Source organism: Strigops habroptila, chromosome 10, assembly GCF_004027225.2.
Source record: "Strigops habroptila isolate Jane chromosome 10, bStrHab1.2.pri, whole genome shotgun sequence".
In the NCBI taxonomy this organism is placed as follows: Eukaryota; Metazoa; Chordata; class Aves; order Psittaciformes; family Psittacidae; genus Strigops; species Strigops habroptila.
Genome location: NC_046359.1, coordinates 7,928,736 through 8,069,727, shown reverse-complemented (window position 1 = coordinate 8,069,727; position 140,992 = coordinate 7,928,736). Strand labels below are relative to the sequence as shown.

The window sequence follows — 140,992 nt, the reverse complement described above, 5'->3', positions numbered from 1 at the left end:
TTCAGTGTCACTCTTCACACTTTGGTCTGTTCTTCTCGCAGGAGCTTTTGTCTCTGTGGTTTCTTGTTGACAGCCATCTTTGAGCTAGCCATCATCCTTTGGTTCTGTGTCGTATGCCAATACTGGGAGGGCATGCAACATGAACCTGCTCTTGCTGACCCCGCTGTGTTCCTAGAGAGCATTCTGTCAGATGAGCAGATGTAAGTGTAATGGTAGCAAACACAGCTTTCCCCTCCCCACCCCTCCTTGTAAGGCAGGCTTGGGAAATGAAAATGTTTCCACATGTATTTGTTATTTCAGAATTATTTTCTGACAGTTCCCTCTATTCTCCTCCTGACTTTTATTTGTCAGCAATCTCCCAGGCTGTTACCTGTTGTCATTAACCATGTACTCCAACAATATCACCATCTCTTTCCAAATATGATAATCTATCGTGTTTTACTCTCCAGTAATTTCATTTTTCCAATCACTTTTTAACTTCTGGAGATGAAGTGTTTCTTTTTCCTGCATCTGGGACCTCATCTGTAACATGATTATCTAAATGTAAGTTGCAGCTCAGTGCAGAAGAATGTGCTAATGGAAAAAGCTAACCTCCTGCTCCCTCACCTGCAGTAGCTGAAAACAGTTGTGGTTCCTCTATTGTGAGAAGTGCAAGCTAATACAAGATATGTAAAGACCACTTGCCATCGCAGAAACCTGCAGGTATCTCTTGTGGAGCTGAAGTGAATAAATGGAACTTCTTAAATCTGGAAGTCTTACTGCTCCAACATGTACTATTTCTATGCTGAGACAATAAACAACTTTTCTTTTTCTAATTCAGTAGTTATTTCAACTAATTCATTAGTCCTATGTATGGCAATAACATGTCCTCTGGTCCATCTTGCTTGTCACAAGGTAGCTGATGAATGCCTGTTCTGCTCCATTTTTCCTGGCTCTGTGTAGTGTGACTTCTTTCCCTTCTAACTGAAGGACGAGAAAATGAAAATCCCATCTTCAGCATCACACTTGAAAATTAACAAACTTCATACCAAATCAGTTTTGTTTAAAGCATTAAGGCTCAACCTACATTTTCTTTCTTTGTATTCCTCTCACGGGAAAGAAGCAATGCAAGATATTTCTTGCATAATGTGCTATTTGTGGACGACTAAAATATGTGGTATACCTTATTTAGTTGATTCTTCTATCACCCTGTCTTGCTATAATATATTTATGTATTCTGCTCATGTATAGACACTTGTTTTCATAGCCACATTCATAAATATGTTTACGCTAATATTAAAAGTCTTCTAGATAAGCATTTTATTTCCATTACATTTGTCTGTAAGACATTTTAAGATACCTGAAGTAGAAGAATAAGAAATAAGGTGACATATAAACTCATTTAGCAGAAAAGTAGCCATTTGTTTCTTGTCCCTATATGGTTTATATTCACAAGTTGCTGAAGGAGACAGGGTAGAGAGAAATAAATATCGATATCAATGTATATATGAAGTCCCAGTTAAGCCATTACAAGATTAATCCCAAATAACAATATCCAAATAACAATATAAATGGTTCAGTTAAAGATTCACATTAGATTGTAGTAATAGATTGCACATGTAGATCATCAGACAAGAAAGAGATCTCCAAACTACATTGTTTTGAATCTGTAATATCTGCCCCTGAGTCAGTGGAAATAATCCAGATTTTCCTTACCCTTTTTTCAGTCAGAACCTGAGTTAAACGAACAGAACACATGTAAATATGACACTGAATGTGCTAAGAAATATGTGTCAAATCAACATGAAATGACAACTGTCTTGAAGAGTTTTCTGGCATTATCTCATTTATTGACATGAAATTTAAAGATACAATAAGTGTTATCTTGGGGAAGAAAATCTTACAGTTTGCCCTTACTGAAGTGCATAAAAACTGTTGTGGACAATATACTAGTGATTAATATTGATATTTCCAGAAGGTTATTTCCTGAGCAGCTGAAGTAAAGTAATATTAGGAAATACCAGGCAGGTATGTTCTCTCCCAAAATAGGATGGAAGGCTTATGCCACACAAAAGAGAAAATAGTTTTCTCTGTATGTTAGTTGCCTTAACTTTCACCTTCACAGTGTTCTAATGTGCATCCAAGCACCAGAGCATGAGCTCTGAAACAGGTATTGGAGGAGCTGCTGCTTTCGGGCATGCTAGCACTAACTCGTATTTTAAGCCTTTGGTAAAACTACTTGGAGGGATTTTCTACATCTTCTTGCTGCTCCACACAAAGCAGTAATGAGGAGACTGACGCTGTGCTTGATGGTGGGCAGCAGTACTGAAAGCTTGTTCAATCTTCTTGGCAGTGTTTTGTTATCCTAGTGCTACATGAGGTACATGATCTCATGAGCCTGGCCAAGAGAAGACAGTAATGGCTGCAGTGACTCTGAGTAGACAGGGTAGGAAGCATCTGATCTCTGCAGAGTTTTACAAATCTTACGCTAAGGATCAAACTGGAGTGAAGTGTGAGTGGATTACACAGTAGGAAACTCATCATGTATTGAAAGATGAGAGATGCATGGCAAATATTTCACTGTGAGTGTCCAAAGACTTAAAATAGTTGTGCTGTAGGCTTAAAGTCTTCTGCTATAGGGATTAAGCAAGGGAGAAACCACAGGATGGCACACACAGTGGCTGAATGATGCTTTGGGAGATAAAAGTTTCTCAACACTGAAGACAGCTAAGAACAGAGGTCACTATTGTGCTCGAAAAGATATATGCTAACAGATAAATGAGCCAAAAGAGATCTGATAACATAGTTAGTGAGTAGAGCTATATTTACAGAGGAGCCAGCTGTTTGTTGCTCTGACACTGGTCTGACTGGCCCAGCCTGTTCCCTGGTGTCGTGGTCGCTTCCAGGCCAAGCCCAGGGGAAAAAAATACCAAAACAAACATTTCTGCTTGCATATATTTATTTTCACTCAAATAATTACACATTGTTGTATTATGCAATTGAGTATCTTCAGTGAGATTGGAGTATGTGTTCATCTGAAAATCTTCATTTGCCATAAAGAGAACTTTTTTTCCTATAAATAATATAAAAAAGTTATATCTGAAACACCTTTGTCACTCTTTTGAGTCAAAAAATAAATTCAGATAGACCAAAGACAACATAGAACATAAAGCACCTTCCTCCAATGCATTTAAGCAAATGTGGTTTTTTTTCTTCTGAGATGGAACAGTGACACCAGGGTGTTCACTCTGTCTTCTGCACATAGCTGGTAAAAGTTTGACATCTCTATGTGAACTCTTTATACATAAAAATACTTTTATTGTTAAAATTACTATTTGTTTGCTATAACATACAATTGTCAAGGCCCATATTTGTCATAAAGTGATTTCTTAATGGGATAAATAAATACTTAAAGTTACTCCTATTCCAGAGACAGCAGCTATAAAGAAAAAACCAAAAAACAAAAAAAACCAAAAAAACAAAACCAAAAAACAAAATCAAAATTAGTTTCTTAGTGTCACTTCTTGCTTAGTAGTGTTAGAATGATAGAATCCAAGTAAGAATTTAGTTCTCATACCCTTGAGGACAATCCTTCAGGGTGACCATGAAATACTAAGGTACAAACTACAGAGGAAAGATAAGTAGAAGGTGTTAATGGTGGAATAATTACAACAAATTGAAGAAAGTTCAGGATAAAAAACCACTATAAAAAATTAACATGTTAGTCTAGATTGCAAACCTATGGGCTAAAATTCCAGTTGGAATAAGAAAAATATTTTTTCTGTATCACTGACTTCCGAGCCAAGGTGCTGAGGGAGGTCGGAGAGGCTGTGCGGGCAGAGGCCAGGGCAGTAATGCGAGGCAGGGGCTGCCCCATGGTGAAGGGACTGTCATATCAGAGCATGTGGCCAAGGTGACTATTTCAGATAGTCAATGACTCCCCACAGAGCAGCTGGCACGGGCTGGTGAGGAGAAAAAACATCCCCTGACTTGGCTAAGTAGCATATGCGGCCTGGTTCAAAATGCCACTGTCAAAACATTGCTGTGCAGTAGCTACTGTAGTACATCCGGATTTGTACAGGAGTAATAAATGTGTGGACAATTGCACATACTGTCTAGAAAGGAGCTCCTTAAAAGTGAGGTGTTGGGTTTTTTTAAAGAAAGAAGCTGAAGGTAAAACGTTTATTAGGAGATACAACAGAAATCTGTTCGATCACAAGTGGCACAGACAGGCTGATTGGAGCAGATTGTTCATGTTGCGTTTTTTCCAGTACAAGAATTAGGGACATTAAAAGATCTAGGAAGTGGCAGCTAAAAACAACCTAAAGGAGGATATTTTCAGGAAGCATTTAATTAAGCTGTGAAACATTGTTAAAGAACTGTTGTATGGCCTCCAGCGGAGATCAGGCGTATCTGTTGAAGAGAAATCCATTGATTGTTACCAAATACAAAGATTTCTAGACCAGGAAGTTTCTAAGCTTTCAACTGTTGAAGGCTCGGAGAGGATGTGACTTTTCTCTCTGCATACCTGCACACACTTATATATCCCACATATTCATTAGTATAAAGTAGAACAGAAGTGTGGTAAATAGAGTTTTAATAAAGTAAGCACTATACTTACTTTAATAAAATAAGCACTATAATAAGCACTATATTTCTTCCCTGAATAATTCCTTGTCATGACTGCACAGCAAAACTGAGTCCTTATTGCCCTGGACATTACAAGAGATAACCAAGAGATAGCTGCTATTCTGAAGTGTCTGTAGAGTAAATGTGAAGGCACAGCACTGGAAACAAAATATTATAATCCTTATTTTATAGGCAGGAAAGGGAGGGACAGAAAAATTAGATGTCAAGACTGCACTATAACAGAACCCACACCTCTAAACTCTATAGCTAGTGCTTTACCGGCAAGACAATCTTTCCCGTTCTGCACCACTGCAAAATACTTATTAACATCACTTGATCTGCACGGGGTTATTTCACCCTCTCCCACAGATGCAGATAACTTTTAAAAAAGCAAGCTGGTGGAGAATCACACTCTTCTTGTGCAACAAATGAAGTGTCACATTTTCTTTTTCTCTTTTTTTTTTTTTTAAATCATGGAATAATGTGCTTATCAATTTCCCATGTACTGCAGCCTGTCTGCACAGAGAAGAGTCATCAGGTGCTGTAATAAAGAAGAAAGAACATCCCTAAGATATTTTTATCTGTGGACTGGGAAACATTAATCATTTTTTTCAGCTGCTAGCTGTAAATTCTTATTCATCCTCCTGCATGTTCAGCTCATGCTGAATGTTAATTTTGTCTGCTCTGTGAACTGATCTATGGACAGTTGTCCAAATTCTGAATCATTTCAGGGCATGGCCAGACACAGGCGAAAACGAGTAAGAAGCTAAAAGTCCTAGAGCACCTATTCAGTTCACGTGCAGCCAAATTGCCCTGCTGCACAGTATTGCCTCTTCAGATATACTGCCCTGGCTGCATGCATAGTGATCCTTAAGCCAAACCTGTCATAATAATCTGGGTACATTTGAGCACTGTAAATAATATGCCTTGTCTCACCTGAATCACTTTGAGAGAACTGGGTTACATGCGTGGTTAGAATGGAAGCATCTTTTGAACATGCTTCCTGAAATTCTGCGCCTCTTTGGTTCTCCATGTGGTTATTGTAAAGGGTCTTGAGGTAAGGGTAGGGAATGGCTTTAGAGAAGAGTGGGGTTTTTTCTGGCTAGATCTACCCTACAAGTTTATGGCATGTATTAATGTTAACAAATTCCCTGACAGTCCCCCAGTCCCCGGCAGGTGCATGCACACAGATGCCACATGTATTTGGACATCACACACAACCATTCTGCCTGACGTTCCCAAGGTGTCCACAGACCTGCTTACAGTATCCTGCCCTGGGGAGCTGCTCTGCTGATTTGTCATTCAAGCAGTACAGTACATCACTGTCCTAAGAGAGCAGCAGACTGCACTCATGTACCACCTGAATCAATAGAGGTGACTAGCCCGGGACTGGAGTTTCAAAGACAAAAACTGGAACAAGTAGAAGGGCTGTCACAGATAAAGGTTTCAATGGAGTGAGGGAATTAGGAAGACAGAAGGGTAACCTCTTCCTTTTCCTGAGTCTTTTCTGCAATTACACAGCAACATTTTAATGTAAGGAGAAGGAGGCACATGCATAGAAGGAATATTTGTCCTCCTGAGATCCCTTCTCTATGTGAATTCCCATCCAGTCCTCAGTCTTAACCTACCTCTTCCTTATTGCAGGACTGGCAATCTTTCAACAAAGGAGGAGAAGGTTGTATTTTTCTTTCCCCAGTTAGCTATTAAGTGTGCCAATGGAAACTTGGCGGGAAGCTGAAGATGCTGCTTCTGCCTGTGGCAGGAGGTCTCAGTTCCTGCTGAATTTGGAGCTCCATGGGGGCCAGAGGCAAATACATCTCCCAGACATCTCAAAGTGTCACAGCTTTCTGACTGCCCAGACCTCCCATATTCTGTCTGTGTGACAAACCTGACCTAGCCCAACCCCTTCCTTGCTGTTGTCTTCCTTTGTACTCTGCAGCTCGGCTATAGTTGGGCAAGTGGCCCTGGAAATTAAACTCCACAAAATACCTTCCCCAGTACCTTGGCATACAGCTGAAGGAGGCAGTCAGCTGGATTGGTGCGGCTGGGGTGTAACCCCAATCCTGCCTTGTGTGAAACACCTTTCTTTTTTTCTGTTTATCCAAAACTGATTGCTACAAAACAGAAAGACCACACAGGGAATACATATTCTCCAGAGAACAGCTAAATAGTAAGTAAGTGGCTGGGACAGCAAGTGTTGGGACTGACTTTCTCATGGACTCCTTGAATAACTAAACCTACAGAAACGTTGACATTTTGGGGATAAGCCAGCCCCACCCTTCATAATGAAGGCAAAAGCCCTCTGTGAGTTGACAACATCCCCGTGTTGCCAGCTAGTCCTGTGTGTAAGGTACCAAATTATCCAAGGACCCAGAGAAATGCTGATGTCGCTGGAAATTACGCAACGTAGCCCCTTAACTGCAGAGGAACTTGACCATTTAATATATACTTAAAGGTCTTGCTAGACCAAAGCTGCACTGTATGTTTTTGGGTATGTATGGGGACTTACTCTCATACGTGGATTTCTTCCTCTGTTTCCCCCAGGGAGCAGCTCTTTTGCGCACTTAAACAAACTGGAACCCATTAAAACTAAATCCCAGTGTGTAACATGAATCCTGCCTTTAGTGGGTTTGACTTTTAAAAATGTGAATACACACAGGCCCTGATGACTTCAATAGCATTTATGGGTGCTCAGTGCTTGTATAAATGTCACACTATTTATAACGTATTTCTGTGTCCTTTTTATATATTCTCCGTTGGCCTGTCTCTTTTCCACTGTGGTATCTTTGACTGACATAGTCACATTAGGATGTAGCATGTGTTTGAATAATGAAGAAAATACAAATAAAAGTTATCTTTATTCTAGTCCATATTTTTCCATTGCTCAGCCACCAAAGATAACAGTACTATTTCACCACTGCTTTTTACATTCTATGGAAGAAAAATACTTTTAGTTTTGCAGTGGTTTTTTAAGCCTTCCACATCCAATTATTTGTTCCTAAATTTTCCCCCTAAAGCTTTAGAAAATTGTTTCAGCTATATCCAAACTCATGCCAACTTCCTGGCTTCTCGGCCGCAACCCATCAGCAAGTGCTCTACTAAGAACCACTTTGAGGCTCTCCTTGAACCTCTTCTTCTTGCTGCTTCCTACGAAGAAGTAAACAAGGGGGTTGATGCTACTGTTAACGGTGGAGAGAACAATGGTGACGTGATTCTGCTGGCTGAGCAAAGACGACCAGTGGTGGTAATTCAGAAGATACAACAGCCTCATAGGCATGGCAAAGATGAGGAAGACAATGACTGTGGCCACAATGATGATGTAGAGCTTTGACGAATGAGGTCTCAGGGAGTTACGATGAATCCTGATGACCAAGATGAGGCTGGACAGAATCATTAGAGGAATGAAGATCATGAAAGTCAGGATCCATGTGAAGATGAGCAGTGCTTGGCAGTGGTTGCCATCTTCGAACTGTTCCTTCGTCGCATCATCTTTGCATGTTAAGTACTCAGCTACTGTCATCAGAAAAGAGAGAGTCCACAGAATTGCACACACAATTGCCGATTGGTGCTGTGACCGGTGGCATCGGTACCAGATGGGGTAAACAATAGACAGACACCTCTCAATACTGATGGCTGTCAGGAGATAGAGACCAGTATTGTATCCAAGAAGGAAGACAATAGACAGTGTGGTGGTTATGTAATAGTAAAAACCATATGCAAATCCAAAACCAGCAATGTACTCAATTGACAGAATAAAGGTACAAAGCAGTAAGGAGATATCAGCAATGGACAGGTGTGTGATGTACGCAGTGAATGGGTTTCTTTTGATCTGGAAGCAGAGGCACCAGAGGACAATTCCATTTTCACAAAAACCCAGGAAGGAGATGATCATAATTGCCCAAAGTGGGGTCAATATCTCCCAGACCCTTTCCTGTGTAGAAATGTTTCTGTGCATTGAGATGTTCTCTGTGCCTTCGCTGGGATGAAACGTTATGTTTGACTCATCCATGGGGAAAGGTCAAGTTTGGATAGCACAGCTCTTCCTTCTGTAAATATGTATAAAAATATACTGTGAGCATTGTTGTGCTCCTCCCCTCCCCCTTTTCTTTCTGTTTTGTGGACCCACAATTTCTGGTCATATCTGAAAGCCTTAGCAAAAGGAAAACCAGCTTTCATATACTGATGCTAGCTGAAACCCAGTTGGAACTACTCTTGGCAATATTAAAGACTGCTAAGCCCATCATACTAGCAGAAATCCTGAGCTTTCTTCTCGATGGGGTTCAGCATACGAGTGCTAAACCACAGCTAAAGAGATACTCTTAAAGAGCTCTCAGACAAGCAATGTGTCCATCACATTGCAACCTTTCATGATATAGCGGTCACAGATAGCATTGGTAATTCTTCTTAGAGCCCTGGATTGTTCCAAAGCAGGTCTATTCAGCTCCCATTGAAGCTAATGATGTAAATTTTAAGCTAAATGTGTATTTCAAGTGAATTTGCCTCATAAGTTTTTTGGTTTAAAAAAAAATAAATTGATACCAACGTCATTTTTCCAGGAAGGGTTTTAATTAAGTAAGTAAAAATAATACTCAGTTACTCAGCATTGTATTCCCTCCTAGTACAGAGATGGAGGGAGTGCAAAATGCCACATTTATCACAGCATAACATAATTTAACCATGTTTACATACTCTGAATACTTATCACAACTTCAAATATCCTGCAAACATTACAAATCCAACCCATCACAAGGAGAAGTAGATGCTCAGGTTCCCTTCCATTGTTGTAATGGTTTTAACTGTTGTTTTGCTGAGTTATGGAACAAGTTCTCCTTTTGTATGTCTCCTTTTAATACATAACAGAGAATTAGCAGCAGTTGCTTCAGCTGATTTTCATATGAATATTTCATGGCCCCTTCCCTGTTAAGTTCCTGGCTGCCCCTGTGGTGATAGGGTCACATTCAGGACCCTTGCTGATTTACTGGTGTTAACAGGGACTAACAGTTGACAGTCATCAAGCTGACTTGGTTGGTTCATCCATATAAGCAGCCTTGTTCACTAACACGCCATAATGAGAATTTACCCACAACCTTGAGCAGTTAAGAACATCAAATGCAAGGTAAAGAAGTTTTACTGGGGCAACTTTTGCAATGATTATTTAAACAGAGCCATTCACCCCAGTCATAAATATTCTTTCATGAGGCCTGGATTCAAAACAGCTTCTTAAGACAAGATACCACAGTCTAAAAAACAGCATTCAGTAAACAGCCTGGGAAGCCTCAGGGCTTGCTGGCATTTAAATCTGCACCAAAATGTTACTGATGATCCCACCTGCACATTGACCATGCCACTGTGTCAGACACAGTCAGAGGGAGCAAACAACACAGCTGGAAATGTGGTAGAGCAGCGAGTGTGAATGCAACAAGTGCAGCGACCAGAATGAGTGGCAAGCCTCCCGCAAGCAGTGTTCTGCAAAAACTGCAGAGAGAAGGTTCTCAAACACTGTGCTGCTGGAAGGGTAGTAAAGCTTCTAAAGCTTCACAGGAGAGAAGGAGAGGAGAAGCTATCTACTTCGAGAGTTAAAATTAATATGAAAGGAAAAAAATAATTAGAAGACTCAAGTAGGAAGGAAAGACTCAAAGTATGAAGAGACTCAAGAAAGTCCTTGATTCATATCATTGTATAAATAGAGCATTTCTCTCTGAAGAGTAAAACAAAGAAGAAAAAGTTCTGGACTTACTAAGGTCATTCCCACATGAGAGCATTCAGAGATGAGAATGGAATGAATCCTCGCCTTCCAGATTCATCCATGGTCTGTTCAGATTTCCCTGTAGTTGGTGAAGAACTTCCTTGAAGAAGCTGAAGGTTACCTTCTCCAACCATTTGCCTTTGGTAAGACCGGGAGCAAGTAGTGGCTCTGACCATGACTCAAAAAGAAGTGTGCTGTTCTCCCATTGCTCCAAATGTCTGAAGCATGCCAAATAAAGGACCTCAGGCTCATCATCTGAGGCTGTGCTTCAAATGGCATCACTCAGTAACTGGCAAATCATCTAGCTGAAAGCCTGGGAGTTAACTCTTGTGGGAACTGAATGGCAGTATGTGGAAAGTTGTCTTGAGCTGCTACAATACCAACAGATATAGTTTAAACAAACAAATGCAAAGTGGGTAGGAAATCTATTTGGGGATGATTTTGATGATAAGATCTGAAGGAAAAAAATCTCAATTTAGAACTGTGCCACCACATGGCATCTAAAATAGTACAAGCTGATGTGTAAATTTATCTTACATTTTTTAATATGAGAAAACAAAGTGAGAAAGATGGAGAAGGAGAATGAAAGAGAAGAAAGGAAGAGAAAAATTATAAAAGGTGAGAAAAAAAGAATGAGGAAGGAAGGGAAGGAAGGAAAAGTAATTCACAGAATGAAAAAAGAGAGAAAGAAACCACAGAGCAAAGAAAACAGCCACATCATTGTGTTAGTTTTGTGTATCCATTTCTCGGTAAAAACTGTATCTTGAAATTATTCTACCAAACAAAACAAAACCCCAGCAATGTGAACCAAAAATCTGTTTAAACAGTCTCCCCTGAAAAGCTCAAACAGGCTTAGGAGTAGAAAAACTCTTTGAAAAGTCCCCTGAGGATGTCCCCTGCTTTTGCCCCAAGAATTAGGTTGTTTTTATATTCAGATACTAGCAGAACGAACATTCTTAGCCAAAAAAGGAGAGAGTTTTCTTGGTCTTCTCCTTTAGATGTTTCACTAAAACTACCAAATCCCCAAATGGGAAAAACTACTAACTAATGTGAGAAATAAATGACCCCAAAGGGAGGGTCAGAATAAAGTTAGGAAAGAAACAGAGTGAAATAAAACAACTTCTAATTGCTTTTTGTTGGCTTAAGTTGTAACCTTACGTTCAACATGTACCTTACGTTCAAAAGCTATGGGACCAAAACTTTTAAGCTACCTCTGAAAAAGAAAAAAAACCCTGTTCCTTTCCCATAAAATGAAATATGCATACGAGTAATGAGAAGGGTCATTGCAGGAATACATTAACATTTCAAGACTGACCAGGTACCCGGGTTCGTAGCCCACTGTGCAAATGCAATCCAAAGCCAGGGATGCCTTGGCCTTTGTGCCTCCACAGGGCTGGTGGTTGGTGATACCTCTCTCATGCACAAGCACCTCCGTCATGACTGGTCCCTGGGGCACCATCAGTCATCATCTACATGGCCACGGCAGCAGCGTGAAACTTGGTCTTGAGAGAATAGGTCACAAACACAGCTTATCCTTCAGGAGTAACAGGAAGCTTGGTGACCCCATGCCTGCTGACCGTTGGAGTGTTTATATCAGATGCTGCCAAGAGATGGAGTGGCTATTTCTGAATCAGTTTAACTATTCAGATATGGAACAAGGAGGCTGCAATAATGAAGAATGGAGCCCACAGTATATGGATACTCTGTTAATTTCAATCTATACTGAATATACAGAAAGATGTGACATAAACGATAATTTATCCCAAAACTTTTCTCTCTGACACTAACTTGGTGGGACAGAGCAGCTTTGCAGTGCATGTAAATTGAATGTACTAACATTTTCAAATATCCTGTATATACAAAGCTAGCAGTGTTACCTTTTTATCATTTTTACTTTTATTTTTATCATTTTCATATTCTTATATCTCCAATTCCTGGAAGCAGAAGGCAATCTGAAAAGAACATGCAATTCATTCACTAAACATGGCCCAACAACATAGGATTTATAAAACATATTAGAGGGGTTGATAGAGGTGCCAGTATACAGGAGAGCCTCTGAGTACATGGAGGTTAGATCTCCTAATTATGTACTTACACAAGCCGTAACAAAAACCCCTAAGGGATGAGCTTTGGCAGCACTTTCAGGCAGTGCAATTTTTCCTGATGGTCATTCAGTCATTACCACTCTACAGCTGAAATTCATTCCAGAATTACTCAGCTCAAACAAAGGTTAGGAATTGAGCTTAGGTTTCAGAGGAGTGTGGACTAAAGAGCTGGGCTCAAACAACTGATAGAGGGCTGAGAGACACACTGGAAAATAGAGGGGTTGTAAAGTGGCCAAAGCTCAAACAGGGGGCTCTAGGATGCCATGGAGAGCAGAGGGCAGTGGGGCAAATGCATTGGTCATAAGTGTCTTGAGATCCGTTAAGGCTCACAGATACTAGACGAGGCAGAATGGCATATAGTTACATGGGTGAAGTGTGAGTATAATCAAAGTAGGAGTTAGGCTTAGGGTAAACCTTAGGGTTAAGGTTACCCTAACCCGAAACCCACCACAGAACTCACTAGACATCTTTTATCCTACTTGTATCAGCATGATCCCAGCTATATACCCAGTTCCCTAAAGGGTGGTAACTGGTGGATTGTGTTTTATAGGCAACAGGTATGAGAGCTGGATTTGTTGTTGGCTCCTGCAAAGCAAGGTGACAGCGTGTGTCACCAGCCAGTTGTGAGACCAGCAGGGATCATCTGCTCATAGTAAAAGTAAGGCTATGGTAGGAGTTCAGATTCAAGAAAACAGAAGATAAAGACTAAGAAGACAAAGTCCAGAATAAGGGTTAGGATGAAGACTCCTTGGTGGCTACTTAGTTGTTCAAAGGCCAGTTGTAACATCCTGTTAATGGCAATTATGGTATTGTATTTTTATGAGCAGGGAATACCAGGCTCCAAAAACAAGGATTACTGCTTAATCCTGAAATCCTACTGACAGATTTTGACACCTAAAGTTAATAGAGGTGAATTAATCACATTTTTTTCTGGGTGGTTAAGACCCACTGCATGTTGTTTGTGAAAGTGGATTTAGGGCCTGTGGCAGAGGGCCTGAAAACCACAGAAAACCAGTGAAGAGCCTTTTTCTGAGGTAAGAATAAGGTGGCTAGTGAGAGATGGGCAGTTTATGGTTACCACACAGGCCCCTAAAATAGTTTGGTAAGGCTATATTCGGATTACTTTTCCATTCTTAGCCAGAGATATTTTTGGATGATTCATGCATTTTAGGTTCTGCTCTGAAATGCTTGATGAGAAAAGGGTAGATAATAGCAGATAGAAAGCTAGGGGTAGATGGGCCCAAAAATGGTGTGCTGGGCTCCGGAAATCTCTGGAAGCAAAGCGAGATGTGTGTCCCATTACCGCATTGCCCAGACTGGTGGCAGGTGGGAAGAATTGTTTGCCTGTAACTTCATGGACTGACTGTCATGTCATGACTGTGAGCATGCGAGGATTTGGAGATGTTCCTGCTCTTGACTTGAGCCGCACGTTCATCTTTCCCACCTGCACAGCTCTGGGTGGCACGCCAGGGATCAGCACTCAGGGTTGATGCCACGGGGCAGGAGGAGCAGCACCAGGGTGAGGTGTGTGCTGCCCGGGCATGTTTCTGCTGGTGGGGAGGACAACTGCAGGCTGTCTCCACTCATGCAACCCCACAACCGGAGGGGAAATCAGGCCGTTTGGGTACAGAAGCTGCCAGAGGCATTCATGGCCATGTTTAACTGCCTGGGTGCAGCACACATGGTGTTCTGCATCTGACTTGTACCTCTGTGTTCTGTCACAGTCCTGGTGAGGAAGCAGCCAGAGGGCAATTGCAGGGAGTTTCCCAAGTCAGAGAGGGGTGGGGTGTGGAAGGAGAGTGCTAGGAAGCAAGGATTCTTAGTGATGCTATGAGCTTGGGAGAAACTGATATAGAATAACAAGGTTTCCTATTGCCCATCTTTCTGTGGTTTTTTGGGGAGAAAAGGCAAAAATACAAAAAATTAAAAAATATAAAATTTTAAATTTTATAAAAATGAACGGAGAAGTTATTCCTGGGCAAGGAAGAGAATAAATGTCTTTATTAAAACGCAGAAGTGTTCACCTCTCAAAGAATCTCCATAATATATTTCTGTATCTATTGGTTTAGAAGAAGGGTCCTTTGCAAGTGGAAATGTGTTCCTGCTCTCTTCCTGCTTCCCACCAAGTCACAGGGAGGGGGAGCCTGGGCCTTAATGAAGTACAGAGCAGCTGTCTTTTTCCACAAACCAGCCTCACTTCTTTCTGTACTGTGATCCGCGCTTGGTTATGCTTCGCCTGAGTCTTTGGCTATTGGCATTCCGTTCCCTGCAAAGCCTCAGCAACACTTAGTTCTCTATCTCCCTCTTAATGATAAATCGCCACGAGCCCTTCACAAAACCTTGTTTATTCAGACAGCTCCTATCTTCAGCCACGCTGAATGTGAGAAGGCCTCCTCTATCCTTGGGTTTCAGAGGCTCTTTAACTCTCTGTAGACCTACTCTTTAGCCCTAACATACGTAGCATGACAGCTCTTAACTTGGGGACAATGGGGTCTGCCCCCAGCAGAAATTTACCCTTGCTAAAATCATTCTGAGCCTTACTTCCCTCTTGGGCCAGTCACCGATGGCACAAATGCTAACACCAAACCCAGCATCATGACACATCAGAAGAGAAAATACACTGCACCTGCCTGATGGCAGCCCCACCAGCTACCAAGCGTTAGGGCAACCACTGCTATGTAGTGAAAAACAATACAGGAAAGAATATTTTTATTCTACATTTTCATTTTATACATGTAAGACAACGCAGGAAACCATTGGGGAGAGAATAGGATAAGAATGGAAGCAATAACTTGGCATATATGATTAACTAGTGTAGGCAGTTTAGACCATTTTAGCTTTAGTCATGCAAAGCAGAAGTTACAGGATTAGAAAATATGAGAGATGCGACAGAGATGAGTCAGAACTTTCCATGATAAAAGGTTAGAAGAAAAAGTGTGAGTGCCAAGTAGCCAGTAAACTTAGCTTTTACTTTGTTTTGGTTGGGATTAGATGGTGTGGTTATATCCATTTACCTCATAGAAACTAAGACATTTTGTATTACTAATAATGAAAGAAGGCTCTGGTACAGTGGTGCTCTATCCTTCAACCTGTGTTGTTCCTGGAGGTTCCCATCAACAGGTGTCCAAATCCTTCTTGAAACAGAGTTGTTGGTCAGACTAAGTTATATGAAGTGCCTGCCCTAGTAAGAAAGATGGTCCTGAAATAATCTTTGCTCTCGATTGTACTACTCTGCCTGCCTTCTTTCTTTTACCCCTCTTTTTATTTTTATTGCGTATCACATACTCGTCATTTACATGCATTTCCAACCTGTCACAGAAGTTAGCCATTCTTCTTTGTTTGCTTTCTGCACTGCAGGAATAGGTGGTTAAGTAAAATGCTTGATGTCTGTTACTGTGAAACCTTAGTCTTTTTGGTTGGGTTCACTGAACAGTCATGATTTTTCAGCTGAAGTCTGCTTGTCCACCTATTTCCTTCCACTCTGCTCCTGCACACAAGAGAAACAGCTATGGTGCTGAGGATCCCTTGTATTGAAAAATTATTTTAAAGTGTGATAACTGCTGTATGGAGGCAAAAAATCCAAGCAGATGACATAGGAATTGTGGACAGCCTTTTCTGAACACTCTTGGACTCAGCCAGGATAGGTCTGTGAGTCCTTAGGGCAACATCTTTACAAGTCATCCAATGGCATGCTTGCAAGTGTAACTATCATGTTGAGATGTAATTAGTAATAAGTATTTAGGTAATAAGTAATAAACAACAAGATCTTTGTAGGGACATGACTGCAAGAGCTGTGTATTGCTACATGATGCTGGGATTTAAAAAGGAATTTCCATCTGAACTGTGAAAGTGGTCTAAAAGTCCATGGATTAATTCAGTATTTTAAAATCAAAATTTCATTGTGGATATCACATTGTGGTTCTGCAGGGAAACTGTAGCCCAGTTTTCTCATGTCTCATTTCTCCTTTATTGGATTGAATGTCCCACAGAGTGGAATAGAACTTTTCAATACAATTCTCTTTTTCTCTTACTGTCTGACTGGGAGACTGTATGGCAGAGATGAAACAGCAGAGTGCATAAAACATCATTTCAGATGGGAAATACTTCTTTCAACTTTGAGATTTTTTCCCAAATGTTGAATTTTTTAAATGAAGAATCTTAAGGAGCCAAACATTTTCCTTTGACCTAAGTTTTTCTATTATTTTTAAACCGCTTCTAATACTAGTCTCTTTTCAAAGACAAAACATAGGTTCAGGGATGATTTGTATTTTTCAAGATGATCCAGCTTGAACACAAATACAAAACAAGCTTGTGCAGAAGATTTACTGCAGAAAGCCACAAGGTCACTGAATGAAAACACTGAACTGTCTGTCTCTTCTATCCAGAGTATATAGAATCATGGAATCATAGGACAGTTAGGGTTGGAAACGACTTTAAGATCATCTGCTTCCAACCCCCCTGCCATGGGCAGGAACACCTCACACTAAACCATGTTACCCAAGACTCTGTCCAACCTGGCCTTGAACACCGCCAGGGATGGAGCATTTACCGCTTCTTTGGGCAACTTGTTCCAGTGCCTCACCACCCTTACTGAAAAGAACTTCTTCCTTGTATCTAACCTGAGCTTCCCTTGTTTAGTTTGAACCCGTTACCCCTTGTCCTATCGCTACAGTCCCTGATGTAGAGTCCCTCCCCAGCACCCTTATAGGCCCCCTTCAGATACTGGAAGGCTGCTATGTCTCCACGCAGCTTCTCTTCTCCAGGCTGAACAGCCCCAACTCTTTCAGCCTGTCTTCATACGGGAGGTGCTCCAGCCCCCTTATCATCCTCGTGGCCCTCCTCTGGACTCGCTCCAACAGCTCCATGTCCTTTTTATGTTGAGGAAACCAGAACTGTGCACAGTACTCCAAGTGAGGTCTCAGGAGAGCAGAGTAGAGGGGCAGGATCACCTCCTTCAACCTGCTGGTCACACTTCTTTTGATGCAGCCCAGGATATGGTTGGCTTTCTGGGCTGCAAGCGCACACGGCCAGCTCATGTTCAGTTTCCCACCGACCAACAAGGAATTCACCTACTACTTCAACCTCACCAACACAATAATAAATGAGTTTGATTCTAATATATTAAAACCAGAGGTCGTGGCTTTTGAATTTTTCCACCTTTTCCGGCTTTCTCTTTTATACCTGCAACAGAAATGGAACAAGATGCTCAGTTGTGGGAATTCATCACAAAGCCATGGAAACCAGTGTCAGTAAACCTGGTAACAATTCAGCCCCTGCACATGATCAAAGGCTGCTCTTGAGGACTCCAGTTTCAGGATTTCTATCTCCCACAGTGATGTGATGGTACATCTTGCCAAAGTTTCATCATGAACACCTATACTAGCTGTGTCATTAGTTTGCTTCCAAAAACAGTATTGACTTGTTTTCTTCTATTCATAGGTTGGTTTGGTCACAGCATTTGCTCTGCAGAACTGAGATAACACAAAGCAGGTTAGGTGGTGAGCAGCAGCCAACTGAACTGCAGCTGCAGATAAAGAACCTGAAGTTCTGCATTTTTTAGGAACTCTATTTCTTCTTCCTGAACCAAAATATCAGGTTCCTTCTTTCTCTGACGTGGAGAGGTTAAAGACATCTCCACATTCTCCCTCTCCTTAACAGGAATTTCCAGGAACTAAGGTATGTTCAGACTCACTTGAAGTCTCAATCTTTTGTTAATAAAAAAGATTTTCCTCAGAATTTACATGCTCCAGGGACTATTGCTGCCTTTATTTCCTGCTGAACACATTTCCTAGGACTATGTTTTTCTATCGTGTCATGCTTTCCCTTTATCTTTTGATATCGAGGACACATGATTTTTCTTGCCCTACAAACAACACACCAGCATTTCTGTGTGGCGCTTGGCCATGCAGTACGTGCTGCTGGCCACAGGAAGGGCTTCAAAGGCATGTCCCAGGCGGGCTGTCCTGTCTGCTTGTGTGCCCACAGTGGGATGGAGTGGGGCTGAGCTGGCTGTGCAGAGGAGAGCCATGGTAGCACAGAATGTTCAGGGTATCACCAGCCCCCTAGCCAACACAGTCCCAGGAAAAACCACAGGATACAGCCCTGGCAAGGAAGCACATAACTGCTCTTCAACTGCTCACGAGGCACGTGGGTTAAAAAGCTAGAAGATTGACAGCGCTGTATCGTCTGTCCTGTATCTCTGTCTCACTGACCTATATTTTTTTTTCTCCCAGTTCCTTGTCTAATCTTTTAATACCTTGTTGTGGTTTGCACCCACGTTCCCCCGGTAGGAATATACACTCTGATTCAGGAGCAGAGTTTACAAGCGTGACTCAAGGCATACTGAATACCCATAACAGATTGAGTTTTCTCCACCTACGCTGTAGTGTGGACTGTTCTGCTGTGGTACAAAGAAATCAGACTCTGATCTGAGATAGATTCTCAGCAAAGCTATTTCCTTAGTATTGCTCCAAATATAGATTGGTGGAAGGAGATAACAAGGTGTCAGTCACAGAGCTAGACAGTGCCTCCTCATCAGGCTGAATGTACCAATACTCCAGATGACTCTATAGTATATAATATGTATAATATTTGTACACAAACACATATCTTGCCAAAATACTTACTTATAAACTTACCACTCTCCTGGGTGAAGAAAGGCTTAGTTTCTGGTGGTATTTTTGGGAAACAGAAGGAAGAATCAGTAAGAGCTTAGAATATACTTGATAGTTTAGAAACCATATTAGTCAGAAGAAAAATATCAGGTAAAGAGATGAGTAAAATAACTAATGAACTGTATCTCATTGTTTCACTGTAAAGTTCTGGAGACATTGTGACGGCTGAAGACCAAAATCAGAGCTGTCTTTTGACATTGCGTAGAGATGGAGTGCCATTCTTCAGATGATTCCAGGGTCAGAGTCCTGACACAGACACCGGAGAGGTGACAGGCTGATCCCCTCTTTTCAAATAAATGGTATAGCGGAATTAGTAGGGGAGAATCCGAAATGCAAAAGCACAGAGCAAGGAAATGGTCTTAAAGTGGTCATCTGCCAGCAGGCCACCACTGTTCTGGGCCAACCAGTGCCCCACTAGCCCTGCAGACAAGGTGCAGATGTCTGGTGCCAATGCAGAGCCACCATGGCATCCTTGGTGTGCGCTACCTGCCCTGCCTGCTACCGCTGCAGCTTGCCTTGGTGCTGAGGACCACACGGATCAGTGGATCTCTGAAGCTGATACCCCTGCATAGTGATGATGGGGGAGGTTATAACACTCACCCGCTCCTGGCGATGATCTGGGCATGATGGGGAGCTGCAGAAGAGCCATGGAGGCAGTGGCTGGTTACCCCCAAGAGCCACACACAATACCATGTCGAGATGATGAGGCAGCGGGGTTCATCCCTCACCCAGCAGGAGTCTGTGTCTCTTGGATCACAACCATTGGTTTGTTGACTGCACTGTGACAGAGGAGGCAAAGTGGGAGGATGCTGGCGAGGACCTGTAAATATGCATTTTTGTTTCCTATCACCTGTGATAGTCTCCATGGGCATCTACTATTCCTGTTTTGGCAGTGTTAAACTACAGTGCAGACTTTGTGAGCCCAACAACAGGGAATAAGCCTCAGGCTGTAGGATGCTTCCTGATGCCAGCTAACTAGTTTTACAGGGGTTTCTTGCATCTTCTCAGCTACTTAAGCAAGCTGGTATGTGTACCTGAGGGTGGGATCAGGGTGGAGCCTTTGAATACAAAGGCTTTGAGTGGGATACAAACCACTAACTCTTCCAAAAGGTAAGCTCAATTCAGCATGGTGTGAACGCATGGCTTAAATCACAGCACCTAAATTCAAGCCTGTGTTCAGGCACTTTATTCAATCAAGGCTTTAATGCTTCAGTCTTCACATTTGCATCAGCTGGGAAGAAACCGTTGAGGGGGTGGCACTGTCTGTCCCATCATTGCGAATGCAAATCTTTCTCATGATGATCATTAAATTGTAGGTGCGGGTTTCCTGCAGGCATGTCGCACCAGGCAAAACAAGGCCGGGCTTTTCAAGCATTCATCCCCTGTGCCGGTGGTGAAACAGACTTCCCCAGTGGAAACATGTGATTGAGTAAGACTAATTATACCTTCTGGCTTCCAAGAACAGGCCTTTATGTTAATGCAACATGAGATACATTCTCTGCCCTAATTCACAGCCAAGAGCATTCCCCAGCTGCAGTAACCGGCACAATCTTCCAAAGTGGCAATACTCATACTCTCCCTTGTTGCTCACATATCTCAAACGTACCCTTGTACCACAAGTGGATCAGCCCCTTGTACTGCTCTTGGACATGGCTGTTGTAGCACCATGAGGCGAATTAAGTGTTTGTCCTTTGAAAAGCCTTTCTTCCCATACAAAACGTTGCATAAGAGTCAAAATCATTCTGGAATGGACACAGGTGGCCCCTCCCTTCTAGGGTCATTTCTTTCTCATATGCTAAAGCCAAGCTGTTTTTCTCAGATGAGGATTTGGAAACACTTCTGGGGAAAAGTGGGGAAACATTTCCTTTCTGGGCCTCTGCCCTTGCCCCTTCTACTCTTGGATAACTTCATAGTCTGATGGATGTAGAAGCCAGAGATGCCCTCCTGGGGCTAGGCAAAGGCCTGGGATGCCAAATCATCTGTTTGACAGCTGATTTGAAAACAAACAGACCTTAAAATAGTATTTCTGCCATTGCACTGGCTTCAAACTCTCAGCCCTGTTTTGAATTGGACAAAGCAAAAGGAGCAGAATAAGCAGCGCTAAGATGTGTGTTGTGTCTCCTTTATCTTCCATATTACTCCAGTGTCTGCAGCTTTTTATTTCTTCTCTTCTTCTTCTATGTCTGTTTCTTGATCATTTTTTTGCTCTGCCTTTTCTCTCATCACCTATGTGCTCTGCATCTCTCCCCTGAGGTGTTAAACTCCTTCTTGTGACAACCTGAAGTGCCATACAAGACTTGAGAGATTGGGTAAATGAATAGAAGAATGATAGAAAGGAAAAAAACCTCTAAAGAACAAAGCCATGTGACTTTTTCCTTTACTTCAGTGCAGACAGAGCCCTCAAAGCACAAGTAAAACCAGTATGGAGAGCACTTATCTTCAGTATCTCCCTGCAACATCTCATCATTGCATTTCTACCCAGCGGTTTCCCACACTCAGTCTAATCATAACCTGCTTTGTAGAATCATAGAATCATAGAATGGTTTGCGTTGGAAAGGACCTTAAGAGCACCTAGTTCCAAGCCCCCTGCCATGGGGGGTTCCTTTCACTAGACCATGTCACCCAAGACTCCGTCCAACCTGGCCTTGCCCTTCTCCTGCTACGCCACCAGCAATAAAAGCTCTTGTCTCTGTACACACTCATTCCAAAATCACCCACTGGCTCCAGGGGGCTGCCTTCACCCCCTCTTACAATGTGCTGCTTCTACCTCATATAATAAATTGGACAATTTATTTTTGTCCAATTGTTTACATGAAGTCTTTATTTGGTACAGGTCTTTCAGGACTCAGACATACACACAAACCAGGCAATCTCAGAAGTTTATTTGCTTTCCTAATTTAGGCAGAAAATCTTTCATCTTAACCCTTTAGATTCACTGAGCACTGGGAAACTGTTACCTGTTTGGAGGCTTTGTGCTGTTCCTCCAGCTCCGATGTCAACCCTGGAGCTTGTCAGAGCACACACGGTGACCTGCCTTGGCTTTGCCTTTCGCTCTTCCTCCCACACAGCTCGTCTGCAGACCGTGGGTCGTCACTAACCCACCTGGTGAAGAAGTCATGAGCTGGATTAGCTGGGGTTTCCCTCGCCATGAGCATAGGGGCTGCCACAGACCCTGTGCAATTCCTCACATGCACAGCTATCCATTTTCCACCAAAATTAGCATGCCAGCATTATTCAAGATAAAAGTAATTACTTTTGTGCATGTATCTTAAACATTCTAATTACTGCAGCAGCTCCCATCAAAAGCTCCAGCAAAGCTCACTCCTTGGCTTGACTGGTAACAGGACCCAGCCTGAAACTTGCATCAATCTTAACTTATATTTTTGCTCTGAAAACCTGAGGGAAACTTCCTGTGAAGCACATTTTTTTCCCTCCAGTTAGGAAATCATATGGTTACTTGTGCCAGATGTGTTCTAATCTGAAAGTGTCAGAGCGCCTTGTCCTGGCTGACAAGAACACATCACCTCTATGCGCATGATAGCACATCTGGGCTCGAAACTGGCCTGGTCCTCAGAGAACTGCAGCTTCTGGACAAGCTGGGAGAAAAATAGGAAGAAAATCCTGAATGCTTTTAGGAAGGAGTATGATCAGCTTAAATATGAGGAGTGTGTGTGTTAATATAATAACAAGAAATTGGTCTTTGGGAAGTAAGTGGGAACACAGTGGTCCTGTGTTCCCACTTACTTCAGCACATTAATGATCTCACTTCAATTTGGAGTAAAAAAATAATAAAATCAGTATATTCTGCTTTGCATATGTTCTGCTCCTGGGAATTCTGGATTTGAGCAGTGTCTGCAGCAGTAGCACTAGTGAAATCTGCTTATTTAGCTTTCATCTATTTCACGGGTATATCTGGGACTTTGACCAGTGGAGCCTTCAACATCCCGTTTGCTTTGTTTTGCAAGTTCTACAAGCAAGAGAGTTGTCTGAGCAGGAAGGCAGCCACCTCCTGCGATTCCCTGGAGACCAGGGCAGCCTTAAACAATTGCAACAGCAAGAGTACGTCCTTGTGCCCACAGTTCCTGCTTCAAGGGAGCTGAAAAAGCACAAGAGGCCGCCACAAGGCTCACGCTGTGCCCCAGCAAGAACAGCTCGGGGATGGTAGGTGTGGATGCTGTCCGCATAAAAAAGGAGTCTCAGCAAATGTCTCCTGGCCTACTTTGCTTACGAAAGAAGTAATTTGAATTGTAATACTGGTTGGTTATTGTTTTACATCAGTGCCATCTAGTACCCAGGTTTTTTTGAGCCTTTTTAATTAGTGAAGTATACAAAGTAGTATTTAAACAGCCTAAAGGGTTTTTGCCATTTCATTCAAAACTCAAAGATCAAATGCACCAGAATAATGATTTCACCTCAAACTTGAGTTTGTTGGGTTTTTTTCCAGTTTTCATAGTATTCTTTTTAAAGAGTGATGGTAGAGTTTTATTCTTATTTATATACTTTTAAAATGCCCCTGGGCATTCCCTGCTAGCTCTCTAAAAGCAGACTGATAGGGGGGTGCTTTGCCTTTGTTGACGGAAGATAATGCAGGACACCCTGGGAAGGTCACGGTGACAGAGCTGAGTACCCAGCCCTTCTTCACAACAGCCTCATTGGGGCTGTGTCTCAAGGCTAAGGAGGCACAGGCTCAGGGAGCACAAGCCTATGACGCAACCAACCTCTCCCCTTTTCTGTGGAATAGAGAAGGATTGACATCAGCACACCAGTTAGATCCTTGGAGACAAATCACAATGAAATCCGTGGCTCATGGAAAATGTAGCCACTCATCCCACAAAGCACTGAACGTTATCAGCTGTTAGTACCAGCCTCTAAAGACAGCGAGTCACTGCACAAGATTACTGAGGAAGACTTCACAGTCTTCAGCACAAGCAGGTTTGAAGAGGAGGGGCAACAAAGGTGGGTGGTGGTGTCAGCACTGTGGCGTGACAGAAACATTGGCAAAGAAAGGCAGGGTTTGAAACTTTAAAGCAAACTATCTATTTTCTTCTTTTCTTTTTCAAAAAATTGCCCATTTTTGTGGTGGAAACTCCCTCGCTGCAGGCTATCCGCTCCTCATGTCAGCTGCTCCAGACCTCTCGCCATCTCTGGTGGGCTGGATGGGCTTAGTGCTGATGTTACAGATTAGAGGGTGGTAACCTTCAGTGAGGAGGAAGTGATGTGCAGGTGAAGGTGCCAGAATCTCCAGCCTTGGGCTGGAGCCCAGTTTCACCCTGCAGATCAGCGGTAGCAAGCACTTTCAGTTCAGCTCCAAGCCACTTATTCCTTCCCAACCTCTCCAAATCCAACTTCTTCTCCCAGCCCCTCTCCCCCAGAAGGAGAGGAGAAGCCCATCTCTCTCCTATGCTTCCTGACCCTTAGACCTGGTGGAGGCCAGCAGGTGGGAAGAAAGGGTGGGATCAGGGTCCTCTTGTATTCTTGGCTTGCCAGCAGTGAGGCTGCCTGTGCCACGAGTTCATGACCACTGTGATAGCACAAACACTGCCAGGCAAGCACATCCTCCTTGGGAACTGCCTGCAGCAAGGGGACAGAGCAGTGCTTTCTGCAGCAGCAGCAGCCCTGCCTCCTGCTCACTGTGACCCTGATATGAGCCAGCAGTCACCAACAGGCATGATTGATTCCTACAGCAGTGACACTCAGTAGGGAGCGCGTCCGGAATCAGAGGTGCCAGCCAGACTGTATAAGTGTTTGGGAGTCTGAAGATGGTGACAGGTGCCTGTGGGATTAGGAAGAGTTCTAGCTGCATTTCTGTCCCCCATCACCATGCTCTTCTCTCGTGCTAAGTTACAGTACATGTCAGATACTCACCAGTGCAAGCTGTGGAGCAAGAGCATCCCCCCTCACAGCGATGCCTGTGGCTGCAGCCAGCCCCTGGACACCCTTTGCCAAGCCCCAGCCCATCCCCTGGAGGCTGCCAAGCTGCTGGAGGCTGCAGGACCACAGGGGAGACCCAGGAGCCCGGCACGTCTCCTGTGGCATCGGTTCCCATGACCCAGTGGCCCTATGGAACAATTACATCAAGCTGCTTCAGTCCTGCATCCCAGGGGAGGGGGCAAGTTCTGAGAGCTGCAGGCAGCTGTGGGAGCCTGTGGGTTTGCAGATCCTCACATTTATGTAGGAATGGCAGAGCCTGTTGTACGTGTTCCATGCACAGGACAGACGAGTTCCAGTGGGTGAGTGGAAGACTGCCTGGTTTGGTTACGCTGGCTGCACTTGTAAGCAAGCAGCTTGTTAAACAATGAGAAACTCCAGACAGCATGATCTTTGGTAACCAAAAGCTGGAGGCAAAGCAGAGATTACCGGCAGCATCTTCTAGAGCAAGCCCAGACCACACCACGGGCTCTGTCTGATCACAAGTGCCAAGTTTTATGGGACAGATAAAGTAAGCTTGTATTACTTCAAAATATGGAATGAGGATTGACAATTACTCTCCCTCTGCTTAGAAACCCAGGTGAACACCAGAGGTGTCAGTGGGTTGGACCAGGTCCAAACTTAGAACTACTGTAGGATTTCCTCAATTTGTATATGCCGGGGTAGTGTTGAATAACCCATTTTCATGTTGTAAATAACACTATTGGTTGTTATTTGGTTGCTTGCTTTTTAACTGGATGTGTTTCTGCCAGGACACCACATGTTTCTCCTGCATCGTAACCATTACCTTTTGCAGATTTCCATCTGATAGATATTTATGTAAGCCTAACTTACAGCACTAACATGAAGTTCTTTGCCAAGAGACTTACTGTTGCTGAGCTACAGAAAGTCTTGTATAGGCCTATGGCTTAGCACATTTGCTCCAGAAACATAACAGTGTCAATCACTCCTGCGTGAGGAGGACTGTGGCTGTCCTATGCAGAGAGCCCCATCTCCATCTTGCCTTTGGTGATACATCTGTGCGTTCATCTCTATATGCTCACGTGGTTCGGGAGAAGTTGCAAGAGGATTTGACTACTTGCCTGCTAGTTAGGATGCCAGTGGGAAAGGCACGTTTGAATCCCCCCACACTAAGGGTCCGGGTCTTGTTCCCCTGCCCAAGCTGCAGGGCAGAGGTCTGAATGTCAGGCAGTAGTGCTTCGGCGTGCAGTGCCTTGCTTAACCCTTGCCCAAGTACCCCTCTGCGAGTGCCCCATTATCTTTCCCTGAAGGGAAGCCCAAAGGTGCTCACACAGTAATTGAAGTACTGGTTTTGTTAAAACCACAAACTTTAGCAAGGTAGTTTTTGCAGCGAGAGAAGGCACAGATGAGCTGCGTGAGACACCGAGCATAACCTTTCCCTCATCCCACACACATCCTGGCACTACGACTCTTCTCCACTTTTCATGGCCTTCTACCTTGCAACCAGCTCACAGCTCCTCAGGGACCTCCAGCAGAAAAGCTTCCCTTCCATGACCTCTGCCTGCACGTGTTCTTCCAGCCTCCATCCTTGCTGAGCCTCTGCTTTCTGCCTGCCCCAGCTTGTGCCCTGCAGTCACCATCTTCTGCCCCAACAGCTTCACGTGTCTCCAGGGTTGGGGCACTGGTAGGGTTCCTTAAGCATAAGGGTTGTTTGAAGAAATATGGCCACAGCATTTCATTTACTGCCCCTCAATTTATCTTTTGGGAGGAGTTCTCCAGAGACGGACATTACAGCAACCAGTGGAGAGGGGCTGTTGGGAAAAGCCTTAGGAAAAAGGGAGATAAAACCAGACAATTAAAGTCAGATCTGCTGCTGCATATGGAGAACAGCACAGACACGAGCTAACAGAACAGTTGTAGAGCAGGATTTCCCCATGTCTAGGGCATAGCCTTCATCAGCACACAAAGCTCTGATCCAGCTGCGGTGCTGAGACACAGCCGAAGCCATTCCAGCTTGTCAGGCTACCTTGCATCGAGGGGGTGAGCGATACCAGCACACGGCACCAAGCTGTTTCGGTCACCTCATCCTGCAGGACATTTGCAACCTCTCCCTTCCAAGATGCACTAAGGTTTTAATCTGTGATGTGTTATGAATGAATGCATAATATTAAGAAGAATCATTGATGCACACCATTAGAAAACACAGGAGTATATCAAATTTTCTTCTATATAAAAAGAACACCATGACTTTTAAGAGAGGTAAATCCTGCTCTCCTCCAGTGCCAGTGTGTATCTGACATATCAGCACTGAAGCCACAAGCAGCAAAAATGAAGGAATATTTAGAGATATTAGAGCCTTTTCCCTGCCTTCTCTCCAGAGTAGAGATGCTATCTCGACCCACATATTTAATCTTGTACATGTCAAATAAAAACCAATGTATCAAAAATTAAGTTGGTTTTGGGATATGTTGTGATCTGCAGTGCTCCATTTGCAGGGGTATACTTTCAATGGGCACTTTCACAACTTGAATTCTAACATCTTGTCTCATTGAGGGCTAGAATTATCCTTTCAAGCCTTGCAGTACTGCAGTACAAGCGTCTCACGTGCTGAGGAGCAGGTGTGCTGTAGCTGCTGCTAGGGACGTTGCTGTGGTTTTATCACTGTTTTAGGTTTGATTTTCCGAGCTGCCAGCCCTCAGAGCCACTCAGCAACTTTAACCCGGGGCTCTTGAGAGCCAGAGTTACAAGGCAGGTTGCACCACCTTGAACTGGCTTCACAAGAGTCAGAAGCACCCCCTGCTCCGTGCAGAAGACAAGCAGGAACAGGCATAACCTGAAGTACTTTTGATACTTCCAACTTCAATTAGTAACAATTCCCTGTTCTGGAGCAGAAGCAAGAGCTGGGGTTGGAATAGCCAGATTGGCTTGTTCAGGGAGATTTTACCTTGGCCTGCAGCTGTTCAGAGAAACTTGCAAATCCGTGCCCACGGCTAGAAGTTGCTGATAGACTGGCCCCCAGCTATCCCCTTTGATGGAAATTGACTCCAGTATGTCTGATTGATTGACTGACAGATCTCTTTAAAAGGTTCTGGAGAGCAAGTGACCTACATAACACACAAAGCCTGCGCTATCCTTGACATAAAGGGAGTGTCTAATGGTGCTAAAAGACAAAAAAATCATTACAAAATAAACAGGGAGGTACTCACACTGGCATTTGGAGGAACACCGTGACAGAGAACCCCATCACTGAAGGGGTTACAAAAAAGATTAAAAAGGTCATCAGGAAGTCAGTCACTTGTCTGGCCAGGAGCTGGCTTGTGAAATCGAAGCTGCAAACCACAAGCTGTGCAGAACTTGAGAGCCACTGCTGAAGACACGCTGCCCTTTTCTCCTGGAGAGCAACAAACCGCTCGCAGCAGAGAGCACATGGTGCTGGGGCACGCTGCAGCACCGCGCTGCTGTGCAATACCCTGCTGCTGCTGCTGCTTTAAGCTCCCCTGCAGCAACTCCTGTCTTACAGTCAATTAAAGGCAGATTCTACATATTAGATGATCATGGGACTCGTCCAATTAAGTCTGACTAATGAAATCTAGGGACCATTATCTGTAAGCCATGGATCAGCAGGCTGCTTTTGAGCAGGAAATTACTAAGAAAAAGTCCTGAAGAGCACAGTCCCCGGCCTGACAAATACTCCAGCTCTATCAGAGAAACTCATAAACAAAGCATGCCTTGTGGTGTTTTTGGATAAAGGACTGCTCACATGCTGTGTGCTAGAAGCAAACAGCAGTGTGTGCCAACTCACCTGACCCGGATGTATTCTACAGCTGGGAAGCTGATAAATTCACTTAGCCGTGTCTATCCTCAGCTATGCTGCCACTGAAAAAATACCTCTGCAAGGCACAGACAGCACTGCAGAGTATTTATTACTCCCCAGCTTCCTCCGTGAGCCCCAAGAGCAGTTGCTCCATCAACTCTGCTCATGTTCATTTGGTGAACAGTGACATTTCCCCTGCTTTACAACTGAAGCTAAAATAGCCTCTTTCATTTCATAACTTCCCAAACTTCATCTGAAACATGTTTTAGGCAGCAGCACAAGCATTTGGAACAAACTGGGGTTATGAATAGCTGTGAAGAACCAGCAGAGGATCAAAGTAAATTAGGCATTGAAAGAAGCATCTCTCCCCTCTTCATGGGGCACTATACTTTGAAAAGATTAGAAAATACCACAAATTGGAAAGCAACACATCGTCTTTGAAAACACATTTCCATGAAAGCAATTAAAACCACCATTGATAGCTTTTTTAATCATAATTTATTGAAGTGCAACAAAACAAACCATAGACAAACACAAGAAGTTCCTCATGTCTCATCTGTAAGGCAGTCCTTTAGAACAAGCAGCGAGGAGCTCCTCCGAGTACAAAGGCCAGGAGCGACCACAGTGCCACAACACCAGAGACTCTATAGGGCAAGAATAATAAAATGCTGTTAGGCTTCTTGTATTTAGGGCTTAATTTTGTTCTTATTAAGCACTGAGATTGTTTTCCAACCTGTGTCAGGCCAGCAGTTCACCCTGCACAAGCACTGCTGTCGCCACCTCAGGAGAGGGATGAGCTTTAAATCTAGAATTCTCTACTACTATTGAAGTACCAACTCTGCCCTAGAAAAAACACATCCATCCCGCCCCTGGGAGACTCTGCCTCTCTCTCCTCAAGCTTATTAAAGCCAGCACTACAACTACAGCTCATTAAGATAACCCTCTGCCCATAATGACAGCGCATACATAGTTTTGTGCTATCTATGGGGTAACATTCCCCAGTTAATCTGGATGAAGAAGTCCAGCTGCCCAGGGCTGAAAGCTCACAAGTCAGCAAGCGAGCCTGCTCCTGAACCCCTTGTTCTCCCGGAAGGCTGGCAAAAGAACATCGCACAAGAGCGCAGGCTGCTGCTGTGACAGGGCCAGGCACCCCGAAAGGCAGACTTTCCCCCCTCCCGGTTCCTGCGGTCTCCGTTACTCACTGCAGCAGGCAGTTCACGCCCGGAGAGTGCCTCCAGTGGCGGTAGACAGAAATCCGCAGGTGAGGGTGATGCTTATAATCTCGCAGAACAAGCCTGACACTGCAATGAAAGCAGATGTGATGAGCCGCGGCTTGCAGGCTGCTTAAAACATCTCTCAGCTCAGGACAGGGTTGTCACAACAGAGGGAGCGTGGGATGGAGGTTTGTATGAGAGAGGCTCAAGGGACTAAATAAGACTTCCCACCACTTACTGCTTAAATTTATTGGAGAGCAGAAGGAACTGGTTCTTTGAAAGCCGCCTGACATCAAAGCTACAAAGAGCTTTGAACTCCTGGTAAATCTGCCTCTCGTTCAGCCCTGGCCAGCCTCGGACATGGACAACCAGGAGAGGGGGATGGTGGCAGGGAGTATCTTCCCCAGAAAAATTCTGGAAAATGGACAATACTAAGACATATCCGAGTTCAGAAATACTGTTGAAGCACTACTGATATAAACAGGGAATATGCAAAACGTGGCACATAAATAAGACAGGTTGTACACCACAGCTGCTGCTGTAAGATAATGTTTCTTTTGTCCCAGGATCCTTTCAAACATCAGTCATAAAAGCAAACTGTCACCGTTAATGAGAAACCACCAGAGAATCAGCAGAGTAAGCTGACTAATGCCATCTTACAGGGTAACAATACAAACACATTCCACAAAGCTGAAATTCAGCTCATTTGCCATTTTGAAAGGTCAGTTGTGTCACTTGTATGATGACAACTGCTGCCAAAGTGGGCCCAGGCACTGGTGGATTTTTTCTCCTCTAATGAAGCCGTCAACCAGGCTACTGAGCTACGCACCCCCCAGACTGGTCACAGACCTGCCATTCATACGCACAATGCTTGAAACACCACCTCGGATGAAATTCACTTTGTTCAGGTACTCGGCTAACACGGTGAGATACTGAGGGAAAGAGGGAGCAGCCTCCACTGCATCGCTACATCAGAAAACAAAATGGAACAGAGTTTTGTTTCTCCAGCACCACACAGTCTCTCTGGAGCAAGAGCTCCCAAAGCAGCTCTTTAACTAGTGACAAAACAGATGTTTCAGATCTTAGGATCTCCTACAGAAGTCAAAAAGCTGCAAGCGAAGTGCAAGCAAAGGGAAGGGATTTGAGAAGTTGCCCCTTAGGAACTTAACTGAAGGCACTGAATCACACAGATATCAAAAATGGAAACTAATGGAAAATGATTTGACCCTTGCCCAAGTGAACTGAACACGAGACAGCCAGTTCAAGGGTAAAGGAGTCACAGTGCCATTTCCCAACCTCCGCGCCACCGCATGGCCCCTGAGTTCATTTTTAAAATGTCAGCTTTGACATAAATCTACTACTTTCAGATGTATAAAATAAAAATCTAATTAGGACAGTGACATTTCCAGTAACACTTTCTCTTATCCAAAAGGAAAGCCAGCCTGCAAAACAAGAAGTCAGCCAGAGCGAACTGATGACTCTTTCCCATAGGACCCATCCATGTAATGCAATTTTCAGTAAGCACTTAAACATCACTCACTCTGTGGATCTGCACAGTAGCAAATGGGCTGCCTTCAGAAGAACTAGGAGGAGAAATAATGAGGTGGCATTAGAACAAAGCTAGAGAAACATAACTAAGCAAACGGAAAGCAAAAACTCACTGAAGTGCAGCTAAGTTACTAAGAGCAACAGACTATATAAACAATATATTTCTTAGCATGCAATGGAGCTGCAGAGCGGGAAAGGTATTTCTGAGTCCAACACAAACTCTGAAGAGGTGTTGAAGAGGCATTTTACCTGAACCACAGAGAAATGCATCATAGCCTGCCTCGTGAGGAGATTTCTTCTCAGCTGTAAGTGTCCAACAAAACCAAAAAGGAGTAAATACCTTTAGCATGCTGTGGAAACTGCCCCACTGCAGGGTCCTAGCATTCATAAGATCCACTGTTCAGTTTTGGAGTTGTGTCCTCCCGCCCTTGTCTCTGTTTCCTTCCTCACCTTGAGGCCTTTACACCCTATAGAAAGTCTATGCTTCCACCATGCATTTTAAAACAATACCAACAAAAGAGCAGCAGTTACATGAATGCCTGAAAAGCTTAGCAAGAAGCACATTAGAAACTTTCACAAAGATCTAAACTAAACTGCGTTGCGTATGTTATCAATGCTATGGGAAGCATTTCAAACACAAGGAGGCCCTGTGCTGCCAGGAGAAGCAAGAAACGCCTGCCTTGCAGGCAGTATCACACCATGTACTGAGCACAATCTCCTGCACACACAGCACCACTAACCCTGCACATCAGCCACTGAGCTCCTGCGACTTTCTGGGACTTCCCTCCCATTAGCTCCCACTACCGCCCATTCCAGAACCATTGTTTCCCACCTCCCCTTGCCCCTTCCAAGGGCTATCGATGCTTCATAGCCACAAGCCAGGCTCAGTTCAGCCCAGCTTAGTGTAAATGCCATTTGTGCTAGCAGCACCATGTAAGCCTGCCCTGCATTACCTTTGGCAGCTACCAGGGACATGCAGAACATTTGGGAGCCCAGGCTTCAGGTCTGGACAAAAATGTGTATGTGCAAATTCAGCAGACGCACTGGCACTCACTCATGGTTTGCATGCGGACATCCAGACTGTAAAACAAACCCCTTTTTAGGTACCTGATTTTGAAGACTTGCTTAAAAACATACCATATCTTGAGCAGTCACTTGCAAGAGCTATCTCAGGGCACGTTGAATCCTTGGGATTTAGGTTGCTGCTGAAGACAAGAGGATGTGTAAGATGTTTTTCTTTCCTCAGTATGTTAGAGACAAGTTTGTGTTCACTAGTGAGCTGTGGCTTCATTTCAGGAAAAGCTACTGAAGCCTTTAAGAGGAACTTTGCTAGCATCCTGTGAAAAGGCTAGAAGATACTTAGTTTTCAGGAAGAAAATTGGTAGATATTATTCATCTAACTCCTAAACATTTCCTCAGTCTCTTCCCACAATCAAACCTTCTAAGCAGCAAATTTGCTGCAATTGCATGCAAAAAAATGTGAGCAGAACTAAAAAAAAAAACAAAACCAAAACCCCAATGGAAAACTCCAAGGAAAGGGATTAACTAGGTGGTTCTAGATGGTTCTATTTGAATGGGGAACTCTGGAACATAGATTAATAAACAGATATCCATGGAATGACTGAAATAAAAGAAAGAACAAGTAAGCATAAGACCTCTGAGAATCTGCAGTCTGAAAACAAATACACACACACCCCTCACCCCCCAAAAAATCCCCCATAAACCGACCTCAGAACCACAGTGCTTTTTCCATAAGCACTAATTTTACATCTCCTTCTTAGGAGTAACCAGGAGAAATAAGAGAGAACTCTACCACATCACAGCTAAGCTCATGCGATACGGTATCCGCTATTGTGCTCCAGTTGAACATTGTAGTTAGTTGCTGCTTTGGGCTCAGTGCAGCCCTTTCTTGGGAGCTGGCATTTGAAATTGGGGTGTATTTTCACTGAGAACTGAAATTCACTCATTCGTTTCATAACATGGCATAAGTAACATCCAGCTCTAAAGCTGTACGTAAGGGTGTCTGCAAGGCAAACTTGTGACCAATGAGGTAATGGTGGTATGAGAAGTGACTTAGAACAAATAACTTACTCCACAATTACTTTATAAGAAAAGATGAGCAAATAATTTGCTCTTAAATTTAGAAAGACAAGAAACCAGCTGAAAAACATTTGGGAGAAGGGAAAGTATGAACATATGAAATTACTGACTTTGAAATATCTTTCACAACAAAGGGATTGCTGAAGGCTTTATAGCCCACCACTTACCTGCACAAAACTGCATACACCTCCAGCAGACTAGATCCCCGAGGAAATCGACATTTCTATAAAAGAAGAACATGTTAGAAAACCAATCAAGACAGACCTCGTAGTAAGTGAGCTCATTTACTGTTACTGCCAATTCATTAAATGAGATCTAAAAATCAGAATGGCTCAGGACAACAGAGAACAGTTCTGTAACCACAGGGCACTAAGAAAAGATATCCTCTCTTCTGGGTGAAAGACAAGCTTTAACTCCAAACAAAAAGACCTTTTCATCTCACCTTCCATATGGATTTTGTTACAGTCTTGGTGTCTATGAGGACAGGAAACAGGTTGTGAATGTTCTTTTTAAATTCCTCATAGCTTTCTGAAAGCAAAACACGTGGAGAAAAACATCATAAAAGTGGGGAAAGGCCAATGGTATTGTAAATGAATAAGAAAGAGAGGTGAAGTCGGAGGAACAGTGCACCACTCCAGCAGTTAAGAGCTCAGAAGAGGCAACTAGTGCTGCTGCTTGCTAAGCACTGTGGGTGGCTGGGGTGGTGAGTGACCATGGTGCTCACTGTCCCATCCGCACTGCAAACGCAGCAGCCTAGGGACAGCAGCTATGTGCAGCATTACCTGGAAGGGGCTTGTAGAACTTGTCATGAAGATGCATAAGGTCCAAGAGCATGTTGTGTCCCACCAGAGGCTACAGGAAAAACAAACATAACAGCTCAGTGGAGCATATTTTTGAGGAGAGCTCCGAGATAACCAACTTTAGACACGCTCAGCAGGCTGCAATGCTCATAGGACTGCTGCTTTCAGGAGATCAGACCTGTGGGCTCTGAGGAGGGTATTTTTTCAGCAGCATTCTGTTCTCAGTGGATGTAAGGAGCTAGGTGGATTCTCAGTTCAGCTTAACATTGGTAAAATCTTCCATCAGGTTTATAGGCTCACTCACAAGGGCAGGGACAGCCTATGCACATCATCCATAGTCTTCTGAAGCTTAAATTCATTTAATAATCTCCATATAGAACATGAGAATTTCTACATGTAATCACACCAATGGTCTACATGGTCCAGTAAACTGATCGGTTACATGCTGAAAAGCATAACTTGCCCAAAAGGCAAGAATCTGCTCAAGTTTCTTCAATGGTGACTCATGCTGTGTAACACAAGGGTTTTTAACATTGCAGACTCCTGCATTTTCTCAAGTGAAGCAAGAAACACATTGCAGAGTGGGTTCTGGCTCCCTCTACCCTGGCTGCACTTGGTTTGCAGGAGTAGTAGAAAAGTAGCACAGGGAAATCGAGTGTTTGGATCCATAACTCTGAGCATGCTTTGGGAGTGGGACCTGGTCAGTAAGATGTAGTGTTTAACAGTCATTTTTTCTAAACATGACTGCAATCCAAGAATTAATCCCAGTTTTACTGACAAGAGAATGATCACACTGAATGACTCGAGTCATTTAATACAAATTACTACTTTATCTTCCATCATCTGTCAAATGAGATTAGGGATAAAGCATTTTACCTTCTTGGCTTGAACAAGTATCTGGAAGAGGTTGGTGAAGCCCCGGGCAGACAGGAGAATGAGCTCCTTCTGGCAGCAGTCATAAGGAGAGTTCTCCAGAAGCCGACGACGCTCTGGATTCACTTTTTTCACCATTACCTGAAAAGAGCAGCCACTGGGTATCTCAGCCTAGTGTCAGCCAGTTGCATGTACACTGCTTTCTGGCGTTCAGCAACCCTGAGGACAAGTTCAGCTTCCAGGTTACACTGGATGAAGAAATAGTGCATCCCCTGGGACCTCAGGACTGTCCCACTTCTTTTCCATATGGAAGTGCTCCAGGAACAAAAAGAGACCTGCTCTGAGGGTGTCTTATTAATGCTTCTCATTAAGAGGATGGTTCCTACCACAGGTTTTTCTGGAGCACAAATTAATAAAATCCGATTTACTTGACACCAGTGTGGAAAGTTCATGGCACAAAAAACCAGAAACAAACAGCAATCACACAAAATCCCCAAAGGCTGCGCTTCAGGTGAGAAGGCTGAGTAAATCAGTCACTCTGCTGACACTGGTTATCAGACCAAGATAATGTTATTGCAAGCAGCTGCCTAGTATCATACTTATACTATATTTTGAGAAGTCCACAGCAATAGGTTTAATTCAGAAAATATTGCACCAAACTTAAAATAGCAATAGCAAATAGCAAAACAGCAAGCCACGTAACAGACAGTAAAAGTCTGCAAAGCAACTACAAGGCAGAAGGCAGCAAAGGAAAACCACAATAAAAGGCTAAACCCTGTACATCCTTGTGGAGGTATTGAAGGAGAGATCTAACAAAGTCTGGGGACACAGAGAGGGTCCCTCCAGGAGTGCCTCAAGGACAAGTACTTCCAGCTCAGGGTATTTTGTTAGCTACAGGACAAACAGATACCAAAGTTACTGTTCTCTGGATTCCTTTTCTTGGGATCCCACAATCAACACTTCCCAGACATTCCTTAGTCATTGTTTTTGCCTCCTCCTGGACCTTATCATTAAAAGTACAAGCAACATTTCAGAGTCCCTGCAAGAATGCCAGTCCTATCAGCCTAGATAGAAACCATCTTTCCAAAAGGTCCACACACATTTCCATCTCACCTTCTTGATTCCAAGAGACTGCGTCCAAACATTTTGGAGAGCCTGTCTCAGAACCAACTGAACTTCAAGCATCTGATAGCCTGAAACCAAAGGAAAACAAAAGTGCACAGTGAGCATTTCAGTCACGTAAGCTTTTGTTAGGACACAGAGGGAAGGAGACAACTAACTGAAAACATGAGGGAGAAAGGCTACGACTCTAAAAGACTGAGTGTGGTTTTGGAAGGTTTCAGAGCAACAGACCCAGAAGCCAAGCACACAAGAGGTACCAATGCATTTCTCCTCCTCCCCCACCACAGCTGATAAGGAACTACCCCAGGCCTCTTTTGAACAGCATTCAAAAAGACACCTTAATCAGTCTCACTGCTTACTTAAGTAAATGTCTTTCTTGCCACAGGTGCTCACCATTGCCAGGCACTATTAAAAGTATCAGTATCCTGTCTGCTACAGCTGACAGAGCAGATACAAAACCCAGCACATCCCTCACACCCTGCATTTCAAACTCTGCAAAAAACCATCAACAAACAAAGCCTTGAATACTTTGTCCTCCCTAACCTTTTCTGTATTTTACTCCCTGACCTAGAGGATTAAGATTTGGTTTCTGCAAGCAAACCTACAAACCATTCTCTGCTATAATTCCCTGTCCCTCAGCTCCTCCAAAACACCACAAATTCCTCAGCTCTGCTATAATGCTCCCAAAAGCTAACACAGGGGGTGAGTAGCCTGTTTATCCCCACTGACACATATATTTCACCATGAGGCTCCTGTTGCTCCATTAGAGGGAACAAACCCTGAAAGGAGACCAACCTTTCCCTCCTCCAAGGCTATGACAGCAAACAAAAACCAGATCATCCAGGATTTAAAACAAGTCAAAAGTTGTCCTGGTTCAGAGCAACTACAGATTCTCCAGTTGCTGCTCTGAAGAAGCAGAAAATGGAAGTCAGTTACCACAAAGCATGCTCCAAGCACCTAGACATCCACTGCCACTACAGGAAGAACACCTGTCCCTACGGAGCAGAAAAGCAGAGCCCAGAGGTGAACGCCTGGCAGGAACTGAGGTGTAGACAGGGGCACAAGAGACGTAAAGGCAGGATGGGAACTGGTGCTTTCCCTCTCAACAGAGCAGTTTAAAAGAACAGGCAGCAAAAGACAGTAGCAGCCCCAGGGGTCCAGGTGAAGTGATGAAGCCACTCAGAGCCCGCAGGTGCCTTAGGAAGGCACCCTGTTTCGTACCACTCAGATCCTGCAGAATCATAGTCTCTTCTTCCTCTGCTGCAGCTACCCAACAGGTCACTTCATCAATAGCTTTCTTCAGCACATCCCTGTCCAGAGCACTAAAGCAGGACCAGGAGGAAAGAGGCATAGTGTGAGAAAAAGCTCTTTACAGATGGAGCTGTGTGCCTGGCTGTGAGAATGCAAAAGCATCATTTCCCAACAATCACCCAAATTCTCCAGACTGTGTCCTGGGATCTCAATCTTCCTTCAGAGAGACCATAGCACGCTGGAACAGCTAGCAGCGAGGCATTTGGACAAATAGCCTTTAGTATTTCTACAAAATGTTATTAGAGTGAAGGTGAACAGTCAGTACTGAGGAGCCACCTCTCTGAGTAGCACTCACCTGCTCACTTTCCTGCTACCCTCTAAGAGATGCTGGTGAAGGATCTTCTCTTGCGCCTCATTCATGTATGGGATTCCATCTTTAAGGAACTGAAGCAGGGGAAAAATGCCAGGCTGGTTATTCTCCCTGGACTTGCTTGTAGTAAATTAGAGAATAGCAGGTGAGCCAGGTCCAAAACTGGCATACACTTGGATGATGCAGGTGTTCCTCATTGTCAGAATATCCTCTCCAAATATAGAAACTGCACGTAATCCAACATCCATCCTTATGTAAAGGAAGACATGTTTATGTATGGAAGAAAGGATTTTTGTCAACTGTAATCATTCTTTTTTGCTCTGCTTTTACCTTTCCTTTAGCAAGATACTTCAAGAGCTGAAATACCACAGTACTTCCTAAACAGTGCTCTTCTGTGATGGCATAGACTGAATTTTATGGGAAACGTGGCAATACATAAAAAGCAGATAAACCGAGACTTCCCTACCTTCGGTGCTAGTGAAGACTCCCCCTGAGGTATGTTTAGTAACTCCTCAGCTCACCAGAGACAGGTTTTCTATTTTTGAGATAGGGAAATGTCTTAGCCTGACAAGGATGAGGTTATTGCCTCTATGGCAGTTCAGAAAAACCAGCACTCACTCTCCCTGTTGATAATGAACCTACTGATGCATTCGTACTTCAGCAAGATGCCATTTACCCCAGAAATGTAGCATTTGGCAATATTAATCCTAATTTCCCCTGTAATTGCACAGACTTCCTCTATTCTAGATTTCTGGCAGAGACATTACGTACCTTATTATAGTCAAAGCCATAATGAGACAGGAACTGAATGCTAGATGCAGAGAGGGTGAATTCAACATCCATAACCCCCCATGTCGAAGGAAAGAGAAAAAAGTTGTATGAATGTACCACATACCTACAATGAAAAGAAAAAATCTCTCTAGAAAATTATTACTGGAAGTAACTCCTCCCAAGAGGGAGAATAAAATCTCAACTTCACCGTCTTCATTGTAACAGAAAACTGCTTTTTTACTTACTTGTTTGAACTCTCATTTGAGAATATTGCCAGCCCTGCAAGAGAGGGAAACCTCTGTTGAAATGGCAATGTTTAGCTGGATGTCTTGTAGGTAAGGGATGTGGGGGTCCCCTGATGGAGTGCATGTTTTCCATTCACTAATGTCACAGTGCAAATCATTAACAGCATAAACTGCCAGGCCTGCGAGCTGAACAGGGGCAAGCTTTTAGTGCTAAATGGGAAAAGGAGTCAAGTCTGATTAAATAGCAAATAGATTGAGCAATGGGTGAGAAGAGGTGATTTGGTGATGAAAATCTCCAACTATGCATACACAGGTCTGTGGCTCCAGCTACACTACAAAAGCACCTGGAAGGAGCTAGGCACCACAAAGGACAGAAACATGGTTTTTACCACTTAGGCTTTGGGGATTGGGTTTGTTTTTTAATTTGGGGGTTTTTTTCCCTATTATTCCCCAAGAAACACACTAGTGGTAGGGCAAAGGTTAACATCTTTAAACTGAAAGAGTGTAGATTTAGTTCAGACATAAGGAAGAAGTTCTTTCCTGTGAGGGTGGTGAGGCACTGGAAGAGGCTGCCCAGAAAAGCTGTGGCTGCCCCATCCCTGGCAGTGTTCGAGGCCAGGTTGGACAGGACTTGGAGCAAGTCTGGTCTAGTGGAAGGTGTCCCTGCCTGTGGCAGGGGGGCTGGGACTAGATGAGCTTTAAGGTCCCTTCCAACCCAAACCATTCTGTGATTCTATGAAGATCTTACATATCTTAAGGCTTTAAACAATATTTTAAACAGCTTTGGAAGTGGTTTCTTGACCTCTAATTGGTTCTTAACTGCCAATAGCCCTCTACCACCAGCACAGGACTGTTCTCGTGTGGATTTTTTTAATTATTTTAGGAATGTCAGAAACGCTAGCCTTCATTTTCCTGATAGTCCCCTTACTCTTACACTATAGCATATGACACAACTTTGAACAGGAGCTGCCATCATCTACTTCTTGCTTGCATCCTCTGTTTTAAAAGCTTCCAACCTTTAAATATTAACTTTAGACCAGTAAAAAGTATTAAACATCGGGGGTGTGGGTGTGGAACACAGCAAACGAATGTCTCTGTAAGGAGTGAATTAAGACCAGAGCTACCTGCAGGGCCTGACGGCTGGCAAAAAGCCAGTTACCGCTGAGACCTCAGGAGGTTATTGTCTGTGTCAGAGCAGCACTTACCAAGCTGAGTAACAGTGAAGTGCTGCACACTCTGCCTGGCCTTCAGGTACCGCTCCACAGGGGAATCAAACAGGCTGCAAACAGAACCAGAATTGGGGGAAGGGGTGTGGAAACAAGGTTTGCAACACGCAGGTGGCTCACACAGAGCTAGAGCAGCAAGCGTCCCTCCCACTTGAAGTCCAGCAGCTTTACCTGGGCTTGTCATTTTGTGGGGAAGCTGAATGTAAGCCAGTAAACTCCATATCAAAGGCTGTTGAGGTAGAAAGAACACACAAAATCACTATACATCAAAATGAAGCATGCATTTCGCCAGCATCGGGACAAGGATCTCTGAAACATCTCTCTTCACCGTAACCTCTATGTGAAGAACTCTCCTGCTGCCTTATCCCTGTGACAGGATGAGGGACAGGGTCACTCACACCACCTCCTCACCCTCTGGATTATGTCTCCCACAACTAACACCCTGAGCCCCCCACCCAGCACCTCAGAGAGGGCTCTCTCCAGCCTGTTCTAAAGCAGCCGGTACACAGCAGCGCCATTGCCTGCTCATGGTCAGTGCCCGCGCCGCTACGGCCGGGCCCCGGGCCGGGCGGGGGCCGCTGAGAGCACCGGTACGAGCCGGCGGGTCCCCTCGCACCGCGGCTCACCCAGGAAGGCGGCGCGGCGGACACGGCCCCTCAGGCGCGGGAGGCGCCGCCCGAAGTCGGCCGCCCCCACCTCCATGGCCGGCCTCCGCGCTGCCCCGGCCTGAGAGCGGCCCAGGCCCGCCCTTAAAACAATGGGGAAGGCAGCGCCGCTCGGGCCGGGAGTGGCGGCGAGGGGCCGGGCAGCGCGCCCGCAGCTGGCGGGGCGCGGCAACAGCGGACAGGTGCGGAGGTTTGGCTGCGGAGCCGCTCCGCAGGGCCTGGCACACAGGGGCGGCAGAGGCGGCTCCTGTTGGCATCCCCGTCTTCAGAAATAAAGATCACACAAAGGCTATCACTGTCTGTGAGCTATTAGATATCATGGAACAGCACCACGAAGAGTTGCTGGAGCCGGTCCAGAGAAGGACAATGAAGCTGGTGAAGGGTCTGGAGAATGTCTTACGAAGAATGGCTGAGGGAACTGGGGTTGTTTAGTCTGAGGAAGGCTCAGGAGAACAGAGAGAGGAGGTGGCTGGTCTCTTCTCCCAAGTGACAACTGACAGGACAAGAGGAAACGGCCTCAAGCTGCACAAGGGAGGTTTAGATTGGACGTTAAGAACAATTTCTCCACCAAAAGGGTAGTGAGGCATCGGAACAGGCTGCCCAGGGAATCGGTGGAGTCTACAAACACTGGGCCACAGGCACAGAGCCGCACCAGCCTGGCTGGCTTCTGAACCCCAGTGCTGCTCCTCCGATGGGCTCACACTTGCTGCAGGGATTACACAGCCTGGATGTAGCCAGGAGCTCTGCCTATGCCTCAGGGAGACAGGACCGTGGCATCGGTCTGTGGCCAAGCAGCAGGCAGGCACAGACGGAGGGAAAGGGGCTTCTTACTCCCCCACAGCTGGCATTTCTGCAGCCTCCCTCCTGGACAGGTGAGGTTTAAGCTCTTAGAATCCAAGGGTTGCAAGAAAGCTGCAAAGGCGAGTTTAGGGGTATTTAATGTTTTTACCAAGTTTAGCACATAACTGTATTACAGTTCTAAACATCTAAACATGACTGCATTTTGCTAAATTAGACCAGCAGTGTACAGGGATCAAATAAGCATTTGCAGAGTTCAGTTAGAATAAACACAAAATCAAATATTAAAAATAAAATGTACTTTAACATCACTGAACTCTGAAGTAAATTCTGTTAACCTATCAGGCTGACCTATGGTAACAGTTTATTCTAACCTTAAAGGTGTCGATAATTTTAGAATCAAGAATGACACATTTCTGTCCGCTTAAAAATATTTTATTATGAGATGCCACGTTCAAACTTTTTCAGCTCTGAACCTTCACTGTGCCGGCACACACACACCTAAAGAAGTGATCGTCGTCCCTTGTGAAGTTTTGCCAGTGCTCTCCGTTTTACTTATAGATTCTTCGTGGCTCACGCAGAACGACACCACCCTCCTGCATAGCTTTTTCGAATTCCTGAATCTTGTTTAAAAGAGAGAGAGAGAAATAAATAAGAAGAAAAGCCATTGGCACCAAAATATCAGTGGAGACATGTAGCATGGAGGAGCAGAGGTAACAGCCTCACTGAAGCATAACAACAGAACTGCAGCTTGCCAAAGCTACCCTTTTGAGTGTCATGAGAAGGGATTGTCAAGCCACAAAAGAAAAACTAATGGTGAAGAGCAGTAAAATTAATGCTTAAAAAGAAAAAAGAGCCTAAGAAGCGTAAGGAGATGGTACTTGCCGAATCACAACGATATTCCCAGGGGATAACAGCTTTAAAGTTCACGAAGTTGATTCCTGCTTCCAAACAGCGCTGTGCCATCACGCGGCCAAGGTTTTTGCATGCTGCGACTCCCTTGGGACTGTACAGGTGTTTCTTTATGGCCCACTCCCGGGTAGAGGCAGACAACACAACATCCCCGTTAGAGCGCTCCACAAAGGCTTCTACATAATGCTGTGTCCGCTCAAGCCGTAACCTGAGTGAGAGAAAGGACTAACATGGGATTACCATGTCTTTTCCAGATGTAATGAGAGGAACCATTCAAATGCTTAAATGCATTAGTGACTCACTTCATGAAATAAAACTGAATATACTATGACTATTAATAATGAATTCATAATACTGCTTTTGTTATCTAGGCTTTGCTTGTTAGGACATAAAATAGGACTCATATTGCCAGTTCGAGAGAGTGAAATCCCAAGAGTAACTTCTCCCCAACTACTCAGGTGCATGGTTCTACATTGCCTCACACCAGCAGCCCCCCAAACCAAGCACTGTGCACCTATGCAGCGTGGTGCAGGTATGTGTGAGCTGGGGAACTGCTCTGGCAGGAATGTGATGGCGGGTTTGCTATGTGGTCTCTTAAAGGCTGGCGCTTACACAGCGTGAAACGACTTGTCGGGACTGGCACATGGTCAAGCAGTACTTCATAAACCACAACACATAACCACAGCATCAGGAACAACTATTTCTTACTGCACTGAGACAGTATCAGATTTCCAAGTATGAACAAACTGGACGTGTGTCTCTCCTCAAGAACAAAATGATTTTTGACTCCCCATCTTAAGATGAACTTATTTTCCAGGGGACACGCAATCTGCATTGTCTAATAAAAGAAAACAAAAAAAAACCCTAAACAGACTATTATGGTGCCTCAAATAAAACAACGATGCATGGCCAGCACAGAAGTAGGAGAATCCCAAGTTAAAACAGTACTGGCTTAAGCAAAATTACTGCTACCTTGACAACAGATGGCAAGATCTTCAATGCATAGGCTAACTTTCACATGATGCTAGCCTACTGTTCTCTGAACACAGCAGATACCTGTTAATTAAGAATAACTGAAGGGGCAACTGATTCAGCAACCCAAAACGCGTATTTTGTAGAATTTCTACCTGGTGGGTTTCTGGGATTTGGTTTTAGGTGGGGTTTTTTGTTATTGTTTTGGGTGGGAGATTTTGTGTTTATTTTTCTTTTCGAGTCTTCATTTCTGCAGGTGGCTTCCTGACTCACCTATGCCAGAATTCACGCTTTGGCCACGTTGTCTTCCAGCCACGCTCCTTCCTAGCCAAAGCCAACTGCTCCAAGTTCCGAGGATTCCTGTTAGTGAAGTCTGGGGCAACAATCTCATTTTCGCTTGTGTCCACTTCAGTTTCAGGCTTGACACTGGCTGTAGCTGATGCAAAACGAAGACCTTGTCGGGGAAAGCAGAAACAAAATTCCAGAGACTTAAAAAAAGAATAAATTAAAAGTAATGCAGACAATACAACAAATACATTACAGAATGATGCAGTTTGTAAAAGTTAGCAGGGCAAAATCTGCTTTGAAAAAAACCCAAACAACAAACAGATGGGATACCAGAGCTCAATCAGTTTCTCCAATTTATGAGATGAACTATAAGCTAAGACTAAAAAAGTATACTAAGCTTTAAGCCTGGTTCATAGCTTGTACATAAAATACAAATTCAGGCATGACTAGAAGATTCCTAGGATTATGGCTTTACAAAATACTGAAGGTGAAATACGCAAAGAACCAACGACAGAGCTACCAAATAACAAGGTACAAATCCGCCATCCTGTCGGGCTGATCATCACTAATTAACCTAACAAACATGAATTTAGAGTTAGGCTTCCAGGCCCACTCTGCTACACAACTTATCGGCGCAGAGAACCAGTGGGAACCTCTCACCATAACGGGGACGGCCTCTCCAGAGACTCCAGAGACCAGGCCTCCAGAGGACGGCCTCTCCTTGTCAGACCGACCGACCGCCCCGGCCGGAGACGCACCAGCAGCGCCCCCGTGCCACAGCAGCCCGAACCGCCGTTACAAGCGGGTGCTCGGCACAGGCCGAGCACGGCGGAGCAGCCCCACCAACGCACCGGCCGCCGCATCGCCCTGGGCGCGGCCCTCCGCCGGCAGCACAGGGGACGCGGAGCCGGGAAAGGCCGGCATGGCGAGCTGCAGGGGGGCCGAGCTTACCCACTCCATGTAACCGGAGCCCGGCGGCCGCCAGCGACAGGCGGCTACGGCTGCTCAGCGCCATGGGGAGCCGGCGCCCGCCACGGCCTCAGGCGGCAGTCACCTCCCCTCCGCTCAGGGGCACCTGGGCGCCGCCATCTTGGCGGGGCGGGCAGCTTCCCCGGAAGTGGGCTTTTAAGGACTTCCGTCGGTGGGTGATGATGTCCCGTGGAAGCGCCGGGCACCGCGCAGTGTGGCGGAGCACCCGCGGTGCGGTTCGTGTGGAGCTGAGTGGTGCTGTCAGTCGTGTTACGGAACAGAGCAGGAAACTCTCCCCTCACCCCAGAGACCGTGTTTAATCGCCCTCTCCTCTGGAAAAAAGGCGCGAAGAGATACTGACCAGCACGCCCCGCGGTCACGCCTCCTTGAAGGGGCCCAAGGAAGCGGCCGCGCGCTGGGAGGCGCGTTCCCAGCGCCTGTCAAAGCCGCGGGAGAGCGGTCAGAGCCGCCGCTACTAAAACCAAAACTGCGGCTTCTGCATCGCCTGTAGACCTGCCGTTTACCGAACCGGGCGCAAGCGGCGCCGCAGGGCGGGCGATGCCGCCCATCCCGCTGCAGGGTTACCCTGAGCTCTCACAACGCAGCACCCCTCGGGAGGCGCGGCCATCCCACACTGAGGGGAAACCCTCAGGCGGCGGCGGCAGGAACAACCTCCCCCCAGCACACACCGCCGCGCCCGGGAGCGGGTCGGGAGCCGCGGTGCATGCGCGCGAGCGCGCCCTGCCTTCTAGAAGCTCCTGGAAGCGCTCGTGCCTGTCCCGCGGCGCGGCGCCCTCGTTCAACCGCGCACACCAATCGCGGCTTGAGCCTGGGCCGCCCCGCGCCCCGCCATTGGTCAGGCAGGGCTTGGCCCCGCCCCTCCGCCGGGCTTTGGGGGGCGGGGGCTGTAGCCATCATCCCTTGCGGCGCTGCGGGCAGTCAGTGGCTTGGTGCGCTGCCCGTGCTCTGCGTGTGGCGCGGCGGGAACATGGCGGCGTTGGAGGGTCCCCTCGCTGTGTTCGGCGACAGGACCAGCGGCGACACCATCCGCACGCAGAACGGTAACGGCCGCGCCTCTGCCCGCGGGGGCTTGCGGAGCGGTGCGGGGAGGGGCAGGAAGGAGACAACATGGCGCTGCCGTTACCGCCGCCATGTGCTTCCTCAGCTCTGCCGCTGTCCGGGAGGGGCCTCGTTCCCCCGCCAGCGTGTCTCAGTGCCGGGCGCTGCAGGCCATAGGGCCGCTCTGAAGCCTCCATGAGGGGACGGGGGATCCCGCAGCCCTCCTCCGCGCTTCAGTGGCGAAGCGACCCCGCGGCCGTTTGCTTCTTTGGGAGAAGCACCCACTGGGAGCGGGGCGCTGCTGACCAGAGGTCGGCTCGATTCCATCCCGACCACATAAGAGTGTGAGCCGGCGAGGCCCGCAGACCGGCTGAGGAGCCTTGGTGGGGAAGGGGCCTTGGGGAAGCTTCTTGCTCCCCTACATGGGGAAATAACCTGCGTCTGAAAGTGGGGACCATTCTCAAGATGAGTGTCTTGTATAGCTCTCAAAAACATTCCACGTCTCTGAGGATTTTATCCCAAATCTTGAGGGAAGGCTGCGAATTTCGAGACTGGTCTTGGTGGATAAAGGACAAAGGAAGAAGCTGAAGACCTGCTTCCTTACTATTGAGAGAATCATGGCAGCTCTGATGATACTATAGGCAGAACACTTAGTATAAAAGCAACCTTAATCTATGGCTGAGATTCTACTTTAGAATGCCATCTTTGATATAATAGTTCTTTGTTTCACAAAGCTATTACTCCTCCGAAACAACACCAAAAGCCTTTATATTGTTCGAAGTTCAAAGTGGAGATCTAAGTTGTATCTATTCCCATTATACTACCACTTTTTCAATTTCCAGATTAAGTGGCTATGCTTGTGGGATAAAGGAAAACTTGCCACGGTCTGAAGGAAAAGGTTGATTGTATCTTTTTCCTATATGAAGTTGGCAGAACATCCTTTTAAACAAGCTACGGTGTGAGAGGTCTCATAAGTGTTTTGTTTCAGTCACAGACGTGATTGGGACAAAAAGATGTGTTAGTAATGGATACATGGTGATACTGGTCTGTATCTGGAACTGAGGAGTAAATGAGAGTGGAGTTGCATGGCATGAGCTGCCAAAAGAAATAAACCAACCTCTGCTAAGCTACCACCACTGCTCTTCTGATCCTGGGTAGTGTCCTCCACCTCACCAAGCCAACAGAAAATGAACCTTCTTGTGTTCAGTTGGTTTTGCCAGATTAGTTAGCTGAACCAGCTTACGGGGAGCAGGGGGAAGAGTGGGGTTTGGCATAGATTGTGTTGTTTAGCAGCAGCCAGCTATTAGTTTAGGTGGACTGAAACCTAATCCTAAATTAGGCCTCTGTCTCGGGTTTCTGAATTGCAGGTTCTTGGGACGTTTTCTTGTAAACCTAAATCACCCTAAAGTTGGAAAGATAAAACTTTGTTTATTTTCCTTTCATTTATTCAGTTACTGCAGCATCTGCTATTGCCAATATTGTGAAGAGTTCTCTTGGTCCAGTTGGCCTGGATAAGATGTTGGTGGATGATATTGGGGTAAGTCAGCTTTCCTTAAGAAGTGTCGGGGGACTTGTATTCCTGTGTAGAAGTGCTTCCACTTAGTGTGCTTACTAGATTGGCTGTGCACATGCCCAGGTTTTTCAGTGGTTCTGAGAGAGGGTAGGAGGAGAGCTGTGGTGAAGTCGAGTGTCAGGTAATGTATGCTACATCATTTTGGTTTAATCTACTACTGCAGTTTGTGTGGTACGGTTGTCTCCTTTCTACGCGTAAGTTCTTGTCACCCCTGGAAAAGCATTGGGCAAATTAACAGGAATAAATATCAGCATTAAAGTCACGCCTTGTGATGGTGTTGACTTGCATATCTTGGTTTCCACATTAGGAGAAATAATAAAAACCTCAAATAATACCAGACCAGTTTTAAAGCAATATTTCATACTTCAAAATATTCCAAGCAAATGAGGAAAGTTTGCCATTTTACAGGCAGCTGTAATGAAATACTGTCTTAGGGGTGAGTCACTGCATTACTATTAATCCGGTGTGTGCAAAATGTTTGATGAGTTTTTGTAACATGAAGACTTGTCTGATAACAGTGGTAACATTTCTGATGTTACAATGGTACTCCTGCTTAAAAAACAGCAGTAAACATTTGGTATAAATAGTTTTAATAAATGGAAATTTGCAAAGAAAATTAACTCATTCATTTGCATGAATGAAACACGATAGTCAAAATGTAATAGAAATATACTTCACGTTCCCATTTGATTTCTGAAAATTAGGACGTGACCATTACAAATGATGGTGCGACCATCCTGAAACTGCTGGAAGTGGAACACCCTGCTGCAAAAGTTCTGTGTGAGCTGGCAGACCTGCAAGACAAAGAAGTTGGCGATGGGACGACCTCGGTGGTACGTAGAAAGCTTTACAGGCAGATACACCAAAAGTCAGTGTTTCATTACCACAGTGTGGCTTTTGATTTCTCTGTTATGAGCCTTGGTGCAGTGTTGATCAGCTATACAGAATGAAAAACCTTGAGGTTAGGACTGACTATAAGCAGTTTTTTAAAGTAGGTTACAGAACAAAGAACTTAGATCTGTGGGGTTTTTAGAGGTGCTGGTTTTCATATGCAGCTGGTGTTCTGGAAGGGACTTTGCATAGCGCGGTCTCATTATTTTTTCCTTTCTTGAAGCTTGGGGATAGATTCTGAAATAAGGTTTTTAATTTTTAAAAACCATGTGAAATTAAAGTGCTAAGGACTAATAAAGATACTGTGTGTTGAAAACTTGCCTGAGACTTTTGGCAACTTAGGGGCAGGCAAAATCTTGTGTCTTTTACCTGGTGTCATAACTATTTACAGTTCTAAGTGCTTCCACTGAGTAGACACTTGGACAAGTATTTGGGATTCTGAATTGTGCTTAATGGCAACAGGAAGTTATTGTGCTTGTATGGAATAGGTGTATTTAGTGTTTGTATTCCAAACAGGTAATTATTGCTGCAGAACTTCTCAAAAACGCAGATGAGCTAGTGAAACAGAAAATCCATCCTACCTCCATTATCGGTGGATACCGACTTGCTTGCAAGTAAGAAACTAATACAGTTGAAGTACATTGCGTTCTTTAAGGTACAATAACTGCGTGTTCTTTGTGTGTCTCTGTATTTGTGACTCCGTTAATAGAGACTTCTTGGTGCAAAGTGGATGTGGGGTCTTGTTGAGGGGGTGTTGGAGATGTTTGTTGTTGGGGGGGGTTGTAGGTTCTTTTGTTTTAATTTCACGTTTCTGTAATCACATAAAAATGCCACGTTCCTATCCCAGAAGATGAATTGCTTTTATTTCTGTGTTCTTTGAGATAACATTCAGGAGTGAAAACACGGAAGATTTTGGTCTTTTTGGGGGGGTGGAGTTCTTTACTGGTATTTGCTTTTATTCTACAGGGAAGCAGTTCGCTACATCAATGAAAATCTTATTATTAACACAGATGAGTTGGGCAGGGACTGCCTAATTAATGCTGCTAAAACATCGATGTCCTCTAAAATTATAGGAATGTATCCTTTAACTTGATGAAGACAGAGTGATGAACTGGAGAGCTTAAGTAGCTAGGCTGGTTTCCTTTGCAGGGGTTTTTATGAATGGGGTATAGTATTCAAGCTGTCATTTTTATAACGGGGTATGAAAAATGTTTCACAGATACTATTTTTTGGCATGGGAAAACACGTCAGGATTCCTGTGATTTATGTAAACCTGGTTAGGGACATGACTACAGCTTTAACAGCATATTGTTTCCTTGTTAACAAGCATTGCGTGTTAATGGGACTAGTTAAGGAATTGCATGAATGGAAGAATGTCTTACAGAAGTCAAGTACCTGGGAAGTGAAACTAGAGGGAAGAAGGTTTCATTTTAGTCCATAGTCACAGAAAACACTGCCTTCTTAGTTTTTCTGCTAACAAGGGAATGCAGACTGACCACAGGATAGGTAGTTTTGTTAAGGAACTTGGTGCATAAAACGTAGGCGTCACACTAGCCTGTCCTAATTTTCTTACCAGTGTTTATGTTAAGAATTAACACAAATTAACACTAATTAAGGCAGTGGTAAAGAAAGCTTGCACTCCCGTACCCTTCTGCAGTTCTTTCTTGGAAACAGTTTTTGACTCTTGGTTTGGGCACTGTCAGTGATTTACTTTTTTTTTCCCCCTTAAGCATAATATTAGGTTTTTTCTTCAGTTATAACCTTAACAACGTTTTAGTGATGGTGATTTCTTTGCCAATATGGTGGTGGATGCAGCACTGGCAGTTAAATACACAGACCAGAAGGGTCAGGCTCGGTACCCAATCAACTCAGTTAATGTTCTGAAGGCACATGGCCGCAGCCAAAAGGAGAGCATACTTGTGAACGGTTACGCTCTCAACTGCGTGGTGGGCTCACAGGGTAAGAACGTGCCACGTTTCATAAAGCTTTTGTGTGAACTCGGTCCTCTGGCTCTGTCTGCATGGATCTTGCTCATTGCATTAGTTGCAAATCACTGGGTTTTCAATTCCAGAACAATTAGACAAGAACCCCCAAAAACCTTACTGCTTCACCAGTGGTTTCTAGGCTGGGGTCTGCCAGCCAGTAGCAGTGATCCACAAGGTGTTGGTAAGGTACTGTGGTTTCCCTAACTCAGTATTAGCATGGTAAGACTGATTTTCTGGAACACAAGTGCCTCTTTTGTGGGGAGCCAATGTCTGTTTTATAGGGAACTGTTACATTTAGCAGAGCTGTGTTGTGATAAGGTAACCTAAAGGATGTGAAGCTGGTACAGGTCAGCTTTTCATGGTCATGCCCATTTTGGGGATGGGGTCTGGGAAAAGGTAACAGGTCACAGGAGAGATTTGAAAAGAAAATCTCTCTTTGAAAGTCTTTATTAGCATTTTTCTGTATTAGGGCAGAACTGGTGATGGAGAAGCAAACTGGGTAAAGATCTGAAATGTGAAAGTAACATTACTTTTAATGTCTACTGCTAAACTTCACATTCTGTTAACTTGATTTTATAGAATCTGTTTTCTTTCTGTTTTTCTCTCGTCAGGTATGACCAAGAGAATAGTTAATGCAAAGATTGCGTGCCTTGACTTCAGCCTGCAGAAAGCAAAGATGAAGCTTGGTGTTCAGGTTGTTATCTCGGACCCTGAGAAGCTGGACCTTATAAGGCAGAGGTGTGTGTGGAAGCTTGAGTAACTGGGACAGTGGGGCTTCACAGGCTTTATCGGTCTCTTCAGCTGAGGTGTCTCAATGTAACTTTGGCTGAGTGGAAGAGGTAAAAATGTTTTAAATGTTAAGATTTCCCAACAATACCAAATATTAATGGTGAAAGTCTTCACTTCTGGGGGCAAAATTAGTATTAAGTCAGGTTTTTTGAGAAATCCAAGTATGTTTGTGCAATGGTCCCTTCTTGCAGAGCTCTGCTTTAACATTTTGGGAAATGACTTGACTGAATGTGATACATTTTTATAACTTTGATTTTATGCTTGCAGAGAGTTGGATATTACCAAAGAAAGGATTCAGAAGATTTTGGCTACTGGTGCCAATGTGATTCTCACCACTGGCGGTATTGATGATATGTGTCTGAAATACTTTGTTGATGCTGGTGCTATGGCAGTACGAAGAGTTGTAAAAAAGGACCTTAAGCGGATTGCTAAGGCATCTGGAGGTATGTATAGATAAAAACATCTCCTTTTTCCACCTACTTTTTCCTTCTTTTAAGTAAAAGCTGTTGTTTAGGGTATTAGGAGCTAAATTTGAAAATAGAGCTTTTTAACATGCAAGGGAAGGATGAGTAGAGCTGAGACACTCTGCTTCGTTTTTAACTTTACTGTAGCTTTTAAGTGACTTCTGTCAAAGCAGATGAGTACTGTAAGAGTTGACTGCTGAAGATTTACAGGGGGTGGGTGAGGAGGAGGAGGACAAAACACTGCCTTGCGCTGGGAAGACTGTCCTCCTGTGGCAACGAGCCAGAATCTGTATTTATATAGAAGTCTTTATTAAGCACACATTCATAAGCTTCTGTTTGGACAGTTGTGTTAAGTACATTGTTCAGATTGTTCAAGAAAGAACTCCTAAATCATTGAATACATACTGGAAAAAATCTGGTATAGATTTATGTCTGTCAATTCTTAAATTTGCAGGAAAGCATTTTCATTCTGAGAAAGCACAGGAGCTTGTACTTCTGTTTTCAATCTCTGTTGTTCTTTCTGTATGCCTGTTCTGGGAAGTCGGCAAAGGATGTGCTGGCGTGGAAGGCTAATTTCACTTCTTTCTTTGTTAAAGCCACCATATGTTCAACCCTTGCAAACCTTGAAGGTGAGGAGAGTTTTGAGGCATTAATGCTGGGACAGGCAGAAGAAGTGATTCAAGAGAGAATCTGTGATGATGAGCTGATCTTAATCAAGAAGTAAGAATCCTTTTTAAAATACTCAGGTTTGTGTGCACTTTCAACTGAGTTTGAGGTAAAATCCCATTTATTTACTTCCATGCTATCTCAGCATGAGTAGTTACGTGCATGGGAAAGTCCGCTGCAAACAGGAGGTGAAAGTGTCAGTATTTAGTCTCTTCTGCAGGGGCTGGACACCTGTTTCATCAACCATAATGTGTGAGACAATCAGATGGCTGGATAGACTCCATTTACAATTCTGTTCATAAACATATTTTTCTGAGCTGGCTTCCATTTAGAGAGGCAGTAAAGGGAAACTGTTACTATCTGAGGAATTCAATCTGAATAAGGTGGTGCTAGCTAAATCTGACCATTCGTAATAAAGACACTTTATTTGTGCTGGTTTCGTTGAATCAGTCATCCACTTGGTAGTGTGAAATGGACAGTTACTGTTGGAAGTTTTTTGTGTTTAATGGGTAAGAAAAGCAACACTCACTAGCTGTCCACACACATAAAACTTTCCCTTGAAGTTTTAGTATGCCACTGCCGTCTGGTTCCTGAGGACTAAAGTATCTGTTTGTTAACAGAAATGTACCTCGGATGGTATTTTTTCCACTGCTTCAGTATCTCTTCTCAGTGTTCAGTCTCGTGCAGTCTCTCTCTTGTGTGTGAACGAAATACGCTGACCGTGGTGCTCGTGTGGCAGTTAACATGACTACTTACACTGTGATGTTGGCAGTCATTAGCTCACTTAATGCCTATGCAAGAGAGAATTTTCTCAATGTCCAATTACATTTTGCCCTGATTTGATGGGAAAACTAAACATTGAAGGAATGCGGCTTAACTGAACTTAGCTTCAGAAGAGAACTTTTAGCAAGAAGAGTTAATTTACATGCAGTTCAACACATCTGACTCCTCATTCCTTTTTTCCCTAGTACAAAGGCTCGTACTTCAGCATCAATTATCTTGCGAGGAGCTAACGACTTCATGTGCGATGAAATGGAGCGGTCCATACATGATGCCCTCTGTGTTGTTAAAAGGGTGTTGGAATCCAAGTCTGTTGTCCCAGGTGGTGGTGCTGTAGAGGCAGCACTTTCAATATATCTTGAAAATTATGCAACCAGCATGGTAAGTCTTGCAGGAAGAAGTGACAGTGTGTCTGTGTTAGGCTAGCACAGTGTGAATTTTCAAGCATTTATTTTATTCTCCTAGAAGCTGGTTCCATGGTCAGTGAAAACTGAATGATCTTAAGAGTGGGAAATGCTGCTTTAAAACTGAGGATGTTAATTTTTCTTTCTCTGATAATTAGTTTGCATGTGAAAACCCCTACCTGCTTTTGCCAGTCTTGTTGCAGCAATGGGTTTAAAACCTTTTTCCTCTCCTAGGGATCACGTGAGCAACTTGCGATAGCAGAATTTGCAAGATCCCTCCTGATAATTCCAAACACACTGGCCGTAAACGCTGCTCAAGACGCAACGGATCTTGTTGCGAAGTTGAGAGCGTTCCACAACGAGGCTCAAGTTAACCCAGATCGCAAAAACCTGAAATGGCAAGTACCTGCCTGGGGGGAGGCTGCTAAATGTGAAGTGGGGTGGTGACTTGGGCAACCTGTCCCAGTGCCTCCCCACTCTCACAGTTCAGTAAACTGGCAAGTTTACCATTACTGGTAAATGCTCCATCCCTGGCAGTGTTCAAGGCCAGGTTGGACAGAGCCTTGGGTGACATGGTCTGGTGTGAGGTGTCCCTGCCCACAGCAGGGGGGTTGGAACTAGATGATCTTAAGGTCCTTTCCAACCCAAACCATTCTGTGGTTTATTTGCATGTAGAAAAAAGGGTGTGGGTTATTGCTGAACTTCCTCTCTCTGCCTCTTCAGTCTTGTGTGTGTGTCACTGGGAACTAGTAGCAGAACAGCATATTCCCAACTTTCTTTTTACCTTTTCTAACCTCTCCATCTGCCTCTTTCTTTGCAGGATTGGTCTTGACTTGATCAATGGAAAACCTCGTGATAACAAGCAAGCTGGTGTCTTTGAACCAACCATGGTCAAAACCAAGAGCCTGAAGTTTGCCACAGAAGCGGCAATTACTATTCTTCGAATTGATGACCTTATTAAACTGCACCCTGAACCTAAAGAAGAGAGAGGGTGCTACGAGGATGCAGTTCACTCTGGAGAGCTTGAAGAGTAACTTAGGTTTTATTTATGTTTGTCTAACTTACATTTCCCACTCTTGTAACTAAAATGTTAATAAAACAAGTGCTTGAATGCTGCTGCTATGTTCTTGTGCACAAACATTTTTCAAAGCAAGGTTAGTCCTCACAGCGAGAATTTAAGCTCCACTGTGTACCAACTGATGTGTCTACAGTAGCCACTATCTTGTCAAGGCAGTTACTGAGTTGCAACAAGTAGTGGAGTAAGCTTACTTGATTTTAAGCAACACAAGTGTAAGCTCCATGATTAGAAGTTTATTAGGAAACTGTTTCAAAGCTAGTTCACACTAGCTGTTCATTCACTCACACTCATCTCTCAACACACATGGCTATGCCCATTCCTCCTCCTATACAGAGAGCAGCAACACCACATTTTCCACCCGTTCGTTCCAGTGCATGTAGGAGAGTAACGAGGATGCGACAACCAGAGGCACCGAGAGGGTGGCCAAGAGCAATGGCTCCACCTTGGATATTAACCTAAAAAACAGGAGTCAGTACAAAAGGTCAGGTTAAGAAGTGATTTGAAGAGCTTAGTTGAGTTTCAACATGGATATAGCCCCTGCTGGTGGCTGAGCCTGAATCACCAGCTGCCACCATTTCAAGGAGAAAGTGCTGCTGTTGATCAGTATTTCTTCTGAGAGGAGCCCATCTTTACTCCCTGAAGATCAGGTGAAATTAGGAAGGGGAGAGTAACACCCACACGTTTTGCCATCGCTGGAAGAGCATAGTGGCAAATACACTTCATCATCAAGTTCAATGTCTGAAGTTGTAATTACAAGTGTGTGCAAGCAGTTACCTAGACCTGCACACAAATCCACTACCATGAAGTGCCTGCCAGCCTGCTGCAGAGCAGTGTGAGGACACACCGGTGTTCCCCTTCTCATGGCAAAGGGACTGCAAGAGGACTGGTCTTGCCTGTTGGACTATGATCCAGATGCACAGGGCAGAACAACTTTGAATTAGAGGAGGCAAACTAACCATGGCCTCAAATGTATTTGTTACCTTTTCTGGGTTTACTTTCAGCTCTTTTGCTATTGCAACAGCTAAAGATGCAAAGGCTTCATTAATTTCAAAGAGGTCAACTTGTTCCAGAGTCCAGCCGGCTTTGCCAATCTGAGAAAAGAAAATAAATAGTGGCCTTGTTATATTTAGGTCTTCCTCAGCACCAGAGAAAGCTTTCAGTGAGACTTAAATGGGGTGATTTGAAGCCACCACTTCTAAAATGTTGAAGGAAACAGATTGATTTTCTTAATAACCAGAATTCTTGAAGACAAAAGACAAAATCTGAGTGTCAGCAAAGTCAGTGCAATGTGCCACAACATGCTGGGTGCTCTTAAAAAAGCTTGACTAGTTTTACACACGCGGTGGTGGTGGTACAACTGTGGGACTCAAACCGTCTGTGCTGCCCTGAACAGACAAGCACTGTTTCAAAAGCAGATTTTAGATTAAAAGTGTTCTTTTCAGGACATGAGTCTGATCCCATTAGAGATTCTCTGCTCAACGCAGATTTTTTACACAGGAGATAGTGAAATGACCATTAGTGATGCTGTCAAGCATAACTTGTCCAGTCTCTCCTGCCTTAAAGCTGAAAGACTTAAAGGCAGGAAGACTCACAAGCTGTTTGGGAAGATGGTTTGGCTCATGCTGTCACTTGAGGAACTCCTGCAGTGCAATGGCCTACTCGGAGGCAGGCGCAGGCATGTTTCACATCTCGACATTCTCACTTGCACTCACTTTGTTTCTAACAACAACGCTTTATAAGCAGGTTCAAGCAGAGCGATGCTGTTTCACAACCGGCTCGCCAGACCGGTGCATCGCCAATGCCACAGTGGAGGAGGAGGGCCTCTTTCTACTGAGTATTGCAGAGACAGATTGGAAACTGTTCACCTGCTGGGAAAACTCTTTAAAGTTTGCTCTGTTGCTGTGACACTAAAATGCATGGCCTAGACAATCTGTCACTGCAAAGTGATACTATGAAATTCTGAAGAGAGAAACTGGTGGATGTGAGGTGTTTGATAACACACGATACAAAATCTACATTAAGAAGTAGTGTGGCCTTTTTCAGAGTACCTATAAAATGATAAATACTGTTAAATACAGCTTGTCTGTTCTACGATTTAAACTAAAAACATTAATTGTGTACACATTATCACATTCTTGATTGAAAAGAACAGTTTGAGATCTGGTAAGAAAAAGCTTCAGCATTACAGTTCTGATTTTCTCATCAAATGTTGGTTGTGAAACAGCATTGCTCTGCTTGATTCTGCTGATAAAGCATTGCTGTTAGAAACAAAGTGAGTGCAAGTAAAAATGTCTTGGATGAGTCCACGTTAGGCTTCAACATTGCCAAGACATTTCAGACATGAACAAAATAAGGCCTTTGTATAGTATAAATAAAACTAAAAGGAATTCTAAAGCAAATCTATCCTTATCAGCTGTACAAGAGCTCTTTTCACACTCAATTTCATAGCTCAATTGTAAGAAATGATCAGCTGGGGTTGCCATGGGCTATGTCTATATCAGCCAACAGTGTGGTACCACAGGGGATGCTCACTCCAGGCATTTTATCCAAGAACCTCATCCTGTGGACGGAACAAAGGGCACATCAGCAAGGGCCATAATGGTCTGAGCACGTTAAGATGTGGTTCTAGAGTGCACCTTCTTGTTCATTTTCAAACTGAAGCGTGAAGCATGAAAGGAATCCAGTCTGCACGCTCCAACCCTTTCGCAGGGCAAACTGAAACACAAAGGGCACCATCACCTTTGCTCACACAGATGCACTCCCTGGCCCTTCTCTCAGTGTTGTACTATTGCAATACAACCAGGCAGGGACCTGAAAATTAACCCAGCCAGACTCAGCATCGGAACCATAATGTGCTAGGACAAAATCACCCCCAAATTAGGTTAGTGTGCACATCCATGAAACATGATCTTTAGCCTCCTAGGTTTCCAGGTGGCTTTCCCACAAACCTGACTCGTTTATGCTCTGAACTCCATTCGTACACCTATACATTTTTGTTTTGTTTTGTTTTACAATGAGTAGGCACTAGCCTGGTAGCACTAGAAATCTCAATCTTGTATACTCTCCACTATTTTAAGTGTTGTTTTCACTTAGTTTATTTTTTCTACCAAGTTTTCCAGAGAATATAGAAAAACCAAGACATGGCCAGAAAATGAAGAGCAATTACAAGCGAGAGTTTCTGAATAATAGATACATAGGTAGATAATTACTTACAGCTTGCCTTATTGCTGAAATGGGCCCTACTCCCATTATAGATGGGTCTATGCCTGTCTGAGCCCAAGATACAATCCGAGCCAACGGCATAAGACCTCTCCTAGTAGCTTCTGATTTCTTCATTAGAATTACAGCCGCAGCTCCGTCATTGATACCTGTGGAACGACAAACAACTCGTATGTATTGTTGGGCTTTGTGGCTTGTGCTGTACCACCTTTTCCCACTTGCGTAAGTTCACAAGCTAGACAAAAACAAAAATCACAAATCTTTTCTTGATTTAGGTCAGTATTGTTCAGATCAGCCAAGTCCAACCTCAGGAAAAGGCTTAAAATGGGCACTGTAAGTATACTGCTGTAAATGTGACATGTTTGTGATTCTATGTGGAAAGCAGCAGGTGGAAGAATCGAGGCACAATCTGAAGAAGGAGCACATCAGATTTACCAGGTAGACTTTGGAAGAGGCAGCAGAAGGACCAAGGGAGAAATTTCAAAGCTGCCTGTGGCAGGAGAGTTATTCCCACAGGAGTAACATTTTCAAACATGAATTAAGTTTTCCTTTGTCCAGACCTGCAATGTTAGAAACCCCTGGACAGCTAGTTTTAAAAAGAGATGATGTAGTTTCTATTTGTTCCAGCCTATCAGGTATTGCTGTCATTGTCCAAACACTCGTATTGCTTCATAGAAAGCAAGCAAACAAAACCAACTCATCTGTAAAGAAATCCTCCACCACAGTCAATATTTGAGTTCTACCGATGGTGCCAAACACGTTGCCATTTCCTGCAAAATACATTCAGCAGTAACCACACGGCAACCAAACCCCTCACAGAGACCCTGCCTTGAGCCACAAGCAGCTATTGTCCTTTGCCATCTCAGCTTTAGCCAGGCGGACCAACCTGAAGCATTGGCTGCTGTTACTGTCCCAGTTCCATCTGTCAGGAAACAGGGCTTTAACTTTGCCATTGTTTCCAAGTTGCTCCCATGCCGAGGGTGTTCATCTGTTTTAACTTCTATCGGACCTGCAAAGCAGAGCTACATTCAGATATTCAACATTCACTTTACTTCTCTCTTATTTAAAAACATAACCCCTGCAAGTTGAAAAAGAAAGCAGCAGCTATGTGCTTACAGAACAGCTTACGGAAAAGGCTTTAGGAGTGGGAAACCATCCACTGATCATAGCAGACACAGTAGAAAACAGACTTTTTTCTTTAAAATCAGCTCTCATTATCTGTTCTCACCTACCTTTTTTAGAGGGTACAAGAACAGGAACAATTTCCTTTGTAAAATAGCCAGCTTTCTGTGCTGCCTCCGCCCTGTTTTGTGACTGGACCGCAAATTGGTCTTGTTCCCCTCTGCTGACTTGCCACTGACTGGCCACGTTTTCAGCTGAAATAGGAACACAATGCAAATTGCCATCAGGAAATACTAAGATTTTAAACTGGAAAATTGTAAGTACAAAGGTAATGAATGATTAATGATTGCTGCAGCAAGCAGCTGAGCTTGCTGGACATTTTACATTCTGATTTCCTCCTTTTGTTTGCTCATTATTCTCTACTATGTTTTATTTCATGGGCGAGAATTTCTGTGTGGGATGACCTCCCAGACAGGAGCTATACCAAGTTAAATACAAATGCAAACGAGCATTTCTAGTCTATTACTTCTCTGGATTATTATGCTCAGATCTCTCCACAGCTGCTTCAGAGGAGGGAACAGTTCTGAAGTTACTCTGTTTCATAAGCAGGGTCTGAAAAAGCAGTTGGTTGACTACCCCATCTAAGGGTGCAATAATCTGCAGTTGCAGAACTGTGTGTACCCACAGTACACTTAATTCCACAGTGTAAGTCTGTGTTGCTGAATGCTCCAGTTATACACAGGGATTATTTTGTTTATTTTCCCTGAAACTAAGTTAAATTGCTCAGATGCAAGAGATGCAGCGAGATCAGCTCAGACAGGAAAAAACAAACCAAAACAAACAAACCAGCAGCTTTACAAAGCAGAAAACGCCTTCAATGCCTTTCAATATTAGGGATTTCTTTATTTTTCATGACCACAACTGAAGGGCAGCTTGAAACATCTCATTTGAAACTTCAGATTTCTGAAATTTCCCATCAAGTGAATTCTTCCCCCCTCCCCAGTTACCTGTTTCATTTCCTGGACTGTCACCACTTACCTGTTATACCCATATGATACTGATAAAAAGCATCTGTAAGGCCATCAAGGATTATAGTGTCCTGCAAGGAAGCCTCTCCCATTTTAATCCCAGCTCGCATGTGAATGACATGAGGAGCCTGCAAGAAGGTATTTTGACAGGAGTCAGATGGTTTCTATCTCCAGTGTATACCGAAGAGGCAGACCCCTGCCTTGTGGCTGCACGTTTTTGCCCCACATCCTGGCAGTCTCCCCAGCTCCCCGTTCTGTCTCTCCCTCCAGGCTGCCAGCTGGTGCGGTCTGTTTGGCCTCTCCATTTCCCCAGTAGCAGATCAAGCAGTGAGTGTTTCCTCTGCACAGATATAATCTATCATCCTGGGGCCGTACAGCCATGGGTCCCTCATCTCTAGGTGGTTCCCAATTGCATTCTGTGTCAGTGAATGTAAACATCACCCTCTGCACTCAGCAGAAGAGGCCACCCCATTCTTAGGCATCAGACCATCGAACCAACTAGGTTGGAAAAGACCTTTAAGATGATCAAGTCCAACCTTTACCCCATTAGCTCTGAAATACAGGGTTTCAACACAATGCTGTTTGTTGCTGGCAAGGCAGCGCAATGAGAGTTCAATGGTTTGCTTCACCTTGCTCATGCTTTCCATGCCTCCTGCGACCACGACGCTGGAGTCTCCCGTCAGTATGGACTGAGCAGCCAGACACACGGCCTTCAAACCCGACCCGCAGATCATCTGGCAGCTCCAGGCGGGCACGGTGTAAGGGATGCCCGCAGCGACACTCGCCTGCCGGACGGGGTTCTGGCCAGCACCTGCGGGAACAGGCAGCGCGTTTCCTTTCTCTGTTCTTAAAACACAAACATCGGCCTTGACACTTTTCACAACAGGTACCCTGGTTCCACCAAAATATAGAGCTTGCTCCTATCTTCAGCTGGAAGACAGAGAAGTTCCAAGGGGTAATCGGTAAATAGGAGCTTGGTTACCTCTCTCCTTTATATTGTTGACTAATAAAATACCTGCAAGATCGGATATGGGACTTGTTACTGACAGTTTGAACATCTGCAGCTCTGCCTTTGGTGGCAGGTCAGATAAAACACCAACTTCAAATTAGCACTGGCCTGTTGTACACATGTAAGAGGAGAGCTCATTTAAATTGCTACTTGCCAAAGGGTTTCTTTTCAACATCATCTGTACATCACCAGCAGCCAACTTTCCCTAAGTGTCCCTATGGAACCAAAAGCACAATAATGCAAGGACAGTTCTGAAAGCTTCCATTCTTTGTTGTAATCCTGATGGAGAAAACAGGAGAGCTGTGTTCAAAGAAAATACTCTTCATCTGCATCTCCCCAGGCCAGAGTAATGCCAGCTCTCTGTATGCAAAGAAATGGATAAGGAGAGCGCATCCTTCAGTGAGCCAAAAATATACAGGAATCTGGATCAGCTTTAAGTAAGACAAAAATATTTATTTTCTTCGTCCATCTTTAAAATACAAACCTCCCCTATGACTCTGCTGATTAAACGTTACCCTGGAAAAAGCCGGGGACAGTTCAAAGCAAACAATTCCCCATCAGCAACGTTTTCAATAAATCAAAATACTCGTCTCCAAGCAAGTGGCATCACAGTTCTCACAGGAGGGTCTTGCAGACAAACACAAACTCAGGCCCCTCTCTTAAAAATCTCAAGAGCTATCAGTACTTATGATGTTAAGTTTGCTAGAGGGGATGACCAAAGCCCAGCGCTGGAGAAGGGATGCTGTAACAAAGAAACGAAACTGAGTTTCACACACACACTGTTAGCTACTTTGGGGATTTAAGAGACCCAAACTATGCCCCCACCACGCCCTTTCCGAAAACCCAGCGATGGGTTTGGTCACCCAGAGCGCACGGAGAAGGCACCAAGGTGCCGCTCGACTCCTTTGTTAAGGAATCACGTTCTTAAAGGCAAGGAACGACGTTGCAAAACACGACCCCAGAGCTGCTCCAGCGGGACAGCCAAGCAGAGATGCGGCCGTGGCGGGGAAGCGCCGGGCCAGCGCCACCGGGCCGCGGGAAGCGGGATGGCCCCGTACCTGCAGTGAGGACCTGCCCCAGGATCACCTCCGACACCTCGGCGGGGGCCAGCCCGGCCCGACGCAGCACCTCTCGGATCACCGCGGCGCCCAGCTCGTGTGCCGGCAGCGCCGACAGGCCGCCGTTGAAGGAGCCTGGGCGGACACAGAGACAGAGCGCTCAGCAGCGGCCCCGGGGAGCGGGGTGCACACTCCGCGCTCCCGGGGCCGCCTCTCACCCACGGCCGTCCTGGCGGCAGCGACGAACACGACGGGGTCCGCGCTCATGGCGACGGCGGCAGCGGATGCGGAGCGGAGCGGCAGCGCGGGCACTGCGCGGCAGCCGCGCCCGGAGCTAGAGCCGAGGCGGCGCCGGGCCCGCCCCTCGCCCGAGCCTCAGCCGGGGGCGGGACCCGGCACGGGTGATCCTTGGCCGCGCCCCTGGGCCGGGCCGGGGGTGGCCGCGCTTCCTCTGCCGCCGGCGCCCGGGCGCACCGGGAGCTGCGGGTATCGGTCACCGGAGCCCGCCGGGCCGGGCCAGCGCCTTTCGCCAGCGGCGGCAGTGGCCGGTTCATTGTCTTTGGCAGCATGAACCGTGCAGATCGAGCGCTCCGTTATCACCCCGCGGCTTTAAGGGCGGGGTTTTTGTGTCATGGTGGCGTTTCATAGGATCTATGTGAGCGGAAAAAAACCCCAGTCAAACCAGTAGAATAATAGTTTAAATCGAATGATACAAAACTGTCTATAAGTGTTCTGCTCAGCACTGGTTACTGACACCCAGAGATTGCCAACACCCAACACATCCTTCTTTTTTTAATTTAAGAGAACCCTAACACGTACGTGTATATATCTAAACACACACATATATGTTTCTCCTGTGCCAAGACCTGTGCTTACTCGCTCACAAAACAGATACTCAGCCTGATGGACATGGCAGCCAAAGCACTGCACTGAAGTTGTGCCTGAAGGCCAAGAAGGTGGTTAGAAAATGTGCTGTCACTCTTTCCTTAGCTAGAGTACCAACAAAGTTGTGAGACACATGTTTTTATCCATGTAGTAAAATTTAGTAGGATTCATGAGTGGGGGGGGGAAGGTTAAAAAAGGACAAGTTGAGTCCTAGAAAGGCACCTAGTATGTGATGGCAAACACTGACAAATACACACTGGTGGATGCTCTCATGCACCTGTGATCACAGTTTGCATGTTGGCTAATCTGAACTTGGTGGTATTAAATCTGCATGCACAAAATGTATCTGAACCCTCTGTGTGGGAACACTGAGCAATGGGAGCAATACAGTACCCAAGTCGGATTCCTCTGGCTCCCATCAGTCACTCTTCTTGCTTTACAGTGTAAAAAGCTACAACATTACCAGACAGGAAAGAAAACCCAACCCACTTCAGCTATGGAAAGACTGTCAGGCTAGATCTCACTGTTCAGCCATGCTGGTCAGACTAACTCCAACACTCAAGATACGTTTCTCCTTTTAGATATTTCAGTCAGATTGAAGGACAAGGTCAAAGAAGGGAACCATGTGCCATGAGATTTCTTCAGTCACTTTGGAGTTTCCAGCTTTTGGTAAGAGAAGAATCCGCTCTGATATCTTCAGGAAAGGAAACCTCTGCAAAATCCCAAGCCAAATGCTTGGGTGGACCAAGCTACTAGTCTCCTAAAGATGCACTAATTGGCCACAGGCATGTGCTACAGCTTTTGTCTAATGCACTCAGGGCAGCTGCTAATACCAACAAAAACCTCAGATTAGATCTGCACGGAAAAAACATTCTTGGAGTCTTTTCAAAAGACTCATCAGTAAGTAATTGGTAGATCTACCATACAAGTGAAAATCAGGAATACATGATTTTAAGCAACACAGACTGATTGTTTTAGAGGAATACTGTACAGTTCCTGAGCAACCCTCTGCAGCTGAATATAGGCCCTGGACATTTCCAAAATTCAGTAGAGAATGAGTAATTTAGATGTATGGGCGCAGGACCAAGTAACCTAGTCTATCAAGTGTACCATACATCACTCTTCATGTAATGTTTGACTGATTACAAATTAAGGTCATCAATGCAAATACAGAGTCAATGATGTAAAATGAGCTCAGATTAACATGAAATGTCAGCAAGTGTGCAAAGTCCAAAAGGAAGAGTACACCTGAAGTCTGCCTTACAGACAGGATTCCCTTGTATTTAAAGCTTTACAAATATCACCATGATTACTGAACAGAACATGAAGGGGGTTTCAGCACTTCCCTCCCCACACTTCACCTTTAATCCACTGGCAAACGGAAGGAGTTTGAATGTGAAGCAGCCCTGGGGCCTTCAGGCCAGCTCACCCCACTGAGCCGACCTGCTACACCTTTGCTCTCAGCCCCAAACAGCACAACTGTGTGCAACTCAGCACCAGTGATGGGCCAGGCTGCAGTGCTGGGCGGCCCTGAAACGACAGAGAGGAATGAGTTTTATCTTGGTATCTTTATCAGGCTTGCAGTGTCCTATCTAACTCTCCTTGGATAGTGTCCAGGATTTAGATCCAAGTAGATAAAAGGGGCATGTAAAGGAACAAAATAACACAGCAATTGCACAAAGGCAAATAGTTATGAAACGTGTATGGTACAGATCAAAGTGAAGTTACTTTTAAAATATAGATAAAACCCTCTTAACTGTGGCTAGGCAGCTGTGCTTTTAAATTCAGTGTAGTTAATGAGCAGCATAATACCCAGCAGCAAACTACTGCCCCATGCTGATGTATTTTACCATTTCTTGGAAATCTGAGCTCTGTGAAATTAAGTCCGTCAGTAAAATTAGGACATCAATTCAGAACAGACAGCTTACTTGCTCTCAGTAAAATAGTAAGGCTATGTTGCACAAAGTTTATTTACTACCTTTCTATGAACACAATGAAATGGGCTCGTGCCTTGTGTGAAATACTCAAAGTGCAAAGATTTTGGCATTTTCATTTGGTAATTGTGGTTCAGTTTTATTAGAAATAGGCTAAAATTTAGAGCATTTCAGTGTTCACTAATTTACTCTTCTGCTAAAAATTGTTTTCTAAATTGAACCTTTACAGAGATCAGTGTGGCTACCAAAATGTGAAACCTTTGCTTTTTACCATAAATCTGACAGTTGGTCGGTGAATATTTACAAAAATAATTTTGTTGGAGATGTGAATTTGATAAAACCCAAAGCTGCACCTTTTATAGACAAAAAAATTGCAAAGAACACTTACTTGAAATTCCTAAATCTTGATGTGAGGTCATTCTACAATTTTCAGAAAAACTTAATTTTACAATTTTCCTGTAACATGAAATTCTCTAGTCTTTAAAATCTTATACACAAATAATGGTACTAATGTCTGTCTTCATATTTTATGGAACTGGCCCTTTGCTGTACCACATTTGGGACCCTTTGGCCAACACTTGTGATATTTGTTACTAAGAGAAATAACAGTATCCTGCTTTTCCTTATTTCTCTTTTGGTTTTTATTCCTTGCTGGCAGCATGGGACACACCTGACTACTTTTGCTGCAGTGTGCATTAAAGCTGGCATCTTCAAAGATAGGAGTCAAACATTGCCATAGTAATTATGTGAGACATCTCTTGACGCTTTTGGGGTCCATAGTACTTATCTGAAAGAATTTAAGAGGCATCCCCCTTTAGATTCAGGGGTTTTGTGCTTTTTATGTGTTTGAAATTACTCTCATTCCTGTTAGGGAACAGGAATTGTTCTATAATTGGTCTAAGCAAAAAGCCAGCTTTTTGCTCTTTGACAAAGGGACAGCAAAGTCCCCCTTTTCTTCTCTCCTTAAAAAAAATCACATCAGCTACCAAAACAGGTAAGCTCGACAACACTTTCCTGAAAACCACTTGGGAAAGATAAGAGGAAGCTTTTCCTTTTCTCCACATGCTGAGACATTGTGTAAGGATATATAGGGCACTCTGGCTTCCTGAGCACCTTTAGTACCTTAAGGCCCCTTCTTAGGTCTGGAAGAGCAATTCAGGCTTTCTTACCAGTGGACTGACACTCAGTTGTCTATGGGAAGGTTCAGCACAGACGGCATGTCTCAAAGAACAGAATGTTTTCCCAGTGAGGATGAGATTTACATTTTCTAAAATTCCTCAGCCTCCAACCTGACTGATTGGGTCCTTGGAAATCAAATTCCTGAACAAAGAACAAAAGATGTTCTTGGCTGTGCTAAGAGCAATATGTGTTCTCCTTGAACCTATTTTTGTCAGGGAAAGCTCACAATCTAATCAGTGTTTAATAAAAAAGTGCTGTCTTCCCCTCAGACAATAAAAAAAAACCCCAAACCAAAACCTTGGCATTATTAAAGCCATTGCAGCCTTTCTGTCGCTTAAAGAAAAATTATGGTAAATACCTGGTTTTATAACCTTCACAACTATATGCACACCTGTACTCCAAATGCAAGCTTGCAGTATTTATCAAGCATCCCGGAACTGAGTTTGAGTCACCATTTGGTTGTAATTTGTCTTAACCGATTATCGAGTTTTGATAATGAAAGATTTGACTTGATTAGCAAGCCCTGGAGAGAGGCTCTTCATCAGGGACTGTAGTGGTAGGACAAGGGGTAATGGGTTCAAACTAAACAGGGGAAGTTCAGGTCAGATATAAGGAAGCAGTTCTTTACAGTGAGGGTGGTGAGGCACTGGAATGGGTTCCCCAAAGAAGTGGTAAATGCTCCATCCCTGGCAGTGTTCAAGGCCAGGCTGGACAGAGCCATGGGTGACATGGTCTACTGTGAGGCATCCCTGCCCATTGCAGGGGGGTTGGAACTAGGTGGTCTTAAGGTCCTTTCCAACCCAAACCATTCTATGATTATCAGCTAGGGGATGTCTTCAGTAGAGGCCCTGGAGTTCACTCACTGGTGTGGTCAGCCCCTAACAGAAGCAAAATTGCTGACCACTGTGTGGCACACACCAGTTCACAGTTATGTGGTAGCATCACAAGTGCTGCTGTCTTGGAGACAAGAGAGTTGCAAATCAAATTGGCTCTGTGGAGCTGCACATTACCATTCTGATGATTTTACATGCTTTCATGGAGTCTCATGTACGTAATTGTAAAAAATTACTGGCAATTAAAAGAGAAGTCCTTAAAAGAGCTCTCTGAAGAAGTTTAATTACTTCTTGCTTTAGAAATGGAAGATAAATATGTGGTAATTTAACCAAAAGCCTTATAAAAACGTCTTAGCAGGGTATATAAAGCAAGGACTAAGCCTGTAGCCTCGTATTCAGTAAGCTTCTGTAAGAGAGGGAGAGTTCATGTATGTCAAATTTAGGCTTTTTGCCACCCAGATCTTTACCCAGTAATTACCTGGAGCACCAATCTGTATCACTTTCTTCACAGCGCAGGAATCCACACATTTTATCTTTCCTGGGCACCTGCAGGCTGCAGCAAACTCCCAAGGGTTTGTTTCCTGTTCCAGCAGCAGATGTGCCGCAGTTTTGCCTTCCTCCATCTCATGTCCTTAGAAGTCAAGGACAACCTTTGCCAGAGCTGATTAGTCTTTCTTTAGTTCCTGATATTTTAAGGTACCTGAAAGTGTTAAGAAATCACATAACAGAACTCTAAACATTTTTTCTTTTTCCCTTCTAAACAAGACCTTATCTCCCCTTTTCCCTACTTTTCCTGACCTGCAAACAGAAAAATGAGCCGAAAAAATAAAATGGGGCAACAAGCAGCCTCTCTCTCAGCCTAGATGCATTTTAGTGTTGGTGTCATTCCAGCTGGCTTCCACCTGAAACCAAGGGGCAAGAAAAAAAACAACCCAGGACTGAGCCGGTAAACACAATTGCAAGCATTTTGGGTAATGGAAAATTAAGTTAATGAGTGACATGCTGTCATTCAAGGAACCAAAAACCAGACGAGACAATATGAATGGAGTTAAAACAAAGATGAGAATGATTGCCATAAATATCCCCTGAGGGAGCCCAAGGAGGAGGGTGGACAGGGGTGTGGGAAAGCGTGTTTAGTTACAGCAAGCTGTCCTGCCCACACACTCACAACCTGGTCCCTGTTTCACCTTATGATTATAGATCAATGAATATATGAATTTTGCTTTTGTGCTGATGCTTGGAGAGATTGTTACCTGTCCTCTCCTCTGAGGACAAATGGTGCTGCGGGGATTATGCTAGCACCCATCACCTGAAAAGCAAATTTACTCGTTACCACGCTGTAAACACAACCTAATGCAGGTGTCAACACACTTATTCCAATAGCAGCAAAAAGTCCCAGGTTAGTTCTCACTGTGCTAGGTGCTGTGCAAACAGAGTAAAAGACTATTTCAGTTAAATGTCTTTTTCCCAAAGGTATCAGAGGACTGGTTAGCACACCACTGCTCTTGTTTTCTCAAACAAAAACTGCAAGTGTAGCCTGATAACACACACGAATTTGAAGGGACAGAAGGAAGGCAAGCCAGAATGTAAAGCTCTCCAAAGTGATTCCACTTTAGATGTCTCTGGCTGCCTGCCTCTTGCTCAGCTAATATGTTTCCCACAGATGTAATCCGCACTTGTAAAGACAAATTTAAAGTAAGAAAGTGCTGACAAGGCGTAAAAAAATGCAGGAATATTTCCTATGTGCTCATGAATACAAACAGCAAGCCCTGGTGGAAGGTTTACGGCCCACACCTCACACTGTATCTGAGGTAGACCTTTGTGGTACTGTTGAAAACACACAAGGGAGGCCCTGTTTCTGAACATAACAAAACCCAGCCAAACTCCAGGCAAATATTGGGAGATCTTTTGTTTAAATCACTGCTGATATACTGAAAACGTCAGGTAATTTATATACAGAGTAGAAATACACAGAATAGAAGCAGTCCTGGGTGTATCTCTGCATCTCTGCTATATGGAAAACATTTCAATTTCTTGCCCTGCTTGGCTTATACACATTTTCAGGACTGTAATTTTTACATCTGTGCAGGGGGAAACGAGGTCAGTTTGCTACACTGATGTTCATATTAAGGATTTACTCTGGTATTTCAGTGCCTCTCTCATGCTGCCACATCCCAGGATGCTAATCTGTTAATTAGTATCTTGAACACTTAAATATCTGCAAGGTATTTGTAGAGGAAAGCACAGGCAGGAGCAGAAAATCCCAAAGAGCAATAATCACAGCATTATCTTTTTCAGTTTAAAAATAGATAAGACTTCAAAGGAATTAACTCAATCCCTCTATCCTTGTGGGCACTCATCCCATGACCCTTACCTTTTTTTGGGTAACCATGTCAAATCATTTGTAGCATAGCTTGGGTTTCAAAACGCTTCAAGTTTCCACTGCAAAATCTGTGTATATATATGGATGCGGATCACGTGCATTGGAATCTCTCCTGTAGCGAATATATTCTTTCTGCCAACAGCAAGAGCCACGAGAGGTTTCTGGAGCACCTGCAACAGTGCTGCAGCCAGTGACAAGCAGTTACACCTGCGCAGCTGAGCCAGCAGAATAACTCAGCCTACAGAAGCTTTAAGACTTCACTGGTAAGAGGGAAAGTGTTTACTTGTCCCAGTAGTGTTGCTTGAGAAATTATGCATAATAGGTAAGACAGATAAATTAAAGTAGCAGCTCAGTGCTAGACTGCAAGTACAGGTAAACAGACTGCAGGAGCTGGGCCTGCTTAGGGAAGACTGAGAGGGGATCTCATTCATGCATATAAATGTCCCAAAGGCGGGTGCCAGGAGGATGGTGCCGGCATCTTTTCAGTGGTGCCCGGCGGCAGGACGAGGAGCAATGGCCATAAACTAAAACACAAGAAGTTTCACCTCAACCTGAGGAAGAACTTTACGTTGAGGGTGGCAGAGCACTGGAACAGAGCTTGCAGAGTCTCCCTCTCTGGAGACATTCAAAACCCGTCTGGGCATGTTCCTGTGCGACCTGCTCTGGGTGACCCTGCCTTGGCAGGGGGTTGGACTACATCAGCTCCCCGGGTCCCTTCCAACCCCAACCATTCTCTTGACTCTGTGAAACAGTCTGTTTTATTCTTTATTATTGCTGAAACTCAAGTTTAATTTCCCTGAAAGCAGATGGAATTTAACTCTTCTTTTCTTTCACCGCCGACTGATGACACCGCTACTGCTGAGCTCGGTTGCTCAGAGCGAACCTGTTCACCCTGGGCCTGGCAGCCGGGCACGAGCCCCACCATTCCCACCGAGACGCCCGGGGCCCGCCTCGAACGTTGTTAACCGCTACGTCCACTTGCGATGCCGCCTTCCCCGTCAGCCTTCCGGTAAGACCCCGACCAGCTCCCCCCGGGAGCCACCGCCAACCCCCTCAGCCGGGTCCCCGGGCTGAGAGCCCGCCAGAGGGCGCCCTGCCTCAGCAACGCCCCCCCCCCACCAGGCGCCCGTATCCTTCCGCCCGCCCCAGGATGCCCCGCACCTCGCCGCCCCGCCCCTCTGCCCGTTCAGCAGGCAGGCTTCAAATCAACGCCCGAACAGCCGCAGGAGAGCCGCCGCTCCGGCGGGGCACGGCACGGCGGGGCAAGGTCCCTCCGGCGGGGCGCTCCCCGCCGCGGAGGAAACCCTACGGCCGTCTGCTGCCGCCTCCCCGCGGCGCTGCTCCCCACACCACTGCGGCGGCTGGCGCCGCGGTGCGCACGCAGCGGCCCCGCCCCGAGCACGGTGTGTGGGCGGGGCGGGGCGGCCGGGCGCTCGTTTCCTCCTTGGGCGCCATTTTGTAGCTCAGAGAATCCGCAAATAAAGAGCGGGCGGGAGCGGCGCGCCGGGGAGCCCGGGCGGAGGAGGCCAGGCGAGAGGGGGGGAACGTCGGCGGCGGTGGTGGTGGTTCAGCGGCAGCTGCCCCGGCTCTGGAGCGGCGGTCCTCGCAGAGCTGGTCGCGGAGGTTGGCGGCAAGTGTGAGCGGTGGCGGCGTTTCGCCCTCGATGTGACGGGTGCGGCCCAGGAGGGTAGTGTGCTGGAAGAGCGAGGCCTCCGCACCGCGGGCGGGAGGTGAGTGACCGCGCGAGCGTTTCTCCCCGTCCCGGCCGCCGCCGCCTTCCCTCCCGCTGCAGGCAGCGGGGCCTGCGGGACGGACCCGGCTCCTCGCGGTCCCGGGACGCCGAACTCCGGCGGTGGCGGCTCCATCCCTCACCTCGAGCGGGGGGCGGAGCGGAAGCACTTAGAGCCATTTTGTGCGAGGCCCCGAGCCCGGCCTGGCCGCTCGGCGGGGATCCTCCTCCTTCAGCCTTCCGCAGCCGCCACGCCCGGGCACGGCCGCCGCCCCCCCGGCGCGGGAGGTGCGTTTCTCTCGCGCCTTGTTAAAGATGAGGGAGGGCGGGCCGTGCCCGAGCTAGGGGGGAGCGGCGGCAGCAGCGGGGTCTGTCAGACGCCTGCGGCGAGTCGGCAGGCCCGCGGCTGCTGGGGGCTCCGCGCAGGAGGCGGGGCGGCGCGGCGGGAAGGGGGGGAGCAGGCGCGGGTACCGGCCTCAGCGCGGTTGATGAGGCGAGTGTGGAGCCTGCTCGGTCAGGGTGGTGTTTTGAAGCTTCCACCCCCCACCATTTCGGGAGTCTGGAGCCTCTGCGGGGGTTTTCCCCGCGGAACTCATTTTCATATCGTTAAAATAACTGGCAGTTACTTCAGGTGTAACTAGTAAAGCAGCATAGCTGATATTATTTAGTTACTTTGTTCCTTAGGGTTTTTTTTTAAACCTTAAATCCTATGTTTTCTAAGCTTTGTAGTAAAAGGTGTACGAGAGTACTGGAGTTCCCGAAATTAAGATGCACTTTACCTTTTTCACTGCTTTTCATAGTCAAAGTACCATAAAAGCCTAAATCACGACGAGATTACATAAAAAGTTCTTTCAGTGCCCTTGACAGTGTTATTTTGAATATGGAGAATGGTTTTATATTGCTTGTTGCCATGAGCAGATATGCAGGAGTGGTGCATAGCAGCCATCGTTTCCCCAAAATCATGGAAGTGCTTAGTTAGGATAGCACAGTTAAGCTGTTCATCATATAAATTAGAAAATATAATCGTGTTAATTCCAGTCAGTTATACAGGGATGTTGTTTTCACTGGTTCTTCTTTATTGTAGAAAATAGCACTTCTTCATACTCTTGCAGAATATTTCTGACCTGTGTAGGAGAGAGAGCATCTCTGTAGAGGAGAGCCAAGTGAGGAGAAGCACCTCTTGATGCACAGTTCTTGAAAAGTTACTGTATTAAATTCAAGGAATGAATATTCCAGTTATAATGTCTGTAGCATAGAAATTAATCTGCCAATGAAAGAAAGCTAAAGCAAATCACAACTGGTGTAGTCAACCTGATGCTCTTAATGTTTCTGAAAAACTGAGCACAATAGTAGAAATATGTAGCAGTAATAAATTTCTCGCTCGTAAGTGCTACAAGCGCTGTTGCATGGAGTAGTGAGGTGAAATACACACATACAGGAAGAGTACTAGTGTTTATCTGTAAATGTGATCAGCCTAGCTTTTCTGAAATAACCTGAAGGATATTTTTAGGTAGTGTGTTTTCCTAGTGTGTGGTTCTATTGCTACAAGTGATAGTAAGTGGCAGTAAGACTAATTTCTGTAACACAGTCTTTTCAGCACTTTTGTGGTCTTGTCTGAAAGCAAGAGATGGCTTTGTAAGTGGTGGTGTGCTGGGTGTAGAGGTTAGAGTCGCCAGGTCTGGTGCTGCTGTAGAGAACTGGGTGCTGGAACCTAGCACGAGATCTGGATATACAATGTAGGCTAGTCTTAGATGGAGCATCAGCCTTTGATTTCTTTCAGTCAGGGCTGTGGCAGGAATCCATTGTTTATAATTGTATGCTGCTGCAGGGTTCACAAGCCAAGTCTCTAGGAAAACTCACCTTTTTGGTTATTTGTGTGTTTTGGTACTTTTCTGAGGAACACACAAATAATGACATTATCTGTGCACAATTTAAGCGGAATTAGCTGTAGTTTGGTGGGACATCTGAAAATCGTGTTGCTCTCTGTCAAGGACTTAAAACTTCCTGAGATCTTTGGGACTGCTTCCAAATACTTAAGGCGTTAAAAGATTACAAAAATCTTCAGCAAAATTGTAGTGGGAGAGGTAGGCAACCTAAATACAGTGGTCATGAGCGTTCCCCCTGTGATCTCAAGTTATTCTGTTATTTTGGGTGGCTGAGTTGGGTACCAGTAATTTGTATCGATAGTCTCTTATACTTGAAGATATTTAAGGTACATTTTTGGTAGAACAGGCTCAAATAAGGAACTGCATACAGAAGTTAAAGCAAAATGCTTGAGTAACTTCTGTGCAAGAGGGAGGGTGGTAGAAGTGGGGGACTTGCTTGTGTATTAGTAAGACTAGGAATAGGAAGCTGCTATTCATCAGTGAGATGCTTCTACTGAATGTTTTTTGTAAACCTTTCTGTGGGTTCTAATGTCACCTTTTATGGAAGGCTTGGATGTTGTTTTATCTGTACGCTGTTCTTGGATTCTGGGGAGTGGCGGTGCTTATTTTTATTAACCAGGGCCTTTAGTAGTGCCGTTTATTTGTCAGTGGTTACTGTACACTGAAAATGTTCTACTTCATTAGGTGTGTATTTGTTTGTTGTAGGATTTTGAAAAGTTAAATTAGTTCATTGGGTGGTGGTGTGAAAATACCTAAGTCTGTAATCTGTAAAAGTCTTTGAGAAGAGAAAATGGTCTGTTTTAACTACTTAAGAGCATTGTTTTTGTGAACCTAAGTGGTTACAACCAAGGAGTTGACACATCCTTTTTCTGGTATATGTGCATTGCGGCAGCTTTACAAGCTTTTTGAATCTCAGTCTTATAAGCAACTTCTGTGTTGGAAAGCATATTGCAAACATGCATGACTCTAGCAAACCTTACATTCATTGTTACTTGCATGCCTGTAGTCTTTTATATTTTATAATACAAATCAATAATTTTTTGTAAATTATTGTTATAGTTTTTCTATAACTATAAATTATTATTATAGTTTTTCTAAAACTATAATCATAGTTTTAGAAAATACTATGTATTATCCTTTTGAGATAAGGAAGCATTTCCAGTAACTCAAGGAAGTGTGAATATTTAATCTAGCACAGTGCAGTCCTGTTATGCTATGTACACTGTCAAATTCAATTCCTCTTGTGTGTATTCAAGGCATTTATTTGACATCTTTTTCAAAAAATGTTCACAAGGGTTTTAAAATTACTGTTTAACGCTTCCTCTTTATCAGAATCTTTAGGGGAATAAGGATTTGGAAGAACATATTATTTCGACGTAACCCAAATATTAGTGGTCATGTTCACAAATTATTCTTTTTATTCCAAAGAGGTAGTGAAGTAGTAGTATATAAACGGCTTTCCTCCGACCCCGATTATTCTGTGTCTTGTAAAATACAATGTTAAATAGATGTAGGTACATACAGAATGTCAGTTTGATCTAAACATACATGGACCAAGTTGGGTAGTTTTGCTTAGTTAAATAGGAAGAGTTGATTTGTGGTAGGCTTTTTAGATAGCTAAAGGAAGTTTTAGTTAAGTTTTAGAAAAAAATGCATCTGTTGACTTCGTATCTAGGTTACAGCAGCAAACTTGTCATGGTGGTGTTCTGTACTCTGGCTCTGCAATGTGTGGAACCAATATTTCAGTAATGTAATATTGCAGATAAAGATTAAGGCTAGAAGTACAAGTTTCTGACCTGTTCAGCATTTCATATAAACTAGTAACTATACTACATAAAACTATATTTTTTTTTTCCTCCCCCTTCAGAGTTCACAATGACGAATGAAGAACCTCTCCCAAAGAAGGTATGTTTAAAAATACTTGTGACTTTACCCTCCCAGGTAATCATGACAGCTTGATAAGTCATGCTTTTCCTTTTGCTCCATAGGTTCGCCTTAGCGAAGCAGATTTTAAGGTTTTACCTAGAGATGAGCTCATCCTAAGGTAAAGTAAAAAGCAGTTTTTCCATCTCAACATTTTAATGAACGTTTAATGAGATGTATAACCTCCCTTTTCCATTGTTTTTAGCATCCTTGTTCTGAAAAACTATTTTATCCTTTTCATGATAGATTCCTTTTATAAAGTTCTCATCTTGTCTAAAACATTTTTGTATGTAGTTTGGGGAAAAGCACTTTTTCCAAAGACACAAAATCCTGAACAATATTTTGTAATACATGAGTAGGAGGTTTTTTCTTCACTTGTAACTTTAGAAGATACGGTTGCTTACATTCCTTTGCTAGATAGCAAGTTATTTTTAAACATCAGAAACATGTCAACTCCTTACTCCTACAGTAAGTTTTAGGTTTTCTTCTCAGCTTGTTCAGATTCTAACAGTAGAACGTTAAAATGAAGTTTTCATCGCCTAGAACTTGCATAAAGAAGAGCCTGATCATCTTTCTCAATTTTTAGAAGGCTGACTGTCACCATGGAAAAAATAATAGGCAATTTTGTCATACAGACCACCTGCTTAAAGAAACTAACCTAAGCCATTTGACTCTGTATACCTGAATTTCCTGACTTGTAGCAAGGAACTAACTAAACTAGGCATCTGTGGGTCATCTGTTTATCTGCTGGAGGAGTTTGTGTGTACATTTTGGTAAACTTTAGCTCTTGGCTTTTTGTACACTGTAAATTATTAGCATTATTAGGGTCTCAAATATTGCTATTTCATGGAACAAAGATTAAACTGTGTAGAAATCTGAGAATACAAGTGCAACACTTAATGTATATTATCAGCTACTCCCTCTTCTGGGCAAACTATCCTGCCACTTCTGGAGTGGCAGTTCTTTCCAGTGGAGTCAACGTAGTCTGGCTTCATATGTTTAAAACTGGTTTCTGCCACCTTCTGAATATCTAGTTGTTTGGGTGGTAAAGGATAGTGTATTTAAACAGTAGGAAAAAATACTTCTTTGATGTTGAGTGGTTTAGGCCTTGTGAACCTTTTTACAGAAGTTCCTGTGCTTGAGATTATTCCCAGGAATAGCAAACTCCTTTACAGTCTTAGCTATGCCCTTACTTCCAGCTGTAAAATTCCTGTCAAAGTACCAAAGCATAGACAAAGCATAGATTCTGTGCCACTTGCTTTCTGATTAAAAGTGTGAACCAAAAAAAAAACAGGCTTCTGACTGTAATCAGTCAGAACTAATCACTTCCAATGGTTAGTTGCTACCATAGAAGAGATCCATTTCCAGAATATATTCAAGTGAGAATGTGAGGGAATATACCCAAAGAGGTAAAGTATGTCAGCAGCTAACCTGTGTTAATGAAGAGATAGGAGAGAATTTGCTCATGACAGCTGTGTTGCTGTCAAATCTTTTTCTTAATGTAGAAGCAACTTCTGCTCTCAAAAAAGGCCACTTGATGGATTTAAGGAGAGTAACTATCCATTATACCCAGAAGTGGAAACTTAAATGCCATTTTGGCTGTGTCCATTTGTTTGCATTAAGCAGTTCTGTGAACACTGTGTTTTGTTTGATGGGGTGCATATTTAATGGCTTTATAGTAAGTGCACCTTAAATTGTGATTTCATGTAAAACTAGCGATTACTACACTAACTGCTGGCTTCAAGTGTAGGTTGGAATAAAATATAACATCATATTGTAAATCCTTCTAATCAAAGGCATCTCTATTACTTTCAGACATAGAAAAGCATGTGTTGAATGCTGCTGCATTGTCTTAAGATTTAGAATGCCTTTTTATTTTTGGCTCATGCTTTGGTGGGGCAAATGCCTTTTAAGAATCAGGCATGTGTTGTTTGCTTCTGGGTAGTACATCCTCATCACTGTACAACTGCACTGGTAAGATACGTATGTAGAAAACACTAACTTTTTTGTCAGCTTCTGTGCCATAAATCCAAATTTCACTGTTCTTTTTCATGAAGTGCATAATTCAGGTTTTTTCATTTTAGCTTCTGTTGACTGAACACAAGCAGGATCAACAAGAAGCCTTTTGGTTCAGCCTTTTGGGAATTTCTGCTTGTCTCATTACTTGTTGCTGTGGACTCATTTCCTTCATCTTTCCCCTCCTCTTTAACACTTAGCTTGACTGTGTAGGAGCTTCTGTGAGGAAAAGCCAGGAACATAACAAAGCACTTTGCGGACCATAGCTAAAAATCTGATCAGTATTGCCCTGGTTGTTTAGTGGTTAGTCTGTAAAACTGAAGCACCTCCATTTACCCAAGCAGTTCTGAGGAAGTACAGTGCTTTTACTGAATTTCAGTCAACATGTACTTACAGTCACTGGACTTGCACAGTCCAGTCTGCTTCATATTTTTAGAGAATGAAGGGAATTAAGTAACCTACATAATGCTGCTCAATTACCTTCCAGTTCTTGTGGGACTGTAAGCAGCCCCTTGAATGTAAATCAGATTCAGGACTGTCTGGTTCAGTGTACAGTTCTGTCTCTGTTCTTTAGTGCATTTCCAAGTAGCACTTAAGTGAAGCTCTTCAGATTGCCGATGTTTAGCTATCAGATTACTGACATGAACTGCTAAACAGATCAGGAAACCAGTTACTGAGTGGAAACCAAACTGATTGGAGGAAAAAAGCTTTTAGCTGTTGTCTTTTTTTCCCCTCTCAGGTTGACAGGTTTCTCTTTCTGAACTTTCAGAATGTACTTGGGGACAAAAATATTTTTACTGGAGAGCATGTAAAGTAAGCTAGCCGGAAAAGGGTTGAAATGTGTAATTCTTAGGAATGCTATTTGTATGGAAACTTTCATAATATATCAGAGGTCTTTAATGCATTCTGGTGTCTTATGGGGAAGTTGCATGTTTTTGTGCAGAGGATTACAATAGTTCTGGATCCAGTTTTCATCAAGTTTCCAAGTGGAAAGAAAGACCTACTCTGTGGCGTATGGTGGTATTTGTGAGTTGACTTTTTCTGTTTCCTGACAGCAGTAGGGCCTAAGGGAGGCTTCAGGGCATGCTTGCTCTTTTTGATGTTTTTCTTTTTGTTGACTTGTAGCTTTGGACCCTTGGCATGTAGTGGAATTAAACTTGGTAGCTGGAATTTCTAGGTGATACTACATCCACTGCTAGATTAGCCTCAGCTTCTCCAGGCACATGACTTGAAAAATCCATGACATGGCCTAGTGCACTCTGGATTTTCTTTTCCAGGAATTCAGCTCTTGCTTAAATACTAGCAACTGTTGAGAAGTGACTTAGAGGTATAATCTCTGATGTTCTTGGTGACCATGGGCAGTGTGGTGGTGGTATTTTGTTTTGGTCTTTTTCTTCATGGCAGTCATGTCTACTTAGTGTTTAAGTCTTCGTTTCACTTCAGTTGCTCTGTATGGCCCCTATTAACAACTTTGACGATTACGGTGTTCAGGCTGTGAGATGTAAGTTAAGAGTCAAGTAATTTCTGCAGCTGTATTTGAAGCCCAGCTCTTTTATTAAATGTAATTATTTCATGTAAAAATTAGGTTCTTTCCAGGCTTGCTATTTAGTAGACTGTTCCAGTTTTACTTCGGGGGATTGAAATCTCCTGAACTAATGTAGAGTTTTTAGTGGTTAAACGGTGAAGCTTCTGTTTCTAACAACGTTCTTTTTCAATCAGAGAGATAAGTTGAAGGGTTAAGTGGGAATACAACAATTTTGTTCTATAGAGCTTGAGAGTTAATTCATGCTGACTTCATGTTCAGCTAAAGAGATGAAAAATTTTGTTGCTGGTACAAGGAAGAGATCTTGTGCTTGTTTTTGCTTTTCCCAGTGAAGTGATCTCGCTTGCTGTTACAGATCTGATGCTTCTTAAGACCCTTTAATGAACTATTTGAATTCACTAAATGGTAAAAAATTTATTTAAAGTTAACTTTCTAGTTTTGATTGAGATACTAGTGTAGGTTATAGAGTTAAAATAGAGCAGTTACAATGAGTCTGGCATAAAACAGGTGTCAGGGACAAAGGGTAGTTGGGAAGGGAGGGAACAGAAGCCTTCCCCTTCTCTAGTGGCAAGTTAATACGTGAATTTGCTTCGTAATGTGGAGTTGTACCATGATGAGGAAAACACATAATTAGGAGCAAAGTACTTCTTTAAAAACAAACAAAAAACCCCAAAATGCTGTCCTGTGAACTTTGCTGGTAAGGCATGTTGGGTTAAGCTTTACTGCAGACTTCGGTTTGCTACTGATTTGATGGTTTCTATCAAATGCAATGCTGTTTGCAAATGTGAGGTTTTTCTGGCTGTGGATGAATTGCTTAAATAACATGCCTTCACAGAGTTATTAAACTGTTTGGCTTCTGGCTGATGAACATAATCAGAGTGTGGTCTTGATTTGAATAAGCTGCTATAAACTACTTAACCTAGACTGCCAGTTGTAGTGTATTGTAATACACTTCCGTATGTCTTTTCCACTTGGCAACACACTTAATGTCTTTATATTACGACTTCTGTTACAGAATTGCTTGAATTGTTCTGGTTTGAAAATGAGATGTATCTCAAGTACTTTATGTGGATAAATATGTAATAAGTGTTTGATCCCAATGTTTGTCCAAAATATTACTGTAAGTTTTAAGATACCAATTTTCTGCATGTGATGCACAGCTACTTTTTTATCCTTTTGAGATGCAAAGTGGATTTAACCATTGCCATGATTCAAAGCCCCTCTTTAAAAAAACTGGAATTGCCTTTTATGCAGTTGTAGAATTCCCTCTTGACATTTTCTGGTTATGGCATGAATGTATACTCTGAAAGTTTAGGAATGAGATGCCTTGATTTAAGAAAGTGAGCTTCAGAATTTTTTTTCTCTTTGTCTTTGCAATAGGTGGAAACAGTATGAAGCATACGTGCAAGCTCTGGAGAGCAAGTACACAGACCTTAATTGTAAGTTAGCCAAGTTTCAAAGTGGTACCAGTTACCTGAATGTTTGTATGAATCAGAGTTCAAGTAATACCTGTGCTTTCTAAAACTGCTAGAAATAATCCATATGTCAGTTACTTGTCAGAAAAAGTGTTTCTTCTGGTGTAAGTTTTCACTCTTTCCCAACTTTCCTAGCCACTCTTTTTCCTTTACAGATCTTACACAGCATCTAAAAAGTCTAGTTTTGCATGTGTAGGACCATCTGTACCCAGACAGCTGGGGGGGAAATATCTCAAAACATAACCCCCCTAATAGGTATATTTTCAGGACTTTTCCGTTAGAATGGAACTGTTATCCTGTCAAAATTCAGCATGAATCAGTGATCTTGCAGGATTGTAAACCATGTGTAAGGAGGAATAGTTTGTAGAGGTGTAGGTCTAAAATGAGCCCCCAAGTAATGTTTGATCTGATCACGCAAATTAACTATTTGATTGTCAGTCTTACGTTGTCCTTAAAACTTGGTCTGTACTTCAGTCTTTCAAAAGAGAATATGGGAAAAAATGCCCTGCTCTCAAATGGGAAAAACTGAATACATCCTGGAAAAGTGACTGAGTTGCCAATCCTAAGTCACTTTTTAAAAATTGCGTTGGCAACAAAAGATGGGCTCCTTCCTGTTTTCTGCTTGCCTTTTAAGCACTTAGGCTGAAAGACTTAATAGCACTGAGTTTGAAGGGTAGTTTTCTGTCATTGCTCTCTTCTGTTGTTACTTCTGTTCTGCCACCCCATTAATGTTTGAGTTTTGGAGAGACTTAAGATGTAGCAAATGCAAGCAGTTGATCTCATCCTAATTTCATAAATAAGTAACACAGATAAATAAGTTGCTATAACATTCCCAGTTTTTCAGTTTTGGAAACTCTCATATGGAGTATGGGCTGTAGTAATCAGTATTATTGAATTATTGGCAAATGATTATTTAGAAATAATTCATTATTAAGCAATTTATGTTCTTGGTTTACAGCCGATCATTCTCAACTAATTAGAAAAAATAAAAATCTTAATTATTCCAACTTCCCCTCATTGTATACATGACAAGTACCAGAATGAATGTATATTGTTTGTCTCGGGCTGTTTGCGTGTGTTCCTGTTGAAGTAATTTGGCAGTGCGCTGTGCTGCCTTCTCTCATTTCATATATAAGCTTTCATGAATATTCATGGATCAGAAGAATGCCGGCTGTGACTAAACTGCCATTTTTGAAGTTCTCAAATATCTTATTGTTTCCTCATGGAGTGTTAAAATGAGTTTGAGGATTGATCACCAGTAGCACTGTTTTGCAGGCTGTGGTTTGGGTTTTGGCAGTGTAGGCTTCCCTCCTTCCCCACCCTGGCCTCAACATCTCTTAGATTTGAGGGCAGTTCAGCTTCCCAAGTTTCAGACTGCAGGTTGCAATAGTACTTGGTTAAGCAAGCAATTTAAAAGTTATTTCCTATATAAACATTTTCAAAGGTTTAAGTTTTAAGTAAGGATCGGAAAGATGTATTTAAAACCAACTGTTGTCAAGCTTTTTTAACACTAATGATAGTTTGATTTTTTTCTTATGCTTACTATAGTCATGCTTAGTTATGACTCTTTTGCTTTTTGTGAATTTGGTTTTTAGATTTGTTTAGCTGTCTTTAAAAACTGTTCATGAGAGGATGCTATAAAACATGTGCTTTTTGTGTGTTGTTGTATTAGCTAATGATGTGACGGGATTGAGAGAATCTGAAGAGAAGCTGAAGCAGCAACAGCAAGAATCTGCCCGAAGAGAAAATATTCTGGTGATGAGGCTGGCAACCAAGGAACAGGAGATGCAAGAGTGTACTGTAAGTATTCAGAAAGGATGAATTTCAGACTTAGAGGAATATCAGCTTTTGAGCCAGTACCCATGTGCTTATGTTGTCATATATCTGTAGCATCATATTTTCTGTGCTTAAAGAAATACGACACTTAAACTTCCACTGAATTAGTAAAGATCACTTCTGAGAGTTCGCTTTTTTTTAGTATTAATCATTTCAGTTGATTTTCAGCAGCACTTGTGCTTGAAAGGACTTTTGCTTCAGAACCACACTAATTCTTGCATGAGCCATGCTTGCTTTCTTCAAGCATTTATCAACTGTGCATATTTACCAAACATGTTACTTCTCACTACCAGATGGGTGCAGGAACAAATTGAAACATGAGGATAAGATTGAGTTTACTGGGTTTCATTTAGGAAGCTTTAGGCTGATACTTGTTGGATTTGGATAACAAGGTATTGGTAAGCTTCTGCGTCTGTTTGGATAGATAGGGGAAAGAGCTACTGACTTTTGCAGGGGATGTTCTTTTGAAATTTGGCAGATCTGTTTCTTGGGGTTTCTAATGTGCATTGTACTGAATGCCTTTTCTGTTGCTCTTTGTTTCTCCGCTATTTCTGTGGGGTTTCTGTGACTCTTCTGAACCTATCTTCTACCACTTTTTGGACTTTTGAGCTTTTTTGGATTACCTTCTTAACATAAATTTTTATCTGCTGCTTTAATTTGGTAGCTCCTGAGAGAAGATTGTGAAAAGCTGCTTATTGCTAGTTTCTGAAATACTTATGAGAGCTTCTCTTATTTTGTGGCTTTCCTCTGTTATTTTCTTTTAGCCTTCCTTTTTTTTCCTGTAGGTTTTCAGAGCTGTCGGGTATAGTCGTGTGACACCTCTGTACGCAGTATTTTCACTGCCTTTAAGACCATAAGATGACTTTAGTTCATAGTAAGAGCTGGTATGAAGAGAAAAGAGGCTAGAGCTTAGTTTGCAGTGCAAAAAATGAATTGCAGAATCGCTGACGTTAGAGAGGGACTTGCAGTTTGTCTAGTCCAACCTGCCTACTCAGAGCAGCAGGGTCAGTTGGACCATGTTACTAAGGACTGTGCACAGTTGGGTTTTGACCATCTCCTAGAACAGAGACCCCAACACCTCTCTGAGTGACCTGTGCCAGTGTTCAATAACCATCACAGCAAAAAGCATTTTCTTCTGTGTAAGTGGAATTTCCTGTTTCAATTTGTGCCCATTGCCTTCTGTGCTTTCAGTGGGCACCACTGAGAAGAGCCTGGCTCCGCCGCCTTTACTCCCCCCATCAGGTATTTATGCACATTGATAAGATCCCCCTGAGCCTTCTCTTCTCCAGGCTGAACAGCCCTGGCGCTCTCAGCCTCTGCTTATATGTCACATGCTCCAAGCCCTTAATCATCTTCATGGCCCTTCACTGGCCTCAGCCTAATGTCCCTGTCTCTCTCGTACTGGGGAGCCCAGAACTGGACCCAGTACTCCAGATGTCTCGCCAGTGCTGAGTGGAGAGGAAGGATCACCTCCCTCGACCTCTTGGCAGCACTCCTCTTAATGCAGCCCAGGATGCTAATGAAGATCTGTTCTGGTGCTATACCACAACACTTCCCTAGTAGTAAGACTACTATATTAATCCTGCTTCTCTACTTAGTTTTACTGGTTAATCTTGCTGTGAGGAACAGCAGAACAGCAATAAGAGGGTTTTTTTTTTTTAATCTTTTTAACTTGGGAGCATATTGCTGAAACAATGAATAATAATAAAAAGAAATACAAGATCTGTGTGTACTATTTTCACCTTTCTGCCTATTTCTAGAAGAATCAGACAAAAATGTCAAGTATTTAAGACTGAATTTTGATAAGATCGTGAAGGCTATAGGGTTTTTGGCTGCACTTGTAGATGCTTATAGCTGTAATGCATAGGCTTTCCAGAACATGTTTGGAAGAACATCTGAAGAGTTTTTATTTATTTCAGTGTACTAAAAAAAGAGGAGGAGGAGGGTGGTGGAGCTGAAAAGAAACAAAACCAAACATCCATGCACCCAGGTGGCTTCCATTTTTCGAGGTATCTGCACAGGAATAACATCAAGGATGTGATCTCCATAGTACATGGAGATAGGAAGATGCATCCTTGAAGAAGGGAGCTAAAAGCTGTAACAGACACATTGGCACCTTAAAGTGTTTTCAAATGTGAACTCTGAAGGACCACTTTGTTTAGTATTATTAGATAGTGGGGTGTTTTTTCCCAGTAAAATAGCAGTAGCGAAATAGATCATGATGGATAAGATGCAAAGCTAAGCTATAGGATACTAAATAATTTCACAAATGAACAAAAAATGTTCACCATATGATAAGTTATTTGACATGTCTAGTTTTTAGTTAATAACTTTTAGCATAGTTAACAATTTTTTGTAATCCATATTTACATGTAAAATATACCAGTGACAGTTATTTATATGTAAGCCTTTAAAGTTTCCTGTCTCATCTCAATTAGATGAAGCATCTGAGGTGGCAAGTTTCTTGCATATTTATTGTTCATATTACTCTTAATGCATTTTTGAAACATGTTTTATACTTACGAAATTGTCTCGTTTAAGTTTGAAAGGATAAAAAAAATACCATATTCAAATGATAGTAGCTGATAAAGACAGCAAGTTTACTGATTACCCTGCTAGTTAAAATATACTTAAAAGATAAGGTGTGACTTTCCTAGTTGCTGTTTTAATTTGTAGGTGCCTTTTAAAAAGATAAAATACATCAAAACCTACTTCAGCTTATAAAAGTCACCAGTCATCATCTTGAAAGTGTAGGTGTGTGTGTCAATAGCTGTGGCAGAATCATTGTCCTAGTTCTGTATCGGTACTCTTTTTGAAGAAACTAGGTGGTAGTTAAGTGCATAGCTCCATTCTCTCTTGTGATCTGTGCTTAGTCTAGCAGCAGAATATATGGGTTTCTTTTGAGCTGGGAGCTTCCTGAGAATGTGACTGGTGTTGCAGATCTACTCTGCATAGTTTAGGGTGGCTGACTAAAGGGCTGGATTGAAGTTTGGGGGTTTAATACTTCATGTACCCTGTTGGCAGCAGAAGCCTTGAGCTACCATTCCCCTAGCAGGAACAGCCCCCATAAAAGTGGTTGCTGCTGTTAGGGAAGTGCAGGTAAAGCATTGGCTACTGTTTCGACATGAAGCTTTATTTCTGGCAGAGAGGAGTGATGACGTTAATTCTACTTCAGGAGGCCTTAACCTCCTCCCAAGCTACTGGACAGCTACTGTAGGTGAATAAGCAGACAGGCATTTGGAAATACTTGCTACTCAGATAGGTTTTCCATGGAACAGATAATGAGTGGAAGCTCCCTGCGGGTGCAGTTGGACTGCAGTACCTAGATAGTCATCACTCTTAATAACCTACTTGTGGTTTGGGTTACATCTCTGTTGTGTTTTTTCTCCTGTTATGCAGTGTATTCCTTCCTGGTAAGAAGGATATGTAGTTGTACTTACTTAGAGTGCTTACATTTTCTGTTAAGTACCTGTGTTCTGTTTGTTAAATTCTTGGTATCAGAGGGTCTGTTCTTTGTGTGGATATCTTTGTACAACTTCAGCTGAAAAGATTCAGCTGTTCCAAGAATATGTGAGAAGCATGGGGGATGGCAATGTTACTGTCTGTTGTAGCAAAAGAAAATAATCCACCCAAACAAGATCCCACACAGCCTGATGTCCTCTAAATAAACTACTTTCATGTTCTCGTGCCTTGGGTTAGAGCAGAGAGAAAGCTGATATCAAGGTTTTTATACTGTTTGTGAAGTTGCATCTGTATCTGTGCATCTGATGGGATTTGGAAAAAGACCAGCTAGTGTGTGCTTTGGTGTTTCAGAATGTAAACAGCCAGTAGTCTTTTTAGGTGTTAGGGTGGGCATATCCTGGGGTCTGGCAGTGGAGATAACTATTCCTGTATATTCAGCTCTAGCCCGAAGTTGTTCCTGACTGCAGATAAACTCTCCTGGTCCCCACACTTTATCACCTGGAATATCGACAGGAGAGATATACCAGAGAATGGTTAGAGGGAGCAAGAGTGGGGGGCTTGGACTGAATAAGCAGGAAGATGAATGGAATAAGGAAGCAGGCAGAAGGTTAGGAGGTATGGGCTTGCTTTAGGAGTGAGTCATGTTGGGGGTAGGTTGCTAGGTCTGGGTGGATGAAAAGCCTGGCAGGCGAGACCTCTGGAGTTGCAGGTGGAGGAAGGGAGTTACAACTACGGAGGGATGGAGAAAAATTTAGTTAGAAAAACTGGAGGAATAAATGGTCTTCAAGTTTGGGGAGGGAATGAGCAACGGTTGTTCAGCTTAAGTAAATTCTTTCTACACTACTGTTCTAGGAATGATAGCTGAGGTGTTAAGCAGAGCCTGTGTAGTGCTCTCTGCTTGGCCTAGGAGCATGAGATAGATATCCAAATGACACTGTTCAGTAACTGACATCAGACAAAATCAGCTGGGTTCTCTTGAGTATTTTAGTGTATTTCTGTCATGAGCAAGGAGCAGGTGGCAGCAATTCTTTGTGCCACTGATGTAAGAAATCTGTTATGGTTCTTAGGCTGAAGTGGAAGAGGGAGGGAGCTGGGCCTAGGTAAGACAAGGAACATGGTCTGGGGTTTTGGTTTTTGGGGTTTATTTATTATTTATTTTGCCTCATTTTGATGCCTGTCTAAAAATAGGTCAGGAACAATGTTGCTGTAGCATAATTCCATTCCTGGAATACGTTGCCAGCTGGAGTGTCTGTATATGCGCAGACATCCATTAAACTAGCTGGTTTGCCCTCTACTAGTGTTAGCCCTCGTAAGGAGTTCCCAGGTTGTTGAAATACTTCCACTAGTGCAAGTGTTGGAAAGATGAATGGGTATAGAAAAGACAAGAACAATAAATTAAATAGATCTTTATTTAGTGAGCAGCATCTTGTACATTCACTGAGGCAGGGGACCCATGGGGGTGAAATATCATCCAAGAAATGTTAGAATGATCTTAATTTGGACTTCCTCTTTAGAAGTAATGTTTGTACGTGGGTTCTTGAGTACTTCAGTCCCTTTATATTTCTTTCTGGGCATATAAAAGTTTGTATATTTAAAAGCATGATGGTTATTTACATTTTTAAAAGTAGCTAAACATTTGTATTTTGATAATATTGAATTAATGTGGAGTCAATGAAAACAATTATTTCAATACCTTTGAAATCACTTATTTGAAATAAAAATCTAAGAATTGGTGCTACTTAACAATATATAAATTAAAACTTACGTTGTCTTCAATCAAGAAGTGACTGAGGTCACTACTGCACATTTTTAAGGTAAATAGAATGTTTGTACTTAAAGTATAAGTGTACTTTTTCTTTACCATTGCTGTGTAAAGACCCCATAACAAAGTAACTATACAGGAAGATGGTTAAACTGACAGGGCTTTTGACTCTGCTGCTTGTCCCAAGTAAAGCAATGTGTGGAGGGAGAGTTTTTCCTTCCATTTTGCTGGTGGTGCCTTATACTGTTCATCAGTGAAACTGTTGTTGTCAAGTCTGATTGTAAGATTGTGTCTGCAGCAGGAGGCAAACCCCCAACTTTCAATTAATGCTTGTTTTTTAATCTCATGTAATTTTGTTCATCTCTTGCTGAAGAAGAAATGTGTGTGATACAAGGAGCATAATGAACTGAATTTAAGAATGGAACTCTCTGTGGAGATTGATGTGATTTTTAGTGATTAGCTAAACTAAACACATACTGTTCAGTGTGTCTTAAGAATGTCTGTTGTGATGGAATTAAAATGTCAGAAACTTTAAAAAAGTGAATCGTATTTAAATACATCCAAGTTTTGACTAATGAATGTTATGTTTTGTAGAAATTCTCTCGCAATTACTCCTTCTGAAATGTTGACTGTATTGTAAGTCTTGTCGGTTCTAAATTATAAAATTGTAGATCTTTTGGGTTGTGGTTATTGCAAGAGAATCAAATTCAACTGAAGTATGTTTAATTTCTGTTAATATTATTCTGTTAAAAACAATATGCAGATTTCCATTGTAAGCGACTGTTGCATTTCCAAAAAAAGTAACAGGTTTTTTTAAACCTTTGTAGTAGTTGCTTAAAAATACTTCGTGTCAATATAGATTGTAATATTCCAGAGTAACTTTCAGGTTACACGGAAACTAGCTTTTTTTAAGCAGATAACTCTCTGAATATACTTTTTTTTCCCCCTCAGAAGAGTGCAGGCAGATACAAAAGAAAGGGTGCATTCTAGTGCTCCAGTCATTGCTTTGGCAAATGCTACCCGATACGTAGAAGACAATTTTGATGCAGGGAGGGGAAAAAAAAAAGGCCTTGAAAGTTTAAGCTTGGCAGGTGGTGGGATGGGGGATTGGATGAATATGCACATTGATAGGTGCAGGTGGGCAAAAGTCACTTTGTTTTTTTTATACCCTGCATTTTTCAGGTTACAGTGTTGAAAGAAGGCAAGCTTCCTTGATGTTATCTTTGGAATAACTATTTGTATCTAAATGACATGAAACTTTTATTTAATGTTGTATGAATAACAGTCTGTTCTCTTACTTTATGCAGAATCAGATTCAGTACCTCAAGCAAGTCCAGCAGCCTAGTGTTGCCCAACTGCGATCAACAATGGTGGACCCAGCCATCAACTTGTTTTTCCTAAAAATGAAAGGTGAACTGGAACAGACTAAAGACAAACTGGAACAAGCCCAAAATGAACTGAGTGCCTGGAAATTTACGCCTGATAGGTAAACAAAACAAATACTCCCCAGTCAAGACTTCCCTGACAGTCCCACTGCGAGAATGCTATGGTGGGACAGCCAAGTACTCGTTTCCACACCAAGACTCAGACGTTTTGAGGCAAAAGCCAGATTCTTATACTGTCCAGCTTGTAATGCTTAATGTAAAACTTACCAGATGAACCTTGTGTTTCAGCTTTTTTCTCCCCCTTTGCTTCAGAGGCCTGATGGCGTCGGACTATTCTGAAGAAATGGCCATCTTCGAAAAAAAAATCTTTTCTAGAACATGTAGACATTTGCAAAATTGTTCTATTTGAAGAAAATAGAGGGAGAAACAGAAGTCTTAAGTCTGTGGCACACTGTGTCTACAGACAGTTTGGAGGAGAGAGAACCTAGAGATTATAAATCATGAATTGAACATGTAAAATTCCCGTAAAATGTAGAAGTGGAATATGCTTCGCTCTTAACCTTGAGCCTAGTGACTTAGAGACACTGTAAGTCAGTTTTGCCAATAAGACTGTGGACTTCCTGCTTGTTCACTGAACTGCTGGGTCAGAACTCGATGAGGTGAATTTTGCGTTAAAGAGTTTACTTGCTAACCACTTTTGAATAGCCGTGAGAGTGCTATTTGATATCACAACAGTGGTAGTGTACACATTTGACTGTTTAGCCTTTGGGCTCTTTAGCACTTGAAGGAGCCTTAAGTCAATGTTGCTAAATAATGAACTGTTTCCTGGATGGTTGGTAATACTGTGGACGCCTCAAAATTAGGACTGTACAAAATGTACGTTCTATCTAATCACAGGTTTAAAATTGTTGGAAGCAATATATCTGATCACAACTAGCATATAGAAGAAAGACTGGTTGTGATAAGTATTTCCCTGCATGTTTTCATGCAGAAATGAGAATTTTTCGATCTTCTCTACTAAGAACTGATCTCAGACGCTCAATACAGAAGGCACACAATGGCAACTGTCTTCAGTGTTGGTGGGGTGTTTTTATTCCTTTGTACACCTGGTTTTTTTTTTGTATTGCACTTCTATATAAAATGTGCCTTGAAATAGTTGTAATGCATAGTTCAAGGAACACTACTGGTTATACTGTTGTATTGTGAAACTCCTGGGACGAACGAGAATTGAACAGGTTGTTATTTCTGCATTGTCTCGTTCTCTGAAAACAAAGTCAGTATTTTAAAAAAACCAAAAAAAAAAACTTAAATGCATGCACTTTCCTTGGTGGAATCAGTGAAGGAGCCTTTGCTACTCTATTGATGCCTCTGTTCTGTTGTCCCAAGTTACTTGTAAGAGTAGCATTCTGGGACAGTTGGGAGTGCATGTCTGAGGTCTGTAAAGTGAAATGCAGATTTGGTATGGCATTTGTGTTTGGTTTTTTCCGTAGCTAATTGAGTTCTATTTCATAATCTGAGGTTTTGAGTTTCAAAACAGTTGGGCAACGTTTCATGACTCAGTCTTATTCTAGAAAATTCATACTTTTAAAAAAAAACAAGAGACATCCAGCTGTCACAGAAGGTGGTGTATTCTAACTGTTTTGATGACTTCGATTAAGATGGCGTTACGTATTTTTAACTCGGAGGTATCTTAACTCAGAAGTATCTTAACTGTTTGTGCTCCAGATGATTAATATGGGATCGAAGAGTAGTGTGCTTATGCAGGTCTATTTTTTTTGCATGATAATGACTTAAGAGCAAAAGAAAAACCTACAGGAAAACTTTACCTTTTTAGAAGTGATACATCTGGAATGATTTTGCTATAGCAGTATCTAAGATTTTAATGATCTAGCATCAAACCAGAGGTAAGACTTGCATTAATAAATTGTTAATGTGTTACCAAGCCATTTTGTAAAGCTCACTATAAAGGTATGCCATGCAGACTGCTTGTTTAACTTGAAGTTTAGAAAATTACTTAATACGTTTAGATACAGGTTAATTTGTTTTCTGAAGTCTTAAGGCTCTAAATATGTGTGTACATATATTCATATATTACAGATCTGTGAGGAAAGACAAGTAACCAATTTTTTTCAAGCAAAAGTATTAAAATTTTATTTCTGTAGCTCCAACATACCTTAATAATCATCATATAATTTTAAGTCAGTGGTGTGAATGTGCATAATTCATATATGCAGTAGTTGGAGTACAGAAAATTAGGGTTATTTCCTGGTTAATAATTGAGGCTGTCTTCATTAACTGCATTAAGGTTTTGTTGGGTTTTGTCGTTTGTGGAAAGGTAAAGAAGTGATGACACATGTAAAGTACTTACAGGATTTTTCATTCTTTTTGCATCCTGCCCCCCCCCCCCCCCAGTGCTTTATTTGTCCATCTTGTACGCAACTGCTCTTATTTCATGGCATCTGACCTAGTTTATGGAAGCGATGATGCTCCTATTCAGATCCCTGAATGGTGCTCAGGGTAACATGTTAACTGCAACCGTGAGCCTCAGCCATAGATAAGGATGTACAGCATAATCACTGCTGATGGCTGGGGGGAGAAATAAAAGGGCATGTAATGAAAGGAGTGGCTGTGCTAAGCCAGTTCAACCATCATTAAATGTAGGTATACACTTCGATTAAAAATCAATAGAAATGTCATTTGCAGTAAGCCTAGTACAACGAACACTAGCCTTCTGAAATAACCGCTTATATTCTTACAGGTTTTGTTGCATGTATGTTCAACAATGCCAAACTTAGTTTTGCAGCTGATAGTTACTGGATTTTATATTCTTGCATGTGTTGTCTTTTTTGTAAATTGCGAGTTGTTGTTACTTGGTGCCGTACTAGTTCAGAACATCTGGAAAAATTTTGATGGGAAGAAATAGCATTATAGGTAACTATGCAAATTTCTATACAGGTAATAAATATTTTACATTTTGGCAGGCGTTAACATGAAGAAATTAATGGGATTCTAAAATTGTCCCAGTTCCAAGGTAACTGGTACTTGGTAATTCTACAGTTGACATTGTTTTCTGAAGAGAAAAGTGTTAAAATGACTTAAGCACTGTGAACTTCTTCAACTTGTAGCGATGATGAATACAGTAACAGGAATTTGCAAATGGCTAAAAATCATTGCATGTCTGCCTTATAACTTTTGGGGTATGTTACATTTGATTATCTCCAAAGTGGTCCTGCTTTACACAGAATGAACATCTCTAAGGAAACTTGCATCTTAAGTGTGCGATCTTGGACTGTATTAGGTCAGCACATTTTAAACTTCAAGGACCTGGCATTGGACATCACATCAAGAAAGAAAACAGGTTGCTGCCTTTAGCAGAGTTTCAGGCTTCCAGGACTTTACACAGCCAGATTCCTTCTGGAGCAGCCCATCTGAAAGATTTGGGAAAGTCAGTCGGAAACGTTAAATGGGGCAGAGTTGGCAGACCTTAAAAGTTGTCTAAGGCTTGAATGCTTAAAAGGTAGTTAAGGAAATTATTATTTTAAATTCTTTTGGTTGGGTATTTTGGTTGCAGGAGAGAACCGTGGCTGTGAATTGTAGCGGAAATTTCCTGTTCTACTTTTTTAATCCTCAGTTTCTTTTGATCTTTGTCACTTGTTTAAAAGCAAACAAACAAAATTAAATGGCCTTCTTGGTCTTAAAAAGTAATGCAAGTTCTGCCATTGAATTCACAATAAACTTGTTCAAGTTTGGGTTGTTTTTGAATTTTTTGTTTGGCAGAACTTACACTTCTGTAGAGAAGAGGACAGCTTTATTATGTTGCTGAGCCTGTCAAAAGAACTGTTTGTGGTTGCTATCCTGACTTTGGCAGACGAAGAGTCCTAAAAGACTTTAATTTTTCTCTTTCATGGAGTCAGCTGTATTGCCTATATATTAATTTGCATACTACTTCCTATAATGCTTCACAGTGCAGTTTTTATAATGAAGATTAAAGATGTGTGATGTTACTCATTTACTAAAGACAATCTTGTTGGTTCAGTTTTTTTTCCCTGCCTGTTTCCCATTTCTTTTGGAAAACAGACATCCTAATGATCGTTACTCATGATCTAAAATCTGTCATTTTAAAGGAAGTAGATTAATAATATACTCCTTCCTTAATTTCCTGCCAATGTTTAACTACATTTTACTTTCTCACCGTTCAAGATGTGCTTAGGAAAAGCTGACCATAGAAATCATGAAGTAGACTGTGCACATTACTGTCAAATACATAAATTGAGTTGAAAGCCAGACGTCTGATTTTTTTAAAGGAGAGTACCTGGGCAGCATTCAAAAGAATGTGTAAGCCTCTTAAAGAAATATAAATGTCACTATGAGAAATGAAATGGGATTTAATATTCCCTTTCAAGCAACTTTCTTTTCACCCAAATGTAGTTATTAAATTTTACTAGTACAATAAATGAAGAATGTTTTTGTTCATAATTCAGCTTACATGTGTAACTCCTATGCAGTACTTTATCTTTTGAATTACAAGGCACATCTTTAATCAAATATTTAACTTAATTGAGAATTAGTACATGCAAGGTTGTGCATACTGATAATCCAGATGTTGGTATCAAAAAAAGAACAATATGCTTATTCGTATTTGCAGTAATAAAACTTGCCTTCCGCTTTATGGGACAGCGAAAGAAGATCAACTGGCATTGGAACAGCATGTGGTAACTATAGGGAGACTTTCTGCTATGACAATTATGTTGAGGCATAATGTTCCTTGAATTGTGACATGCAGAAATTGCATCTCCTTTTTGTCTGTGATTGTGATTGAGGAAGATTACTGCAGGTTTTGTCTTCATTTTGTGATAGATGGCTCTTTCCTTTGCAGCCAAACAGGCAAAAAGTTAATGGCGAAGTGTCGAATGCTTATCCAGGAGAATCAAGAGCTTGGAAGGCAGCTGTCCCAAGGACGCATTGCACAGCTTGAGGCAGAGTTGGCTTTACAGAAGAAATATAGTGAGGAACTTAAAAGCAGTCAGGATGGTAAGGGATTTTTTTAAGAAAATGGAAGTTGCCTTGCAGTTCTAGTTTAATTTCCTGATGATACACATACTGTAAAACCATCTTTGCCACAATGAAAGGACAATATTGAGTAAAATATGACAATTGTAAATCTTTACTGGTAGTCTTAATAATAAAAAGACACAAAATAAACAAACAAAAGCACCAAAACAACTTTGGGGGACTGTTTGGATTTGCAGCTCCAGTAATGCAGAGTTTGAATTTGAAACTCCCAGATTTTGTACCATAGATCTTGCTATTTAATAGGGAATGTTGAGACTGCACATATTATTGGTGAATGGGTAAGATGAAAGCTATTAATGTTGCACAAAGCTAAGCATGCACTGGAAACAGAATGCTTCTTGTTAACTCTGACTTATTTCAAAATAATTTTTAAAACAAATAACTGTTAGAACTCTTTAACAATGCCTAAGAATGCTGAAGTAACTCAGGCGAACTAAAATACTTCGTTATTGCGTTCACAGTCCAAATTTTACAGCATTGTAAACCTAAATCAAAATTACCTATAAACTCTGGCCTCTTGCATAATTTAAATGAAGGGGAAAATGCAAATATAAAAAAAAATCTTCTGAGAGTTCTGCATAGAATCAGTGTCTTTTTGGTAGACTGTTACAGAGTAGGTTATCTGATTATTACAGTAAGTCTTGAGGAATGAGCTGTTTGGACATCACATAAGCCTGCATATGTGTTTTTTTTCTTACAACTGAAGTCTGAAATAGCATAGACTTTATTTGGCATTATCTAAGTCTGGCATATCCTGTATTTTTAAGGATAGATCATCCCTTTCCCCCTCTCCCCTGATCATATTTTTGAGAAAGTAGCAATCTAAAATAACTAGAATTATGAAAGGAAATTATTTTTCTTTTCTGTAATGACATGTTGTTAGAATAGTTACTCTTTTACTTCTTACCTGCCGTTTAGATAATGCAATTAATCTAAATTTATCAAGCTCATAATTGAAGCAAGTGTGGACACTGCTTAAAGATTTTGCCTATTGAATGTAGTATAGTGAAGTAAGCTCCCGAAATGAGATGTGTTCTTTAACCCCTACTGCTTCTTCCCCATATCAACAAAGATGACAATAATCCTGCAATAAGTTTTCCTAATGATTTTTTCTATAGCAGCAAGAACACTTCAATTTTATGAATTCTTACAGTAATAAGAAGTTTGCATTTTATTTGCTCTGTCATATCAATGGTGCAGTTGAAAACTAAGGGAGTTGGTGTTTCTTTTACTGTTTTCAGGTCAGATTTGTTTTGCTCCAAAATACAGTCCTAATTGTAAAATCCTTTTAGTGCATAAGTACTAAAACACCCTGTGGAATTAATTCACACTTTTGTTAGTAAGAAAGTGTTTTAGTGTCCTGTTATGTGGGATTAAAAGGATTAAAACCAGTAAGAGCTGAAACTTCTTTGAAATGTGACTGAAACCTCTATTTGTTGCTGAAGAGACTTTTGTAATTACTCAGGTGTGTTCTATACAGATGTGGTTCATGGTCACTTTTACAGGATTTCTGCTGAGGTTTTGTACTTCAGTAAAAGTACATACGTGAGGTGGTTCTTGCAGAATATGAATTGTTGGAAATGAGCTGTTTTCCAAATATCCTCCTTTCTCGCCCAGAAATTAATTTCTTCTCATACATTTTGAGTAGCATTATAAGAAGTGTGTAGATGATAGTTAAGCATTTTCTCCTTCAGAGGCAGAGTATCAAAACCAGTGCATACCTGATGGCTGAAAAGGTCTGTTGAAAAATCTCAGCATAAAATGTTAAGTTGTAGGATTTTAATTTTTTTCTTTTTTTTGTCTGAGATTCAAACTATATATGGGCTATTAAGTGTTTGCAACAAATGTGTTTTCTTTACATAGAATTGAATGACTTCATCATCCAGCTTGATGAGGAGGTAGAGGGTATGCAGAGTACCATTCTAGTTCTTCAGCAGCAGTTGAAGGAGACTCGCCAGCAGTTGGCGCAGTACCAGCAGCAGCAGTCCCAGGCATCCAACCCAGGTACCAGCAGGACTCTGTCTTCTGAGCCTACAGACCAGGGAGAGGCTGTGGGTAAAGACTGCAGCCGTCTGGCAAACGGACCAAGCAATGGTAGCTCCTCCCATCAGCGGACGTCTGGGCCTGGTTTTTATAGGGAGGGTAGCGGCACGGAGGATGACTTCCCGGCTTCTCCAGGGAATGGTAATAAGCTGTCCAACCACTCTGAAGATAGAACTGGTAGAGGAAGTGGTAGCTACATAAACCAACTCAGTACTGGGTATGAAAGTGTAGACTCTCCCACTGGCAGTGAAAACTCTCTCACTCACCACTCAAATGACACAGACTCCAATCATGATCCTCAAGAGGAGAAAACAGTGAGCATGAAAGGTAACAGAACTACGGGTTCTCGTCATGTCCAGAATGGTTTGGACTCCAGTGTAAATGTGCAGGGTTCAGTTTTGTAACATTTTTCTGCAACATTTTTATACAGTGTCATTTAAATTGGGAGAGGATACTGTCCAGAAGCTGTTTAAATTAGTGCATACTTGTCACAATTTTGCCTTTTTGTGGGTTTCTTTTTGCTTCAATACCTCTGCCACTTTGGAAATTTTAACAGTTAATTACATTGAATGTTGCTAAGAGGACGTTTGTGTAGCTCAAGTTATTTTTATATGAGTTAATGTGAAGTTGAAATGGAAATTATTTCCATAAAGTATAACATAAATGATGTCTGTACAAATCTGTGTATATCTAGAACCTGTGCTGTGTAAGGGCATTCTTACTCATACTGTTATACTTACACCACCTTCAAGATTTGTCATAATAGCTGTGGGTTTATGACTGCCAAGTTTGCCCAGTACAGTAGTTTTATCACTAAAAGATGGACTTACTAAAGGAGTCCTGTAGTAGTTTCAGTGTTAATTACAGTTTTTCCCACCATACATCTGTGCATTTTCTCCTTAGGTGACCGAATGTTTATGAATTGTGTGCATAGTTACTCAGTTTTTAAGAACTGTTGTATCCTGTTTATGCATATTGCTCTGTGACTCCAATATTATCTTACCTGTACTGACCAAACCTAAATAAAAACTTTTAATAATGTAATTTCCTCATTGTTCTGCATTGGCTTATGTGGCTTATTTGTATGCAGTGTATTTGCAGTATTTGGTTTTTTTCTTTAATTTGTTCCTGTGTCAATCCTTTCAGGCCAGTCTGATGGTGCTTATTGTACAGGATTTTTCCTTATTGGTGGATAGGGAAAAGGAGGGAAAAAAAAAAAGGGGTGGGGAAGAGGGCAGTTAAAAAAAAACTTTGGAATGTGGCTTTTATAAAGATTAAAATAAAAGTAAACCTAAAAGCTAGAAGTATCCAGAAGGTAAATATACAAATTAAACTACAAAGCTTTGAGTTGGTAACTCAGCCTCTTTAAACCAGATATAACTCCGCTTGGTTTTTTTTAAATGCCTGCCTGTGGGAACTGACTTCTTAATAGGTGCAGAGAAAAATAAGCATACTTTTATTGTTCAGTAGCAGTGAGTTATGAATTCCTCAGGACCTGAATTTCTGGTGGTTATTTCTGTCTGCTAAGGATGAGGAAGATCATGAAAAGGAGATGAAAAAGCACTGGCTTTTAAGCACTGTTCAAAGGGAAAGATAGAAGTACTTTGCAGTATACTTTTGGGTAGACTTAAGTCCAGTTTCAACATCTTTCTACCTGTGGATTTTGTGATTTCCAGATGACTAATAAAATCCTGATATGTAGCCACTAGAACAACAGTAAAAGCTTTGTAGCTTTGCAATTCAGTGTGGAAACAGGCTTTTGTTGTTTGAAAGCAGTATTTCTTCAGAGCTCTAGGACATCCTTGAAAACGTTTCACACTTACACAGTTAAATTCCTGGATTACAGAAGGATTTCCGTGGTACCATTTTTAAGTGGCTTGTTACAAGTATTAGCACCTACAGTAGTATTGTCCAAGACAAATGGATGTAACTAAAATACTACTAGCTGCTGTCATCTGTTGAATACTAGTCCATGTACTGCTGCTATTTTAATTTCATAAGGTTCACTTAAATGTATTAAAACCACTTAGTAGTTGTCACTCAAAGTGTAAATTCCAGTGGTGGTACCTGGTTGTTTTTTGAACATTACTTTAGCCCTCATTGCCTGAAAACCAGCAGTTACTCAACACGCGGTTGAATGCATGAAAGAGAAGTGGCGAATATCTGTATAAGGCTGTACCAGCATGTGGCACCCAAGGTAATTTCTATGTTACAAAAATCCCTGATGGTGATTGGGTTCTGTAGTTGCTGGTGATTTCTATTTGGTCTTAGTATAGAATTGCTTGATTATCCATAATGTGTGTATATGTACGTCCTAGATTCTGTACATGATAGAATATAATACTTAAGAAGCTTAAAATGCTGATAACAGATGGTAACAATGGCTTTAGCTGATAATGGTGGATGGTAAAAAGCCTAGTGAGGGAATTTGTGGTCACGGTTCAAATTTGTCTGAAATATGAAAGCAAATCATGCCGAGAAAATGGTTGACATTTTTTCACCTAGTATAAGGAACTAAGAGAATGTTAAGTATCTTTGGAGTTACAGTAATTACTATTAATTGTGCTAAGGTTAATGAAAGGCATAGCTTTCAGGTGGTGACAGCTTGCTGCTTAAATCTGTCAGTTACTATAGGATATTAATTTCTTAAAACTTCGTATAAAGATGAGTGTACGGCACTTAATTCTTCAATAGTAAAAGTTTAGCTAAAGAGCTAAAAATAGAAATAACAAATTACAACCTCAGACTGGAAGTTAGCTTAACTTACTGAAGGCAAATAACTGTAAGGCGAGGTAGGCCATTACCCTTGTCATTCTCTGCTTAGAGGGTATCTTCTAAAGAAGCAGGCTGGGGTGGTTGGTTGGTTTGTTTTTCCAAAATGAAAGCAACTCAGCAACTGCACCAGTTAATAACAAAATGAATCCTATAATTGACTTGCTTTCATGGAGAACGTACTGCAAAGTATTAGGGGATGGCAGTATAATACAGGTTAGCATTTCTATGTGTGTAATATTTGTGTTCTTGCCTGGCTGTCAGCACCTATATTAGGACATGTAATAATCTTGAATGTAGTTGGTTCATTTTAACAAAAGATGATTTTATTAATCACTGATAAATACAACATATTCCTCTTTACAATTAGGTACTGCCTAAATCTTGCTATATCTATTTTTTCAGCATTCTGGGGAAACCTTGTTTCCAAACCTCCAGTTGATTTCAGACAATAGGTTGAGCTTCCCTGTGTGGCTGGGTCTCTCCAGGCGCATTTCCCGGCAGTTTCCAAGATAAGGTAATTTATTTTCAACAAGGTTGTTCAGACCTAAGCCCCACTGAATATTTGTAACTTGTTTTTCTTTATAGTCTGGTAAACATGGGTTCTGTAAGATCTTAGGATATAAGATGGAGGGGTCTGTGGTAGAGATGACTTCCATACAGTCCAAATTTTACCTAATGTTTGTCTTGTCTGCAGAGTGCCTCTGAACTGAGAGAAGAGTTCTCCTCTCTGACCTTCCTGGAGAACCAAATTTTAATGGGTCTTCGAACTTGCTTGCACTAACTATACTGATTATTTTAGCTCATGGGGTGAAGGTACCCGAATGAGGGATTTCCATCAGCACTAAAGGCCGTTGAATTGCTACCAGGAGAAAAACTGATGCTGGCGAACAAGATGTGCACAACAGCGAGGAAAAGAAGAGAACCAAAAAACAGTAAGTCGTAGTTCAAATAGCTGAAAAGGTATTTGTGAGCGCTGCTGTCAGTACACTGGCAGAAGCACGTCTCCCAGGCAGGTTTGAGAGGTTAATGCAGCTGCCTTGCGCTGCTGTATCCTCCCTGGTGCCTTACAGCCGCGCAACAGGCACAGCTCCAGGCAGGCGGCTTTCTGCTGGGCGGAGACTCCTCCGGGGCTCGTCCTCCGCCGCGGCGGCTGCTCACCTCGGTTTGCAGCGCCGAAAGCCTGACTTCTAAGATATCAGCTCTATATAGTGGTTCTCTTTATGAGAACGTGATACGCAGAGTGTTAACAAACCGCTATTTTTCCTCAATTTGAAGAAGTGGAACAAGTGCCGCACTCCCCTCAGCAACCTGGCGAAGCTCAGCCCCTCGGGGGCGGGCGCTGCCGGGGGCGGGCCGGGACGCGGTTGCGCCTTTGGTGTAGTGCCCGTCGCGACTCCGCCGCCATGTTGTGCCGCCTGGCCTCGGCGGGCAGGTGGGAGCCGCGCCGGGGCTGGTTGTGTTTGCGTGTGTGTGTGCGGGGAGCGTGATGTGGGTGAGGGACCCGCGGCGACGCGGTGGGCGGGAGAGGAGGCGGTGGCGGTGGGTCGCCCCCTCAGCGCCTCCCCGCCATTTCGGGAGGCGGGCGGTCGCGCTGCTGCGTGCTGCTCCGCGGGGCTGCTGGCGGCTGTCCTTTCACCCTCCCGGGTCCTGCCCGCGCCCCCTCCGCCGCGGGGCTGTCGCCGGCTGGCAGGGTGCTGGCAGCCCCTCCTAGCCGGGGTCGCCGCACTCGGCCGCTTGTCCGGCCCCCAGGGTTTCGCTCTTGGTTTGTCCCTCGTTCGTGTCAAGGTCACCAGCGAAACGTGAAAAGGCCTCAGGAGCTGAACTTCATCTCGGCCCAGCGGTTCTCCTTTTACCGTGGTCATTGACATGTCTTGTAGCAAGTGTGAGGTGTTAGAACGGGGAGGGGTGAGCGGGAGCTGCGCGGCGGCCTGTGCCGGACATCGCGGCTGCCCGGTGGTCATGTAGCGCAGTGCATGATGTGCCCCGTGCACAGCGCAGGGGTGAGGGAGCACGTCTGTTGGGTTAATACCGGGGAAGTGCGGGGCCGGGGGGCTGGTGACCCTGGGGGATTTCAGCCCAATACAAGCACCTTGTGGATGGTGAGGGGAAGGCACTGAAGGCACATCTTGGCTTCTGTTTTTAATTAATAGAGATTAGGTGAAACTTTGAATGTCACCGTGTTACTGCTGGTTTTCCATTCTTGCCCCCACCTTCCTTGGCTTTATGCATGGGAGGGTGTGTGACTCTGCTGTGTGGCTTGGGGGGGCTTGGTTTGAGAAGTGGTAGCTTTAAGTTGCAGAGCCCTGTATCTGTGCCCTCTATGTGAATTTATCATTGCAGTTAAGCAGCAGAGCGTGCTTGCTTTGAGCTCTTGAAAAGTGGAAATTTGACCTAAGATACCACCCCATGTACTTAAAGCAGTGATCATAACTGTCACAGTTTGTCTGCTTCAGTGAAGCCCAAGTCCTGAATAAATACTACTTCCTTCTCTTTTTTACCTCGTCTAGAAGCAGTGCCAAGGTGGTAGCACCATTGGGATGCTTGGCCTCTAGGCAAAAGCACACTCTTCCTGACTTGCCGTATGACTATGGCGCTCTGCAGCCTCATATTAGTGCAGAGATCATGCAGCTGCACCACAGCAAACATCATGCCACCTACGTGAACAACCTGAATGTTGCAGAGGAGAAGTACAAAGAGGCGCTGGCAAAAGGTTTGTGTGTCCATAGTCAAGAGATGAGATGAAAACTTGTTGACACAGATGATATAAGAGAAAAAAATGAGTAGCTCTTATTTCTAGGGGAAATAGTTTCTTTTAAATTTTTTGGATTATGTAATTCAAGCTTTCTTTTTAATAAAGTGATGTATTACAAACAAGCTTTCGTTGTAAACTTCGGTGGTGTTGGTAACTGGAAACAAGATGTAACTAAAAAGCATGGATTCTATTCTCTGTAGTACTGTAAAACTAGAAGGAAATTGACTGCTGTGGATTTAGTCCGTATTTACATTAATAACTTGAATGGAAGATGGAGTCAATAGGAAATTGCAGTCATTTTATTAAACAAATACTTCATAATGAAAGGTTAGTAACAAACTTATATAAAATAAAATTCATGCATCTCGATAGTTTTCACATCAGAAGCTCTGTTGATTCTTGTGAAATAATCTTAGTCACCTGCAAATGGAGGTAAGACAAGTGTGCAGTTAATATATGTAACACAGTGAAGAGATCTGAATTTGGGTGTCAGTTATGCTATAGGCTCAGATTAAGGAGTCATGTAGGTCACATGCCGGTGTGAGGCACTAAAATATGCAGCCAGCCATCATGGAATTTTTTGATCTTCTTTCAGTCAGACTGATGAAAATACATGAAATAATGTGTATATATTGTTAAGAAGGGTAGAGTATTCTCTGTTGTGATCTTTCTAAAGAGTATCAGTTTAGTTCTAAGAAGTGATTACTGTATAGACTCACTTCTGTCTGTTGACAAAAGTCTTGATAAGACTTGAAAGATTTTGGAGATTGATGGAGGCCTCGTGGCAATTTAGTGACCACTGTGATGAGAACGATGTTTTTATTTATCTATGTATTTTTATATTCTGCCTTGTTAGGTGATGTTACAGCTCAGGTGTCACTTCAGCCTGCACTGAAGTTCAATGGTGGAGGTCATATCAATCACACCATCTTCTGGACAAACCTTTCTCCTAACGGAGGAGGAGAGCCTAAAGGTTAGTGCTTCTTACAGTGGTTTGTTGCATCAGTTTTAATCGACCAGTAGAACTAGTGATTTTTTTTCTCTCTTTGAAAGAGTCTGAGGGATTTTTATTTTTTCAGACTTAATTTGCCTTTCTATATGACAGTTATCACACTTCTGAGGAATTCAGGGTTTTTTGAATGCGAGCCAAAAACATAAAAAGCTGGCTCTGTGCTAAGTATTTTTGATTTCTGAAGCTGATTATAGGCACACTGCAAAATACTTGGCTATTGCTTTATATTGTCCTTTCTGTCTTTGTAAGAGAAAATAGTTATACAAAGCTATGTTAATCAAGTTGCCATGTGTGCTCAGTTCACAGAAAGGGAAGAAATGTTCTGCAGCCCATCCAGCCTAGTGGCTGGATTTATGCTCCCAATTTGAATAGGGATAGTTTAGTAGTTAAAGCCTAAATGAAGAAATCCCCTTCGGGAAGATAGAGTAGTGATTATCTACAAGTGACCTGCAATTAAAGGTAAAGGCCCTATAATACAGATCTCAGAAAAGCTGTTGTGATAAGCTTGAGGGGTTTGAATGAGGTTTGTATGTCTGTAAATTGGTGGGCTTCAGGTGCTTTGTGCTCTGGTTCAGTGTTCATGGGTGACATCTGCTTGTGACTTCTGACTCTACCATGGAAGTACGAAGATGATCTACTTAAAACTAGAGCATAAACAAGCAAGTCTGGTATCAGTCCATTTCTGATACAGCTTGTTTTCAGATTGCATTCTCAGAAAAGATGCTTTAAAGCCTTGATTTTTCTCTCCCAATTTGTGTGAAGTTTCTGTGAGTCTGAAGTGTCATCTTTTGGTTCCAACTGAATGGCTCAAGGCTTTTGTAGGAAGCTTGCTAAAGCTGGTCTTAAGATACACTTTCAGCTATTGCCAGGAGATTTTCAAGATCATCTGTCTGAAGGTGGAAGGAGTGAAGAATTCTCCAGCATTGCACTGTGTGAAGTATTCTTACACGTGCTAATTAGAAAGGAGCATAGCCACCTTCAGGTTTGAAGCACTTAAATATCTGTGTTAGATATTTAGTAGATATTTAGTAGATAACACACTTAAATATGTGTGTTAGGGTGTAGGGAAAAGGAAGTAGTTTGGCAGTGCATTGTTACACTAAACATTCTGGTTTCTGCTTTCTTTGCCCCAGCACAGATTAAATTAATAATAATAAAGAAGGGATCTAGTCATGCAACTTACTCATCAAATAGACAATGTAGAAGCAAATGTAAATCTCAAATCTGAGGGAGGTGGTTAAATACCTCTTACTATGTGTAGGTCCGTTATACTGATAATGAAGATGTCCACATATTTCTTTGTACTAAGACAAAGAAATCACAGCCACTTAGTGTTGTCCTTTTAGATATGCAGACTAGCTCCTTACCTTCTTTCCTTGAGTGTCCAGTTGATAGCACCCTGACTGTGACTTTGAGGACAGTGTGTTTGACTGCTCTGATTATTTCTTTCCAGTCTGCTTGCCCTCTTAAGCAGATTGGGATAGAACTGTTAATTAATGATGCAACTACTCTCTTTGTCTAGACACACTTCCTTCCCACAGAGCCCAAATGCTTCTGCTCCTCTTTCCTTCTATTCCCAGGTGACACCTGATGTTCTGTGAGCTTTTTGTATCTTTTTTTTCTTTTAAAGGAGAATTGATGGACGCCATCAAGCGTGACTTCGGTTCCTTTGCAAACTTCAAGGAGAAGCTGACAGCTGTATCTGTTGGTGTTCAGGGATCAGGCTGGGGGTGGCTTGGCTATAACAAGGAGCAGGGGTGCCTCCAAATAGCAGCTTGTGCAAATCAAGACCCTTTGCAAGGAACAACAGGTCAAGTTTCTTTCCTTCCCCTCTGCTTCTCTCTTTGTAGATTTCATAGGCAAGTGTAGGAGGGCTGAAAAGGGGTTTGTGGGGGGAAAAAAGCTGAGAAGAAATTGCTGGATAAATAGGGCTGGAAAACCAAATGTCACTACTAGCAAAACTGAAAACCAGTTGCAGTTTTTAAAACAGCATTTGTGAGGCAGGACTTGAAAACTGTGAAGAGCAGTAGGGTTTGAAGTCTGTCCAGTCTAAGGGGAAATAGATGGGGCATATTGTGAAAGTGCACTCTCAGACAATAGTTTTAGCTTAGGCTTCTTTGGGTTATTTTTGAGTAACTGGAGTAGCTTGCCTGTATCAAGGAAGATTAAGCCTCTTGCCTTCAGATAGTTCTCTCTGACAGAGGGGCTGTTCACAGAACTGTCATTGTAAGCCAAACAACAGGAGAGGGGAAGGTGGTCATAATAACTCTGGGGTTAAAACAGAAGGCTTTAATCTGCTTCCTTAATATTAGTAAAGAGTATTGAGTGTCAATTAAATCAGCTTTGGATATGGATAGGTATTACAGTTAGTCAAGCAGCATAATACTGGCAGTGAGCACTTTTGAAGATAATTTTACTTGCTTAGAGAGACGTGGAAGTGATAATGGCAGGCTGGACACCCTCCACAGAGGGAAGAGGTTGTGGCTGATGACAGTCCTGCCTGGAGTGGCTGTTAGTCCAAACCCTATTGCAGATATCTTTAAAATATGTTCTGGCAAAGAATTTCATATACTATCAGCAGTCCATGTTATTGCTTATCAGTAGGGAAAAAAAGTAGTGTAGGGGCATACAGCATCATGGGGGTAAATTTCACACCCACCCTCTTGAAAACTCTCCGTTAAAAATTCAGTGGTTTCAGTTATCTCTTCAAGGCAGTTCTGGAGTGTTGTAGGTGTATATCTTGATCAGCTCTTTCAGTTTCTGCAATGTGTGTGTGGAGAGTAAACAGTTCTGTAAAACATTGCAGTAAGCACCTCTCTGCTGGAGAGCTCTCTGTCTTCCTGCACATAAAGACTCAGAAATCGGGTGCAGCTTGAGGCTGTAATATAAGACTTTACATGTAAAGTGTGTTTTCATAGATCTACAACACTTATCCCTTTTCTTTTTTTTACAGGTCTCATTCCTTTGCTAGGAATTGACGTATGGGAACACGCTTATTATCTTCAGTATAAAAATGTTCGACCCGATTATTTGAAAGCCATCTGGAATGTGATCAACTGGGAGAATGTATCTTCAAGATATGCAGATTGCAAAAAGTAGAGTGGAATTCTAGCACAGACTTCTAAAATGTCACCACTTCTACTCTGACACCACTCTTGTAGTAGTGCCTGTGGCTTACAAATGAATTGCTCTACTGCAGAAAACACTTAGCTCATCCAACAAAAGCATTTCATAATCAAGCAAAGTGTCTGCTTGTTTAATTCTGTGAAAGGTGTTTACTTAGAGTTTTGAAGCTTTAAACTGTTGTGCAACAGAGGGAGACACTTGAAATAATCTTTTCCATTGCATATAGAAGCATAGATCACCTTGCTGAAGCTTTATGAGGTAATGGATTTCCTTGTTGCACTAGAATACCTAAGTGGAAATATGTACTAATGTTACTATAAAGAAATAAAAGAAGAATCTTCTATAGCTGTCTGTAAGAGACTCATTTTTAGTAATAGCTGGTCCAGTTACTTGATTTAAAAATCACTGGAGAAGAGAAACGCCTTTTGTAATTTGCTGTATTACAGCTGTGGAGCTTTCTTACAGATTAAAAAGGTAGGTGAAAGGGGCAATAGGCGCTGCTGTGCCTGCCTGACTTGACTGCCTTCAGCCATCCCTACCAATTCCTGGATCTCTTACATGAGCTCTTCATGTCTTGCACTGATGCATTAGAAATGTTACCTTGGGCAAGACACTCGTCCTGTGTCAGGCTAACTTGTTCATATAGGAACTGAATGTCAGCATGTGATACTGGTTTCATACTAGCTGTTCAGGAACATCTTAAAACATCTTTTGAGGCTGATGACATGCATATTTGAAGTATAAATTGTCTCTCTGTAGCTGTGTTCCTGAAGCAGTTATAGCAAGTTAAGCTTGAGGCAGGAATGAAGTACTCTGGTGTAAAAGAGCATGCCTGAAAGATCTTGAAAAAGAAATGGTGTGTTTTGTTTGGTGTTTTTTTGGGGTTTTTTTTGCTATTTTTGTTGCAAGCATTTCTGGCTGGATGCTGCTGGGCATACATAGTGCCTTGTGTAAGTTTTCTTTGAGCTTTCTCAGTATGCTGCTTGAAGTTCAGGATGGATTCTCAGGGAAACAAGGAATAGGCTCACAGTACTGTACTGCTAGGCTGCTCTTGTGAAGCATCAAGTAAGATTAAGGGGAGAAGTGTCTGAGGAAAGAAATGCCTTTGGTTAGCAGATGCAGGGAGAGAAAGTACCACCACTATAGGAACAGTCTTTGGTCACTAACCAAAGCTGCGGCTGGTGAGATTCCTCTGTTGCGAATGAGTGAGTTGTGCGAACATGGCTTATTTCACATTTAAAGTGGCTTTTTTCTTCTGTGAAATTCTTTTTCTCTAGGCCTAGTTCTTATCTCAGATAGGCAGCCTGAGCTTTGGCTTAAGTCTGGATTGCTTCATAATCTTGTTTGATTATGAACAAACATAATTGTTCATAATCAGAAGTTTAAAACTTCTGGCATTGTACCCTTGCTTTGCCTCTGGGGGTGTGAGAGCAGTGATGAAAAAACTATTGGTTACCAGTACTGGCAGCTTTTGAAGGGTCCTGAATGGTCCATATTCTTCCTGTCTGCAGAATCCTCGCAAGTCTGGAGAGCTGGTGAATGAAAGCTCTGCCATAAGCTGTGCTCAGCTTTTCTTCTTAGAAAGGAAGGCTGGGTCTCCATGAGAAAATCGCATAGGTTTTCCCTGATAGAGGCTTCTGGCAGAAAAATTTATTTCCTAGGTGCAATTAAGACCAAAATCTTTGCTGTAATTATTTACTGGGATGATTGTTTATTTTGAAACACATTTTTCAAACTTAATGTTCTCATCCTCTGTCCTTGAGTGTTTCCTTCTAAGCACTTCAGAATGCTTCTTTTAATGCAAAATACCTCACATAGCCCATGATATTCCTGCTGCAAGACTATTGAGGCAAGTGCTTTTTGAGGACCTAGTTACAGAGTTGATTAATGTTGTTGATCATTAAGGAGAGAAAGGAACAGTATTTACCATAACTTGTAAATCAGGTGTTGCTAGCTATAGATAACAAGCTTAATTGAAGCAAGCTGGGCTGATATCTGGATTAGCGAAGGCCAATACTTAGATTTTAATTGTCAGGCTTCAGCTTACTAAAATCCTGCAGATAAGGTGGGTTGAGTGGAGGGTGAAGCAGCACCATTTTTTTAGAGGAGCAGGCCTTTCAGATACGAAGGGAATCCTTTGTTTCTTACTTTCCAGAAGTACCTTCAAAGTAGAGAGGAGGCATGTTGTGTTTGCCATGGAGTCTGCCTGAAGATGAAGAAAGCAGTGGGGTCTTTTTTTTCTTATTCAAGACTATCTGATATCATGAAATAGCATATAGCAGAGATCAAAATACCCCAGTGGAGTGTTCCTTCTCATAATCAGTGAATACTGAGGCAGGGCTTTGTTGTTGAGTGCTGTAACGTGTATGTCAGGCATCTTCTTGGTACTGCATGCTCTTAAAGAACAGAGAGATAAAGGCGTCTGCGCAGTGGTGCTTTGGAAGGGAGTGCTTAAGCTATGGGGGAAGTGTGAGTTAACTCTGGGCAGCACAGATGTAAACCGTGGAGAGCTCCTCAAGCAGCACCAGCACTTGCTGAGGCGTTAAAGCTGGCAATGTGAGACTTAACACATGCTGGTAAGGCTCAGCTGCTGCTGTGTACCTGGGGAAGGAGAAGCTCCACTCACCTCCTGCTTAGTCAGCTGGTGAGCTTGTCCTGCTGCCTTGTATCCTGTCTTTAAGTCTGAATGTAGAAAGTCCACAGCTATATACAAACAGGAATGTTTGTGGAATAGGAAGATGAAAATTTACTAAATGTTAAATGCAAATAGTAGGAACACTGGAGCAATGAAAAGGATTTAATGCTTGTTCTGGTGGACAATTATAAAGGACAAAGGTTGATTGTGTGGCTTATTTGAAGGGTGGGCTTGGTTAAACTGTCTTAACTCCAAACCTCTGTGAAATCTGGAAGGAGGCCTAATGGTTCTTGTGACACTAGGAGCTGGAGTACATGCCTGCAGTTTATCTAGCAAAGCTGTTGACTGCCTGGGCAGTGAATGTGCAGGAGCCTCTTACTAATCGCGGTTAGGTAATAAACTTGGAATGGCTGTTGCTATTCAGAACTGGTGCTTTGTGTTACAGAGGTGGGGAGGTCTGTCTCTCTCTACAGGAACTGGGAAATGGGAAGGTAAATTGTTACAGCCAATCTCAAATGCCCTGCCCAAACGGACAAGTCTAAGGCCCTGACTCGAAACCTAAACTGCTGACACAATTTGTTCTACCTAGAGCTTCCTGACCCTAATAGTGAAAATAGCTGTGTGTGTAAACTTGTCTCCAACCTGAACTGTGCACGGTGTCTCTCATCAACGAGCATGAAATTACTTGCGGGCTTGATCTGCAAGACAGGACTGACCAGTGAGTTTTCGAACTTCAGTTCTAGCTGATTTGGGCTCTGACCTGGGCCAAGCAGAAGAGCTGCAGAAGAATTGCATCCTGATCCTCCCCCTGAGCCTAGCTTTTGTCAATCCTTGCTTGGCTGTGTTGCTTGTGAAGGTGCTGGGTATGTACACACAGTTAATTTGTGTGTAGGCTGCTGCAGGTTAAAACAACTTGGAGTAATTTTCAAGAGGGGAGCTAAGAGTAGTACCTAACACAAATACTCAAGGAATCCTGTTCTTCATAAGACTTGGGTGTAGAACACAACTCTTATGAGGAATGGCTGAGGGAACTGGGGTTATTAGAAGGCTCGGGGGGGGGGGGCCCTTATAGCTCTCTACAACTACCTGAAAGGAGGATGGAGAGATGAGGTGGTTGATCTCTTCTCACAAGTAACAAGTGATAGGATAAGACGTAACGGCCTCAAGCTGCGCCAGGGGAGGTTTAGACTGAATATTAGGAAAAATTTCTTCACCAAAAGGGTGATCAGGCATTGGAACAGGCTGCCCAAGAAAGTGGTGCAATTACTGTCTCTGGAACTGTTCTAAAACCATGCAGATGAGGCCCTTAGCAACATGGTTTAGTGGTGGTCTTGGGAGTCCTGGGGCAACAGTTGGCCTTGATTATCTTAAAGGTCTTTTCCAATCCAGTTGATTCTATGATTATGTATTACAATTCAGAACAAAGTGCATCAGGATGAATCCATAAGCAATACTTACGGGGTGGCAAAGCTGCTGCACTTGGAAACTTTGGTTTGCAGACTGCAAACAGTTTTCAGTGGCTGAACTTCTTTTCAGAAACAGATGCAATCAGGTCTCAAAGGGCAATACACTGCTGCGACCTGCAAGCGCACACTTGTGAGTTGATTTTTTTTTCCCTGACCTGTAAAAAGCCATTTGAAGGCTAGTATGAATCACAAAGCACGTGTGTCTCATTCTGTGCTAGAAAATATTAAATTAATTTAAGGCCAGCCAAGCCGAGCTCATGCAGGCTCTGCATGTCCCCTTGCATTGGGCAGTGGGGCCAATGCTGTGGCCGGTCCTAGTGAGCTGGAGGATGGTGCCTTTACCCTGCTGCTGGAACAGGAAGGCTCTGGGGTATCTTCACTGAGCAGTCAGAAATGGAAATGAATCCAAGGCGCTTTTTTTTCTCCAGCTTCCACTTCCCACCTCACAATATTTTCCACCTTTATCTAGGGCATGTATTTAAAAAACAAAAGGAGTAAACCCCAAACTGTCTCCAAAAAAATACTGTCAGTGGCTTGGCTTGTGAGATGTACTAAACCCTCTTTCGTTACAGAAGACTGACTTTGTTTTGCATTCAAGAATTCAGATCTCTTTAGTGTAGCGAGATAGCAGAATGGCATAGCAGCATTTTAAACCTAACATGCCTATTGCATTGACCTTGCAGAAGCTAATAATTACACTAGTATAAAGCAAAAGGGTTTTGTTTGCAGTTATGTCTAATAGTGAACAGATAAAATACTGGTAACTTAGTAGGCTTACCCTGCCTCTTCCTTAAAGCGCGTTCTGTGTAATGGTTGAAAGTAATGCCCCCCAATATCACCATAGCTATTACCGCTTTGATTCAAAAAGCAAAGCTGCTTTGGGGGTCCGTGTTTGACGGCAGAGCTGAAGCTGTTCCTGTCGAGAGAACCAGAGCTGTGGGTTTCCCACTAGGTGGGGGTGTACGTCTGCTTTACTGTGCTGTCAGCGGGGCTTCCGAGCTGGGTTTCCAGGAGGCAGGTTAAGAAGCAGTTTGCGTGTTCTCGCTACACGGGAGGGTAGATGTTTGGGTTTCCACTTCATAAATAGCAAAGATAACCACTGTCAGTAAACAGTATGTGGGGAGGAGGCGATGCTGCTGTGGAGAAGACAGTTAACTAAGACATTTTAATACATACAGTCAAATATAGGTCTTGCTATAAGTACAGCCAGGCATGCAGAGCCTAGAGGAACAACCCTAATTAAAATGAAGATGTTCCTAGGGTTCCCACCTTGCCACCTCATCAGGCTTTAATGATGTCTGTACAGGGACACGCGACGTCCATGACATCCTGCATGGGATGTCCTCACAAGGGACAAAGTCTGTTACGTTGCTATATCTAGCCAAGACTGCAGAGAACACACAGCCAGCTACCTGAGACATGGAAGTTTACAGTTACTACTGTGCTGCTTCATAGGACTGTTGCTGTTCCAGAGAATCTCCAGCTTTTCACTGGATTTTCTCACCTGAAGAGGTGGATAGACTAATGAGCACAGAGGCAAGTCAGCCAACATGCTGCCTGGAGCTGCCAGAGCTGGTGGTGGACCCATGTAGTCTTGTGGCACCACTGGAACAGCTCTCTGACAGACACGTCCCATGGCACTGCTTTTAAGTATCTATCTGGCTTGATGGTAAGTCCCTGGAAGGCAGAGAAACTCCCTCCCTACACTTGGGAAGCCTTCGTGTTAGGGCTGTATGAAATGACTAGGGCAGTTCCATAGCTGTGGGCTCCTGATGCACTTAAATTTATGGAGAAAATTACAGTTTTCTGAAAGTAATAATTTCTCCAAAACTCTGGGGAAATAAGCAAAAGTTGCTGGTTACTGCACTGGGTATTTGCAGACAGGTTGGGGGCTTCCTTGGTGGGAGTTTTGCCCTGCTAGGAAGGTAAAAACTTCTCAGAGTCCAGGTCTGTCTTCAATTGGATTACAATTCCTTAGGGCTTGCTGGTTTTCACTACCTTCTTTCTAGGGGGGAACCAAGTCTCTGCTTCCCTGACTTCTCCCTACCTCTGCTGAGGTCCCTTATTGAGGGCCACCTCCTTCAGAGTGAGCTCTGCAGTTCTTTTGTTCCTTGTATCTGGGTGCCTGCACAGACGGAGGCATCTTCAGGGCTTCTTTATGCCACTGGCATTAGAGCTGTAGCTCTAAAAGGTCAGATCTAGAAGTAAATAGCATGGCAATTCAGCTGTTTCTGTCCATGAGTTTTGCAGCACTGGCAGTATCAGAAGACTACTGCACAGGCATTCCAGTTTTCTCTTGTTTTTTAAGAGAAGGTTATAGTTTCACACTGTTACCGTGAAAAGCATCACTGGTACAACAGAGGTCTGCAAACCAGAGGGTAAGGGGAGAGAACATCTATTAATTGAAGTGTCATGATTTGCATGTAATCTCACAATTCTGAGAAAGCCCAATTTGTGCTATTTCAGTATTTGGACTTGACAGGAATGGGTGATATTGCAGCCCTTGTTATGCCTCTAGAAATTCAGACCTGAGGTAGCTAAAAGCAAGGGCTTCCAGATTGCAGGAATTCTGAAACTTGGCTGTGGCCAAAGCTGGCCGGAACTGAAAACCTGTCAGTGTTTCCAGGAATCCAGAAGCTCCCCAGACCCTGCAGCTGCTGGGGAAGTCTGGTGTTCCTGTCTGTCGGGGCAGCTCGCATGGGCTCCAAGCCTCGGGCTTCTCCAGAGGTCATTTCAGGCGGAGCTGTTTCAAGCACAGCATTTAGGGTTCACTGAGGTAGCGTTTAAGAAAGCTCTCCCTCTCTGCCTCCCTGTGTATGTGTCTGTCTTCTGGCTAAATGTTCACTGAGATATTTCCAGCCACTCTTAGCCCTCAAGAAATATTGTGTTAAGGGGCTGAAGTGTGGAGGGGAAATGCAGGCTCTCAGAGGGTGCATCATCAGACTGTGGCTTCTCCCTCCCATAGAAGATGCACGCAAACCTGGCCAGCCTGCCAGGAGAGCTCGATTCTTGGGTCCTTGGAGTGTTTGAATTCATTTCCCAAGATGCTGAGAGGGACTTGTGTCAGAATGAGTTTACCCTTTTCTTCCAGCTGGGCTCCCCCACCTCTACTGATCATTTCAGACCATTTCAAAAAACATTGGATTTAATTACAATAATCTGTACTGGAATTTACAGGGAAGAAATGCTCATGAATTTCTGCTTGTTTACTTTTCTTATGAAAGAATAAGGATCACGAAACTAAAACTCTCACCTGGATTTTTTTTGGGATGGAGGAATATTATTTTTGAGAGCTTAAGTGTAGAGCTTGTGCTTATTTGCATAACTAAATGAAATGGGATCAGCTGGAATCAGCCTGTCTGAGGGTCAAAAGCTCCAGTGGGAGTTTTTCCCATGCATTCATGAGATCCAGGTCAGTTAAAAACCGTTCAGAGCCAGAACTGCTTCTTTTCTGTGTTATCTGTCTGGGAATTGGAGTAGTTCCTGGATTTTGTTTTATCTTAAACAGAAGTCATAGCAGTTAAGTGGTGGTTGTTGTCATCTGCTGATATTCGTTGCTGTCCTAAATGCATTGTCTGCAGCTGGTGTGGGACTGTGCAACACATATTGTGTCAAACCCATGTTTTGTATAAGGGAAAGCACAGGATATTAGATGGAAGTAAATGCTTTTGTTCCAGATGTGGCTGTCTGGCATAGACACTGTGAAACGGTGATGAGGGTTCAGCCCTGAAACTGGTACTTGAAATAACATCTGCATCCACTGGTTTTGGCCTGACCTGCCCAGATTTCTCTCTAGTGAGCTCTGATGTCAGCTTCACTAGAAAGTAGCATGTTTCTGTGGCCTCAGAGAAGTATCCAAGGAGCTAGCTCATGTTGGGATGTAGGACTATCCCATCAAAGCCCTCTTTCCTTTGACTGAGCCCTTTGCATTAGCAGCCAGTGTGTTACAAAGTGCAGTGATCTTTCTGCTGTATTTGTTGTCCCAGATCATAGACAGTTCAACTGTAGGGCAGTTTTGCATGGGTAGAAAAGAGCAAATCTGTCCATTAACAGCTGAGAACCTGTCCCCATGTGCTGCACCCTGGAGTGTGCTTGGAACCAGCTGCGGAGGGCCCTGCACCCCTGGGCTGGTGCTGGCATCAAGACAGCAGTATGGAGAAGTCTTATCCTGGCTGTTACTCACTCGGAGCTTCTTACGGAGTCTGAGCTGGGCCTGACATCTGAAAATTCTAGCCATGCTCTCTAATTATGGATCCTTAGGGATTACAGTTTTGAAGGGGCTAATGTGTGTGTGTCTGAATAAGCAAATGTGATCATGAGCTTATCTGCATGTGTCATTCTGTTAACCTCTTTTGGGTGCTTGGAGAGAAAACATCAGAAAAGCCATCTGGTTACGCTCACTCTTGCAAACCAACATCTGGCTGCCAGACTTGAGAGGCTGCTCAATCTCTGCTCATGTGGCTTCCATGCTTTGATTTCCCGCTACAACTGAGCGCGGGAGAGGAACTTGCCCCCCGCGGCAGAGTGTGAGCTAGCAATGAATTGGAAGGACAGAAGTTGTCCACCATTAGACCTTGTTTACATGGAAGTGTTGCCAGGTTAATCCAAGTGGCAGTATATGTGTACAGTTCTTATATCGCTTCATCACTCAAGCCTTGGTCTTAAAAAGCTGTTGCTTGGAGTGGAACTGTTCTTGCAGTTACCCAGATGTACCATAGAGGTGAAATGCTATTCCTGCGCTATGAATGTGTAAAAAATGAAGGTTTCATGTTAGTCTCTTTACTGAAATTCAGGAAAAATGTTTTGTGTCATCCCACTAACTGAGCCCCACATCCTCTTTCTGGCTGTAAGCATTTGGTGACTTTGGATGAGTTGGCAAGACATTTTGAATCAGTCAACACCCTGTATTCAGTAAATAGGTTATTTGCTTCCTCAGTCTTGCCCATGGCATTTTCCAGCTCCATGAAACTATTTTCTGTCGGCTTGAAAGGGGAATAGGAATGAAATAAATTTGGTGACTGAGTCAGAGAACAAGTAACGGCAGCTAAACAAGTGATTTACTGATTTTCATCACGATCAAATTTAGATTTCATCTTCTACAGTTATTATGCTGTGGAGTGGGGTTTACTTTTCAAAGGAATTCACAATGAATTTGTTCATCTCAAGTCAGAATGACTGTCTTGGTGGCAGTTAGCAGAGACATTTGGCTTGTGTTAATGAGCACAAAATTAAATATAGCACAGAATTAAATACAGCACCAATAGGAATCAGCAACCTGAAAAATAAGTGAAAAAGAAGAAAAAATGAACTACCTGTCCAACTGCAGATCAAAAGGAGAGAATTATTTCAAAGTCACAGCACCAGTTTGTGTTATCTTTTTTTTGAGGGGAAAAAACAAACCAAACCAACTGTAGGTTGAAAAATGGGATCATCACCTTCTTTTTTAAAACACAACCTCAGCTGCTCTTGGAGAAATGATCAGGTTTCATCCTTCACCTTGACCAGAAACACAAACGCAGTGGAAAAGGGAGAATGAGGAGAGCGCCTCTGTTTTGTCTTTTGTGGTAATTTGTATGCTACTCCTGGTGATAGTCAGAAACTTGTAAAAACATTCTGAAAAAAACCCCAAGGAATCAGAAGAAGGGTATAACTATTGCTTGTAGAAAGCCAGTTATTTGGTTATCTGTTGCAGTATTTGTTTGATGGAGATAAGAGCTGCCCACAGAGGTTAGTATCACCACCATCCACCCAAAAAACCCCTTCATCTCCATTGACCTCATCTGTCAAGTTCTCAGCTTGCAGTCAAGGATTATCAAGAATGTCCCAGCCCTGCTAGTATTAATCCTTAAGAAAAATACATCAAATAAAAGACAGGCCCCTCCTAGACCAAACAATATCCTATTTGTTTGAACTTCCTATAATTGCCACAGTAACCTTCACTCTGAACTTGAACTAACATTAAACTAAGCAACATTAATGTATGTATGGACCATCTCCTCTCTTAGTGGTAGGTGCTCCTTCTCACCAAAGAAAATGCTCCCAGAAGAGCCTGTAGCTGCTTGTGAGGTTTATTGTCTGATGCACACACAATCCAGAGTCAAACATCCATCTTTCCTGATTGACATCAATTGCACGCCCCAGATCACCATGACTCCGGTGGAGCAGGCAGCTGTCTGTTAAGACATGATCTACATAGGCAAGGAAGAGCACTTTGATCAGGAGATGGTATTCATTTTCATATGAACAAAATAATCCATTTTATGTCACTTTCTTTGCCACATGGCAAAACAGAGAACAGACAATGGTAACCCCTGGCTGCTTCATGTGCTCTTTATAACTGTTCAGATGATGCTGTGCAAATTTAAAAATCAGGTTTTGAACAATAAGTCTTCATCTTTTTCCTAAGGAACTCACTACTATTCTTTATGGTACACTTAGCTCAAATACATGAAAAAAGCCAGAGCTGTCACACTGAAGTGACCTGCTTTCATTTCATTCTTGTTGGAGTCCAGCCTCGCATTGCTCTGGTAGGAACTTAGGCAGACCTACCACTTTCCTGTAACCTTTCTGTGGACTATTTTCTGCTCTTTGTCACACATCTTTAACTGGCATTGTCCTTTTTAGTGGGACCAAATAAAAAGTGAATTCATCTTCTTCGTTAACCAAAGGGATGCTCTGGTCTGTTAGGACATGAGGCATTTCACAATACTGTGCTTCATCCGTCATTCAAGGTGGCCAAACAAAATTGACTGTAAAAGTTTGTGTTCTTCCTGGTAGGATGAAGTATTGTAACGTAGTACAGTGCTTGATATGGCTGGTGAATATTCATGTGACACTTCTGGGGAAATGGCAGTATGTGGAAAACAATGAGAAAATAGCCCTGAACTACACATTCTGCATTTAAAAGAATTGATTTGTATGTTATCTTTCCTGTGCAAAATGTTTGTGTTTGCTGAGAGACAGGTGATTTTGTTCCTTTTTGTTCTCTGAACTTGGTTTTGAGTTTCAAGCATTGTGTGGATCCCACTTACGATGAATGATTAATAAACTTAATTTGGTTTGGAACTAATCCAAGCAATTAGCAACTAATCCAAGGCATTGCAATTAAAAACTTAAACTGGCCCCGATTCAGGTGAGCATTACCTGAAGCTAGTGAAACTTTTGATAAAAAATATGTTCAGGAAACAGGTGAATTTGGGATGTCAGTATGTAGAGGTCAAGATTCTGAACGAATACATTTATCTTCAATTTGTGTTAGATTATTCGCATGTGGTGTTAATAGCCAGGAGTGTCATGGACTAAGAAGTTGGCTGCATTTCAGTGATCTCTTTATCAGGTAAGTCTCAACGATTCTCTAGAGCTGGAGAAGTCCATGAGGTCCTGACTGCTGGTCTCACTCTGCGTCCCCCGCACATAAAACTTCCATTCTTCACAAGTCCTTTGGGAAATTTCAGTTGCAATTTCCAGGAGACAGGGTATTGATATACTTCAGAAGGGACACAAGCAACAGACACCAGACAAATGCTGCTGCTCCTGCTTCTTTCTGAAATCACATCGGATTTGTATGTATTTGGAGAAAACTTGAGTATCTTGAGAAGTGTTCTGTATTTTTTCATTAGGAACTGAAAGAGCCTTTAGGGGCCCCATCCATCTTGATGACTCTCTGTGAATGCCTGATTGATAATGCTGGATTAGAATAGCTGTGAGCAAATGGGCTGCATGCTCTTCTTTCAGTACTATTTAACAGATTAAGGTTAAGAAATTTAACAAATTAAGGTTAAGAATTCTATCCAAGCAACACTGCTGGGACTGTGGTGGTGTCTAGAAGGTTGTTGGCTGAACCCTTGGCCTAAGATAAAGTTTGTATTAAGAGAACACTGTATAAGTAGGGCCCAGGGACCGCTGGCTCTGCGTGGGACAGACTAGACTGTCTGCTTGCTCCCTTCAGGCACAGCCATAAATATTGCTGTGGTAATGAGAGCTTGTAGAAAAACCTGAGGCCGTTCTTCCTCTGAGAGATGTTGACTTAGAAGAAGATTGAGTAGCAATATGTGTTCTCTAATAAAGAGGTCTGGGACATCCCGGATTTCTTCCGAGGTCCCCTAGTGAATGTATTGGCCGTGTCCAAGCTATCTTTGCAACAGGAATTCACATCCAGCATCTGGAAAGGGGGATAGGAATGTATTCCCAAAAGGTGAATGGGTGATACTTGTAAAATACTATTATATTGGCATGCAAGTAAGTGCTCTTTTTCTGAAGATACTTGTAATTACAGCTGTAGAGGAACTAACCATGTATTTGTTTGGAGGTGATAAATCATGTCAAGGCCTGGCTTATGCAGGAGTTTATAATGAATGGGTGATCACAGCATTTCTTTATGTTTTAAAGCCAGTAAATTTAATATACTTTTTATTTTCTTTCTCAATTCCCACGTCATGTGCTTTACTCTTCCTGTGTTTCTCCCTGATGAGAAGTTGAGTTCTCCCTCCCTCCAGAAGTTGAGAGATTTGGTCAAATCCTTGCTTCTCTCTTACTAATGTGTGTAACCCTGTAGCTTAGTAGGACGTCTGTGGCTAGTCTGAGCCTCTGCGCTAAAGTGTGTGGAACAACCAGGTTTTCCAAGGCCAGCCAATCCTATATGATACAAGAGAGCCCCCAAAAGAAAAGAAGATCTCTCTTTTAGAGACAGCAAAAACTAATCCCTGTCTGAATCACACTGATGTAATATAATTTATTTTTTCCATAGAATAAGGAGTTTAGTTAGAAAACTCATGGGAAAACTAAAGAGCTGTACTAGTAATGTAGTAATGTCTTGACTCAGGATGCCAAGAAGATATGCTATACATGGTGAGCAATGGGTTTTTCTGTAAAAACTTAATTAAGATGTTCACAAGCCAGTTTTGTGTTCTCATGCTATGCTTTATTTTACTGTGCTGCCAAAAGGCATCTCCTATATGGTCTGTCACCAACTGCATGAACATGGACTCCAACCAAAGTGATTTTTCTTGTAGCTGATCTATGAACCTGCTTCATGTTTCCACCATCCCTTTGTGTGCATGGTTGTCAGCCTTGTACTTACAGCTCTCCTTGTCATGTACTGTGTGCAGAGAGTAAAAGCACCCACGAGTGATGCTTAATCCCCTGTTTACTTCCCAGAACATCCATTAACTCTGTGGGGAATCTCAGGCTGTTGGTTTTTTAGAGAAATGAAGTAAAGTTAAGAGAATCTGAGGCAAGGTATATTGTTACCTATGAAACATGTATGCTAGATAGAGTACAAAAGTAGTTTTTTGTGATCATGGCATAACTTTAGTAATGGTTGATGTGAAAAGCCCCAGAGAGGACCCTTTAAAACAACAAAAATACTGCCTAGGAAAAGCTCCAGTGCTGCACAGGGATGGCTGTCATGACAGATGTTCTTTCTTCTCTAGTATGGTGAGTTTCTTCTCTAGTGTTTGTTCTCTAGTATGCTGGGAAGGGAAGTGTATCCCACCAAAACACTGCCCTCCTTCCACACCACAGGACTTGGGGCTGGATGCTTATTTGCATCAGCCTGCTGTACAAGAAGCCAGGATGCAGCCTTTTTGTTTGATAGATTTTTAAACTAGGCCTTTTCTTTGGGCTGTTCAGGAAGTGGCAGGCACTGTGGTTTCAGCTGACAACTGTGTAGGAGTCCATAGCAGGGAAGTGGGCTGGCTGAGGTGAAAGGCACAATCCATCTTGAGTGCATCCTTCTGCAGACCTGGGAGAGTTTCATTACAGCAGGTGACCTTCTGCCTTGGTTCCTGGGAACAAAACAGCACTTTCAGGCTGCTTTTTTCCGCCAGTTGATAAGCTATTTCTCATGCCATTGCCTGTATGTCTTACAACGGCTGCCTTGCTTCAGAGTCATGGCTGTCTCTCTCTACTGATGAGAGGACAACCAAAGTGTGGCAACACAGGAGGACATGTAGCCTCAGTCATGCATCCTACCTGGGGTACTGGTTAGATCCTCCCAGGGTGCCCACATGTTCATAGCCACAGGCTGCTGTTGCTGCTTCAGAGCTTTGGCCCTTGCTGGAAGGGAGAGGAATGCAGGAGCATCCTTCCCAGAGAGGGGCAGCAACTGCATTTAAGTCCTTGTCCACAGGGACATCCTTTCCAGCACTGTAGTGGTTTTGCTCCTGTTCAGAGGATCAAATTCCAGCCCTCTGTGAGCCTGGTGACTCTCAGGCACACAGGATATATTATGTGTATGTATACAGGTGCACGTGTACTCTTAGACACACAGGAATGAGCGTCCCTGAACCAGCAGTGCCATGGTATAGATACAGTGAGGGGTGTGTTCGGAAGCAAACCATTTATCCAGCTGTGTTTTGTCAACTCAAAGACGCAGTCCAGCCAAACACTTCAGCAGGTGTTTGATTATAAGCAGAGGAACACCCACAAGCTGAAAGATAAAACAACCATGAATTACCTAGCTGTAATTACACTAAGAAAGGGCAAGAGCTGTGCCCTTCAAGAACAATACAGGGTTGTTGGCATAAAGTTACCTTTTTGGCCAACATTTTCTCATGGATGACACTGCTTCTCTTTGATAGCAAGAACTGATTGGAAGAAAAACTCAAAAACCCCAAAGGATTGAAATGAGGGGTGAATCTAGCAAGCGTAAATCTAAATTTCCTGTCTCTGCAATGACGTGCATGTCAGTAAAAAACCTTGAGTGAAAGTCGAAATTTCATTTTGGATTTGTCAGTGGACTCTTTTACTACTAAAAAAGAGAAGAGAAAATTACACACCCTTATAAATTGCCAAGTGAATGCACAATAGCTGCGTTTATTTTATTAGCCTTCTGACCTTTCCCTTCTCTGGTGAGGTTTCTTTTTCCTATTAGCTCTATTAGAGTGTCTACTGAGATGGCAACAAAACAAACACTGTTATTGTTGGCTAACTTGCTGTTTTAGCAGGGAACAGGGATGCACGGGCCATGAGCAGATGCTTGCCTTGCACCTCCAGCCCGTGGCATGCTGGGGACAACAGGAAGCCCTCACAGTGAATACCACCACACTGAGGATGCTGCATCTATTTTCACAAAGTGCTTCAAGCTGTGCTTGACTTTGAGCCTGAGAGTAATTTATTTGCCTCCAATGGAGTGTTATTTTGTTTTGTTTCATATATTTTTGCACAGATATTGGGGTTTTTCCCCTCCTCTTTTTTACAACAGCCCCACAACACCACTTTCTCTGCAGATGATCAGTGCTAGACCGCATGGGAGTGACTGGATGGTTCCTGTCCCCATGGTTTCTGGGGCAGGTTTGCTACAAAGCACTGCAGCTGCTGGAGAGACGGGTGTGATTACTGTGACAGTGCTTGCCAGAGTCCCATGTGGATTTTACATCCTTAATTTACTGATCAGTGTAGCTGGCTGCTGAGCATCAGCGGAACTGGGTGTTTCAGAAGTTAATACCAAGCAGTAAGGGTCGGCTGTCACGCTGGCACGGAGCAGCACCGTGGAATTTTTGGACTTATATGGAAGTCTGAGGAAACTTCAGAAATAACTCTGGAATATGCCCAGCAGACTGCATGGTAACAGAGGAGCTGGCTGAGGAATTCATAGCTGCGGGGAGAGAATAATCATCTTTTTTCTAAAAAAATTTTGATCCTGGGAGGGGAAAAAACAACTCAGAAGGCGGGTGAAGAATTTGTCAAATATTTTTTTCCCTTCATGGGTAACTTATCTGGGACCTGTAGGCATAAATCATGGCAATAACACAAACACTGCTGAAATTACCAACAGCATTTAAGCATGGGAATATGGGGCTACGATCTCACCAGCTTTCCAGAATGCCAAGATTGCAGTGCTGTATTATCCTAATATTAGTCACTTCTACCAGATAAGATTGCATATAAACCACAACCCATCTGCAGTTTCAGGAGAGCCAAACCAACCCATTTAGGAACAGTTAAATTGCTAGTTCTTGAACATAAGTGGCAGGATGATAAATGTGACCTGTTTGCTGTTAACTGCAGGAAAGTGCAGCCAATTTTTCTTTAGCCTAAGGGAAAAAACATATTAAATCTGTGCCTATTGGCATTTGGAGCCTTCTCTTTTTAGAACAATGGCACACCACTTTAGAATTTAAGGGGAATGGCTAAATCAATTGCTTTTATATATTTACTCCATATAATTACTTTGTCTTCCTAACTAACTTGTTTATATTGCACCTGGAAGCATCCCTGACAACCCAACATGTGCCGTGCTGGTCTTTAGAAAAAGATGGGGAAATTGCTGACTCTCCCAAGGGAGCTGTACATCTAAAAGTGAATAAATGACTAACTGTGCTATTAGACGAGATGTGACAAAACAGAAACACTTCAGACAGTGAGGAGAGTAAAGAGAAATAGGGTCAGCACCCATCCAGTTCTGGTTTAGGCCTTTTCAACAAGGTTTTTGGATCACGCGCTACCTCAGGTAAGTTTATACTGAGCCTTTGGCTGACGGTAATGCCAAGATGATCTGGTACCCTAGATTCCCAGCCTAAAGACTCAAGAGTTGGGACTGTGGTATTGCAAGTAAAATAACAGCTGCAGCTCTACAAGGGCTTGCTTGCAGCACAGGCAGTGATGTTCACTTCCCTCTGTGCTTTCACGTTGATCCAAACAAAATTGCCTGCAAAATCCCAGTTAAAAGACAGAAAGGATGAATAATACCTGCTTCCAGGGCCTCAGTTAGATCCAGGCAGTACCTCTAGTTACCTGGTTTGAGCCATGGAGTATGTGAAGAAGGTATGTACCATTATGCACAAACTCTCCATAAACTCTGAAGCCTTGATTAGCTCATCTAGAAGTATTTCTAAATAAGTGTTGGAAAACATTTTGTGGTTTTAAAATGGCAGTCAATCTTTTACTACTTTTTTGAGCAGGAGTGGTCAGGAGAATAATAGAGTCAAAGAAATTCCAACCCAATGCATTCATAACATCATGTTTAATAGCAGTGAACCAAATAGTGCAAATTACCCTAATGATCCCTTTCGATCTAATAGCTGGGTTACCTCTGTATTTTTCAAATAACTGAGGTTGTAAAGTTTTCTACTTCTTAACTAGGTTGCTTTCTGGTGTCAGTTAATGTTATGTTTTATAAAGTCGATGTGGTGGTTTCCTGCCAGTTTTATTTCATGTTTTACAGACAAGTCATCTCTATAGGGTACTGTTAGAAAACATTTTATAACATTTCATGTCTATTTGCTAACCATAAACGGTCTCTCTGGTAAAACAAAATGCATCCAATTATCTTTACTTTTACTAATTTCACTTTTCTCTGAAAAACCCCTTCTGATGTGGAGAGCACAGCTGCACAGGAGGAAGCCAAGAGCAGCCTGGAGAGAGAACAGCGGTGCTGGCGGGACCCACCGGGCAGGGACCACGCTGCTCCCGGAAACCCAGCCCATGGGAAGGGGACCCTGGGTCTCCCTGTGCCCAGGGCAGGGACATGGCTCAACCTTTGCCAGCTTCTGCTCCTGCTGCACTGGAGCTGCATGCTGGGGGGAAGGCAAGGCAGCCGTCCCGCCTGCAGGTGACAAAGGCACGGATGGAGGTATGCCGATGGGTGAAAGCACCAGCCCCGTGGTGTGGGATTGCATGACAGCTCCCCCAGCAGCCTGCCCACAGTGGCTGTGCTCGTGATCCCGAGTGGTGAGTGCTGAGGAGTGAGTTACACACAGCGGTGCCAACAAAAACCATGCTGCTGCTCCACTTCTTCTGCTTTAATGATGTGGACTGGCACAGCCCTGCTTTTTGAGATTGGCCCAAGAAGCTTTCAATGCTTTCCTTTCTTGAGTGCAAGGGTGGAGGGAACGGATTGACCCAGGAAAACTGCTTCCCTTGACCTTAGGGTATATATTTCTTCCAGTGTTAGGAGGCTGGTTAACATAAAACTAGGATTATGAAAGAGGTTGTCTTCACTTTGGAGCCTTGTTTGGGATACAATGAGTCTTTACCAACTTCTCCTGCATTCTCTTTTAATAGAAGCCAGCTGCTCTAAACACTGTCTTTTTGAAGGTTCAAGATTCCCAATGTGGGTTTTTTTGCACTGTATTTTCCATATAATTATGTTTTAAACATTGAGTATGGCCTTATGGCCAAAAGACTTTCTCATCTCTGCGAGATGTGGATGTAAAATAACCCCACAAGGTTCAAGCTCTGAATGGTGTGCAAGGTTGAATCATTTAGTTGGAAGCAGGGACAGACAAATGGAAAGAACAGTTTTGAGCACATTCTGTCACTGCAAGGTACGAAGTATGAGTTGGGTATAATTCTTATTTATACTTGTATTCCAAAACAGTCCAAAATCCAAGTTTAAGTTTGCTTTCCTTAGTGCAGTGGAACAAAGTGCTCATCCCATACTGGGCCTGGATTCCTTGAAGGCATCCTATTACTCCAAGCAGCCTTTCCAGGGGAAAGATGGCTCTCCACCTTCTTGAAGGCTTGAATGTGAGGCACAAGTGCTGAGTGTCAGTGGTGTGGTATTTCACCCCTCAAAGACCAGAGAGGGGCTTGCTGTCACCCTGGTGGCACACACAGTGACATACTAGACCCTATCATTACATCACCTCTATATTTCCTCAACAATTAATTCCTGTCTACAGCAGCAGCAGCCTCGTGGTGCTGAGCAAAGCTTCCCTAAGGAGCTGCAAGGAAGGCCAGTTCTGCATGCAAAATACCAGGGATTAACTAACATTGTGTATTTTAGCTGGTGTGGCTACATAGGATAGTGTAGGTGTAGGCTACTGAAGAGTGGTTTGATCTGGTTTCTTTTAATCTGTTGAAAATAAAAAAAAAAATGGTTTAAGCAAAGCCAAAATACAGTATTACAACACTGGGTGCCTGTGTATAAACTCTCATTGGCTCAGTCAGACTCATTAAAACACTTAATAGCTACACCAGTGCAAACTACTGTGTTGCTAAGACCTGAGACGCTTTTCTCAGAGCATCTAAGAAAGACCTTAGAAGAGGTGTGGGAATGATCTAGCAATAGTTGACCGGACTTGCTATGAAATGCATCTACAGGAAAGTAAGAGCAACCAAGTGGGCCAGGACAGAGGTTCACTCAGCCCAGCAACCTGTGCCCTACCATTGCTCACACTGCAAGCCAGGGAATAGTATAAGACTGGGAAAAAAGTGAAGGGATGCTTCCCCATCTTCCAGCAACTTGTTTCTGAGCCAGAAGGGAGTACCTTTGTATGAAATAGGTCTTGATTATTTCTGGTTCATGAACCTGTAAAGTTGTCCCTTGAAACCAAGTAAAGTTTTATACCTGCAGCATCCTGTGCTAAGCATATTTGGAGTGTAAAGATGTTGATGGTGGATTCTGCATGTCATGAGCAGAATTAAAGGTTTTATCTGCCTTTTCAGCATTGTTAACTGTGAGATCCAGAGAGCTACTCAGTCTTCTTGCAGATTTTTTTATAACCAGATGTTCCAAATGACCCAAGATGAAGTATTTAATAATAGTAATAATATATGCCGGGCTTCTCACACACAATGTCTGCAGCAATGTCTGAGGTCCAGGTATACCAAAAGAGCCATGATTCCGTTGTAGTGATTCACACTGCATTTTTGTGCAGTGATTTTCCCATCTGGCACTCTTTATTCACAGCAGCAGCTCCTCTTCTCTTCCAAGATCCTGTTTCTCTTTACTTTTTTCTTTTCCCTTTGAGGTTCCTCACCAGATCAGGGAAGATAAGTGGGTTCAGAGACATGTTGCTTAGGGTGAGAGAGTGCTCACCTTCCGAGCAAGCATCTGTTGTCATCAGCTCTTCTGATTTCATTGGAGCTCTTGTACTTTTCTTTAGCTGCCTTCACTCAGCAAAAGCCCTAAGCAACAACAGAACCTATGTCTCTTCAGTCATACTGGAGGTGCTATGCCAGTGCCGATGCTGGGCTGCACTCTCCACTTTTTATTCAGGATGCAGAATTATTCAGGCACTGGCAAGAAAAACCTTTGCATTATGTCCTAAAGACACTTCATTGTTGTGCAGCCACTGTCTGCCTACAGCTCATAAATTAAAAACAATTCAATGCACAAGGCATGGCAAATCACTGCTTCCTATTGGCCTGCCTCCTACCTCTTGCCTTGTACAGTAAAGCTATGAGGAAGCAGCTTTTCTGGCAGAAAAAAAGCCAACAAAAACCCAAACCCCAACTCCCCAAAAATGAAAGAAGAAAAAAACCATCAGGGAAACAAACCAAAACACAGAAAAAGTCTTGTGACCCATTAGCTCCTTCCTTTGTTTGCACTACAAATCACTCCATTATAACCATAAATTTGAGGACATAATTGGACTCCATGTATAAATCTATTGCCAGTGCCTACAGGCAAAACACCCCAAGTGGTGGAGCCTGCAAGCCAGCACTGGTGTGGTTTGGGGGGAGGCTTTGGGGAGGAGGAAGAGAGCCTCTGCAGCCACCAGAGTATTTTCCATGAGCAGTTCTGTAGCTGGAAACAGATGCTCCGTGCTGCCATCCAGCCAGCAAAGTAATGTAAAAAACATTATGAAGATACCCTTCAAAGCATTCTTCACTTTGCTCCTTGTCTGGCTGTGGCTGGTCCTGCCAAAAGCCCCATGTGGGTATCATGAGGGTCTCTCTGCCCCATCCCTCTGAGCAAGGGCAAATGCCCTCCCTAAATCCAGGGCAGCTCTCTCCTTTGTGGCCAAAAGTGAGTAATGTTGCTGTTTCTTAGTCTCAGGTCCTGACTGAACGTCAGAACTACTTTTAGATCTCACTGGCAATTATTTCCTGAGCAAATGTGAATGGTGTGCTCGCAGGAACAAAAGGTTAAACTCATTTCCTGCCCGGCCATCCACCTGGGCACCACCTTGCCCACCCTCTCCTGCCTCAGGGTGCGTTTGCTTCATGCCGTTCTCTGCTTTGTTCAGTTCACATAGTAATCCATGTTATAAAGAATATAGCTATGAGCTGTAATCAAACCTAGGAGCATGAAAGTCCTGTCGTTATTTTGTTTTATAACCTTTCTCCACCAGTAAGAGGCTGGTTATGCAAGGTAGCGTGGCCTAAAAATTGTGCAAGCCATTTTAACTTAAAGTCCAATAGCTGTGTGCCAGGAGAAACTTGCCCAGCAGCACCGTTGTCCTTCGAAGCGAAGATGTCCCATCAAGACCCTGCTACTCCTGCTAAGGCTGGAGCAGCTTTAGCTAAGGCTGGAGCTCTGCATTTATAAACTCAATTTCACATTTGTGAAAAACAGCCAGGTTATTAAGGCTGAATTCTGTGCTTCTTGCTACTTCTCCCTTGTGTACGTTCCTTCACATTCTGCCCTTTACTCTGTTGGTTCCTCAGGGGAGCATGTGCTGGACACATGGCAACTGAAAGCACAGTTAGATGGACTGACTTTCTTTACTGCTGGCTACAAAGCAGGTAATGTAAGTCTGCAATGCCCTTAGGAGCATGTTCCTGCCTCTGCCTTCTTACAGCCAAAGTAGCAAGGATGAGAGAATACTGCTGTGGAGATGCCAGGGAAAAGGTAAGACCACACAATGATGGGCTGAGAGAAGGACCATGTGTGAAATGATGGATCTGAATAGGTTTTGTCCAGGTTGGAGGAAAAGATGGTGCATTAATTAAGAAGTGAGACAGTGAGAACCTGCCTTTATAGGTAGTTGTCCAGATGCACAGGCCAGCATGCTGCAGGTGCAAGACACAACCTAGGTGCAGGGACCTGGAGAGAAGCCCAAGTTTGGGGAAAGCCCAGGATGTAGTGAGTGAGAGTGGTGAGTCTTCATCACAGTGGCCAAGAAAGATGGTGTGACAGCCCTGCCCCAACATGCCACAGCCTTGATCTTTCTAACTTTTGCCCCTTCAACCCTTCTCAAGGCTTCCTACCTGCAGCAGGGTGCTGCTGGGCCCTGCACCCCAGTACAGGGTGTTGAGTGAGCTAGGCTCCTCCATGCTGAAGAGCCCCTCCAGACAGTGAGAGGCAGCAGAGTGGAAGGCAGATTCTCAATCTGCTTTAGGAAATGAGAGCAAGCACCAGGTTTTCTTAACCATTACTTCTTCCAAAGTCACTTCTGCTCTACCCACGATACACTATCATATTTGTCTCTCAAATCTCTTTTTATTAAATCTGTGCAGCACACTATAATTTTCTTTTACAGAACTTGCATTTGCCTCTATTAACACAATATTTTGAGCCAACATGAAACTTCCCCCATCTCTAACAAGCCTTCTGGGGATATAAAAAGCTTTTTGCAGCAATATAAACAGTTCTAATCCTATCCAGGCAACTCCTGCAGCCATTTGGATTATTGTGTTTGAGTCTCTACCATGCTAAACACTCATTTTAGCTGGACTGCTGGTTCTTGTTTTATTTCTCTCTCACTAACATATGCATATGCAACATAGCACTTGACATGATGGTGTGATCCTGACCAGAAGGTCATTGTACAGACCATTACAGAGCTGTTTCCTTGTAAGAAAATCCTGTAGTTGCTCAGATTACTGAAAGGGGAGAGCCTGTACTGTGGATGTGGTCTGCATATGTCACACTGTGCACGGGTTGGAGTCCTGTTAAATGCTACACTGCTCAAGGCTCCCACCATCTAAAAATCTATGCTGTTCTCTTTTTACAATGCTAGCTCTAATAAGCAGCATTTTAAATGATACCTTACAGAGTGTGAGAGCTGTTCTTACTGGTGCCATAATGGACCAGCACCTCCTGGTGCCAAACACACGGCTACCATTTGGGTGGTGTGTTGGGTCTGCCTGACACCAGTCTGAAGTTATGGCTTTGGTGGAAGATCCATGTTCAGATCATCAGCACAGGGGTTTATTTCCCTGCTCAGGGAAGGGTACCTAAGCACTACCAGCAGGAATGGAGAAAATATTGGATATTGGATTAGATTGGGTTAGAAAAACAGTGTTTTTATAAGAAATGGAAGTTTAGATTTTCATCTAATCCAGATTCTTTCAGGAGCAGGGACTTCATTAAAAAGTTCAGCATCAGCAACTCACGATACAATTGCAAGAGTTGGCAATGCCAAATTTCTGTTTGCCAGTGTTTTTGGAAGCCAAGTTGTGCAGTGAACAGTGGCAGAAATTGCAATGTTTTCCCCATTCTAGAAATGATTGTAACTCTCTGTAATGTCCATGGGACCCACCTGCTAACATTCTCTGCTAATGTTTTCTGATAGATTATTTTGCACAGGTGGCTAATGGCTCTCTCTGGATGAGTTCTGGTTTATTGATGGCAAATTCAGAGCAGAAAACAGATATCAGTGCCCACAGAAGAAAAACAAATAAGCCAAATTATATGCAATTTACAATAAAATGATATATTTAGCCCTGTTTAAACATATGTTAGCAATGAGGGTAGTGGAGGTTAGATTTAATTGGATCCAGAAAAACGATGAGTATTAGTCCCCCTGGTATTATTCCTGGTGAATCTCCAGGAAGTTTCACAAGTATTTTAATAAATTAAAACCAAATGGAAAAAAAAAAAAAAAGAAAGAAAAAAAAAAACCAAACCCAACCCACAACCAATTTCTTCTTTTCATCTCAAAGATTCCAGTTTCAGATTCTTGTAGTCCCACAGTAATGCTCTAGGATGCTGTATTCAAACAAATAAAAATAATGTCCAATGACAGAAGTAATTTTCTCTGGGTCTTTAAGGTGTTCAAATTTCTCTCTAACATACTGCAATCCTTTCTTTAACCATAAGACAGTGCCATAAGACAAACTGTAGGGGTTTTCTCATATGTTTTCCCATAAAGGGGAAACCCATCCGTGGCGCGGGTGAACCACAGCCATTGTCCTGGTGCTGTGGGAGCAGGCTGAACCACTGAGGAAAGAAAGCTGGGCAGTGGGCTGGAGATGGGCACAGGCCCGGGAGAGATGCTCTGCTACAGCATGCCCAGGTCCCTGGGCTGTGGGCAGTGGGGCATGCAACCCCTTTGGGGAGCCAAAAAGACCCTGCGCCTTGTTGGCTGCTTGTCCCAGTGGAGTCGGGGGGTTCTTCCTCATCATCACGGCACCCTGAGCCAGGGGTTTCTTCTGATTTGCAACCTAATGATACTACAGTCCAGTTTGTGCCCTTTTGTGCCAATGTCAATGACATCCTTCTCTTTAGGCAGTTTCTTCTCCCCCCTGGTATTCACCCAGTGTATGTTCTTACAGAACTGTTTTACCCTTTCCATGCTTGACATTTTCAAATGAACTAAGCCAATAGCCCTTAGTATATAAACTTGCTGGAGGAAATCAAAGCCTGTTTTTCTCATATTCCTGTATTTGCATGCAAAACAGATTGTTTAGTGCCTTCTAAAGTGAGTGTTTTGACAGATAGAAGGAAAGGTTTTTTCCTGGTTCCCTGCTTCAGGTGGTAGCGAGACAGATTTCCATGCCTCTCAAACCTTTGGAAAAAGAGGTGGTATTTCTTTGTATTGGAGCAAAAATGCTAAGAGTTTGGTTAGCAATTGAGACGTTCCTGGTGGCTTTTTTTGTGAGACATGAGTAAGTTCAAAATCAAAACTGAGCTGTGGAGGAAGCCTGGGCGTAAGTTTTCTTCATCTTAAAGCAGGTATTAACTGTTCTTATCAGGAACCGGCTGTAACATAACAGTCACATGGGGAACTGTGCCCACTGTGCATGGGAAAACAGCTTTTGGGCTCTCACAATAAATTTCCTTATATATTTTTTTCTCTTCAGTATAGGGAATTGTTAGTGGTATGAAATACACAGGGGTTTGCAAAAAATCATTCACTTTGTGATGTCCAAAGGACATGTCAGGCCATGCATTTTGCCATGGGTCTGGAGGGAGGCTAAAGCAGAGGTATTTATCTGCCATACATTGAACAAACCACTGGACCAAAACATGATACAAAATACTGTCTGATGTAAAGCAAAGGAATGAATGTCCCTGCTCAAGCACCTTGCTATGGAATGGGAGGTCATAGAGGGGCCAGTTACTAGTGATGGGATCAAGGAGGAGGTTTTAAGAGGGAGCAGATGGTGACATATTTTAAAGAGATTGTAAGAGGGAAAATCCTCAGGGCAGATGTTTTCTTAAAGACACCAGAAGAAAGCACTGGCAATGACAAGAAAATGTGCAGAAAATATGTGGCTGTTAGAAGATGGCAGCAGCCAGATGGTTCAGATTAACTCAGCAATGACTGCAAAGACAAAGTGCAGCAGCAGCAGGTGGGTCAGGCCTCAGCTGTGCAACTAACCATGTGTCCTCCATCCTCTTTAAAATGGTGGAACATCTGGCAGTGGGACTTCAGATCTCACACTCTTTACCTTATGCCTTAAACTCCACAAAAACCTCTGCTTTGGACACTTAGGATAAACTCAAGCTTGGTTATGAGAGAAGTTGGTTCTGGTTGCATGGGAAAGTGATAAGAAACTTGCAGTTTCACCTGGTTCATGAAAACAGATGCGCCTTGGCAGGTTTGACATGTGCCAGCCAGTTGGAAGAACAGGAAGACATAAGCTTGCCAGAGGCCAGACAAGGGATCATGCATAATGAAGTGTTTTGGTGGAACATCTAAGTCCTGGACAGATGTTTGAGCTCATACAATCACCAGAAGAGTGGATGTGAGGTCTGTGAAAGAAGCAAAGAAGGTGTAGGCTCACTGAAGGAGTAGGAAAGAGAATAAGCTTGAGGATATTTTTTTTATCTCAAGGGATATGAAGACCTGGAAGGACAAGAGGCAAGGGAAGAAATTGGTCAAAGTACACTAGAGATTTTAGAATTAAGAATATAAGCCTGTAGATATACAGATGTGGTGCTCTATGGGCAAAGCTGTGTAATGGGAGCAGTCCCTGACCCCATCGTAGAAAAGGCAATGGTGCTGGCTACCAAGTGCATCTGGAGGGGTGCAGCCCCTTGGGATCACCGGGTTGTCAGTGTAAGCATTCAGGGTTTTGCCAAGCCCAGCGCTGCCCTGTGGTTTGGGCAACAGGAGCTGAAGCAGGGCAGGTTCCTGAAGAGTGCTAGACATGTTTAGCTTGGCTCCTCTCGGGAAGGTCTGTTTTATAAGTTTTCCTCTTGGTACAGTGCAGTTTTCTCATTCATTTTTTACCATATAGGAATTATCTGCACATTTGGGAGAGAATGCTTGCCAGAAAGGATTATTTCTGTTGCTTCAAAACATTAGAGTCTTAAAAAAGCCTAAGAGGTTCCTTAGCTCTAGTGCTGAAAACGTGGCACTTCTGCATAGATGATGCTCTCTCCAGAGATACAGCAGCATGGGGTGTGAACACTTCAACAAGCAACTGAACTTCTAGGGGGTTTTCTTTGAAGTATAGTGAACAGGACTTGCTTTGCCTCAACCATTCTTTAACAAGAGCATGCTATTCATCATTAACGTTTGGCCAATAACTTTTTTATTGGGTTGGCTAAAGCCTGGCTAAAAGCTCAGTCAGGCAATGGACTTATGAATGTGTTTCTAGGAAAAGATTTTATTACAGAAGTTTAAAAGTGCTCATGCTCTAATCCCTATTTGAGAGTAAAAATGAACTTTAAATTTGTGTTCAAATGTTTTATGTCATTTACACAACAAACTTGTTTGTAACTTACTGCCAGTGTTTTGGAATGAGACAGATTTTTTGACTTATGGCATCTGCTGAGTGATATTTTACACCTATCCCTGTGGCTGAAATGGGAATTCAGAAACATCAGCATGAACACCAAGAAATCCTGATATGGATGCTTTGAAGTCCTGTTACTAGCCTGTTCCATGTTTCACCTTCCTCTCCTTAGAGACTCTGTGATTTTCCCACCCTGCCATGTAGTTGTATTCAACACGCTCCTTTATCACATATCTGCTACTCCTGAAATACGTTCTCTACATCCCTCTGCATTTATTGCAATGCCTACTAAGCCCTTTTGTCAAGTCTTCCCTGATAAAATCTCACAGTGTGTCTATTGGCTCTCAGCAGTTTATTTCAACTTCTATTTTCTCCTTAGCTGTTTAGGGATTTATAGTGCAGCAATCCCACTGTGTTTTCATGTCTCAAATCTGGTATCTGCAAATAGTGCATTGATGATGTTTCCTGAGGGGAATTTTGTTCCCACCTTTTAACAGAGTCGTGGTTGAAGATTTGGATTGTAACTGTCAAGCAGGTTAAAAATTTCAGTGGTGTGCTGGGCTCTACAGTCTTGAATCACCTCAGGCAAAATGTGGGTTTGTTGTGTTTCTTTGTTACCAACGGAAAACTTTCCTGGCTCAGAGAGAAAACGAGAAATGAGAGGAATTCTACTGGTTGATTAGCAAGAAAAACTGAGGTCAGCTCACTGAAACCAGGGCATTTAGGAGCATGGCCAGAAGTCTTTTCTTGTCATTTTAATTCAGAGAGCTGGTTGACATCTCATATCCATGTAGCCTGATGGTGGCTTGCATGAAGAGGCAGAAGCTCTGTCTTTGAGTGAGACCCAAAGGAACTGAGGGCATGGGAAAGGGAAGACCTGAACATTAAGCAACAGCTCCTGACATATAAAATGGAGGCACATCTATATGTGTCTCCATTTTTACCTCTGGGAGGTTTGTGCTCACTGAAGGCAAAGCTTGTGCTCACTGCCACTGGAACTGCAAGGAGGTTTGGCTGGACCTGGAGGTTTGGCTGGACCCAGGCTTTTGGCTGGACCCAGGCTTTTGGCCACTCTTGGCAGAGGACACTTGGCTTTTCTCACTGGGCTCTTCTGAGGACACATCAGAGTCCTGTCATCGCTGGGCTCTTGAGCAAGTCTTCTGCAGGAGGAGACAGAGGCACAGCACTTCTTACGGATACTTCTGCTTATCCCATTAGGGAAAAATTCACCTCTGGACAACTGTGTTTTATGCTGATGCTGTGGTAATGATGAAGGAAGTTAATGGAATTGGCATATATATACTTCATATGGGACCTCTGAATGTTTCAGTATTCTTCCACTGAAGGAGGAAAACCCAGCCAGGCACTTCAACCTACAGGCTGGAAAAATAATGTTCAGCTTCTTTATAGATAATGTGATCTGAGCCAAGGTCTTAGCATGCTTGTCCTTAAACAGTATCCCATGGGAGGCAGCAAATGCTTTAAAAATAAGGACTTCTCACTGATGGGTTTGCCATGTATAGAGATCTTTTCTATATACATGCAAATATATAGTTATGAACATATAGATATATTTATATATATGTATATCATTTCTGTATAATCAAGTGTATCTGACCATTCTTACAGCTCTATACCTGGCTAGTAAGTCCTAAATACAGCTTGTTCCATCCTTCTCACTGTCATCTCCCACCTGAAAACCAGGTATCAGTAAGGACTAGGATAAGGTGGAGAGCCATGGACAAGACCTTTGGCTTCAGGTATTTAGCTTCATTGGCTGCGCCTGTCACTTGCCTCTGTAGCTGTGGGACAAATGTTGTCTCCTGCCTCAGCTGCACGTTCCCCACATGCTGTCTTGCTGCAGGACCAGGCAAAGAGGAGAGGAGGTTGCTGGGACTGCTGCCTGGGTAAACCAGAGTGACTTTGCAAAGAGAACTTGAGCACTGAGGTACTACAAGCCAAGTAATGCTGGGCCATTTGGGCAGCTGAAGCAGAGTGGTGGGGTGGTTACTGCTGGAATAGTCCAGATAGTGTTCTGTTATGGGACGGCCACGGTTTCTGGTCTAAGACAAAGGTTTCCAGTGGGCTCATGTCCATGGTGGTCATGAGTTTGTGATGTTCCTCTTGAAGGTTGGATCCCAGCACTGGTCATTTGCTCTGCTTTCCTACTGGCCACCAGGTCGCAAGGCTGAAGGCTGGGGGTAGGTGCCTGTCTGCCAGAACATTCCAAGGGCATTGCAGCAAGTGATGGTGGGGGAAATTCCTTGCTGACCCCTACAGGAAACCAGCTAATTTTCTGGGTTCCTGGGACAGCATTAACCTCCTAATTACAGAGCCCCCTATAATCAGTGGGGATTGCCTCAGCCAACCCATTTGCCCCTCTAGCCACAAACATCCGAGCCACCAGCAGCCTTGCTTTTCGGTAGCAATTACAGATCCTCAACCAAACCCCCAGCACTCATACCCTGATTCAAGCATTTGGGGGAGATTTCCTGTAGAGAGAGGAGACTAGTTACTGCCATGGAAATTGCTGCTGCCCTTTGTGAGCTGCTGCGCTTAAGGGCATGCTACAGGGCTGTGCTGCTTCTAAGCAGCCTGGAGGAGGCCGTGTTGCTGGTTGGGTGGTTGTGGTGGTGCTTCCAGCTGTGCAGCACAAGAGAGGGATGAGCTGTTTCACCCTGGGGGGACACTTCACTTCTTTCTGCCCACACCAGGGCACCTGTACAAGGGCAGAGCCACCCACAAGCTAACAGGAACACAGGACAGGGTTGCTAGGAGAAGTCTGCTGGTGTAGTTTCTCCTGCTCATGGTGCTGGAGGTCATTGTGGTTGCACACTGGGGTGGCTGGACACGTCCTGCAGGCATGCACCTTGTCCATTCTGCTGAAGAGAATGGACAAATGGCGAAACAAAAGCTGGATCTTAGCAGAGGAAATGTTTTAGGACACTGTCAGGAGGTGTTACACCTAAAGACGTGCCTGATGCTGAAGGTGAAACTAATCAGTCTGTCTTGATATAAGAAATTGAGAAGTGACGGTCACAGCATCGCTGTGCCACACAGTGTGTTCAGGCATCTTAAGGTGCCACTAGCAAACGATTGTTGCTTTATAGAATTTTATATGAGATTTTTTCTTGTGACAAAATTTGTCCCAGTAGTGTATTAATTGAATTGCCACATCTGAAAGCCCCTCCAGAAACTGAAAGCAGTCTGCTAGGCTGCTGGGAGGCAAAGCTGGAGGAGACACTAGAACTCGAACCACAGAGCAATGACTGACAGTGTTAAATAAGTGTAGGCACCACTGCTAGTGTAAAGCTGGTTACTTCAGGGAATGTGTTTTCCTCATGGTAGTAGTGTGCAATGCTCACATCCTCAGCTCATGGTGGCAAAGATTTGTTTAAGAGGAACCGCACAGGAGAGGAGGCTAGGGTCAGAAGGATGAAAAGACAGCATCTACAGACATCAAACAGGCAGCCTAGAAAAGCTGTTTTCCAGAAAAAGCAGTCTGGAACAAGCCAGGAAACAAGAAACGAATGTGTATGTTGAACTGGCCATAACGCACTAGTCCCAGCATCTTTCCAAATGCCTGAAAGAAAAGGCAAGATTCTGCTGTGTCTGGAGACCCAAAAAACAAGAGGTGGAAACTTCTCCTCAGTAATTCTGGTGGTTGCAAAGATGACACAGTTGCCTAGGAGGTGTTTGTAGTAACCTTAGTGCAAAACTTGGTAGACCTAAACCAATGCCCTGGACAGGAACCAAATCTCCTAGGTAGCAAGTCCAGGCCAGAAGGGCAGGGTGCTCTTTGGGGCATCGCACCCACATTCTGCTCTACTATTTTATGAGCACGTTTTTTCTGAGGCTCAACATTGTTTTAGGGAACCTACATAGGCCAATAGCCAAAACACACCAGCCTCAGGCCAGTCCTTGAAGGCCAGTACAGTGTGGACAAGTCATTCATCTTGGTGTCTGTGAGCCTCCCAGTGCAGCAGCCTGTGATCTAGCCAACTGAGAAATACTTCCATTTAGCCCAGATTTGCTTGAAAATAGTCCAGAAGAGGTAATGGGATTTCCATTTTCAGTGGCTTAAACTCTGTCTTGGCCTGTCTTTTTCCTTTTGACTTCCTTTGGGTGCTACACTAGTGACTGCAGTCCATCATCCTCCAATGTTTTGACTTGGTGGGGTTTTTTTGTGCAGCTTGCTTATTTACCTTGTTTGATGAAAACTTGCCACAGTCAGAAAGGCACAGGAGCTGATGAGGGGACTGGGACACATACGCCTGCTGAGCAGCAAGAAAAGGTGCTATGTATTCGTGTGAGATGTATCTCCATCACCACTACACCAGGCAAACGTCCTTTTCATTTAAGATTGCTGTCTTTCACCTGTAAGGGGAAAACAGCTTTATTGGTGGGATTAAATGCCAGGCTTTAAGGTACAGAAATGATGCAGGGAAGCTACGGAGGTGTAAGAAACTCACAAACTACTACCAAGATCTTCATTATTTTAGACAGCAGGCCAGTTTTGTTTTGATTTCTGGTATATCTGAAAAGAGATTTTTTTGCAAGTCATTGTCTCATCCCAGGTGCCCATAAAGTGGCAGACACCACACAAAGGTTCATCACTGAATTAAGGATGAGAAGCCTGTCTTGTTCATGGTAAGCAACATTTGGAACAGCACTTGCCATAGATATGGGGACCAGGACATACTATGTCTTGTCACCTTTGCAAAGACAGGAGAATTCAAGAGGGCTGTGCTCATCTCCTGCGTCTTCTCTTGCACTTGAGCTGTTAATTGTGTGGGGCATGGCTGTGCTCTTTCTTCTTCGTAAGCCTATGTCAAGACTTTTCACTTAAGCAGCCAGATGAAGGGAAAAAATGTTCAGCTTTGGATTGAAGTAGTGTAAAAAGGAAGAAGTTTTGTTTCTCACCCAAGGAAGCAGAATCAAACTAAGTCCACTTTATTTGGCAGGAAACATTCCTTCTGACTCCAGATTAAATGTGTCACTTTGGGCACTTACAAGAAAAGAAAGGAAATGAATGGCTACAAACAGAACACCTGAGAGGAAGGCAATGGATCCCAGCTTTTTCTCGGGATATGAGAGATCCGTATTCATAAGCATGTCCATCCCTGGAGCCGTCCACCTGCATCTTCTGAGAGAGTGGCCAAGTGAGAAGTGTTTTGCACCTGGGAAGTGCTGTTACCCTCTTTTCCGATACTGCTCACTTTGTATAAATGTCTTTGTTAAAACCCATCAGCTTCAGTAGTATTCCAAAATATCACAGAAAGAAGAATTTGGCCTCAGATGTCTCTGACTTTTCAATCAATCTCTGATGATTTTACTGTATGTTTAAGTATTACTCATAGGTAATAGTAAGTAAGTAGGTAAGTGGAAAGATTTTTTCAATTAAATCATTACTGTGAGTATCAGATTTTCCTGGTGTTTAAGAAAAAGGAACAGTATCATAATTTTGAAGACACTGTATTGACTTTTGAAGCCCATAGAGAAGGTAAATAATAGTAATAGAAAACTAATAACAATAGTTTGATTCTTCCTCTAAAAGAGCAGCTGATGTGTACACATAGACAGAAATGAGCACCTGCACCTCTTATGCATGAGTATCTTCATAGAAGTGAAGCAGTGCCACAGGAATTGCATTTTCTCTGCTATGTTTGAATCCTCTGATTAAAGTGAGTGAGTGAAAAGATGGATGCAAGATGTTTGACTGAGCACAGCTTGGCTAGGAAGGTATCTGGGTTCCTGCCCCTGAGCTACCCCTGAGGTTGGTGTCTAAGTGACAGCATATTTTTTCTGAACATGGAAGTAGCCAGAAAAGGTAGATGGAAATGTTCTGTCACTCTTGCACGAACAGCCAGCGCCACGGAGATGTCCAGCAAAGGCATCCAAGGTGGCGTCAACCCTGGACTGGAAAAGCAAAGAGATCATGCATGATGGTGAGGAGGGGACTTGAGGAGAAGCTCAGCAGCTTGTTCTGACCCAGTACAACCATTCTTACATTTTACTCTGATGTTGTTTCGTTTGAAATTACATTCACAGTCTTTAATCAATACAACCCAGCAACTCTTACAGTAAACTTTTGTCATACATAGATGTTGTTTCCTTATGCTCCATATGTGCCTCTTCTTTCTTCTCTTTTGCTTTGATCATGGACTTGAAGGGGAGCGGAGAATTATTTTTTACATGTTTGGATAACATCTTACCTAGCTGAATGTTGCCTTGTGAATTTTTAGGCACTTCTTTGATATAAACAAATACTACTAATCTATAGTTCCGAAAAAGGCCACAAGCCAGGAAGTTTCATGTTCATGTAAAGAGCCTAAGTAAGAAACAACAGAGCTACAGTCCTTGCAGGCTGTGAGAATTAGTCAGATGCACTGTTCAAGAGATAACAACAATAACAGCCTAAATAGTTACAGATTCTGTGATCCAGATCTTAAACACCATATGCTTACTAAGAACGTGACTTCAGATATCCACTGGCTCTAAGTGAGACAAAAGGTGAGGTACAGGGGAAAAGCGTGCTGTAACAAAGCACTGGTAGGAGCTGAGCATCATCAGCACCTGCCTGTGCACTGACTCACCCAGCATGGATTCTTGCATCCAAGACATACTCATGTGCATCCCTTGCATGGGCACTGTGTTTACTCTGGCGTAACCTGGTGGAGGCTGTAGGACACATGGATGGAAGTCTCCTACTCCACATCCACGCAAGACAGACCCTTTGTATTGTGCTCTCTGAGCTCTGAAGAGATTCATTGCCTGTCCATGGTGGTAGTGTTGTATATCTTCCTCCACAAAATAGAGTCCTTTAAGAATACTTTATGCATGGTGGTTACCATGATCACAGCAGATTCCAGATTTTTCTTAGAAGTGGATACTCTGGGATGCAGGTGACTAAAACAGTGGGTTGAATTGCCTAGTGAAGCCACGAGCCATGTGCTGCAAATCTCCCTTGTCAGCAGAAAGGCCCAGCGGTCCCTGAGGAGGAGCTGAGCTGGGACTGTGCACTGGCAGGAGACATCAGGCATGGATGCTGGTGGACCACAGAATGCCTAGGTTTGGTCCTTGGTGTTCTTGCTGTAGCGAGGAGATGGAGTTTGTCTTGTCATGCAACACAGGTAGCTTCTGCAGGGGAAGAAAGGTTGATACACATTTCCTATTGAAGATTTAATTGTCCATATTATGTTGCTTTTCAAAGAGAAGCCTAATTTTAGTGTTCAGGAGGCAGAACTGCTGTGAGCTTATACAGGGAGCTGGAGGATGACCTTTTTCTTCATTGTATTGAAAAACGTCCTGCACAGCTCTTCAGGAAAAAAGATACCTTTTCTGCAAAGTCTGAACAAACATTATATTTTCGTGCTGATTTTAAACATAATGGCAATGGAAGATATCTGTCCTGGAGGGAAGATTGCTAAGCAGAACTGAACTGAGAAAGGGAATGTGACTTTGCTGATACCCTTCACATACAGATGTCAGTCTACACCAGTGTACAGACCTCTTGGCTCGAAGGCAAGACTGCTCGTATATACGAGAGTCCAGCTCAAGAAGGATGTGAGCAACCCAGCAAAAGCCAAACGATAAACCCGTTCTTTCCACTGTTTGTCTCACTCGTGCTCCTGTCATTCTGCTGATTTTGTAGGAGATGGAAAGCTGGTTATGTACTGTGCCTGGCGAGGGTGATAGGCAAGGATGAGGCTACCAGATTAGTCAGAAAATGGTTACAGGAGTTAGCTCTGGCAGCCAGTCCTGCTGCAAAGTCACATTTCTTATATGGAACTGCCATTTATGTTGTTGGTAACCGTGCAAACCATAACTTTGGCAGCACCTTAGACATAATAGTTCTGTAAGTACGAGTAGTTCTTCATCAACTTCTTAAACATACAAGTGCACCTTCGGGCTAGGGTACTTTGTATGGCACCTTTCTCCATGGCTGAGTTTGCACATATTGTGGGTAAGGACAATAAAACTAACTTTCTTCTTAGTTAGAGAGTGCGGGTGTGAAAATACTGGGGTGAGACCAGTCTCACAGGTCCAGCAGCAGGGATCAGGCTTCAGTTTGGAAGGAGCTGCAGAACACTTGTTCCTCTTACCCCACACTTGATTTACAACAACCCAACATCAGCCCCAGACCCACAACTGCCTCCTGGACTTCCCAATAGCTGTTAGCGCACTCCTGGTAAATGTGCAAAAGTCACAAGTACAAGGTACCACAGGAAGGGAGGTGGCAGTGAGTCCCCACAGTGGGTTTTTTCCAGTTACAAGATCCACATTGCACTACATGATTTTTATTTCAGATGCTCTTGTTGCTGGCTCAGAAATAACTGTGTCTCAAAAGGTGTTTAAAGTATGGTTTCTTCTCATATTAACATGGACAAATGTTTCTTTCAAACCTTACTTATGAACGTTGCAGCCTGAGTCCTGCCAGGGCCAAAACTGAGACCAACTAGTAACTCCTGTCTTCTTAACTTAAATGCCAGTTCATTTTCTGATTTTTATCTAAGTATAGGTGCACATTCAACATCGCACAATAAAAAGCCATTCTTCCTTCCCTGGAAATTCATTATTTCTTCAGCTCACACAAAGCCCATAAATTTTGTTGGGATTTCATTCTTGGCAGAGAAATCTGGGCATATTTTAATATATAGTGATCTCAGGACCCTAGGAGATGCTTATATGGAATGACTCTCTAAGCATTAACTGTTGAGCTCATCTTTACAATCAGCCCTGCAAGACAACTTTCTGCCAAGTTAGAGAAGTGGCAGCTATACGAAGTCCACACTGTCAGAGGTGGAAGAGCATAATGGTGTACACTGGGTGTACACAGCATCTGAGCGAAGATGTGGTCTTAAGCACCTACAAGGCTGGAGAAAAATTTAGGGTTCACTTCATTTAATACTTTTATGGGCTCCACCATACACAGAAATCTAGCTGTAGTCACTGACAACAGACTTGTCTCATACGTCCCACTGGTGTCCTTTCAAAGTCCTCTTATCGTTTCTTTCCAATACAGGATTATGTGGTACTTGATTCCTCTGTGCTTTTTCATGTCAAAAATGATGTATCCTTCAGAAGGCACAGGACCTGGCCCATTCTTCCTGACGGAAACACAGCTCTGCTTCTAGCTGTACCTTGCATGGTGCCTTTGTGCTAGGACTGCTGTCAGGGGTTGTCACATTTGCTTTGGAGGCTTTGAAGCCT

General features: G+C 43.1%; 7 protein-coding genes, 1 long non-coding RNA gene and 1 other non-coding gene across 13 annotated transcripts; 5 read left to right on the top strand and 4 right to left on the bottom strand.

Annotated features, from left to right (window-relative positions):
- Positions 1–7,617: 7,617 nt before the first annotated feature.
- MAS1 (MAS1 proto-oncogene, G protein-coupled receptor) lies at positions 7,618–8,696 on the bottom strand. Its single transcript, XM_030499686.1, has one exon. It carries the CDS (start codon positions 8,615–8,617, stop codon positions 7,628–7,630), a length of 990 nt encoding a protein of 329 aa, XP_030355546.1. The 5' UTR covers positions 8,618–8,696; the 3' UTR covers positions 7,618–7,627.
- A 20,619-nt stretch (positions 8,697–29,315) lies between these two features.
- PNLDC1 (PARN like, ribonuclease domain containing 1) lies at positions 29,316–41,058 on the bottom strand. The gene is made up of 19 exons (XM_030498790.1): positions 40,983–41,058; positions 40,528–40,585; positions 40,336–40,409; positions 39,131–39,164; positions 38,886–39,009; positions 38,100–38,188; positions 37,715–37,815; positions 36,485–36,564; positions 35,375–35,512; positions 34,481–34,550; positions 34,141–34,226; positions 33,866–33,921; positions 32,736–32,803; positions 31,848–31,901; positions 31,591–31,633; positions 30,917–31,016; positions 30,289–30,464; positions 30,039–30,137; positions 29,316–29,480 (listed from the first exon to the last, which is right to left on the bottom strand). Exons 1-19 carry the CDS (start codon positions 41,056–41,058, stop codon positions 29,408–29,410), a joined length of 1,599 nt encoding a protein of 532 aa, XP_030354650.1. The 3' UTR covers positions 29,316–29,407.
- Positions 41,059–42,232: 1,174 nt separating this feature from the next.
- Positions 42,233–45,693, bottom strand: MRPL18 (mitochondrial ribosomal protein L18). The gene is made up of 4 exons (XM_030498792.1): positions 44,943–45,693; positions 43,977–44,157; positions 42,705–42,939; positions 42,233–42,442 (listed from the first exon to the last, which is right to left on the bottom strand). Exons 1-4 carry the CDS (start codon positions 45,004–45,006, stop codon positions 42,371–42,373), a joined length of 552 nt encoding a protein of 183 aa, XP_030354652.1. The 5' UTR covers positions 45,007–45,693; the 3' UTR covers positions 42,233–42,370.
- Positions 45,694–45,827: 134 nt separating this feature from the next.
- TCP1 (t-complex 1) lies at positions 45,828–54,693 on the top strand. The gene is made up of 12 exons (XM_030498789.1): positions 45,828–46,021; positions 47,471–47,556; positions 48,297–48,425; positions 49,000–49,097; positions 49,450–49,560; positions 50,261–50,442; positions 51,080–51,206; positions 51,525–51,700; positions 52,318–52,441; positions 53,356–53,548; positions 53,806–53,969; positions 54,392–54,693. Exons 1-12 carry the CDS (start codon positions 45,949–45,951, stop codon positions 54,603–54,605), a joined length of 1,677 nt encoding a protein of 558 aa, XP_030354649.1. The 5' UTR covers positions 45,828–45,948; the 3' UTR covers positions 54,606–54,693.
- LOC115614037 lies at positions 46,828–46,963 on the top strand. The gene has a single exon (XR_003993606.1). It is a non-coding gene; the product is annotated as a small nucleolar RNA SNORA29 (small nucleolar RNA).
- A 169-nt stretch (positions 54,694–54,862) lies between the features above and the next one.
- ACAT2 (acetyl-CoA acetyltransferase 2) lies at positions 54,863–62,490 on the bottom strand. The gene is made up of 9 exons (XM_030498791.2): positions 62,304–62,490; positions 62,086–62,220; positions 60,648–60,829; positions 60,029–60,146; positions 59,101–59,244; positions 58,755–58,877; positions 57,863–58,017; positions 55,630–55,740; positions 54,863–55,104 (listed from the first exon to the last, which is right to left on the bottom strand). The coding sequence occupies exons 1-9, from the start codon at positions 62,350–62,352 to the stop codon at positions 54,937–54,939; spliced, it is 1,185 nt and encodes a 394-aa protein (XP_030354651.1). The 5' UTR covers positions 62,353–62,490; the 3' UTR covers positions 54,863–54,936.
- A 7,562-nt stretch (positions 62,491–70,052) lies between these two features.
- Positions 70,053–96,476, top strand: WTAP (WT1 associated protein). 5 transcript variants are annotated; one of them, XR_003993447.1, is made up of 8 exons: positions 70,053–71,029; positions 74,782–74,819; positions 74,903–74,958; positions 79,777–79,835; positions 81,544–81,671; positions 88,239–88,975; positions 93,193–93,347; positions 95,253–96,476. XR_003993447.1 is itself a non-coding variant. In XM_030499242.1 (8 exons), exons 2-8 carry the CDS (start codon positions 74,790–74,792, stop codon positions 95,834–95,836), a joined length of 1,191 nt encoding a protein of 396 aa, XP_030355102.1. In that variant the 5' UTR covers positions 70,053–71,029; positions 74,782–74,789; the 3' UTR covers positions 95,837–96,476. The 5 variants fall into 5 exon arrangements, 2 of the variants coding, with proteins under 2 accessions (XP_030355102.1, XP_030355103.1); XR_003993446.1 differs by having other exon boundaries at positions 88,239–89,395; XR_003993448.1 differs by having other exon boundaries at positions 88,239–91,833.
- A 1,897-nt stretch (positions 96,477–98,373) lies between these two features.
- On the top strand, positions 98,374–98,975 carry LOC115613711. Its single transcript, XR_003993479.1, has 2 exons — positions 98,374–98,721; positions 98,902–98,975. It is a non-coding gene; the product is annotated as an uncharacterized LOC115613711 (long non-coding RNA).
- A 261-nt stretch (positions 98,976–99,236) lies between these two features.
- SOD2 (superoxide dismutase 2) lies at positions 99,237–105,442 on the top strand. The gene is made up of 5 exons (XM_030499564.1): positions 99,237–99,639; positions 100,715–100,917; positions 101,816–101,932; positions 103,602–103,781; positions 104,925–105,442. Exons 1-5 carry the CDS (start codon positions 99,611–99,613, stop codon positions 105,068–105,070), a joined length of 675 nt encoding a protein of 224 aa, XP_030355424.1. The 5' UTR covers positions 99,237–99,610; the 3' UTR covers positions 105,071–105,442.
- Positions 105,443–140,992: the final 35,550 nt, after the last annotated feature.

Bases quoted from the DNA above. Each gene is read 5' to 3' on its own strand.
- SOD2 (XM_030499564.1), top strand. From the start codon at position 99,611: ATGTTGTGCCGCCTGGCCTCGGCGGGCAG. The intron at 100,918-101,815 runs GTTTGTGTGTCC...CTGCCTTGTTAG, and splicing joins CAAAGAGGCGCTGGCAAAAG to GTGATGTTACAGCTCAGGTG. The intron at 101,933-103,601 runs GTTAGTGCTTCT...TTTCTTTTAAAG, and splicing joins CGGAGGAGGAGAGCCTAAAG to GAGAATTGATGGACGCCATC.
- PNLDC1 (XM_030498790.1), bottom strand. From the start codon at position 41,058: ATGGAGGTGGGGGCGGCCGACTTCGGGCGGCGCCTCCCGCGCCTGAGG. The intron at 39,010-39,130 runs GTAAGTAAAAAA...TTTTCATTGTAG, and splicing joins TCAAATGAGAGTTCAAACAA to GTATGTGGTACATTCATACA. The intron at 31,017-31,590 runs GTGAGTGATGTT...TTTCTGATGTAG, and splicing joins CTACTGTGCAGATCCACAGA to CGATGCAGTGGAGGCTGCTC.
- MAS1 (XM_030499686.1), bottom strand. From the start codon at position 8,617: ATGGATGAGTCAAACATAACGTTTCATCCCAGCGAAGGCACAGAGAAC.
- MRPL18 (XM_030498792.1), bottom strand. From the start codon at position 45,006: ATGGCGCTGAGCAGCCGTAGCCGCCTGTCGCTGGCGGCCGCCGGGCTC. The intron at 42,940-43,976 runs GTGAGTCAGGAA...TCTCTCACTCAG, and splicing joins AAGCGTGAATTCTGGCATAG to GTTACGGCTTGAGCGGACAC. The intron at 42,443-42,704 runs GCAAGTACCATC...CTTTTAAACAAG, and splicing joins GGGAATATCGTTGTGATTCG to ATTCAGGAATTCGAAAAAGC.
- ACAT2 (XM_030498791.2), bottom strand. From the start codon at position 62,352: ATGAGCGCGGACCCCGTCGTGTTCGTCGCTGCCGCCAGGACGGCCGTG. The intron at 60,147-60,647 runs GTGAAGCAAACC...ACCTTCTTGCAG, and splicing joins GCATGGAAAGCATGAGCAAG to GCTCCTCATGTCATTCACAT. The intron at 58,878-59,100 runs GTAGGTGAGAAC...TCTGCTTTGCAG, and splicing joins TCTTGTACCCTCTAAAAAAG to GTCCGATAGAAGTTAAAACA.
- WTAP (XM_030499242.1), top strand. From the start codon at position 74,790: ATGACGAATGAAGAACCTCTCCCAAAGAAG. The intron at 74,959-79,776 runs GTAAAGTAAAAA...TCTTTGCAATAG, and splicing joins AGAGATGAGCTCATCCTAAG to GTGGAAACAGTATGAAGCAT. The intron at 79,836-81,543 runs GTAAGTTAGCCA...TTGTTGTATTAG, and splicing joins CAAGTACACAGACCTTAATT to CTAATGATGTGACGGGATTG.
- TCP1 (XM_030498789.1), top strand. From the start codon at position 45,949: ATGGCGGCGTTGGAGGGTCCCCTCGCTGTGTTCGGCGACAGGACCAGC. The intron at 49,098-49,449 runs GTAAGAAACTAA...TTTATTCTACAG, and splicing joins GGATACCGACTTGCTTGCAA to GGAAGCAGTTCGCTACATCA. The intron at 51,701-52,317 runs GTATGTATAGAT...TCTTTGTTAAAG, and splicing joins GATTGCTAAGGCATCTGGAG to CCACCATATGTTCAACCCTT.